At 42.3% G+C, this 136,361-nt stretch overlaps 4 protein-coding genes across 4 annotated transcripts; all 4 read right to left on the reverse strand.

Annotated features, from left to right (window-relative positions):
- Positions 1-23,262: 23,262 nt before the first annotated feature.
- On the reverse strand, positions 23,263-34,304 carry LOC139648163 (myosin heavy chain, fast skeletal muscle-like). Its single transcript, XM_071524199.1, has 39 exons — positions 34,098-34,304; positions 33,872-34,015; positions 33,622-33,778; positions 33,501-33,528; positions 33,308-33,416; positions 33,112-33,204; positions 32,961-33,024; positions 32,781-32,879; positions 32,582-32,685; positions 32,320-32,458; positions 32,085-32,203; positions 31,272-31,421; positions 31,000-31,170; positions 30,610-30,910; positions 29,449-29,522; positions 29,252-29,339; positions 29,018-29,135; positions 28,815-28,938; positions 28,596-28,732; positions 28,258-28,513; positions 27,929-28,171; positions 27,668-27,844; positions 27,433-27,578; positions 27,258-27,348; positions 26,765-27,154; positions 26,552-26,678; positions 26,327-26,445; positions 26,043-26,239; positions 25,765-25,948; positions 25,518-25,683; positions 25,252-25,376; positions 24,788-25,096; positions 24,497-24,700; positions 24,270-24,395; positions 23,995-24,165; positions 23,807-23,911; positions 23,617-23,712; positions 23,370-23,501; positions 23,263-23,283 (listed from the first exon to the last, which is right to left on the reverse strand). Exons 1-39 carry the CDS (start codon positions 34,302-34,304, stop codon positions 23,263-23,265), a joined length of 5,811 nt encoding a protein of 1,936 aa, XP_071380300.1.
- Positions 34,305-57,740: 23,436 nt separating this feature from the next.
- On the reverse strand, positions 57,741-68,776 carry LOC139648157 (myosin heavy chain, fast skeletal muscle-like). Its single transcript, XM_071524194.1, has 39 exons — positions 68,570-68,776; positions 68,344-68,487; positions 68,094-68,250; positions 67,973-68,000; positions 67,780-67,888; positions 67,584-67,676; positions 67,433-67,496; positions 67,253-67,351; positions 67,069-67,172; positions 66,807-66,945; positions 66,572-66,690; positions 65,759-65,908; positions 65,487-65,657; positions 65,097-65,397; positions 63,936-64,009; positions 63,739-63,826; positions 63,505-63,622; positions 63,302-63,425; positions 63,083-63,219; positions 62,745-63,000; positions 62,408-62,650; positions 62,147-62,323; positions 61,914-62,059; positions 61,739-61,829; positions 61,245-61,634; positions 61,032-61,158; positions 60,807-60,925; positions 60,530-60,726; positions 60,251-60,434; positions 60,004-60,169; positions 59,738-59,862; positions 59,274-59,582; positions 58,983-59,186; positions 58,756-58,881; positions 58,481-58,651; positions 58,291-58,395; positions 58,091-58,186; positions 57,857-57,988; positions 57,741-57,761 (listed from the first exon to the last, which is right to left on the reverse strand). The coding sequence occupies exons 1-39, from the start codon at positions 68,774-68,776 to the stop codon at positions 57,741-57,743; spliced, it is 5,811 nt and encodes a 1,936-aa protein (XP_071380295.1).
- Positions 68,777-83,054: 14,278 nt separating this feature from the next.
- Positions 83,055-92,834, reverse strand: LOC139648161 (myosin heavy chain, fast skeletal muscle-like). Its single transcript, XM_071524197.1, has 39 exons — positions 92,628-92,834; positions 92,402-92,545; positions 92,151-92,307; positions 92,033-92,060; positions 91,836-91,944; positions 91,640-91,732; positions 91,482-91,545; positions 91,302-91,400; positions 91,103-91,206; positions 90,846-90,984; positions 90,612-90,730; positions 90,191-90,340; positions 89,919-90,089; positions 89,527-89,827; positions 89,335-89,408; positions 89,152-89,239; positions 88,935-89,052; positions 88,732-88,855; positions 88,514-88,650; positions 88,176-88,431; positions 87,839-88,081; positions 87,577-87,753; positions 87,344-87,489; positions 87,174-87,264; positions 86,693-87,082; positions 86,481-86,607; positions 86,161-86,279; positions 85,885-86,081; positions 85,605-85,788; positions 85,324-85,489; positions 85,048-85,172; positions 84,582-84,890; positions 84,296-84,499; positions 84,071-84,196; positions 83,796-83,966; positions 83,606-83,710; positions 83,406-83,501; positions 83,172-83,303; positions 83,055-83,075 (listed from the first exon to the last, which is right to left on the reverse strand). The coding sequence occupies exons 1-39, from the start codon at positions 92,832-92,834 to the stop codon at positions 83,055-83,057; spliced, it is 5,811 nt and encodes a 1,936-aa protein (XP_071380298.1).
- A 9,928-nt stretch (positions 92,835-102,762) lies between these two features.
- LOC139648159 (myosin heavy chain, fast skeletal muscle-like) lies at positions 102,763-113,153 on the reverse strand. The gene is made up of 39 exons (XM_071524196.1): positions 112,947-113,153; positions 112,721-112,864; positions 112,470-112,626; positions 112,352-112,379; positions 112,152-112,263; positions 111,954-112,046; positions 111,801-111,864; positions 111,621-111,719; positions 111,422-111,525; positions 111,166-111,304; positions 110,928-111,046; positions 110,058-110,207; positions 109,786-109,956; positions 109,394-109,694; positions 109,142-109,215; positions 108,939-109,026; positions 108,690-108,807; positions 108,487-108,610; positions 108,268-108,404; positions 107,930-108,185; positions 107,591-107,833; positions 107,331-107,507; positions 107,096-107,241; positions 106,922-107,012; positions 106,428-106,817; positions 106,172-106,298; positions 105,949-106,067; positions 105,674-105,870; positions 105,389-105,572; positions 105,128-105,293; positions 104,861-104,985; positions 104,381-104,689; positions 104,093-104,296; positions 103,866-103,991; positions 103,590-103,760; positions 103,399-103,503; positions 103,199-103,294; positions 102,965-103,096; positions 102,763-102,859 (listed from the first exon to the last, which is right to left on the reverse strand). The coding sequence occupies exons 1-39, from the start codon at positions 113,151-113,153 to the stop codon at positions 102,839-102,841; spliced, it is 5,814 nt and encodes a 1,937-aa protein (XP_071380297.1). The 3' UTR covers positions 102,763-102,838.
- Between the last annotated feature and the right edge of the window lie 23,208 nt (positions 113,154-136,361).

Below are 136,361 nucleotides of genomic sequence, written 5' to 3' on the forward strand. Positions count from 1 at the left end.
CTTGTACAGAGAGGTATTACCTGATTTTGTGAGCAGCCCATCTAACAATCTTTAATAACTGCTTCACATTAACTACTGTATCAACATCTTATAACATTAACTGTGTCAAACCTACTGATTTGAGAAAGAGGGAAAGATTTATAGAAGGTACCCATACACACACACCAGTGTTCAAGATTTATTTGTGGTGGACTACCGGACCCAGCCAGCCAGCCAGCCACTACCACAGAGAGAGAGAGGGAGAGAGAGAGAGAGAGAGAGAGAGAGAGAGAGAGAGAGAGAGAGAGAGAGAGAGAGAGAGAGAGTACCTTGCTATAACTTACATTTCCTCCCAACTGAACCTCCTGTATTGCTGGATCAATCGGCTTCTTGCAGTAAAAAATATGAAATTCTGTCTTGAATCATCATCATCAGCACCTGAAACATCAAATGTATTTCAGCATCTTACTGTACAGACTGTGGTGCTTGTAGGAAACAGTTTGCATAATTGAGAACTGAGAGCGGGAATGAGCTATTTCACTAACTTATATCAAGGGCTGCTCAGTGCTCATCACTGCTGTATTTGGTAAAGTGGTAAAGTTAGTCTGCTAATCTAGTCATCAACCAGCTAGACAATGTTAGCTAGAAAGTTTTTAGCTACAACTAATAAGTTTGTGGAAAGCAATCTGGAGATGTCAATACTACCAAACAACTTGATATTGATTTTCAAAAACTGTTTTTTTCTCATTTGGCATCACCAACCTCTTCTGTTCACCAAAGCTACGTCTGTCTGTGCATCGCAGCAGGTTACTTGACTTGCCGGCTTGCCCAGCTAGCATGTTTCCTCTGGTTAATTTTGGAAGGAATTAACTACACGGTGAAAGCGGGGAGGGCGGTTTCCAGAGGTATGATCTAGGAACAGTTTTCTAATTTGTGTTATTCTCATTCAATTTTAAATGATTACAACTAAATCTTGTAAATTACTAGAGTTAAATTTTAGATCCCAAAAAGTCCACTGTCTGGAAAGTTTTTAGCTGACAATATCACTTGATCCTTTCACTTGCAGTTGTTTGTACAGTGTAAGTCTGAGAAAGTGCTGCTTCAATATTTTATTGGTAGAAGAATTTATGATGTTGATTTTGCAAGTCTAAGGCCGCCGTTACATGGTGAAACTATTCACGCAACTTGGTTGCATTGGTGAGTTGCGAGTTGCATGAGGTTCATGCAACTTAACACTTAACAAAGCATTTCAAATGCAATCAAAACTACACTACATGCAACAACCAATGAGATTAATGAAAACAATATACGTAATATAGAACTTATGTTTGATTATCATTTTCTCCTCATATTTGAGATATTAGCTTATAGCCTACAGTATAATAAGCTGGTAGTCTAAAACGGAGTTGACCAAGTTTCCAAATGGTATCAAGTAAGAAAAGAATGCTCTGTGCCCTGGTTTTGGCTGCCATGATGGATGATACAGACAAAAAAAAAGAGGCGAAGGAAGTCCATGTAGGTGCACAGCTGGCTTGCTAACCAAGAAACCAGCAGCTCGTTTCATTCCCTATTCCATGAGTTAGACCCACAAGCCTAAGGTAAGTTATTAAAAGACCTATACCGACATCTACCGGTCTAAATATGAACTGCATGCCGTTAATCGGAGTGAAACAAACTAGGCTACAAAGAGATACAGAGATAGATTGATACATAGTTATTCACGAGCCAAGGACCACACCATCAATTGAATGCAAATGAGGATGTTTAACAGATATGAATGATGAAGAGGAGACTGCGATGAATGGAGGATGGAGAGATGTAGGCAAATCATCTGCAGTGTGGGGAAGGTTTCGGCGACGGATCCGCCCTTGCTCCCGGGCACAGCAGCAGACCCCCAGGGGGCCCTGTAGTAGAGAGGAGGAGTGGAGAGAGAGGGAGAGCGAGAGCGTAAACGAGAACGAACAGGTATGCTGGGCAGGTAGGCCTTTACAGGGAAACGACAGGAAGGGGAGTGATTCAGGTGTGGACCTGCTACCGAACCTCAGCTAATATAGCTCCAATTCACGAGCCAAGGACCACACCATCAATTGAATGCAAATGAGGATGTTTATGTAACAGATATGAATGATGAAGAGGAGACTGCGATGAATGGAGGATGGAGAGATGTCTGCGGTGTGGGGAAGGTTTCGGCGACGGATCTGCCCTTGCTCCCGGGCACGGCAGCAGACCCCCAAAACCTTCCTAGGGGAAAAGAGATGACTGTGAGATCTGAGCAGACGTAAAGCTGATAGGCCTGGGATGCCCAACGACCCATGATTTTGATCAAGTGATCGGGGACTCCTTGACGTGATGCCATTGTTGCGGCACCGATACGGATGGAGTGACCGGAGAACAAGTTAGGGGAGACTCCAGACATGGAGAGGATGTGGCGAAGGTGGGAGTGAAACCAGAAATGGGTAGCCACATGGCCGTACTCCGTTATGAATAACGGGTCAGAAGGGGAGGCGTTCTGAGCTTGTGAGATTCGAATGTGGTTTATCAGAGGTTCGTACGGGCTTAGGTATGAGTTGAGTCTGAAGTAAAAGATGGGAGTTGGGTTGCCGAGTTGATTGGTTTTTCTTCATTTGAGAAGGAAAGCCAGGCAATCTTCTGAGATTATGGATAGGTCAGAAATGCAGGGGTGGTGAGACGGATCAAAATCGTTGGACGAGGAGGTGAATTTGGAGCACCGAAGGAACCCGAAGAATGAGAGCAGGAACATGGATTCCAGTGTGCGTGCCACATGAGGGGAGGAGTAACCGGAACGGAGAGTGCTGATGCAGCAGGAAAGTAGGTCGGCAGTTAGGGGAATGCTATTCGGAATGCTATTGATGATGGCGACTTGGGAAGTGTTGATGAGATCAGCGACGGTAGGGTTTAAATGTTGAATATTGTGGCTGAAAATGGTGGAATCGGAGTTGGATCTCTCTCTGCATGTGGGGCCAAGGCTCTGAATTTCTAGAAGGAGAAACCAGAGAGAGAATCAGCAATCAAATTTGAATGGCCTTGAATGTGTTCGGCCCGTAGTAGGAATTGGAACGTGACTGACAACCAGGTAAGGTGGCGCATGAACGGCATGATGGCTGCGGAGTTGCTTCGACCTTTGTTGATGATGTCTACCATGGCAAGGTTAGCGGAGAAGATGAGTATCGATTTTTTTGACCATTCATTTCCCCACAGGAGGACGGCGATGACGATGGGGTAGATTTCATACAGTGCTGAAGATGGGCGCAGGGAGCCTAGGAAGAGTAAGTTGAACTCAGGAGGCCATTCGGCGGAGAACCATCTTCCTCCATAGAAACCCCCAAAACCGACAGAGGGGGCAGCATCTGTGTAAAGCTGGGTGTCATCAGGATGGGTCAGGTGGTCTTCGTAGAAGAAAGTGATGCCGTTCCAGTTAGCGAGGAGGTGATGCCAGAGGCAGAGTTCTGCTTTGCTGGAACTGTTGAGGACTATGGTATCAAGGAGTGAGAGGGCGGCTGAAGCGAGTGATAGTAAGTGAGAGATGAAGGCATGGCCTTGCGGGATGCATATGGCAAAGTTCAGATGGCCCAGGAGAGAAAGCAGTTGCCGTTTAGTGCAGTGTGGGGCAAGGAGAAAGTTATCAATTAGCAGGTTGATTCGGTTGAGCTTTTCGATTGGCAGTGAAGCGACAAGGGTTATTCCTACCAATTCCATTCTACGGCAAGGGGGACGCCGAGGTCTGAAAACACTGAAGTGTGTGTGATTAGACCATTTGCCGGTGGTGATCTTGGGGGGGATATGATGAGGAAGTCATCCAGGAGGTGAACTAGATATGGAGGCCAGGCACCTTTACCGGCGAGTTTGATGACGGAAATGGCATGGTTGATGGAAGAATAGTGTAAAGAGAAGTCATTGCTGGAAATTAAGATGTTGATGCTTGGGATTTGGCTGCCATGAGGAGCTGAGAGGTCTATGATGATGCGTTTCTTGCCTGACTATTTCCTGGTAGCTATACCTAGAGGGCTAAAGTGGTATTTCAGAAATGGTGGCTGTGAAAAGGGGCCTATCATAAAACCTTCCTTTACCCCTTTGGCCAGCAGTGTGTCGACGCTCTCTGGATCATTTAGAGCGGACTGGAGGTTTTTGCACTCGAAGGAGACTGATGGTTTGGATATGATCCCGGGGTGGAACCCCTCTGAAAAGCCTTTGATGAGAAAGTGAACAAAGCTTGGGTCTGGATGTCTGTGGAGGGCTTTTTCCAAGGCTTGAATGTTGATGGGGGTTGACGGAGACATGTCTAGTCATTGCTTGGTAGGTAAGGGGAGTACGGCAGAAAGATTCTGTTTGCTGGGTTTGGGGGTGATGAGGGGTGGAGGTGTGGCTGATGGCAAACAAGTAAAAGCTGAAGGTCGCTCTTTGACTTGAGATGTGTTTCGATGGATGGGGATTGTACAAGCTGAGGCGGGATAAGATGGTGCTCTGCAAATGCTGCAAGAAAGAACTGCACGGGCGGCGAAGACACCGCAGTATAGTTCCTGGTCGAGGCTTCCCCAGTAGGTGTCTTTGGAGATGGGCTGCCACTTTGGAAGCAAAGTGAATGTGGTAGGTATAGAAGCTTGTTCCAGCGAAACGAAGAGCTAGATTTAGGATGTTGGTCAGATAGTTGTCCATCTCCTGCCGCCATGTCGGATAGGCAGAACAGAGGACCTCTCTGAAGAGGGAGAAGGTGTAAGCGAATTCAAGGGATGTAAGCTCTCTGGAACGGGTTGGGGCAACTGCATTCTACTCGACCTTCTTGGCTGTCGATGAACCTGGCTTGGGGGGGTTGGAAGAGAGAGGGAAGAATGAGCTCAGCTAGGTCTATGTATTTACCGGCAATAATTTGCTATCGGAGGTGTGTAGAAACTGGGGATGGGCCGTGGCTCGGATGTGGGGGTGGTGGGGGGGGTGCTGTTGCTAGGGTAAATTGAGCATTACTGTGTCGAGGGAAAGGTAGGGCTTTTGGGAGAGAGCAGGTGTTAGACATCAATTGCGTGCTCTGGGGAATGGAAGATATTGGCAACCCGGTGCCGGGGGCGTTAGCCGGAATAGGCTGCTGGAAAGGTGGAAAAATGGCGTGAGTGGCATCCCAGTGCCAGTGGCGTAGGCTGGAAGAGACGGCTGCTGATGGGGTAGAGGAAAGGTAAAGTGTGGAGCTGGCATCCCAGTGCCACCGGCGTCCACTGAGGGGGGAAGCTGTTGAGATGGGGGGAAAATAGGGTGAGCAGCTGGCAACCCGGTGCCGTTCGTTGAGGGAGGAAGCTGCTGAGATGGGGGGAAAATAGGGTGAGCAACTGGCAACCTGGTGCCGTTGGTTGTGGGAGGAAGCTGCTGAGATGGGGGGAGAATAGGGTGAGCGACTGGCAATCCGGTGCCGTTTGTTGAGGGAGGAAGCTGCTGAGATGGAGGGAAAAAAGGGTGAGCAACTGGCAACCCGGAGTGGAGCCAGACCTGCATTCAGAGAATCTCGGCTTTGTCTCGGACTAGCTGGGGAACGTGTCGGGGTTGAGGATGCGTGGCGGGGGTGAGTTGCTCTCTCACTATGCCGGAGGGCTCTTCCTTGGATGGATGGAGGTCTGGGATTGTAGCTTCTGGGTGGTGGAGACCTGTCGGGGGAATCATCATATTGTTGGATTGAACGGAGCGAGGAGTTGGAGGGAATGGCTATAACTGACCGGATTTTTGAGCGACGGTGTGATTGACTCACTGGAGTGTTGCCGACATCCATTGAGGTTGCTGGCGTCTCGGGTGCAACCAGAAGGTTTTCGGCGTTGGTTGCTGGGTGTTGAGGTGAATCTTCCTGCTGAAAGGCCTGAGCGGAATGGACGGAACCGGACGGAGCCGGGAAGAAGAGGTCGTCGTCGGACGGGCTGAGGCATAGGTGATCCATCGGGTGTGATCCCCGGAGAGGAGAGGTGAGTAAAGTCTGGTTTACTTTCCGATGATGGCCTATGCCTAGCTTGGCTTGGTGTGGCAGTATGCAAGCTGTCAAACGTTCAGCATGTAGAACGAGAGCACGTAAACGAGAACGAACAGGTATGCTGGGCAGGTAGGCATTGTTAATAGGGGTCATGTATGCTGGCATGTTCTGTGGTATGTATGTATATCGGGGGTTTTCACTATTGGATAAACCAGGTGATTTGACAGTGTGTCCTGTGTGCTGATTGGCCTGTGGATGACAGCTCCAGGGATATAAGGCCAGAGGACAGTTGATACCATGGGCTCTCTCTTCTTCCCTGCTCCCAACCAGCAAGACCATGTGTGATGCAGCTGCTGACTTTGTAACTAAACTCCAGTAACTTGTATGCAGCTGCAGTATTTAGGGACTCAGGGAGTTATCTGTAAATACCTATTCCAGTGGCAGCTCCAGGTCTGTAGGGGTGGGTAGCCTTTTTGTTTAAGTACTCTTAAGTTTTCTCATGTTTTGGTTTAGGGAGTTAGGTTAGTTACCTACAGTATGTTCTTTTGTTTCTTTTTATTTTTGATAGGTAAGTTAGACCTGATTTTGTATTCCTTTTGTTTACTGTTTTGGCTATGCCCACCCTGAAGCAAAAAGAAACCGGAGAATAAACCTGCTACTTTTGAATGTTAGAAAGTTTTTCTGGTCTTCCTTGGGAGCAGGGAAAGTGGGAAGTCACACTCATTTCAGTGGTGTCCAGTTCCCCTAGGCTGGGCATAACAGGAATTGGGGGCTCATCCGTTTTTTCCCCTCGTTTTTTTCATCAGGTAAGTTGTTCTACATTTTTGTAGGTTGGTTTCTGGTTGGTAGTTTTTTCTGGTGGTGTGGTGGTATGGATTTTCAACTAGATGACTTCACTACAAATCCCACTGAGGAAAAGTTGGGTAGGTGTAGGCTGATCTATTGCTTTTTGCCAATTTCTTTGATGTGCATGTGCCTTTGACTGCAAAGAAACATAAGATGATACAAGTCCTTTCTGAGCAGCTGGGGGAGAGGGGCTTGTTTTCTCACTCTCCAAAAGCAGGTAGTGAGGCGGATGGGGAGACCGGAGTTCCACCAGCCTACAGTGATCCTCCAATCCAGTCGGGCATGTCTGCTGAGGAGCTCAGGTTGGCCCTCCATATCAAGGAGGTGGAAGTGAGGAACCGAGAGCTGGAGGTGGAAGCGATGCACCTGCGGGTGAGAGCTCTGGAGATAGAGCGGGGAACTGTGGTGGTTCCTAATCCCATCAGTGGTCTCCCTCAGCCATCTGTCCCTGCTCCCCAGGTCAGCTTTGATGTCAGTAGGCACGTTTCACTGGTTCCACCGTTCCGAGAGTCTGAGGTGGACTCGTACTTTAATGCTTTTGAGTGTATTGCAGCCACCTTGCACTGGCCAAGAGATGTCTAGTCCCTCTTGCTACAGTGTAAACTGGTAGGCAAGACCCAAGAAGTATGTGCTAGCCTCTCCGAGCCTAGATTATGATACTGTAAAAGCCACTGTTTTGCGTGCCTATGAGCTAGTCCCTGAAGCCTATAGGCAAAAATTTAGGAATTGTGAAAAAATATACCAACCAGACATATGTAGAGTTCACGCAGGAAAAGGAGTTCTGTTTGATAAATGGTAAGGTCACCACTCTCTCTGAGGCAGCCATATTGGCCGATGAGTTTGCTTTGACTCACAAAAGTGTCTTTTTGTCTCCAATGCGCCGCGATCATTCGGCCCCTGTGGAGACAGTACAATCTCCCAAAGGCTCTGGGCGCGGCACACCCGTCTTAGCTGAAGATCACGAGGGCTTCTACTGTCATGAACCTGGCCACCTCATTGCTGTCTGCCCAGTGCTTAAAAGGAGGGAGAGATACAAAACCTCTAAATCACCTGTTGTTCTCATTCAAACCACGTCTAATGCAATGCAGCAAGAGAGTGTGGCGGGGATTGAGGAAGGCAAAATCGATGATGATTTTAAACCATTCACCTCTTAAGGGTTTGTCTCTCTAACCAGCAATGAAGTGAGCCGTGTCCGGATTACCATCCTGTGTGATACCAGTGCAAAACACTTGTTCATCAGTGGCGGTGTTTTGCCATTTTCTGACGAGACGTACTGTGACTCTGACATACTAGTGCGGGGAATTAAGATGAGTGTATTATGTGTGCCCGTACACACTGTTCAACTTTACTTACTTACTTTGTGTCAGGCCCAGTTAAAGTTGGCGTGCGTCCCCAGCTACCCATACACTGCATTGATTTAATCCTCGGGAATGATTTGGCAGGAGGAAAGGTGTTTCCTCCCCCCGAGGTGGTTGAGAGTCCTGTTCTGTGTGAGTGTGCCTCCGCTGCCCCCAGTCTTCCCGCCGTGCGCTGTTACGTGTGCCCAAGCTCGAAAGCTTGGTGACTTGGTGGATCTCAGTGATTCATTTATGGCTACCTCTGATCCACTAAGCCCCTTTCCAGACACAAAGTGTGCTCCTGTCTCGGTTGATTTGTTACCCCATGATGATGATTTACTCTTTCCATAGACAAAGCTCAACTCATTAAGGCACAGCATTCTGACAGCACATTAACTACTTGTTTGTCTACCGCCCAAAAACAAGGAGGGGATGAACAACCTGTTACTTACCTGCTGGAAGACAGTGTCTTAGTGCGCAAATGGTCTCCTCCGGTCTGGAATGTGATTCGGTCCATCAAATTGTAGTGCCACAACAGATACGTCCTCAAGTGTTGAGTTTAGCTCATGATCACAGTTTGTCCGGCCATTTGGGCATTAAGAAAACATACAACCGCATCCTTCGGTACTTTTTTTGGCCCGGTGTAAAGTCTGACGCTGCCAAATTCTGCCGTTCCTGCCACACATGTCAGGTATCAGGTAAACCCAACCAGGTTATTCCAACTGCTCTGCTACATTCGATCCCTGCAGTTGGGGAACCATTCGAACATGTGTTGATTGACTGTGTCGGGCCTGCTCCCAAACCTCAGCTAATATAGCTCCAACTCTTTCACTTAGCCAATTGATACATAGTTACTCTTTCACTAAAGCTACTAACTTACTTACTGAGGCTAGGCTCCTTAGTTTATTAATCAGTTTTAATAAGAATTAAGGCTATATCTAAAGTGAAAAAATAGCCTTGTTTTTTTTTCAGTGTGGTATACTAATTCCTAATGTCAGCAGCCAGATAAGTGTCTATGAGAATCTGTTATAGAATTTTAAAAGGCATAGTACCTTTTATGAACACAAGACAGTGCAGAAATGTTGTATAATTTTGCTTTTTTTTCCTTTCAGAAATTGCCTAAGAATGGTTCAGCCAACCTTTTACACTCTCCTTGAAATGATGTCACCACTCATAAGTAAGAAAGACACCTTGATGCGCAAAGCAATAACCACTTAAGAGAGACTGGCGGTCACTCTACGATTTTTGGCTACTGGGGAGTCCTTCACCTCACTTTCTTATACCTCTAGAAACAGTCGTCATGCCATCTCAGGGATTGTAACTGAAACTTGCCAAGCAATCTACAGTGTGCTTGCCATCACCCAGGGGTTTGAAGAGCTCTGGCAGTTCCCAAGATGCATTGGTGCCTTAGATGGGAAACATGTTGTTCTCCAGTCTCACCAACATAGTGGTTCATACTACCACAACTACAAGGGCACCCATTTAGTCGTCCTCAGGGCCCTTGTGGATGCAGACTTGAAGTTTCTCTATGTTGATGTTGGGACCAATGGGAGGATGAGTGATGTTGGTGTGTGGAACAAGTCCAGCCTCTACCAGGCCCTCCAGAGTGGAGCACTGCACCAGCCTGACCCAGCTCCCCTACCCTCCAGAACAACACCAGTGCCATAATAGTTTGGCAGACAAGGCCTTTGCCATGAAGACAAATGTTAAGAAGCCGCACCCAAGAACAAATCTCACCCCCGAAACACGGGAATTTAACTACAGGACAGCATTAACTAAATTGGCTATGTTGGTACAGGCATGTGTAATTAACCTGTCTACTAAAGTGTTTGCTACATCATGTCTTTTAGACTTTCAAGAGCAAGGCGTTGTGTAGAAAATGCATTTGGCATTATGGCAAGCCGATGGACAGTGTTCCATTCTCCTGGAACCTGAAAAGGTTAGGGATCTTGTCCTTCATGCAACTGCCTTGCACAACTACCTCCGCACTCAAAAGGGGACCAAGCAGCTCTACACTCCGGCTGAGATTTTGGACCATGAGGATGTCAGCAGTGGGGAGCTTTTACCTGGACAGTGGCGAAGTGACACCCCTCAGCATTCCATGCATGGGGTCCATGGGGGCAGCCACAGTTACTCCAGCGGGGCCAGAAGTCAGGGAGGAATTTAAATGTTATTTCAATGAAGAGGGTGTTGTCCATTGGCAATGGAATCTTAATCACTAGACATCACAGCCTAAACAATGTAAATGTTTCTGGATATACTGTATAAAATGTAAACATGAAGTTAAATTTAGAATTACTTTGAAATAACTGATTTTGGGTGGTTGACGTGACATGGCCTTTTTGTGGTTCCGAGCGTCAAACACAAATAAATAAAAATGCAATTTGTCAAAAATGTCTCTTATATTGTTCAGAACATGCTGCTTTATGTGAACATACTGAACATTCATGCAATTCATCACTCACTTTTTCACAATTTTCAATGAAACATGAAAAAGCTCATATGGTGTGACTGTCCCAATCACGTTTCACAAAGTTTAAACTTGAATAAAACTAAGAAAAATAAATGTAACTCTCCTCAATAAAGTACAGAATGATAACACAGATGTCTATTTGTGAGTCTGCTCTTTTCAAAGACCAGGCATAATATTTTGAGTCAGCTCTGATCAAAAAGATTTTGTCCCAGAAATGGATATCATACGGTGTGACACTGTATTGTGATATTTAAACGGGCAATTGTTTGGAGACCCTTGGGGAGGAGGGGTCCTTGTTCAACCATAAAGTACAGTAAACATCTCAGAAGGACATGGAAGGGTTACAAGGTGAGTTGTCTCTTGTCATTTTTTCAATAAATCAAATCTTTTTGGCACTCCCACTTCAGTACCCTTTCCCAGTGTCTTTTAGTGTGACGCTTTTTACATAAAAATGCCAAAGATAAATGGCTTTTTTGTCATTATTACTTTTAAATCTATGTTACCATGTTGCAGTGGGTATGCTGTTAGCATGCTAGCGTATAACCACAAGGCCCAATGTTGTGCTAAGTGCATGAAACCTCATATGGTGTGACACTACATCATATTGTGTGACAGGTTTTGCTTGTCACTTCATATGATCCATTTGTCACACCATATGATATGAACTGTATTTTCCTACACACAGAATAATTATTCATTTGAGCTAACAATTTATTCTTGTATTTTATAACTAATAGCTAAAGTTTAATGTATGTTTTGTCGTTTTTAACACGTTTTTTCTGTCTATCATCACATGAAACAAGACTAGGTCAAAACTAGTATATGGCTGGACCGTGTATGGGTGTGCCATGTGCCACGGCTGACCAATGGCTGGCATTGATCCTCCCGATCTAAGCCTTGGTTGCTCTGGTACCCATCGGTGCCAAAAACGCAGTTTGCCGGACACCCAGTGACGCATTGGCGTCGGGACCCTCGCCAAAATCTTGGCCAGATCACCGGGGACAAATCGGCGCCTGACTATCGGCACCGGCCAGCACTGTGCCCCCGGGAAACTCCGGGAAGTGTCGGCAGTAAGCCCTCGGCGCGCTGAAATCTCCATGCTTGTTTGTGTCTCTCTCTCCACCGACAGAACACGACGGCTGTCAGCTGGACTGAGCTTGCGCATATGCATTGAAATAAACGGCGATATGATATAATTGTATAGATTCTACTTTAGCTTCAGCTTACATGCATGATATTGGTCAGCCTGCTTACTGTGTGGGAGAAATGGGCTCCCCAGTCAGTCAGTCAGTCAGTGAGTGACAGACATTCGCGTTTATAGGGCTGGCCCTGCTGCTGGTCCAGCCAAAAAGATGTATACCTACTCCACTCAGGGGAATCCATACTTACTACTTCAGCTTCAGCTTACAAACTTCAGCTGACATAACAAGAAAGATATCATTAACTTGTGATATTCAGTTGTTGTTTAACTCATTTACTAGAATGAACTTGTATTGCCCTGTATTAAATGAATGTTTTAAATTAATGTATTAAAGGTATAATATGTAACATTTCCACATATCTAAAAACGACTAGACCTATGTTATATATTTTTTTGAGTTGTGTACTTACATTATCCCAAATGTTTCCAACAATGTTCAAACCCAGAGGAATCCGTAATTTTATTCAGGGTAACGGTGCGTTTCATTTGGTCGCCTGTCAATGGCGTCATATCCCCTTTACCCCCTAACTTCCGGGGAAACACGGGAAACACCAGATGATACGTCTGAGAGTGAGGAAGGAAGTCGGCCAACTAGCTAGCTAGCCACTCTAGCTGCTCTGTTGTTTTTTTCATTCTATTGTTTTTATTGCTCACTCGTGACGGATCACGATTATTCATTCCTGTTTGCTGCGTTCTGTCACCGAAGCTGTCCCCGTAAAAAAACTCCCATGATCCCACTCTACTTCACGACATCATCAAACTACGTCTTTTGTTATTGTTTTGATTGAGAGACCCCTAGCGGCAGAAATTACATACTGTGCATTTAAATGAATGTTTTAAATGAATGTTTATGAAAGCAGAAATAACCTCACTGTTCAGCAACCTTGTTGATATGACTGATTTACTTACCAGTAGTTATGAGTAATCAATATTTACCTGACATATGAGTGATCAATACTTACCACTAGTTAATATTCAGCAGACTTAACTGTAAACAAGACTTACCAGACAATACTATACAAGTGATACTATTCTTTATTAGTGTGTTCCTCACTAGAAATAGGTTCTTCACTAGTGCTGTGTCCGATACCCAAGTGCTATACAATGTTTAGTGGCACAATGTTCCACACTTTTGTGTGATTTTTTTAAAACTGTTTTTGTTTGAATGTTAAATGCATATAATACACGTTTTTGCATTGACAAATTGTGGTGTGGTGCATTTCATCCTATGGTGTGACACTATATCATTTGGTGTGACATTCAGAATTGTGACAATAAAAAGGTTTTGTTAGTGATAAATCATAAAAATCTCAATGGAACACATGGAAAAGAGTATCAGCAAGAGTCACAAGTATTTTGTTAGATTTATAACAGGGTTTGTCAGAATTAATCTAAAATATATTGAAAGATTGAAGACAGGTCTCTTACTTTGCATGATGATTAAGAAAAATAATACAAAATGTAATGAATTTGCACATGGAAATGCTGGATCTCAAGATAGTAATGAAAAATAATTATGATAAAGTGAGTTACTTAAGAAAAGTATACCCCATTTTAATTTTATATACAATAACTTTCATGTCACACCATATGACAATTTTAGGCACTAATACAACAAATTGGTGAATATATTCAGATTCCAATACAAAATCTAAAAGACCACATATATTTTTGGAAATCTAAGAGTCAGTACAACACAATTCAATAATTTTCCTGCCTAATATTTGAAGTTAAAAAAAAAAACTTTTTTTCAGGCTTATATGTCAACCACCCACATACAGAGAGACATGCTATTTTTGTTCCATTTACTACTGTTTTTATGTAAGCAACTCTCCCTTCAGTATCTCTCCCAGATCCCAGATCAGTATATTGAAAGGTACGTTTGGCAAGGATTACTACACCTCTATTCTTTTTTGTATTTGAAGAAGATGCAATAACATGGTAAAATCTATTCTGCATTCTGACAACATCCTTTTCCAATAAATGAGTTTCTTGAAAAAAGGCCACCTCTACTTTTTTTCTCCGTAGGAAGTCCATAATGCTTATTCGTTTCTGAGGGATATTTAGGCCTCGCCCATTCCAAGATAGTAGCGTAATGCTAGTCATGAATGTGTAAAAGAAACAGCGGTGCTCAAAAAAGTAAGTACAGCTGTTTAATAAAGAGAAATAAGGTTGTTCCATAGGGTCCTGTCCCACATTCATCCCCACCATGCCTCCCGGTATCCTCTTGTGCCCAACCCCGTACCCCTCTCCCAGGGAAAGGGGAAAAGTGTCCCTGCAAAAAGCAAAAAAAACAAAACCCCTACCCACCCACCCCAAAGATAATTGTGACTGTGAAAAAGACAGTCTGGAGAGAGAAAAAGAAAAAAAAGAAAAAAACAAAAAAGAAAACAACCTCACCCCCTCCCCCTTAAGGTAATCCCTTATCTGAATGAAATAGAGTTGAGCAAAAACAAGGGGCAAAACCATCCATTCAAGACAGAAGAAGAAAAACAAATAAGTAACAAACACAAACATCTTGCCATTATTGTTAATACTCAGATAAGGTCTAAACTAAATCAGGAAAAACCTAAGTACTGGATATCAAACATAAATGGATCTCTTTTCTTACAAAATAAGTAGGTAAATAGCCGAAATCACAAAGAGTTTAAGCAGTTGCAGCAGATTTGCAGAGTATGAGTTCGAAAGTCAGAGGAGCAAGGTCTTCTCCGTCATACATCGTCACTTCACGCGGAAGTAAACAAACTAGTATGTACAGTACAGTAGATTTGATGTGGAGAGCTCAAATTGTGAGCCTTACCAGTCAAGAAGATTGGACATTATTCCTCTTGGCATCGTGGGAGTTGACAAACTTCTCTGCCTCGGACGGGTCTTTGAAAAGATGCTGCTCAGCACCGTGGACCAGTTTGATGACGGCCAGGTACAGCAAGAAAGCTTCAAACCCCAGGCCGCGAGCCCGGTTCATAACTGGGTAGCAGGGACGTCTCCGCCTGGCAGTACCGTCACTGTAGTCCGGTGTGAATCGAACGATGTGGCCGGCAACTTCCACGGGCGTTCTTCTTGACTTGTTCAAGAAGCCACCGTGGGATTTTCAGCGAGATGTGGGAACCACTTGGAGAAGTTGGTCGTCAGGTAGGCCAATGCATTTCCCCTTTCCTCTCCCTCCTTTAGGTAGATGAGGCGCAGGTTGTCTTGTCTGCTTCTGTCCTCAAGAGACACCAATTTGTTTTCAAGCTGGTTCAGTATTTCGCTGTGTTGCGATGTGGTGTCTTCAGCATTCTTGATCTGTACCTGCAGTGTTGAGGTGATTGAGCACTGGGTCTTGATAGGTCTTGATGGTCTTGACTTTGGAATTCTTCTCAGCCTGGCTGAAAAACTTTTGCAAGGTAGATTCCAGATAAGCCACTGTCAGCTGGCATGCGGTAGTCTCATCGTCATCCATTTGTCATTTGTCAGCCATCTCTTTGGTTTTGAAATTGCGTGAATGGGTCAACATTATAATATGCCAGGCAGGCAGAAGTTATTGTTCTTTTTTCCAAGTTTGATAGCCTTGAAAGCGGTCTTATCACAAGGTTTTGCTGCAACAAAGATAGGGGGAGTTTGAGCAGAGGGAGTCCTACTCCGCCATCTTGATCATCTCAGTCAGTAATCAGTGTCTATCTCTATGTCTTTGTAAACTGTAGCACCAACAGTGACTTTGGGGGGTCTGGCACCTCTCTTGGCGTTCGTGTATTGTTTACTCTTGGCCTGCCATAAGACAACTCTGGCCCTGACACGTTCATACTTCCCTCTGCCCGTGGCAGGCGGCAGGACATTCAGCTTTGTCCTCATCGGTCTCCCTCTCAGAAGCTGGAACGGAGATTCACCGGTCGTGGCATGGGCCGTTGCACGGTAGCTGTGAAGCATCTCAGTGACCGCAGGCTTCCAGGGTTGTTGGGTTGCTTGTGCTGCTTGAATACTGCCTTTTAGCACTCTGTTGAAGCGTTCAACACACCCGTTAGCCTGAGGGTGGTACACGCTCGTTCTCACGTGTTTGATGCCTCTTTCTCTAAGAAAATCAGCGAAGGCAAATGACGTGAACTGCGGCCCTTATCTGTTGTAATGGTACAGGGATTTCCTTCCTGTGCAAAGACAGAAGCTAGAAATGTCATGACCGTGGTAGTAGTTGCAGTGGGAGTGAAGGCTACTTCCGGCCATTTACTGAAGTAATCAGCGAGGGTGATGGCAAACCTGCAGTCGTAGGCTCCATGTTCAAACGGACCCATAATGTCGACAGCCACATGTTGGAACGGGCCCCCGGGAAACTCAACAGGTTGCAATGGGGCAGGAGATGTTTTGGCTGTCTTGTCACATGCCTGACAGGTTGCACATGAACGACAGAACTGTGTGGACAAGATCATCCATGCGTGGCCACCAGTACAGCTCTCTGAGGTGCTGCTTTGTGCGAACCAAGCCCTGGTGTCCTTCTTGAGCCAGGTGTACTATCCTCTCTCATAGGGACTTTGGAACCACCAGGCGTGTTCCACGGAAGATCAGTGGTGACTCTGCAGCAAGCTCATGTCGCACCAGGAAGTAAGGCTGTACCTCAGTTGGAAGAGACTTGGAAGAATGACCTGTCGTAGTTGTGCAAGTTCAGGACAGTCCTCACATTCAGCTCTGAAATCTGCAAGTGACAGTGCAGTCAGGAGAGGAGAGATCTCAGCTATCTCTGGGACCAAGTCCTGCTCAGGATCTGCGGCAGTACTGGAGTCGCTGAGGGGAACACGTGAGAGGCAGTCTGCCATGACGTTCTGACAACCTGGATGGAACTGCATGTCGTACTGGAAGCACGTTAGCCTAGCTGACCAACGTGCAATTCTCATGCCAGCTCTGTTCACCCCTTTGGTGCTGAGTAGAGTGGTGAGAGCTTGGTGATCAGTTCAGAGTGTGAATCTGTGTCCCCACACATAAGTCCTCCATCTTTCCACTGCCCATACACAGGCAAGGGCCTCCTTTTCTATTGTGGAGTACTTCCGCTCAGCAGCTGACAGGATGCGGGAAGCGAAGGCAACAATACGTTCAGCATTGTCTGTATGCAGCTGCGTCAGGACAGCACCCAACCCGTAGTCTGAGGCGTCTGTAGTGATGAATGTTGGCAGTTTGGGGTCATAGACAGTAACATGGTCTTGAGCTTAGTAAAGCTTTTATCTGCTGCATCAGTCCACTGGAATTCAGCCTGTGTGTTTGTTCAAAGCAGCTGTCGCAATGGCTCCACCACTGTGGCGTAGTTTGACAGGAACTTGCTGAACCAGGAGGTTAAGCCCAGGAAGGAGCGTAGTGCTGACATGTCTTTCGGTGCAGGAGCTTCGGCGATGGCGATCTGGTGATCTGGGCTAGGGCGCAGGCCCTCCTTGGAGATGACATGCCCCAGGAATGGGATGCTTGTTTGACCAAATGAGCTTTTGTCGAATTTGATCTGGAGGCCGGCGTCCTTAAGACGCTGAAGGAAGCTCCTTGGAGTCTCCATAGACTGTGATGTCATCCAAGTAGTTCTGTACTCCGGGCAAATCCTTCAGGATTGTCTGCATTTCTGGAAAGCAGATGGTGCTGAAGCCAGGCCAAAAGGAACTCGTGTGAATCGAAAGAGTCCCTCATGCGTTATGAAGGCGGTCAGACTATGACTCTCAGGATGTAGAGGCAGTTGATGGTAAGCTGAGCTCAAGTCAATCTGGCTGTATGTGTGTAGCACCAGCTAGTTCTGCAAACCAGTCCTCCATATGAGGGAGAGTCCATGATCACACTCTTATTGGGTTCACGGATTTCAACACAAAGCCTAAAGCCTCCTCTGCGTTTTCGTGCCACCACCAGGGGACTCACCCATTCAGATGCATCCACTCGTTCTATAATGCCTGCTTGGAGTAAGCGGTTGAGCTCCGCTGACACCTCCTTGCGTACACTCAGTGGTAGACGTCTCAACTTTTGGCGTACAGGTTGCACTGTGGTGTTAACTTGCACCTTGTGAATGAACCCTTTCACACATCCAAGGCGATGAGCTGGAGCAGAGCCAATGTTGAACACCTTGGATTTTTGGGTGAAGGCAGCAGGTGCGTTTGCATTATCCTCCTTGGTGTAGCTCACTTTGCCATCGATGATACTGATCTTGATGATCTTGAGCGCTTTAATCAGATCCAGGCCCAGTAGAGGTGATCCATCTTTCACTATGTAGAAGAAGGCTGGCACTTTGTTGGCTTGATCTGCTAAGACAGCTGCTGCTCATAGGCAGCCAACGACAGGCAAGTCACCTTTTGCATAAGTGACTAGTTTCACTTTAGGTTCTGTGAGAGGGCAATCTGCAAAATGCTGCCTGTAAATTGTCTCTGGTAGGATAGATACAGAAGCTCCAGTATCTACAATTAACTCAAGGACCTGAGAATTTCTTTGTGGTGCTTCAACGTTGACATTACAGTTTATCTTATCAAAAGCTGCAGCCACAAGCTTGACATCATCAACACAGAGCACAGCTAACTCTGGGACTACAACTTCTCTCACTTCACTCACTGCTGATTTGCATACCTTGGCGAAATGTCCTGTTTTTCCGCAGTTATTGCATTTTACTGTTGCAGCTGGACAGTTTTTATCATTAGCCAAGTGCTTGTTAGATCCACATCTGAAGCATTAAGTTGCTGCCGGTTACCATTTGCCTGTTTGCGACGGTCTGGTGGCGGTCCTTTAGCTGGTCGCGCTCCTCTTTTCCCCCGAAAATGTGCATTTGAAGCACTGACAATCTATACTGGTGCGGTTGGGACCGCACTGGCAGAAAACAGTGTGGCATTTTTAACCGCTGCCTCCACTTGGCATGTGATTGTCAGGGCTTGTCCAGTGTGAGATCTTCTTCCAGTAGCAGCTTTTCCTTTACAGCACTGATATAAGCATTAGCAAAGAGCTGATCTCATATCATCTCACTTTCCATCTGGCCAAAACTACATGGCGTAGCTAAGGCCCTCAAAGCTGCCACATACTGTGTCGCGGTTTCATCAGTCCTTTGATGGCACCATCTGAATGTGTGCCTGCATGCTATTAACTTTAGGGATGAAGTGCTTTTCAAGCGCAGCCATGGCCTCCGCAAATGTTGTACCTTGGTCCGGTAGAGTGTAGAATAGCCGTTGTCCCTCCGGGCCCAAGCAATGTAGTAAGACCGCACGTCGTCTTGCATCTGGCCATGCGTTTCCTCTAGCATGTATCACAAGCATGGAGTTGTCGAAAATTTTCCACCATGTTTCAAACGGTAATTGTGGCTCACCAACATGAGGAAGGAAGGATGGTGGACTCGGTACTGAAGCGCTCATCCTCGTCGCCAATTTGTTATGTTGGTGAGTGAGCACAGGAGACGGCGAACTGATGAGTACTTTATTTACTTGTAGCAACCGCTAACACTGATAGCGTACATCACTTCATCTGCGCTCGCTCTACTCTTCGTTGCACACTTCTTCTCTGCCTATCATTCCTCTACTCTACAGAGTCTTACAGAGACACCTACTGGTAAGGGAGCGTAGCAACAGTGACAGTGCACAGCATCAACATCCACATTAAGTGTCTATGTCTTTGTAAAAACAACACAGTTTATGTTCCAACAGGACAAGGACCCTAAGCATACAGCCAAATCAACACTGGAATGGCTTCAGAACAAGAATGGGAAAGTCTTTGAGTACCACAGCCAACGGCCAGAATTTAATCCCATTGGAAACCTGTGGGATGACTTCAAAAATAGCTGGTCACAGACGCTCTCCATCCAATTTACCAAGCCTGAGATTATGTGCAAGGAAGCTTAGGAGAAAATCCTTCAACAAAGTTTTGACTCAGGGGTTTGAATACTTTCTCAAGCAAATGCACTGTGGTGCAGAAGAATTTTCATGTGTATGAAACATAGACTGTAAAAAAAGATGTAGTGACGTGGTGAGTGTGACGTCACCCATAGGTTTCTGAAGGGCCGTTTTGAAGGCAAAAGTTGGGGTTCACGAGCGCCGCCATGTTGACATTTTATGGAGCCGGAGCAGCGGGAGCAGCGGGAGCAGCCGGAGGTTTCCCACAGCTCCGCAGCGCAGCCTGCTATTGGTCTGTGATCAGCGACCTGCGTGATCACTGGACAGGCGACCTGTCAATCACTCGGTAAACTACCCCATTTTATAAACATTACATTATATTCCGTTAATGATGCAATTATTTTGAAAATCGCCATACGGACATATATTAGAAGAAGTGAAATTAGCTACTGAGACCATAATCTCTTGTCGAAAAAATTGATTGACTTTATATTTTGAGTGAGAGGTTGAGCTGTGGTCCCATAGACATGAATGGAGTTGGGCGGGATTTAGAGTCTTTTTGGAGCCGACCCTAGCGGACGTTAGAGGAATTGCAGCTTTCAGCCACTTCCTTATCGGCTTCAAAATTCACCCATGGTTTTTGCCGCTTGGTATGAAAGCAAACCTGTGAGGGGAAAAATATCCCCAAATCTAGATGTTCCAATATGATACAGACGTATCCCCCCCCCCCCCCCCCCCCCCACACACACACACACACACACACACACACACACTCACGCGTACATACGCTCTCATGCGGCCCTCATGCGCACGCCCGACACCCACGTGCACCCAGACCCCCACACACACTGACAGTTATCCATATGGCCAACAACAGAATAAATAGAGATATGGGTTTTAGGTAGGTGCACAGGCCTGGGGGCAAGGACTCAGACAAGACAGGACAAAGAAAAAAAAACAAAAGACAAAAAGAAACAAACAAACCAAAAATAACAATAATAACAAGCCCAAATAATTATTTTTACAGTAATACCAGCTATTATCATGATAATAATAATAATAATAATAATAATAATAAAGTTTATTTGTATAGCATGTATCAAAAACAGAGTTACAAAGAGCTTCACACATGAAAAGCAAAAGTAAAATTAGTTTACAAGATAAAACACATGATAAAACAAAGCTTGACTTAAAATCAAATGAAAGTGCAATAAAAATAAAACAATATGGAATAAAACACAATTTAAGAAAGTACAACAGATAAAAGGCTTTTCGAAAGAAGAATGTTTTAAGAAGCGATTTAAAAGAAGATACCGATTTAGCAAGGCTGGGCTTCTCAGGCAGGTCATTCCAGAGCCGAGGGGCCCTGACAGCAAATGCACGGTCACCCTTAGTCCTCAACCTCGAGTCAGGGACAGCCAGCAGGTTCCTGCCTGAACAATCTCGGAAACCCATCGTCTATCCGTCGGACGACGATTAGACTCTGGGGGCGACGGCCAATATTTCGGGGTTTCCGGTGTAGCCAGCGGACATCCGGGCCAAGACTTCCTCTTCCATGCGCCGGTCATTGTTTACAGTCTGATTAGCAACTTGAGACGCGACGAGTCGAACGTTTCTCCACACAATACACAAACATCGATACTTTTTGTAGGTGTTTTAGGTCCAGACGACATTTCGGCTAATCTCTATAAACAGATATCTGCATATGAGATGTCGTCTCTCAACTCCAACTCCATTCTCATGTCTCAATACAACATAATGACCGGCGCACGGAAGAGGAAGTCTTGGCCCGGATGTCCGCTGGCTACACCGGAAACCCCGGAAATATTGGCCGTCGCCCCGAGAGTCTAATCATCGTCAGACAGATAGACGATAGGTTCCGAGCTTGCTGCCTGAGGACCTCAGGCAGCAATCTCACACTGGCTCGTAGGGGGATAGTAACTCTAAAATGTAATCAGGAGCCCGGGCCATGTACAGCCTTAACAGTAATCAGTAAAAGCTTAAAATCAATCCTAAAACAGACAGGTAACCCAACCCGTTCTCATTCCCAACTCGTCGTTGGGCGTTGCTATAACAATGCAAAAGGTACCGTTTGCATCTGTATAGGATGCACCGGGTGTTCCATAAGGTGCATACCCTTTATTATAGGGGAGACAATCCCTAGAGGATTATATCCATTCATTTTGGAGTGTTTAAGAGTAATAATAATTGTTAGATTAGCCCAGAAGGAAAAAATGTATTATTTGGCGAAATAAAAACAGTTGGGACATACAACCAATATAATTGGGAAGATTAACCCTGGAGTCTCATTGTGTGATTATTGAATGGCTTTTTATTACATTTGACTTAATGGGGCCTTCAAGGATTGGGGAATTTCGGGGATATACCCTTGCTGTCGCCCCGACAGCATCCTAGTTTGACTTGTTGTAGCTTACTGCCTCTGAGGATTTGATATGTTCTGATTGTAATTAACTTGTGTAACTAAACTTACTTACCTTTCTCAATAAGCTTATTATCAAGTTCATTTATTAACATCCATACTGTAAGGTTAACTGTGGTGGTTACATTTAATTTTAATTTTGAAGCAGTTACTAATGTAATTATGGTTCCCTGATTCTGAATTTAAGCTTACCAATTGGTGTACCGATGAAAGCAATTAAGATTTGCTTTTGGATTTTAGGTTTTACACTTTATTGGTTGTTTATAGCTTAAGAAAAATGTTAATTGATAGTTATACTCTGTCACATTCTCTATATGTCAGGTTTTTTTGTTACTTATGGAAAGTGTTCAAAGTGACTTCAAGGATATCAGAGGAGATTCCGGATGCTCCAGTCTGGATTGCGAGCCACCCCTGACGTACCTGTGAAGGAACATAGACACTACTGCACACCAGAGACAGTTTCCCTGCCTTGCCTGGTGCGGTAGGATTGGAAAAACACAAACACACCCTTGTGAAATGGACCTAACTCATCACACTCAACAACTTGGACGGACAAATTCCCAAGCATACTCATATCATTGGGCCAAACGAACTATCTCTCAGCTGAACTGATAAAACTGATACTTACCTGGTGACTTTTTTTATTTGGTGTGTACACACATTTATTATTTTAGTTTGTTATTTTGGCCAATTATATTGATATTATTGGAGTACTTACCTGCTTTAATTTGCAATACAATATATATTTTTCTATACAGTTTTGTGTTGTCTCTTTTATTACTGCTGTTCAACATATATGCTACACAAGACATCCAGTCTGAGTTATTTTTGATTGGATTCTTCACTGCGTAATTATGAATTATGGGTATGCTGGACAGTAATAGCTGCTTCCTTACTTTGGTTCGTGGTTCTGAGTGTAATATAATGGTTTATGGCCTTAGTATGTATGACTTGTATTGCTGTGCTGTTGGGCAAGTAGTGAATCTCACTCTCTCACACTCTCTCACCAAATAAATCTAATAACAGTGTTATTAGTTGGTTGGGGCCCTTTATCACTGACTATCACTCCTGATATACAATAACTCATATGCTTTGATCGGTTGCTTTCTTAAAGGAATAAAACAATGACTAAATACAAGACAAATAGTTGTGGAAACATTTATTGTATGTTATAAACAATGTTGTCATATTTTATGACTTATTGTGATGGTTTACATGGGAGAATTTATTCAGCTGCTTCTTTTCCCTGTGAAAAATAAGCATATATTTAGACTAAACCCAAAGTTCAAAGTTAATATTCAGTGAATTAACTTTTTAAAGATGTGTATTTACCTTGCCAGAGTCACGGCTCTTAGCTCTCAGCTTGTTGACCTGGGACTCGGCAATATCAGCTCGCTCTTCAGCCTCCTCCAACTCATGCTGAATCTTCCTGCACTTTGACAGGTGAGTGTTGGCCTGTTCCTCCTGTGAAACCATCATAAATTATCATTGCAAATTCTAAAAGTAGAAAAAACTTAGAAAAAGTTTGCAAATAGATTAAGCATTTTTACAGCTTTTTTTTTTTTTTTTTACAACTTACCGCTTCCTCAGCCTGCCTCTTGTAGGCCTTCACCTTCAGTTGCAGCTTGTCTACCAGATCCTGTAGCCTGGTAACATTTTTCTTGTCCTCTTCAGTCTGACAGACAGTAAATATGCAAGTGTAAATATCTTCAGTATTAACTATGTATATTTGACTGATATGGATACATCAGCTGTCAGTCGGACTATACCTGGTAGGTGAGTTCCTTCACTCTCCTCTCATATTTGCGGACACCCTTCACAGCATCTCCTCCTCGTCTCTGCTCTGCCTCAACCTCTGCCTCCAGCTCACGCACCTTCAGAAAAGAATTAGACGTTAAGAATCCATTTTTTTAAACAGTCTTATATAAACCATGCAAATCTAACATATTTCTCTTACTCTAGACTCCAGTTTCTGGAGCTGCTTCTTGCCACCCTTCATGGCCAAGTTCTCAGCCTCATCCAGGCGGTGCTGCAGGTCCTTGACTGTGACCTCCAGGTTCTTCTTCATCCTCTCCAGATGAGCACTAGTGTCCTGTTCTTTCTTCAGCTCTTCAGCCATCATAGCAGCCTAGAAAAAAACTTTTATGTTAATCAGAAATGTCATACAAAATGCATGTTCTTCCAGATGTGTGAGATAACATGAAGATACTATCACATAATAATTAAACCCACATCAGTGATGGCTTTCTTGGCCTTCTCCTCTGCATTCCTTGCTTCCTGAACACTGTCATCTACTTCACCCTGGACCTGGACCAGGTCAGTCTCCAGCTTCTTCTTTGTGTTCAGAAGGCTAGTATTCTAGGAGGAGGGAGGGAAAATTACCAGTGAATCTAATGATATACACATATTATTTAAAAATCCATTGATTATAGCATTAGTGAAGACATTACGTTGTTTACCTGAGAGTGCAGCAATCCAACACGCTCACTAGCATCCACCAGCTCTTGCTCAGCCACTTTGCGGCCTCTCTCTGTCTGTTCCAGTGCAGCCCTCAGCTCTTCAATTTCAGCCACCATGAGACCATTCCTACGATCCACCATGGCAGCCTGCTCCTTGAGGTCTTCCTGAGCTCTGAGAGCATCATCAAGGTGCAACTGGGCATCCTAATATTAAGATTGTGGAAATAGGAAAAGATCAGAATGTTGCTACACATACAGTAGAATGACCTGCACAGTTGTTGTGGGATGTACCTTCAGTTGTCCCTGGACATTCCTCAGTTGCTTCTGGGCCTCAGCAGCCTGGCGGTTAGCATGACTGAGCTGAATCTCCATCTCATTCAGGTCTCCCTCCATCTTCTTCTTGATTCTCAGGGCATCATTCCTGCTCCTGACCTCAGAGTCCAGAGTGCTCTGCATGGAGTCAGTCACCCTCTGGCTGTTCCTCTTGATCTGCTCCATCTCCTCATCTTTCTCTGCCAGCTTTCTGTCAACCTCACCCTTAATCTGGTTGAGCTCCAGCTGGACACGCAGAATCTTGGACTCCTCATGTTCCAGAGTTCCCTAAAATGTACAAATATTAAAACATAGCCCTTGTTGCCTTCTGAATGTATTATTGGGCATGTCTCTATTGTTCAATAATACATGTACATTTCATGGACAAACGATAACATACACTTTTGCAATTCTGATGCTAAGCTTTCCAATTAAAATTTTACCTCAGCTTCCTCAAGAGCTGACTGGATCTCTGCCTTCTCTGTCTCCACCTGCTTCTTGGACTTCTCCAGCTCATGGATGCTTTTTCCAGTCTCACCAATCTGTTCAGTCAGGTCTGAGATTTCCTCTGCAGAAGGTTGTATATGTTTAATATTTATAAATCAAAGAATGAAGGCTATCTATGTCATTCTAACCTATAAACAGTGTATTAACAATCATAGTCCATATTTCAAATTACTATTGCAAACATTTTTGGAGATACACTCACGTTGCAGGTTCTTGTTCTCGCGTTTCAGGGTCTCCAGCTGATCCAGAGCTTCCTCATAAGAGTTTTTCATCTTGAACAGTTCAGTGCTGAGAGAACGAGCCTCTTTCTGAGCTCCTTCAAGCTCTGCCTGACCCTCCTCGTATTTCTGCTTCCATTCTGCCAGAACCTGCATAACAATTTAAACGGAATGAACAATGCTATCCAATGTGTCAGTGTCAGTGTCAGTGTCAGTAATCAGTGATAATACCTTATCAAAGTTCCTCTGCTTCTTGTCAAGGTTGGCAGCCAAAGCATTGGCTCTCTCCACATCAATCATGAGGTCCTCCACCTCACCCTGGAGCCTCTGTTTGGTCTTCTCCAGAGAGGCACACTTGGAATTCACAGCCTCAATCTGCTCCTCAGCCTCCTGAAGGCGCTGGGCAAGCTTTTTCCTGTCAAGCATTTGCCAATGTAATCAATAATGTATAATATTGCAAAAAGTATTTTGTAGAAACTGTTAGGAAAACCAAATCTTCATTGACTCACTTTGCCTCCTCAAGCTCCTCAGTGCGCTGGATGGCATCAGTTTCATACTTGCTCCTCCACTGGGCCACTTCACTGTTGGCCTTGGACATTCCACGTTGCAGCTCAGCCTTCGCCTCCTGCTCTTCCTCAAACTGCTCCCTCAGAAGATCACAGTCATGGCGGGCTGATTGCACACCGTGGGCAAGGGCATTCTTGGCCTGTTAAATTAAAAACATTATTAAAACAAAAAAACATTTAACAAATGAACATACAATACTTAAAAAATCTTTGAATATGTTCCTCACCTTAACTTCCTCCTCGATTTGTCTCTTCAGCTCCTCAATCTGCTGTGTGAAGGCTTGCTTGCCTCTGGTCAGCTGGGAGACAAGGGCTTCTTTCTCCTCAACTTGACGACCAAACTCGCCTAGTTGGAAATGGATTATTTTTAAATTTGAGTAATTTTCAAGTACATTGACATTGTAAGTAATTTTTTTATGAACACAAAACTGCACTTTGAAAGTAAGACTTGCCATTTTCTGTCAGCAGTCTTGCTCTCTGAGCGCTGATGTCATTTATCTGGCGAACATTCTCATCATTCTTAGTCTTAAATTCACTAAGCTGGTCCTCAAGGGTGCGGCACATCTTCTCAAGATTTCCCTGTTCATCAACATTAGAGAGGTTCAGTAATTCTTTCACTAATACACGTTTTTTCTCAAGTGTGAATGTACAAAATAATATTATACCTTGGCCTTTGCAACAGCTTCCATGTTGCTGGACAAGTCATCAATTTCCATCTTGTATTCACTCTTCTCCTTCTCAAGCTTCTGCTTGACACGCTGGAGGTTGTCGATCTGTTCTCCCAGCTCTGCAACACTGTCGGCCTGCTTCTTGCGGAGAGCAGCAGCGGTGGCTTCATGCTGTAGGGTGGACTCCTCAAGGTCACGACGCAGCTTCTGGAACTCTGCCTCACGCTTCTTGTTCATCTCAATCTGAGCAGCAGTGGCTCCACCAGCCTCCTCAAGTCTCTCACTGATCTCTTCAAGTTCCCTGGAGAGGTCAGCTCTCTGCTTCTCAACCTTGGCACGAGCAGCACGCTCAGCTTCAATTTCTTCCTCCAGTTCCTCAATACGAGCCTTGAAAGTTAATAAATATTGATAAAGTTAATGTATGAAACTCATACACTGCATACATATTCAATGATAAGTTTGAGATAGTTTTAAATTAAACATTGCACACCTGGAGCTCTTTAATCTTCTTCTGTAGCTGAGCACCCAAAGATTGTTCATCTTCTATCTTACTAAGAAGCTGGCTTGTCTCAAAGTCCTTCCTGTTGAGTAAATTACATAATGATAAGAAATGAGTTGCAACAACATATTTTCTATGTACAATTTTCAAATTATGTCCACATTACTTCTTGATTTTCTCCTCAGACTGCTGCTTGTCATTCTCAAGATCCATGATGGATTCCTGGGCCAGTTTCAAATCACCCTCAAGCTTCCTCTTGGCTCTCTCAAGGTCCATGCGAAGCTTCTTCTCTTGCTCCAGAGAACCTTCAAGCTGCAAATTAACACATGTTTGTAATTCCAAAAGATAAACGGCAAGTATATATTCTCAATGAATAGCAAATACCATTTTCATGAACTCACATCATCCACTTGCTGCTCAAGCTTGGTCTTGGCCTTGGTCAGAGTGTTGACTTTGTCTTCCTCTGCCTGCAGGTCATCAAGAGTCTGCTGATGTGCCTCTTGTAGGGCTTTCTTCTCCTTGGTCAGCTTAGCAATGCTCTCATCTTGAGAGGCCATCTCTTCAGTCAGGTTCTTCACCTGAATATGTAAAAACAAATTGTCATAATCAAGTAATTATTCAAAAATTGGATGATACAGTAGTTAAAATGAATATTCATTAACCTTGTTCTCAGTGGCGTGCTTCTCCTTCTCCACTTTGGCTAAGGTAAGCTCCAGGTCATCAATGTCCTTCTTGAGCTCAGAGCATTCATCCTCCAGTTTCCTCTTTTTGGCAGTTAGCTCAGCATTGATTTCCTCCTCATCCTCCAGTCTCTCAGTTGTCTCTTTGAGTTTTGCCTCCAGCTGGATCTTACTCTTGATAAGTCCCTCACATCTCTCCTCAGCATCTGACAGATTCTCTGATTCCTAGTTAAGTGAAAAAGAGAACATATCAACATTTGTTCTAGAAAAGATGGGAGAAATCACCAAACTTTCTGTTAACATTTACTCACAGATGCCACTTGCAGCTGCAGATCATTCTTCTCCTGCAGAAGAGACACCATCTTCTCCTCCAGTTCTTTCTTCTTAGCCAGGGCCGTGGCCAGGTCTGTTTTCATCTTCTCATAGTTTTCCTTCATGTTCGCCAGCTCCTTCTCAGTTTCGGCACTCTTCAGAAGAGGTTTGATCTTGTAGTACACCTTCATCCATGGCCAGTGTTTAACATTCATGAATGAGCGGACGTTGTACTGGACGGTGTAGATGGCTTCCCTATGAAAGGAAATGACTGTTATGCACAAAGTTATTTTGGCACTGCATTCAATCTAAATATATGGTTAAAATTTTCACATGCCTCCTTTCCATCATCTTCACAAACTCCTTCCTCATGAGGTAAGCACGGCAGAGCGCCTGAGTCATGGTGACCAGAGAAGCAAGCTTGTCATCTCGCATCTCCTCAAGGGTACCCAGCAGACCAGCTTTGAAGAACACCTGATGAGAATATAAAAATATTTGAGGCAAAAAACTTTCAGCCGTGGAACAGAGTTTAGTTTTTTTCTTACTGAATGCTCACCTTGGTGTGTCCAAATTTATACTCATCATGATTCACATCAATTGATCCAAGCAGCTTCTCAGAGGCCTTCTTGTTGTCAATGAATTGTCCCTCAGGGATGACGCTGGCATTCAGTACTTTGTATCTATTGGAAAAGAGTTCATTATCAGATTTGGCACCTTCTTTTCAAAGTCCTGAAAACTCTGTGGTAAATTGGGTAATACCTCTGCTTGAAGTCAGCATAGAGGATTCTGCTGGGGAAACCTTTTCTGCAGATTCTGATACCCTCCAGCACACCGTTACACCTCAGCTGGTGGATAACCAGGAAGTTTTCCATCAAACCTAAAAAAAAGTCATCATTTCATAATTATTGTGAGAAAGTAAAGACTCCCTACCACTAAGCTTAAATTACTAAAGCAACCTAATAAGAACATTTGTTAGCTGTCAATGTACAGTACCTGGAGTCTTTGACTCATTGGGAATCAGGCAACGTACAAAGTGAGGATGAGTGCTCCTCAAGTTGGTCATAAGCTTGCCCAAGTTCTCCTGTAGGTACACAATAAAATTAAACATTCTTCATGAAAAGCATAAAATATTTTTGATTTTATTTGAGCTTAATTCTAACCAGGAAGTTTAGGTTGTTCTTAAACTTTACCCTGAACTGTGAGGACACAGTCTGCATGGAGCCACCCTTCTTCTTGCCTCCCTTCTTGCCACCACCGCCAGACTCTGTTGAATTGTTGATTTATTAATATCATTAGCTGATAGCTTCAATCTTATTTGGTCATGATCAAGCTGGAAACAACTGGGATCATTTAACTGATTTTTTTCAGTAGACATATTGTTCATCCCAAAGACAAAAACATCACATTATTGGGCTCATTCACAAAACTCTGCTGTAACAGAATAGTGGCGTGCAAAATCTGCGACCAGGTAATTTGACCTAATTCATAAATTCACCACCACTGTGAATACCGTGACGGAGCCACATCACCGCTGTGTTATCCACAGCTGCAGGCCGGGAGACAGTCAATCAAAACCAACATGTTAATTAAGCTTTACATATATAACACCTATCCACCTGTGTGTCAGTGCAATTGGCAGGTGTCACCCTCCTCAGTCACTCCTATTGCTTATGATGTCACTTACTGAAATTATAAATTGACCATAGGTGGTGATCTTGACCTGATGTAGACCTATCAAAATGCTGTAAGATAAATAAATATATGGGAGCATTGGCAGCAGTGAGCAGCGTTCTCTTTGTCTTTCTCAGCTCTAGTACACTCCAGCACCTGATTAGAAGTTTATGGGATGTGTGTATGGTCATCTTCTCTTTTGTGTCATGACAAACTGAAACATAAGCTATCAGAAACTGGCTTTTATAACCACAATCAGAGCGGTAATTAATAATTGCAAAGCCAGTGTGTGAGTCATATTTATTAAACATTTCCTTGTTTCCAATGATAATTAATGACCTGGAACTTTGTCTATTGAATTTTTTAATGATTAAAAATTTTAATTCATTTCTACAATATACTGTCTGACTCGATCAGGTGGTATTTTTTGCGGTGCAGTGTGCTTTTATGAATCACTTTCACAATATGTAAATGATCAAACGAGGTGGAAGTATGGGGAAAATGATAACGCTAATAACGCCCCGGTATTTCACATTTATGAATGAGAAAACACCCTACCGTGACGGTATCTGCCCCCAACGTCACGCTAAACCTGCTGGTAAATTTTATGAATGAGCCCCATTGAGTTACAAATTTCAAATTTCCATGATCCTAAGCAGAGTTATAAAGTAATACTGTACCTTCAACAACAGGGGGATACAGGACAGGCAGCAGCTTAACTGAGGACTTCTGGTACAGCTGTATAACAGACTCGTTCAGGGGATCCTTGTTCTTGTCCAGCCAGCCACAGATATTGTAGTCCACAGTTCCAGCATAGTGCACCAGGGAGAAGTGGGCCTCAGCCTTGCCTTTGGTGGGCTTTGGCTTCTCAAATGCTTTGTTTTTACCAAGATGCTGATCATACAGTTTGTTCTTGAAGGTTGTGTCTGAAGCCTTGGGGAACATGCACTCCTCTTCAAGGATGGAGAAGATACCCATGGGCTGTATAAAAGGTGCAGAGAGATGCATCATGAAAAGGCCCTGTTGTAGCATTCAAACAATAATGACATAGTCACAACATTATCGTGTACCTTTTCAATAAGCTCAATGCAGGCAGCCAAGTCCATGCCGAAGTCAATGAACTCCCAGATGATGCCCTCCTTCTTGTACTCCTCTTGCTCCAGGACAAACATGTGGTGGTTGAAGAACTGTTGCAGTTTCTCATTGGTGAAGTTGATACACAGCTGCTCCATGCTGTTGTACTGTTAGTGGACAAAGGATTAACCAAATATAACACAAACACGGTTAAAAATCCATTTTTTTCTATTATCTAGTCAATGTATTACCATGAATGCATACTTACATCAAAGATTTCAAAACCAGCAATGTCCAGCACACCAATGAAGAACTGCCTTGACTGCTTGGTGTCCAGCATTTGGTTGATACGGATCACCATCCACAAGAACATCCTCTCATAGATGGACTTAGCCAGGGCACTCACTGAGTTCATGACCTGAAGACATTTTTTAATTGAATCAATATCATTAGAATCCATAGATTTATTAAAGTAGAGATCCATCAACTGAAATTTAGACATTGGATTTACTTGATTTTCTTGCTACAAGACAAATATTACGTCACATCTTTAACTGAAATAGAACTAATGACAGGGCAATCAACAGTCCAGCTAACAGAGGACATTCAGTTTCAAACTATTCCAGATAAATGTAATTCATGAAATGCCTCCATTTGAAATACTTTATACATACTTCAGCCTCATGAGGAATTTGCAAACTTCTCTCTGCTGAATTTTGTACCAATCGTGTAGCCTTCCATTCAAAAGCTTACTTTCACTTCAGTTTCAGAGAAGTCATATTGATCAAACAAAAACAAAAATAGAATGGCATAAAAAGCGGAAATTTGCAACTGGAAATCTGTAAGGACAGTACCTGAAACTCGAGTCAAGTATATTTCCTGAGCAAAAATATTCATCCATACTCCTCCCCTGTCTTTTGTAACTGCTTTAGATGTACTAATGAAGCACTTGTTCATGGTATTCACAGTCATTTACCTGAAATTGCAGCGTAACCACATTCATGCACTCTTGAACTACTGCTCTTGACTTAATTATGAGATATGTATAAAATTAATTAAACAACAGAACAATCGTGCTCACCTGGGGTACAGTCTGTCCTTTGGTGACAAACTCATTTCCGACCTTCACTCTGGGGTAGCACAGAGCCTTCAGCATGTCAGCTGAGTTCAGACCCAGCAGGTAGCCAACCTTGTCAGCATCTGAAAATGTCACAAAAATACATTTACTATAACTGATTGTAAAATGTGACATTATAGAAAATACTAATTGTATTAATTAAATGCCAGAGGTTTTTTTTACTCCAGTTAATACTCACCCTCTGTGCCGTCTGGCTCTGCCTGCTCTTCACGCTGCTTCTGCTTGAACTTCATGCTACCGTGGTGGAGCACAGCACCGGTAAACTTGTAGATGGCCATCTTTTCATCATTGGTGAAGCCCAGAATATCAATAGCTGTCTGTATTCAAAAAAGGCATTGACATTGAGTAGAAGTCTGTATAGAAAATACATTTTACAGAGTAATTGTGATGGCACATTGAATGTATAATAGATTAAGAAAATGAAAGCGCAGATCCCTCACATCAGTGGCAACCAACTCCTCTTTGTCATCAATGCTGGCCACAGTGATCTGACCCTGACTGCACATGGGGAAGTCATAGGGGTTGGTGGTGATGAGCGTCATTTCTGGAGATTTAAAAAGGTTTAAAGGGATTAGTGGTTATGGATTGTGTGAACAATATGGGTTGTTTTAACATTGTATCACAAGTTATTTAGCTTACCAATCAGCTCTGGTTTGTGGTTGGTCATCATCTGGTAGAAGATGTGGTAGCCTCTCTCATCAGGAAGCTGGAACGTCACTCTGGACTTCTCCAGCAGATCTATAAGCATTGTTCATGATTCAAAATCTACACCACTGATAATGGCAGTCATTTCATTTACTATGTGAAGTTGATACTTACATGTCTCAATATCAGCACTAGACAGTTTACCAGTTGTGCCAAAATGGATTCTGATGAATTTACCCTGTTTGGAATACCATATTTTTAACACATCTGCATAGGCAATATATAATGCAAGATATTTCTCAGTTTGAAATCCTTCCATACTTACAAAGCGAGAGGAGTTGTCATTCCTCACAGTCTTGGCATTACCATAGGCCTCCAGCAAGGGATTGGCTGCAATAATCTGATCCTCCAGTGACCCCTGTAGTTCAAGTTTTAGATTTTAACATTGATATGTGCAAATTTCTATTTTTTATTTTCACAAATACTTTCCGTGTTCTCAGAAATTTAGCTTGATAGTATACCTGTATCTTTCCTGCTTGCTCCTTCTTCTTGTCTCCACCCACTGAGATTGTTGCAAAGTACTGGATGACACGCTTTGTGTTCACAGTCTTTCCAGCACCAGATTCTCCACTGGGTATAGACAGATTTGAAGAAATTCAGTCAAAGAATTGTATTATATTAATGGTAAAGAAGATTATCAGATGGGAAACTTACGTGATCAAGACAGACTGGTTCTCCCTATCTGTAAAAGGAAAAAATAAGAAATGTATTTCTCATCTATGTAACATAAACCCAGTTTATTGACAATTTATACATTTTCTTGAGGAGGACATACCAGTAAGCATGTTTTGGAAGGCATTGTCAGAGACAGAGAAGATGTGGGGTGGGGCCTCCATACGCTTTTTGCCTCTGTAAGCACTTACAACCTCAGAATCGTACACTGGGAGCCACTTGTAGGGGTTCACAGTGGCACAGAACAGCCCAGAGTAGGTCTGAGGGGGATGAGAGAGATGTGATCACTTACAGTATGTTATATATGAGTCCATACACAAATTATACTTTACTCCATAGGCAGAATATCTTACGTAGATCATCCATGCTGCATAACGCTCTTTGAGATTATACAGCACAGAGGCTTCATTGAGATGGGTCATCATGGCCATGTCCTCAATTTTGTCATACTTGGGAGGGTTCATAGGGGTGACATCATCCTCCTTAACTGTCCTCTCCTGAAATATTGAAACACAATGTTAGTGTTGAAATTCCAACTTCAAGTTGCACTGTCGTGAGTTTCATGAAACTTCAGCCTACCTCCTGGGTGTCAAGGACTTTCACGGTGACTTTGCCACCGTCTTTCTTCAGGATTGTACATTTAAGGTACAGCTCCTTAACATCGGCCACATAGGCAGCACTTTTGGCATCAAAGGGTTTGTTTTGAGCCTCAATCCTCTCCATCTCTGGTTTACGGAGGTAAATGGCGGCCTTGCCATAAATGGCCATCTCCGCATCCGTACTCATGGTGGCGGCTTTCTGTAGATAGACAAATAGAAATTACATTTGCCTCTCTGATGTGGATTGTTTGCTTTGGAGACTGAGCACTGCATGCAAGAAGAATTCTTTACATTCTGTAGTTTAAATAGAGAAAATATAACTCTCACCTTTTCCTACTACCCAATCACAGAAGAACTTTTCACAACCGTCACCCCTAAATGAATGACGAAGGTTTAGTGTTATACTTTGAGTTTTAAATGATACAGATAGTATAGAAATTACAGATTAATACAGCATATTATAATCAAATACATATTAGTATATACTCATTCATTTACATTTGCTGAACTTATAGTCACACAACCCATTTTTTACCCTCAACTCATAGCTTACTGATTTGCAATATTATTTCTTCACACTGATGTGTTTTCTCATCTCACATTATCATGCCATTGTCTAAATAAACATTAAACTGGTTATTAATCAAACACTTGAGTCAAGCACTAAACATCTCTAATACAACTTCTTTATTATGAATGACAGCTGAAGCATCAGTCTCACTTACCACCAGTTAGTTTCTGAAATCCCCTGTAGTCTGTCCGTGCCATCATGGCCCTCCTTATATTGAGGTTATTCTGCAGGCCAAGCAGAAACTAAATATGGGCATGTCTTCAAAAGGCTGGTATGCATTTTGATTTGCATTTGACTCTGCAGTGGCACCTACCTTGTAGTGCAAAATAATGTACCATTTAAATGTCTCATGAAATACAAGATTAGAAATAATTTCCTGCCTATATATTTCATGTATTATAAGTGAACACTTAATTGCCACTCTATTGTATGTCAATCGGTTATCATGCTTAAATCCAACAGATTAAACAGTTACATTCATAGCATTCAAACATACATGTATAACTTGTGGAGTGATTACAATACATGAGATTTACCAACATTTCTAAACTCAATTTCAGATATTACATTGAATACATTTGCAAGTATTGCAAATAAATATTTAAATTTGACCATACTATTTAATTTTTTTAAATTGTTTCCCATACATACTTTGATATCAATTAATTTGATTTGACACATTAAAGAAAATAAATCTATAAATAAATCATGTCAAGGTGCATTCAACATTGCAACCATAACTGGCAATCCTTTTTTTGGCCTGCGTAAAGCCTATACATTTTTGAGTCCATGCCAGAGGATAAGATTCATAGCAGCGCACTAGCTATTTTACAGTGGGTGTAGTGTTGCATGTATTTATAATTTGTTTGGATTACATTTCCATTACTACATGTTTTGAATTAATCAACAAGTTTCATCTTCTAATAAAAAAATATTGTTTTCCCTCGTCATTATTAATGAGGGGAAGCTTTACTACATTTTTAAAATAGCAAAACTCAATCCTGTTGTGCTACAAGTAAGTTAAATTCCATAAACAAAAATAGAGCATGTATAATGGACCTTCTAATGAGCTCATGTAGGTTTATTTGATGTGTGAGTGTGATATTTATGAAGTCAAACCCATAATGTAGCATTGTCTCAACTGATTTCCATGCTCTCTTTACTCACACCATGATTTAAAATCCTGGCAATCTTTTTTTCCAATTTAAACAGAATTGTCTTGGTATCTGTGGACATTGTAAGGATAATCATATTTTGTTTTATTAAAACTCCCTATTGAATAAGACATTCAAAGCTGTCAAGCACAGCTTTTACTTTGTAAGATATGAAGTGGATGTCAAAAGGCACAAGAGCCCTTGCTTCTACTGAATAACAAGACGCCTGGTTCACACAGGACGCCTAGCGGCCATGTAACAGCCCCGCAGCAGAGGCCTCTTCCTTTCAGTGCCCATGTTAATGGATCAGGTCGTTCACACTCACGGCTCACGGTCTGGAGTATGGAAGGCCAGGCGGGACAAAAATGCCTGGTTCAAACACCCACGTTTGCAACGCTTCTGCGGTGTTTTGGTGTCATTTTGCTGCCGCTTTGAAGGCGCTTCCGCGGCGCCAGGCATAAACGCCTGGGCTAAGCCCAGCCCCCTGATGGTTATCCCTCCGTGTAGATCCCACCTCTTGCCTCGCTCAGGTCCTGACAGTACAAAGGAGCACTCACTTTACCTTACAAAAATAAGTTGAATGTCAAATGGATTCTGCATTTCATGCAAGCTGTGTCTTCTGCAATAAAATCAATATGATCAAGAGGAACAGTTTATATTTTCTGGATGTGTTGGCTTATAACAATCTAATAACTTATTAACGATTTCAGGAGAAAGTAAAAATAAAACAATTTCAGTAGAAATATATTCAACTGACATGTTTAAATGGACTCACTGACACTGTCACCACAGTGTAGCTGTAGTCTTGTGATTAGCACATTGCCCTCTGAACCAACAGATAGTGAGTTCAAGTCCTACTGATGATTTTTTTTTTTTAGGGTTAGATTAGAGAAAAAGTCCAAAAACTGAAAAGAGATTTGTGTATCAGAACTTGATGTTATAGGGTGTTATATTGTAAAAGGTACACAGTCATTTTAAATTTATTTTATTTCATTTGTAAATGTTATTTTATTAAGATTATATCACTATATGATCACAATGTATATACAATGTTAAGTTTTTCAAGCCAACATAGTAACCTACTGCAGAGTAGGATTTTCATGCTGTGGTGGGTGCAAGCTGTGCCGATCCATCTATCCATCTTCCTGAACTGACTGGTTGTGTGTGTCCCATTGCAGAATAAAAGACTTGAATGTCCCATCCACCCATCCACCTTGACTCCTGGGTGCCATGCCATTGTTCCGACGGCCCATTATTCCAAAACCCCAATAGTCTGAAAATTGTCCCATTGGACTAAAGCCCATTTGTCCGACAGCCCGTTATCCCGAAAACAAATGCCCATTGCTCCGAAAATACACACAATACTAATGTTTCACACCCTCTTTCCCCCGGTTGATTGGGAGCATCTGTGTATATATATGGCTGTCGGAACTGACGTCCGGTAACTTAACCAACTACACCACTCGGCTGCTCCAAACATCAGACCATGCGCGTCCATGAAGAAAACGTGAGTAGCTTCTTCTTCTTAGGGGATTAAGCCCTCACTACCATGGTAATATCACTGCTGCATGGAACGCTGCATAATTCCAACCAGGGAAGAGGATTGTTAGAGTAAATAGTCCGCCATGTCGAAGTGTCCTTGGGCAAGATACTGAACCCCAAATTGCTCCCGATGGTTGCACCAGCACCCTGCGTGGTAGCTTGCTGCCATCGTTGTGTGAATAGGTGAATGTAGGCAGTCCATTTACCATTTACCATTTATAGCCTATTAAGGGAAAACCCCCGCCGATTCAGCAGCATGGACAGGGCAGGCAGCCACTGAACTAACAATGAAAACTGTTCTCCACTTGAATGCGCTGGGCAAGGCTAGTTGAGAGTGAGCAAAGGTGAGCAGGTAAGCCACTGTCAGATGGCTGATGGAGGACAGAGGCAGATTTCCATTTGGCCAATAATATATAATAATACAATTCATTCTGATGTGCTGGAGATAAACAGAAAAAGTAAATGAATGATAAGGAAATATCCTAAACAAATAAAATGAAATAAATCACACCCTTTGTCCTCAGATCATTATTATGTGTAACAAGTTAACAAATTAGGTTAACTATAATTTAAACAAACATTCCAAATAATAATTATAATGAAATTAATCTACTCTGAGGCAAATTTATTTTTCTTTATCTGTCCATTGTTCACACTAAATCTTCAATTGTTTCTCAAACAAACAGAAGCACATGGCTAATTATTCGACCTTGGTGAAGCGGAGTCCGATGGTGAGGAGGTGTTGCTGGCGGTGGAAAACTTCAGTGATGAAGAGGATGATCTGCCGGAGCGAGACAGTTCTGACTCTGACTACGAACCTCCTCTGCCTCTGAAAAGAAGAGCCCCAAATCCCGCACCCGCTGTGCCATCTGTGCCACAACTTCAAGGTGCAAGCTCTTCATCTGTGCCAGGTAGGTTTATTATGTCTAGCCTATTTATTTGTTTATTTATCTCCCACATAGTGAAACGAAGTGATCTGCTGATGGCCAGACAAAAATTATGCTGAATTTGGCCCATCCTGCATTGTTTAGGGCTATCGGAGAAATTAATGTAGCCCAGCTAGCTGTAGAAGTGAATACCCATGCCCATGGATACTTTTACTTTATTTGTTTATGTAAAATGGGATGAATAACTCTGAGCTAGGGTTGATTCAAGTAGGCAGATTTGCATTCCCCTCGTATGTCTGTTAGAACATGAATGATGCTTTCGGATGTTTACTGGTTTTTATTGTTGGCAGACGGTTGATATGGTTCTGAAAGTCAGACATAGAAATAGACCATATATTACAATGCCTGTATCAGATTAAATTAACATAAACATTATACCAAATAATAATGAGAATAACAATCAAATAATAACCATTCTTATAATGGGCATTGACAGCTGTACACTACTGACTCATAGAAACCTAACACCAGATGAATCACAAGAAATAAAGAAACATCACTGACTTATTCCCTAGGGGAGTGTGACTCCCACAGCTTAATGTCTACAGTGCAAATAACAGTCTTCAGTCACCATCTAGTGGCCAAAAAATTTAACTTCTGTAAAGTGTCCTGCACGTGGATTAATTGGTAAACTAGCGTCAATATTAATTAACTTGCACCACCTGATAAAACGGGTCGAATGTAGACATGGAATATAACTAAAATATGACCTAACTTTACACAATACAACATGCAGGTACTTAGCAAGGCATGTAAAGGCACTAACATGAATTTGGATAGTTAAATCACATGCATGAGTTAACTAAAAATATACCTGCAGAGCTATCTGTTGTAATGTGATGTTATGTGAATGTATTTTCAGTTAGGCAGTCAGAGAACCACCGTTGGGGGTCCTTGAGTTAGCTAGGTGAGTTGCAGGGGTTAGCACAGTCAGCAGTGTGTGTACTGGGAGTCGTGTGTTACAATAAACGACCTGTTGAATGGAGATCCTGGATTGAGTCATTGGGGAACCCTTGACATTATTACATTGGCGACGAGGATAAACTGCGGTCTCGGCCAATAATGGCAACATACGGCAAAATCAACGAGTTTGTCCCAGAATCGGATGACTGGCAGCAGTATGTGGAACGTCTGGACTTCTACTTCGTGGCCAACAAAATCACTGATGCGGGACAAAAGCGAGCCATCTTCCTGAGTGCATGTGGTGGGAAAGTCTATGCCGTGCTACGGGATTTGTGTCAGCCGGGTAAGCCTGGAGATTTTTCTTTGACGGAGTTACTGAAGATTTTGAGCGACCACTTCACACCGAAGCCCAGTGTCATTGTTGAACGTTTCAAGTTTCATTCAAAAGTGAGACAGACAGGACAGTCGGTCGCATCATTTGTAGCTGACCTGAGGAGGCTCACTGAACACTGTGGGTTTGGGACGGCACTGGATGACATGATTAGAGACAGACTGGTATGCGGCATTAACGAGGACCGCATTCAAAGGCGGTTGTTGTCGGAAGCGGATGACAAACTGATGTTGGCGAGGGCAATGGAGTTAGCAACATCAATGGAAACAGCGGCTAAAGATGTAGCCGAGCTGCAGCAAACAGGGGTGGAGGGACCCGTTCATACGGTTCAGACCGGGGCCTCGGACCGGCAAACATCTGCTGCGGGATGTTTCCGATGTGGCGGAAATCACGGGTCTGCTGATTGCCGGTTCATAGATGCAGTTTGCCACAACTGCCGCAAGAGGGGGCATTTGGCCAGAAAATGCCGCAGCGTCAGACAGCCCAGACAGAACCGGGGGAACGCACGAGGACACGCACGAGGTGCAACACACATGCTGGAGGATGATGAGGACGAGGAGGACTATGCTCACATGCTGTACAATCTGGATGATGAAGAGAGAGTGGAGCCATACAGAGAGCAACTGTCAGTGAATGGACATGACATTGAATTTGAAATAGACACAGGTGCAGGCATGACAATTCTGAATGAGAGCACATACAAGGAGATGGGCGGGGGGCCACTCCATCGAACAAGAATAAAGCTGTACACCTACACCAGAGACAGGGTAAGGGTGTTAGGCAAGATGTATGCACAAGTCAGTTACAAGGGGCAGACCAAGCAGTTGGCATTGTTGGTGGTGCAAGGGGAGGGCCCAAATTTGATGGGGAGAAATTGGCTCAGGGCTATTCGGCTGGACTGGAGGGCCATTTTCAGACTGCAGATAAGTCAGCAGCAGGAGTTGAATGCTCTGCTCTCACAACATGGGGATGTTTTTAAAGGTGAGCTGGGCACTTTGGTGGGGGCTACAGCAAAGATTTATGTGGACCCAGATGCCAAGCCACGGTACTTCAAAGCCAGGCCCCTGCCATATGCTCTCAAAGAGAAAGTTGAGGCGGAGTTGGTCAGATTGGAGAGGGAAGGCATCATTGAGCCTGTGTGTTTTTCAGAGTGCGCCGCCCCTATAGTTCCCATACTAAAACAAGACCAAACAACAAGAATATGTGGGGACTATAAGGTCACAGTGAATCCGGTGTCCAAGTTGGACAACTACCCCATTCCAAAAACGGAGGACTTGTTGGCTGTATTAGGGGGGGGGGCAGAAATTCACAAAACTGGACATGTCTCAGGCCTACCAGCAGCTCCCACTGGATGAAGAATCCAAGAAGTTCACAACGATAAACACACACCGCGGTCTGTATCAGTACACCAGGCTACCCTATGGGGTGTCGTCGGCCCCAGGCATATTCCAGCGCACCATGGATAATCTACTACAAGGACTTCCCCAGGTAGTTGTGAGAGTGGATGATATTCTGGTGACTGGTGATGATGATGCCAGCCACCTGCAGAACCTAGGGGTGGTCCTGGGGAGACTCTCAGCGGCAGGACTTCGTCTGAGGAGAGACAAATGTGTTTTTATGGCATCAGAGGTGGTGTACCTGGGATACAGAATCAACCACAAAGGAATTCATCCAGTTGCTGACAAGGTTAAGGCCATTGTAAATGCCCCACAGCCAACCAACCAGACACAGTTGAAGTCGTTCCTGGGCATGCTTAATTATTACCACAGGTTCTTGCCAAATGTCTCTACTGTGCTGGAGCCACTTCATGAGCTCTTGAGGAAGGGAGCACCATGGAGATGGGGAAAACGTCAGAGCCAGGCGTTTGAGGATGCAAAACAGTGCCTCCAGTCAGACCAATTGTTGGTGCACTTCGACGACTCAAAGCCCCTCTGCTTGTCCTGTGATGCATCACCTTATGGTGTTGGGGCAGTTTTATCCCACCGCTTTCCAGACGGCACGGACAGGCCCATCGGATACATGTCACGATCACTGTCATCAGCAGAACGGGGTTATTCCCAGCTCGAGAAAGAGGCACTGGCTATCATTTTCGGCCTGAAGAAATTCCACCAGTATCTGTTTGGCAAGCACTGCACCATTGTGACGGACCACAAACCGCTACTGGGTCTCTTGGGAGAGAGTAAGGGCATCCCACAGCTTGCGGCAGCCAGAATGCAAAGATGGGCATTGACTTTGGCAGCTTATGAGTACACCCTGGAGTATAAGGAGGGCTCAAAACATGGAAACGCGGATGCACTAAGCAGGCTTCCACTGCCAACCATGCCCATTGCCACGCCGCGTGAAGGGGAGGTGGTGATGCTCATGGAGCACATGAATGGCACACCGCTACAGGTGAAACAGATCCGGGATTGGACCCGTCGGGACCGCATCTTGTCCAGGGTACATCAGTGGCTGCTGCAGGGCTCCTGGCCCTCAGAGTGCACCGACCCAGACCTGCAGCCTTATATGAGAAGACAACATGAATTGAGTGTGGAGGAGGGGTGCATCCTGTGGGGAAGTAGGGTGATAATACCACCTCAAGGGAGACAGACTATGATTGAGGAGCTTCACGAGGCCCATCCGGGGGCCTCCAGAATGAAAACATTGGCCCGCAGCTATGTGTGGTGGCCAAACATGGATGCAGATTTGGAGTCAGCGGTGCGCAGATGTCATGCGTGTCAGTCCAACCAAGCCACCCCAGCAACAGCACCGCTACATCCGTGGGAGTGGCCAAACCAACCATGGATGAGGCTGCATCTGGATTTTTGTGGGCCGGTATTGGGGAAGATGTTTCTAATTGTCATTGATGCCTACTCAAAGTGGATTGAGGCTCACCCAATGCAGTCTATAACTTCATCCATGACTGTGGAGAAATTGAGGGGCATCTTTGCCACCCATGGGATCCCAGCTGTCCTTGTCAGTGATAATGGGCCTAGCCTGGTCAGTGCGGAGTTCAAACACTTCCTAAAAAAGAATGGCATCAAGCATGTAACGACAGCACCGTACCACCCGTCCTCAAATGGCTGTGCTGAGCGTGCCGTGCGTGTGTTCAAGGAGGGAATCAAGAAGATGGGGGAGGGTAGTGTGGAGACAAAGCTATCCAGGTTCCTGTTCAAGTACAGATCAACCCCTCAGACCACGACCGGAGCCACGCCAGCTGAGCTGCTCATGAACCGGAGGATCAGGACCCAGCTGGATCTGGTGCGTCCTTCACTAGCTGGCAAAGTTGGACGGAACCAGGCCAAACAAAAAGAGCATCATGATAAGCATGCCCGGGACCGGGTGTTCACAGAGTCCGACTCAGTCTATGTGAGAGGCTATGCAGGGCAGAAGTGGATTCCCACAACACTCGTCGAGAGGACAGGTCCAGTATCTTGGAGAGTGAAAACACAGGACGGCAAGCTGGTGAGACGGCATCAGGATCAGATTCGTCCTTGTTATGATCGGAAACTGACTGAATCCAGCCTCCAAGAGGAGAGTTTCCCTGTGGACTCAGCAACACAAGAACCAGCAAATCCGGAGCCACAGGGTCTGGCACACGAGGCAGTCGTACTGGCGCCCCCTGAACTGGGTCCTGAAGGGGGGCAACGTTATCCAGAGCGAGTTAGGAAGGCACCCACTTATCTCAAGGACTATGTTATTGCAGGGGCAGAATAATCCCCTTGGGTGCCTTGAGGAGGGACAGTCTACTCCCTACCTCGTAGCTTAGTTTTAAAGGGTAACTTCGGTATTTTTCAACCTGGACCCTATTTTCCCAACTGCGGGTGTCTAAGAAACTAATGGGGACAACAATTTTTGAAATTGGTCCAGTATTGAGCGAGATCGCTTCAGCCGGCAGCCGCGAAACAGGCTGCAATGTAATCCGACGGGGCAAATGCGCACCGTCAATGTACGTCCACTAAAAGTGCTTGTTTTTGCCACTGACTGGCTCAGATTGTTATTATAAGTGTCTGACACAATATGGAAAGGACCCTATACAGAAATGAAACGTACTTCCTTACCTTTAGCTTGATCCCGTCTGTGTAACCAAGTCACGCCCAAGTCCCGCGAGAGCTTAGTTGTTGCAGGAAGTCACCTGTGGAAACGTGAGTGAGAGTTGGAGAGAGGAGTGCCACCGGGAGGAGTTTGTTGTGTTGGAGTACAGAGATCGTAGCTCAGTGTTATCTAAAAGATTTTCTAAGTCATGGCTGAATATTTACCTGATTTTGACAACGTGGAAGAGGCCTTTGAATTCGATGGCGGCCCGTATTTATTTGAGCCAGAGTATACGGATGAAGAGCTCCTACTCATTGAAGAGCTACCATCATCATTCATTGCCAGTAAGTATCTCTATGATAGCCTATCTGCTAATGTATAGGATATACAAATGTAGGCATAAAAGTAGTCTTATAGGTCGTATAATAGATAAGCATAAATATGACATTTTTACACCACGCACACACTTTGGCAACAATATTACACAGATAATTTCAGCTTGTTGATATCACTTATTGTATTATTATGAATGTCAACTGCTGAAAAGGGGAAATGAATCTATATACATTTTTTATAATCAATCATGACTCAGTTGATAGGCTATTTTACACATACTACTGGCTAGCTCCACCAAGGAGGTTATGTTTTCGGTGCCGTTTGTTTGTTTGTCTGTCAGCAGGATTACGGAAAAAATACTGGCCCGATTTTCATGAAACTTGGTGGAAGGGTGTAGCATGGGCCAAGGAAGAACCCATTAAATTTTGGAGCGGATCTGGATCCGACTCACGAACAAACAATAATAGCATGAACCTTGGCGGAGGTCTGCGCTCTCCGAGTGCCTTTCTAGTTTCGTGATTGTTTTTGCCGTGTGTACTGATGCCAGGACAACACAATAACTTTAGCTAATAACATTACCTCCACTCTGTCTGCAGCAGGTCTCTCCACTCTTGGGACAGCATTTTTCTTTAGGAAAAAGTGCTTTGGGATAGGATTTCGTCTCCTCTTTGGCTGGCTGTAGTCATCCCGGTCAAAATGGTCACTGCAGACCCGATGGTCTGCAAGGCGCAGCGTATGGACAGGAGTGTTGGCATCCATTTGTAGCACAACTAGCCACAACTTCAGCGGGTCACTATCCAACAAAGGCAGTCTGTGAAAGCTGCGCGAAGTGTTGCGCGACATTTTGTTGGCACAATTCGGAAATGCGCAAACACGAACCATTGTTTTTGTTTTTGTTTTTTTTTAGATCTTTTAGATAACGCTAAGCTACGATCTCTGTACTCCAACACAACAAACTCCTCCCGGTGGCACTCCTCTCTCCAACTCTCACTCACATTTCCACAGGTGACTTCCTGCAACAACTAAGCTCTCGCGGGACTTGGGCGAGACTTGGTTACACACAGACGGGATCAAGCTAAAGGTAAGGAAGTACGTTTCATTTCTGTATAGGGTCCTTTCCATATTGTGTCAGACACTTATAATAACAATCTGAGCCAGTCAGTGGCAAAAACAAGCACTTTTAGTGGACGTACATTGACGGTGCGCATTTGCCCCGTCGGATTACATTGCAGCCCGTTTCGCGGCTGCCGGCTGAAGCGATCTCGCTCAATACTGGACCAATTTCAAAAATTGTTGTCCCCATTAGTTTCTTAGACACCCGCAGTTGGGAAAATAGGGTCCAGATTGAAAAATACCGAAGTTACCCTTTAAGTTCAGGATTTATATGTAGACATATACCAGCATCTTTGTGGACTATGGGGGGAGGGAATGTTGTAATGTGATGTTATGTGAATGTATTTTCAGTTAGGCAGTCAGAGAACCACCGTTGGGGGTCCTTGAGTTAGCTAGGTGAGTTGCAGGGGTTAGCACAGTCAGCAGTGTGTGTACTGGGAGTCGTGTGTTACAATAAACGACCTGTTGAATGGAGATCCTGGATTGAGTCATTGGGGAACCCTTGACATTATTACACTATCCAACATTACAATACAGAGGTTTAAACTATATAGTGGCGATTTTCAGCAAATTAACACAGCAAGAACAAATGGAAATAGTTATGATGCAGAACTTACATTTTGTCATTTAGACTCTCCGCTTGGTGCGTTTCTGTGCTTGCTGGATAGGTCCATACTGCAGCACACTCGGGACTCCACAGTGGTCGAGGCACATAGGGTAGGGGACAAGTCATGGGATGTGACTGTGGAGGAACTGAAGGCGTTCATAGCATTGCTGTATGTGCGAGAGGCCTTCAGCAAGAATATTGAAATGGAGAACCTTTGGTCGGAGGAATGGGGGCTACCATTCTTCACCACAACAATGGCCAGAAACAGGCACAGAGAAATCATGCGCTTCCTCCGATTTGACAACAAGGCCAACAGGGCAGCTCGTCTCCACAAGGATAAGTTTGCCTGCATGTCGGAGGATTGGGGGAGATTTTTGAACAACAGCATCGCCTGTTACAAACCAGGAGCCTACATCACTGTGGACATCACTGTGTTCCCCACTAAAGCGCACAGCCGATTTACGCAATAGATGGCAAGCAAGCCCGACAAATTTGGCATAAAGTTTTGGATTGCAGCGGATGTGGAGACCAAATACATGCTGAACAGCTACCCGTACCTCGGCAAAGATGAGAGCAGGCCCGTTACTCAGCGTCTGGGAGAGAGTGTTGTATTGAAGCTGGTGGAGCCATTCGTGGGAAAGGGAAGGAATGTCACAACAGACAATTTCTTCACCTCTCTCTCTCTCGCCCAGAGCCTGCTGGCAAAAACACCAGCCTTGTGGGAACTATGAACAAAGCCAGGAGAGAGCTGCCACGATCCATACAGGAGAGGCGGGAGCTGTTCTCGACCAGGGTCCTGGGCACCGAGTGCGCCACCCTCACCATCTATCAGGGCAAGCGACTGAAAAATGTTTCCATCCTCAGCACCGCTCACCAGGATGTTGACATCGGAGGTGACATGAAAAAAATAAACAGAGACTGTCTGCCTCTACAATTCCACCAAGGTTGGCGTCAATGTGCTAGACCAGATGGCACGGCAGTAGTCCGTCAAGGGAGCAACCAGAAGATGGCCTGTGGCGGTCTTCTGCAACCTGCTGGATCTGGCTGCTATCAACGCTCACATCCTCTACAAAAGCTGCACAGGAGAGGACATTGCCAGGAGGAGCTTCATCTTGGAGCTGGCCAAGGAGCTGTGCGCAGACCTCCTAACAGCACAAGCAGGAGACCCCATGAGAGCAGCCGCAACCGCAGAAGAGGAGGCAGTGCCGGGTCAACACTGACTGCAAACAGAACAAGCCCTGGATCACTTGCGAAAAGTGCAAAAAACCGGTTTGTGGAAAATGCACTGCAAAGGTTTTCAGCTTTTGCCCCAGCTGTGTGTAAACAGTGCATCAGCTGTGTAAATTAGCCTGTTGTTTTAGGATTAGTTTTAGCGTAGCCTATGTTTGATTATAGGCTATAGGATGTCTACAACGTTTATACTGATAAACAGGTTGTTTTTTTGGTTTTTTTTCTTGGTATTTGTTATGTATTTTAATTTGATAATTTTGCATTACTGCATAACGAAAATAAATAATATTGTCATGTACTCGCATAATAAACATTTGGTTAGTTCAGATATTGCCTGCGTGTGATAATTCTTTATTTCTGTCATGTCTTAATTCAAAAAAGGTAAAAACATAGATGTCGAACAGATAGGCCTACTTTGTCTGAAGGGGATAATACATATCTTTAGCTTTTTAAACTAAATCCTTGATCCATTGTTTAGGTTTGGCAACGTTTCACCTTATAGGCTATTTTCCCCTTAGTAGTGTCAAAGTTAGATTTTTTTTTCTATAGGTCTAGTAGGACAACGTCACATAGGCCTACATATTCTGTATCTGCTAGTTTATATACAATATATTTGGTAATCCTTGGGATCTTGACTAGAATTTAAAACAAAGTTCTGTGGGTATGCGCTTGGCCGCACACAATAGAGAGATAAAGTAGGCTATATAATAATTTTGATTATAATTCCATTTGTAATCATACAAATCAGTTACAGCCTATGAAGCCCAAGTCAGCCGATATGGCTTATCATAAACACTTATCATAAACTTATCATAACTTATCATAAACACTTATCATAGACACTTATCATAAACATAACCTGGCCTTCATGGTTTACATAATTAATTAGTCATATCTGTGTGCTATTAAGGATCCTTTTAATTTAACTAATATAAAAATCAATTTATTGTTAAGACCGTCCTTATTATTGCGAAATAACAATACATTTTATACAGTGGTCTGACAGACCGCTGCGGCGGACAGAGGGGGCATTAAAAGTGTTAAACAGCAGTGTTAAACATGTCAGTTGAATGTATTTCTCCTGAAATCATTTTATTTTTGCTTTCTCCTGAAATCATTTTATTTTTAATAAGTAATTAGATTGTTATAAGCCAACACATCCAGAAAATACAAACTGTTCCTCTTGATCATATTGATTTTATTGCAGAAGACACAGCTTGCATGAAATGCAGAATCCATTTGACATTCAACTTATTTTTGTAAGTGAGTGCTCCTTTGTACTGTCAGGACCTGAGGCAAGAAGTGGGATCTACACGGAGGGATAATCATCAGGTGGCTGGGCTTAGCCCAGGCATTTTTTACGGCACCAGGCGTTTTTACGCCACCAGGTGGTTTTTACGCCTGGCGGCACTTTGCCGCCACGGAAGCGCCGTCAAAGCGGCGCGGAAGCGCTGCAAACACGGGTGTTTGAACCAGGCATTTTTGTCCCTCCTGGCCTTCCATACTACTGGAGCGCCAGTTTCGGCGTCTGGTCTATTTCTCTGCGTGCTGTGGCGCGTATTTCACAGGAAAACACCATAGAAATACACTAAAGATGGTCATATCTCCATTATATCACCACAGACGCACAAATTAAATGATCAGTTTACCAGGGTCTTCACTGTTGTTGATTAATCCATCTGCACTGATGCAAGTTTTAAATGCAACACATTGTAGGATGATGATCCATCTGGTTTTGAATTATCACTTGTCTTTTGAAAAATGTGTCTGTTATTGAATTGCCACAAAAGTAAACAAGGTTTGTTGTTTAGGTTTGTTTATTTATAGGCTACTTAATTTATTTATTTATTTCACAATCTCCAAGTAACTCTGGCCCCTAAGTGGAATTGAGAGAAGCAGGCCGCCTCACTGGACACCTGCCTCACTGGAGTCAAAGATAAAGTTGCTGTCCTGGCACCCAACCACATACCCAGGAACTCTGTTGGGTTGGGAAGGCTGGAGCCTGCTCTTTTTCATGTTGAGGCGCAGGCCCAGGTCCTGAATGTGACCTATGAGCCGAGCCATGTCTTGGCGACACTGCTCCTGTGACTGTGCACACACTAGCCAGTCGTCCAAATAATTGAGAAAACCTTAGGCCCTGCTGCTGCAAGGGTGCAAGGGGCTAACGAAATGCCAAATGGGAGGACACAGAACTCGAAGGTCCTGCCGTCGAAGACGAACCTGAGGTAGTGCCGGTGCCCCTCCCAAATTGGGATCTGAAAATAGGCATCCTCGAGGTCGATAGTAGCAAACCAATGTCTTTGGAGGATGGCTTGTTTGACCCTCGGCACCTTCAGCATTTTGCACTTCAGGGGCGCAGAAATTTGTTGAGCCCCCTCAAATCCAAAATTGGTCTCAGCCTCCCATCCTTTTTGGGCATGAGAAAGTAACGGGAGTAGAGCCCAGCCTGCTGGTTGTCTTTCCCCACCTCCCTGATTGCCTTCTTGGCCAAGAGAGTGGAGATTTCTGCACACAAAACCTCCCTGTGAGCTGCACCTTTCGTGGTTAGAGACTCAGCTGACCCTGGAAGTTGTTGAAGGCAAGAGCTACACGCCAAATGTTCCGTTGTTTGCTGCAAGGATGAACATAAATCATTACATTCATTCCCAGCGTCCGAAGATAAAAAGAAAGAGTGGTTGAAATGTATTTTTAAAAATAACATTCTGGCTACAGTTAATCCAAATTTGTATGTGCGCTTATCACTTGTGTCAGACTGCTTTGCAAACGAGGGTCATTTGCAACAAAACTTCTCCTGAAAGATGGATCGATTCCGAGTGTACATGACCTAGCTGCAAGCGTGGAATCGGTAAGTGTCACCACTTGCGCTTTGCTAACGTTGTGTAAAGTTATGTACCATTAGCTTGCTTGTGACATTGTTCCTTGTTTGCTTGTTTGTTATGTTTTTTATACAGTCTATGGTCAGAGTAGTAATTATACCACGGCCAAACGGCCAGTGCCCCAGAGCGTGGCCGTAATGCCCCTTCTAAAAATTAACTATCCACACGGCCAGTTTGTCATGCCCTGTTTTGAACTGGCCGTGGTGCCCTTAAAAGAAAGTTGCGGATTTCCTCATTTAAAACTACATGCGACGCAGCAAATTTTCCCAGTGTCTCCATCCTCACGCTGGACATCATCAGTAGCGCGAGATTTCTCCCACTCCCGCAAATATATGTGTAACATTAACGTAAACATTAACAGCTAATCATTAATTAAACTGAAATGGAGAGAGAGAAGCCATCGCTAACTGCTAAGCTATTGCTAACTGCTAAGCTAAGTAACTAGCAGATCTGAAAAGCATGTAAACAACTGTGGGATTAGCGAGAAAGTCGCTAAAAGGAGAGAGCTTGGTAAATTGTAACGTGCTTGTGAGGCATTTAGGGGACATCTGTAATTTATTGCTACAGAAAATAACCAGGGTTACACTTACGTTATCGTGTGTTACTGGATATGTAACTACTTTTGCAGTCTGAGCCATCTTACATATGTGCTGTATCACAGCACTTAATTTTTCTATTAGGATATTTATTTTGTTGTGGAAAAAGGACTGAAAAAAAGATTTTAATAACCATTGGTTTTGGCCTTGGTGCCCTACATTTTGGCCGCGATGCCCCAATAAATTTGTATTTATCAAAGGCCAAAGTGGCCTTGCCCTAAAAATTACTTAATTCCAGGCCTGTATGGTGCTTCGTTGCTGGATCAGTTGTCATGGTAGAGAGATGTGTCCGCTAACGTAGCCAGAGAAAGAGAAATGGATAAGGTAGTTTATGTAAGTAAGTAACTTTATTTATATAGCACCTTTCAAGAGCAGAGACGTCACAAAGTGCTTCACAGAGGAAATAAAGCATAAACATACAAACAGACATAAAGCACAATAAAAACAGACCAAAAAGCACACCATAAAAACAAAAGTAAATAGAAAATCACACAAAGGCAAGTCTAAACAAATGGGTCTTGAGCTGCTTTTTAAAGGTGTCTAAAGTCCAGAGGGAGAGAATTCCAAAGTTTAGGAGCCACAACCTCAAAAGCACAGTTTCCTTTAGTTTTTAGCCTAGATCAAGGAACAGCCAGCAAACCCTGATCAGAGGACCTTAGAGACCTGCTGGTGACATAGGGCTGCAGTAGATCTCTAATGTAGGCAGGTGACCATGCAGAGCTCATAGGCAATCACAAGAACTTTGAATTGGATTCTGAATTTGATGGGGAGCCAGTGAAGAGCAATCAGAATTGGTGTCACATGAGACCTTTTGGGGGACCTGGTCAAGAGTTTAGCAGCAGCATTTTGGACCACTTGTAAACGATCCCGGGATGTTTTGCTGAGGCAGGGAGTTACAATAATCAAGACGGGACGATATAAAAGCATGAATTAACATTTCTCAACCAAGAGAACAGTCCACAGTATCAAAAGCTGCACTGAGATCCAACAGCACCAACACCGAACATTCTCCTGCATCACCATGCATCAAGATGTCATTCGAGACTCTGAGAAGACCTGTTTCTGTTGAGTGCAACCAGCAGAAGCCAGACTGAAACTTATCAAAGATATTATGCTCATCTATTGCAGTTGTGAGCTGCTTAGCAACCACTTTTTATAAAATTTTGGCAACAAAATGCAACTTGGAGATGGGCCTGTAATTTTAGGGTAGAGAAGGATCAAGGTTTGATTTTTTGAGAAGTGGTTGAATAACAGCAGGGGAAAATGTTCAATCTGGTGTCATTAATCTTGCCCACAAAAAAAGAAAGTAATTTGTTACATTCCTCACTTGAAAAAATTGGAACAGCAGGTGATGCAGGAGTAACTATATTACTAATAGTATCAAATAAAACTTTGGGATTTCGCTGATTGTTAGACACAAGATTAGAGAAGTAGGTAGCTCTGGCATCCTTTACCACATTATTGAAAGACATTAAAAGTTCTTTTAAATAAAGATAGCGAACGTGTAGTCGGGTGGCTTTCCATAGGCGTTCGACTCTCCTACAGTCTCTCTTTAGAGAGCGAATATTGTCATTTATCCATGGGGAGGACTTGATCAAAGGAGCCAATCTAGTTTTAATAGGGGCCACTTTATCCAGTGCTGAAAGGCAGTGTTCATTAAAAGATTGCACCAAGTGGTCAACATCACTGTGCATGACAGAGTTAAAATGGAACGTGGCAGAAAACTTTGCAGCAGAAAGGTGGTTAAGGATGCGAGAGCTAATGATACGCCGGCAGGGTAAGGAATCTAGATTAAACGACAAATAAAATAAAATACAGTTGTGATCAGTAATAAAAAGATCCTCGGAAAATAATTAATCAATATTCAAACGAGATTAAAAACAAGGTCCAGAGTATGCCCTCTGTTGTGTGTAAAAGACTCTGTGATATTAATAAAACTAGAGGCAAAACTGTCAGAAACATCAACATGAATGTTAAAATCACTGACAATGATAAACCTGGATAGCTGAAGGACAGAGGACAAAAAGTCAGTGAATTCAGTTAAAAATGATCCGTTCGGGCCAGGTGGACTGTAGATTAAAATACAGTAAAAAGGATTAGTACGTCCAACTTTAATCATTTGAAGTTCAAAAGAAGAGAACGACCCAGTGCTCACCAAGCGACATACGAAGCGGTCCTCCACTGCGGCCAGAAAGTCTGGGCGAGCTGATAAAAAAAATCCTTAGGGCAGAGCTCGATGAGAGGGCCAAGATCCATATTCCTCTGCCAGGTTTCAGTCAGGAACAGAAAGTCTAATCACTTAGACAAGACGAGATCATTTAGCACAAACGATTTGTTTGCTATGGAGCAGACCTGGCTATCAACAGGGGAGTCCCGGGACGCACCCCGGTGCAGGGTGTGTAGATGACGGGGACTTTCTCCACAGTGCAGGTAGATTCCACTCACCGGGGGGGAGCAATCAGCTCACCGGGAGAGTCGGGGAAAACAGGTCGGAGAAAGGAGAGTCTGACATTCCCAACCATGGATAAGGGGAAGTCATTCCACGGAGTAACAGGATACACCAAGCCTAAGCTCAGCAGAAGTGATCAACGCCGTTTTCCAACGACTCCTCGCCTCCAGAGCTGTCTTAGCTTCATCTGGACTCCGGCCCTTCTCCCATATCGGCGAGAACTTCGGTGCTGCAACCCACTACGGGGAACACTGGCTGCTGGCACAAACGGGTGCGACAATTGCGGGAAACTAATCCATGGAGTGGAAGCACCATGATCCACCATAGACGCTCTGATGAACAGGAGAGTCTGGCGATCATACACCCGAGCAGCAAGTCCATCGTTGACAAACAGGAGAACGAAGAGCGCAACACACAGGACAGGATACAATGGGATAGCCGGGCAGCAGCAAAGCCAAACACAGGCGCCATCAAACCCCGGAAGTGCAAAAAGCATATGGTAGCTCAGTCCAATTAGCATCGGGTATCATTTTTACTCCAGTCGCGAGGAGATGGAGTTTGATGCGGGCCTGTGAATAGGATGAAGCCTGTTGGCCACAACAAGAAAAGCTAGCAATTGGGGCAGAAAAAAATGTGCAGCCAGAGTCGGTTGTACCTCAAATGTCATCCAAAACAAGCACCTTGTCTCCTATGGATTTAATTAAATTGGCAAACTTTACCTGAAGCCGATAGGACAAAATTACTATGTTCAAGTTATAGGGGCTAGTGCTGCCAACAGCTAGATAATCTAGCGTTAGCTATATCCTCTGGCTAAGTTTGCGGACACATCTTTGTAACTAGGCAAAAGTTGAAAAGTACTTTGTTGATCAGGGACTCTTGTCACCACAAACACAACACTTCTAATGCCAAATGAATGGAAGGTAGTTGTTATTGATGAGATGTAAAATTTCAAGTTCTGTCTTTGCACCAGTCTGGTAACTCAAGTCTTGTAATCAGCTGGCGTTGTGGCGAAAAATAAGAAAACCTGAATAAAAAGACAACAGCCCTGTAATAAATACTACCTTTCAGGAGGTTATAATGTCCAATTTTTGTTGAGACTGTGTTAGCGAGATTTTGAATCAACTACATAGCAATTATTGGGGCTGTAGTTTGTGTGTTGTGACCAGTGTTGGGAATAAAAAAGTAGTGGAATTACAGTAACGCGTTACTGTAATTCCACTACTTTTGGCAGTAACTAGTAATGTAACTAATTACTTTTTCAAATTAAATAGCGCAATTACTATTACTGAAATTTAAATGGGCTTGTTACTCGTTACTGGATTATCCGGTTTATGATCATCCGACTGTGGCGCAAGTGAATCAAAAGACTACCAACCTCCCTTTATTTCTCAAAAGCGACTAGCGACAAAGCTGGCGACTTTTTCTGACCATGGGCAGCAATATTAATGTGTTGAATCCCAAAGCATTTGGCAATAAATTGGTATGGCTGATGCTGGTTTTCTCTACTTGTTTGTCTAATCCAGAGAGGTCTGATGATCACAGCGCTTCCCACACACAGCACAGCTCCCTCCCTCTGCTGAGAGCAGGGACTGTGGGATAGGGTCCACTTGTAATTGTTACCGGCGTACGCCGAAACTGGCTCGGATGGGCGGAGTCAGCACTTACATTAAAACAGGCTATGCCACGGCGTGCATCACAAGTGCAGCATTATATTGATATGCAAATGATCGTATCTAATTATCTGGCATCTTCTAGCGACTTTCTGAGCAGCCAATAGCTACTTTCCATGGAAAAGAGTTGGTAACACTGCTACCGGTCCAGTAACTTAGCCCACACAGTGTACTAATGCTTGATTTGAAGGCCTGTCGAGGCTACAATAAATACGCCTATCAAAACATATCTATTGTGTTTTATTGTTCCACTACTTCATTTTCATCATAGTGATAATGGGTACAATGATAGATAAAATTTGACAGTTGTCTTGTCCCACACTGTGCCACAAAATAATATAGCTATGTGTAATAAGAGAATTGAAGCAGACATTTAAAAGTAACGCAAATTAATTACTTTTATTGTGCAGTAATTGGTAATTAAAGGTTCTATATGTAACTTTTACAAACTTTTTACATGTATAAATCGTTTTTTATTGCCAATGTGTGAACGGGTTGTAACGTAACTTAAAAAATGAGACCTCAGCCGACTTTCTCCGTTGCCTGTAACAGTGTGTAAAGCTACATTCTATGTGAAGGACTCGGGCCGTTTTTTCCGGGAGATTCCAACGGATGTGACGTTATGCGCGCTCCCGTGGCTAGTCTCTTCAGCTTCACTACTTCACTATAGCTTGCTTGCTCGTAACGTAATACTTTCTGAGTGGATATGTCAGTTGGCTAGTTTGCCAAATCACTTCACCAGCTAACGTGATCCATGATACTAATTTATGTAGCTATTATGACAAATAGTGTTGATTTTAGCCAACAATAAATGATGTAACGTTACAAAGCAAAGGTGTATAACGATTGCCTTCTACTAGCCAAGAGCGATGCAAGGCAGCGGCGCACATGTGACAAGTTTGCCTTCAGGGCTTTCTGATTGAAAGCAGGGTAACCCTAACCCCTACCTAAACCATAACCGTGGATTTCTGTCAGAAAGGCTTTCTGGCAGAAAGCCCTGAAGGCAAACTTCTTCCGTGTGCGGCAGCGGCGGCCAAATAGTTAACGTTATCTAACTGTAAACAAAGCTATGCTAAGGTTAGCCAGCTAGCTGTAACTTAGCTACGCTGCATGGATCTGGCGTTTGTACAGTGAACCACAATGCTGATTTACAGTAACGGTGAAATAAACAATGGTAAGCAGTAATGACACAGCAAGGTGAACTACAGTCATTCAGGAAATGATGAATACATATACATATTCCGTGTAGTTCACTAACAGTTAGCGTTATTGCAGATAACAGATAGCGACATTGCTGAGCCTCACGGTGAAACTATTGCTGTTTTCACATATGAAAACTGGCTAACAAGCTAACGCCGACCTATAATGTTATAAATACAGCCAATGTCACGTTATCACCCGACAAAGTTCACACATAGTCACAGATCCTCCTCACAAAAACACAGCACTGAAAACATACGTAACATACATATAACTTCAATTAATAGCCCGAGAGAGAGAGAGATGGTCGAGCGAGCTAGAGAGAGAGAGAGAGATGGTCGAGCGAGCGAGAGAGAGAGAGAGATGGTCGAGCGAGCTAGAAAGTGAATGAAGAGAGGGAGCGGTAGCAGCGAGAAAGCCGGTGAATCGGAGAAATAAAACGTTGTTTTCTGATTGTTTCACAGCAGTTACGTTCTAAAGCACAGAGAGAGAGAGGGAGAGCCCCGTATCAAAATACCGGTAGCCTACCTTAGAAAAAAGATTTTTTTTTTTTAAAAAGATCAACGGAGAAATGTCTTGCTGCTGCTTCTCCTGAGTTTTGTTCAGCAAATTTGACAACTGACAGCTTGAATTTCAGGTCGTACCTTTTTCTCTGTGCCACCATGGCGATCAGCAAATGTGACTGACATTTGAATGCAAGTAAAAAAAATAAATAAACTGCTTCCTCATCTATCAACATGATGCCGGTCCATCACGTTCATATGGTCACTGTTTTGGCCGATACACAGGATGCTCGCTCGCGCCTACGGAGTGCGGGCACACGCGCGAGCACGAGCAACAGGACACTGACTGCAGTTACCTTAATGGCCACAGGTGTCACTAATAACAAGCATTTTCTGAATCTTACAAACAGTACCTTTAAATTACTTTTTGAGAGAAGTTTCTCAGTTGTTTCAACTGAGAAATATATCCAAAATCAAACCATTCTTATATTCTCCTTACCTAGAGAAGGTCATTCATGCCTCATCTTCTCCCGTCATGACTACTGCAACTCCCTCTACTCCTCCCTCAGTCAAAATTCTCCAGCTCCTACAGAATGCAGCTGCCTGGGTTTTAACAGGTGCCAAACATAGAGATCACATCACTCCAATCCTTGCTTCCCTCCACTGGCTACCTATCATTTTAGAATTTATTTCAAGATTCTTCTAATCACTTTTAAAGCTCGTCTAAGCCTGCCGCCTACCTAGATTTCAGATCAGTTAACCCCATATGAGACAGGGCGCAGCCTGAAGTCGGGCAGAGCTCTGCTGGCTGCTCCCCAGTCTAGACTGAAAAGTAAAGGTGACTGAGCATTTGCCATTAGACCCACGACACTGTGGAACAGCCAGTCAGAAGAAATTAGACTGGCAAAATTTGTGCAGTTGTTTTATCTTGTTTTTAAATCTTGTGTTTTTTCCCTGTGCTTTTCTATTACTGTCTGTCTTTTGTGCAATTGTCTGTCTTTGTGTATTATTGTCTGTCTTTCTTTTTTGAATTGTTTCTCTTGTTATCTGTAAAGCACTTTGAAAAGGGTTTAGTATGATTGCAGGGCCACCATAATTAAACCATGTGTTAACTAATGAGGCACATTTAATCAGGGACCACACAGCCAAACAGAAAACCAACCTTACTATAGAGAGCAAAAGTAGTGGCCACAAAAATAAAACTCTAGTTCCTTGCAAGTTACTGTTGCAAGTCACAGTTGAAGAATGTATCCCCATACTAATTTAAAACTTCAAACCCATATGTCAGTTATAGTGGATGTGTGACTGCGTTTGAACAACAATTGGGGCCCTCTGTCACTGACTATCACTCCTTATATAGAATAGCACCTTCTACCTAAGTCCAATACTTTGATTGCTTGCTTTGTTAAAGGAATGAAGCAATGAATAAATAGAAGACAAATATTTGTGGAAACATTTATTGTATGCACTCAACAATGTTGTCATATTTTATGATTTCTTGTGATGCTTGAACTTATGAACTTATTCAGCTGCTTCTTTTCCCTATGAAAAAAAAAACATATTTTTAGAATAAACGCAAAGTTCAAAGTATTAATATTCAATGAATTAACATGCACTGTTGAAAGATGGGTATTTACCTTGCCAGAGTCACGGCTCTTAGCTCTCAGCTTGTTGACCTGGGACTCAGCAATATCAGCTCGCTCTTCAGCCTCCTCCAACTCATGCTGAATCTTTCTGCACTTTGACAGGTGAGTGTTGGCCTGTTCCTCCTGTGAAACCATCATATATTCTCATTGCAACTTCTAAAAGTAGAATAAAAATTGAGAAAACGTTTGCAAATAGATGAGGCATTTTACATTATTTAAACTTACCGCTTCCTCAGCCTGTCTCTTGTAGGCCTTCACCTTCAGTTGCAGCTTGTCTACCAAATCCTGCAGGCGGGTGACATTCTTCTTGTCCTCTTCAGTCTAATGTAAATACACGAACAGGAATGACCATTAATAATTAGCATATTGTCTAATATGGTAATTTAGTCAATAGGAACACCATCTCAAAAGTAAGCTTGGTATACCTGGTATGTGAGTTCCTTCACTCTCCTCTCATATTTCCGGACACCTTTAACAGCATCTGCTCCACGTCTCTGTTCAGCTTCAACCTCTGTCTCCAGCTCGCGCACCTTCAGAAATAAATTATACACTATGAAACTCGTTCTTCTTATTTTGTAATGTAATTTGCTGTAATCTGTGTAACATTTATCTTACCCTGGACTCCAGTTTCTGGAGCTGCTTCTTGCCACCCTTCATGGCCAAGTTCTCAGCCTCATCCAGGCGGTGCTGCAGGTCCTTGACTGTGACCTCCAGGTTCTTCTTCATCCTCTCCAGATGAGCACTAGTGTCCTGTTCTTTCTTCAGCTCTTCAGCCATCATAGCAGCCTAGAAAAAAACATTAATGTTAATCAGGGATGTCATACAAAACGCATGTTCTTCCAGATGTATGAGATAACCAGAAGATACTATCACATAAGATTTAAACCCACATCAGTGATGGCTTTCTTGGCCTTCTCCTCTGCATTCCTTGCTTCCTGAACACTGTCATCTACTTCACCCTGGACCTGGACCAGGTCAGTCTCCAGCTTCTTCTTTGTGTTCAGAAGGCTAGTATTCTAGGAGGAGGGAGGGAAAATTACCAGTGAATCTAATGATATACACATATTATTTAAAAATCCATTGATTATAGCATTAGTGAAGACATTACGTTGTTTACCTGAGAGTGCAGCAATCCAACACGCTCACTAGCATCCACCAGCTCTTGCTCAGCCACTTTGCGGCCTCTCTCTGTCTGTTCCAGTGCAGCCCTCAGCTCTTCAATTTCAGCCACCATGAGACCATTCCTACGATCCACCATGGCAGCCTGCTCCTTGAGGTCTTCCTGAGCTCTGAGAGCATCATCAAGGTGCAACTGGGCATCCTAATATTAAGATTGTGGAAATAGGAAAAGATCAGAATGTTGCTACACATACAGTAGAATGACCTGCACAGTTGTTGTGGGATGTACCTTCAGTTGTCCCTGGACATTCCTCAGTTGCTTCTGGGCCTCAGCAGCCTGGCGGTTAGCATGACTGAGCTGAATCTCCATCTCATTCAGGTCTCCCTCCATCTTCTTCTTGATTCTCAGGGCATCATTCCTGCTCCTGACCTCAGAGTCCAGAGTGCTCTGCATGGAGTCAGTCACCCTCTGGCTGTTCCTCTTGATCTGCTCCATCTCCTCATCTTTCTCTGCCAGCTTTCTGTCAACCTCACCCTTAATCTGGTTGAGCTCCAGCTGGACACGCAGAATCTTGGACTCCTCATGTTCCAGAGTTCCCTAAAATGTACAAATATTAAAACATAGCCCTTGTTGCCTTCTGAATGTATTATTGGGCATGTCTCTATTGTTCAATAATACATGTACATTTCATGGACAAACGATAACATACACTTTTGCAATTCTGATGCTAAGCTTTCCAATTAAAATTTTACCTCAGCTTCCTCAAGAGCTGACTGGATCTCTGCCTTCTCTGTCTCCACCTGCTTCTTGGACTTCTCCAGCTCATGGATGCTTTTTCCAGTCTCACCAATCTGTTCAGTCAGGTCTGAGATTTCCTCTGCAGAAGGTTGTATATGTTTAATATTTATAAATCAAAGAATGAAGGCTATCTATGTCATTCTAACCTATAAACAGTGTATTAACAATCATAGTCCATATTTCAAATTACTATTGCAAACATTTTTGGAGATACACTCACGTTGCAGGTTCTTGTTCTCGCGTTTCAGGGTCTCCAGCTGATCCAGAGCTTCCTCATAAGAGTTTTTCATCTTGAACAGTTCAGTGCTGAGAGAACGAGCCTCTTTCTGAGCTCCTTCAAGCTCTGCCTGACCCTCCTCGTATTTCTGCTTCCATTCTGCCAGAACCTGCATAACAATTTAAACAGAATGAACAATGCTATCCAATGTGTCAGTGTCAGTGTCAGTGTCAGTAATCAGTGATAATACCTTATCAAAGTTCCTCTGCTTCTTGTCAAGGTTGGCAGCCAGCCCATTGGCCCTCTCCACATCAATCATGAGGTCCTCCACCTCACCCTGGAGCCTCTGTTTGGTCTTCTCCAGAGAGGCACACTTGGAATTCACAGCCTCAATCTGCTCCTCAGCTTCCTGAAGGCGCTGGGCAAGCTTTTTCCTGTCAAGCATTTGCCAATGTAATCAATAATGTATACTATTGCAAAAAGTATTTTGTAGAAACTGCTAGGAAAAACAAAATCTTCATTGACTCACTTTGCCTCCTCAAGCTCCTCAGTACGCTGGATGGCATCAGTTTCATACTTGCTCCTCCACTGGGCCACTTCACTGTTGGCCTTGGACATTCCACGTTGCAGCTCAGCCTTCGCCTCCTGCTCTTCCTCAAACTGCTCCCTCAGAAGATCACAGTCATGGCGGGCTGATTGCACACCGTGGGCAAGGGCATTCTTGGCCTGCAAAACATTATTAAAACAAAAAAACATTTAACAAATGAACATACAATACTTAAAAAATCTTTGAATATGTTCCTCACCTTAACTTCCTCCTCGATTTGTCTCTTCAGCTCCTCAATCTGCTGTGTGAAGGCTTGCTTGCCTCTGGTCAGCTGGGAGACAAGGGCTTCTTTCTCCTCAACTTGACGACCAAACTCGCCTAGTTGGAAATGGATTATTTTTCAATTTGAGTAATTTTCAAGTACATTGACATTGTAAGTAATTTTTTTATGAACACAAAACTGCACTTTGAAAGTAAGACTTGCCATTTTCTGTCAGCAGTCTTGCTCTCTGAGCGCTGATGTCATTTATCTGGCGAACATTCTCATCATTCTTAGTCTTAAATTCACTAAGCTGGTCCTCAAGGGTGCGGCACATCTTCTCAAGATTTCCCTGTTCATCAACATTAGAGAGGTTCAGTAATTCTTTCACTAATACACGTTTTTTCTCAAGTGTGAATGTACAAAATAATATTATACCTTGGCCTTTGCAACAGCTTCCATGTTGCTGGACAAGTCATCAATTTCCATCTTGTATTCACTCTTCTCCTTCTCAAGCTTCTGCTTGACACGCTGGAGGTTGTCGATCTGTTCTCCCAGCTCTGCAACACTGTCGGCCTGCTTCTTGCGGAGAGCAGCAGCGGTGGCTTCATGCTGTAGGGTGGACTCCTCAAGGTCACGACGCAGCTTCTGGAACTCTGCCTCACGCTTCTTGTTCATCTCAATCTGAGCAGAAGTGGCTCCACCAGCCTCCTCAAGTCTCTCACTGATCTCTTCCAGTTCCCTGGAGAGGTCAGCTCTCTGCTTCTCAACCTTGGCGCGAGCAGCACGCTCAGCTTCAATTTCTTCCTCCAGTTCCTCAATACGAGCCTTGAAAGTTAATAAATATTGATGAAGGTAATGTATGAAACTCATACACTGCATACATATTCAATGATAAGTTTGAGATAGTTTTAAAATTAAACATTGCACACCTGGAGCTCTTTAATCTTCTTCTGTAGCTGAGCACCCAAAGATTGTTCATCTTCAATCTTACTAAGAAGCTGGCTTGTCTCAAAGTCCTTCCTGTTGAGTAAATTACATAATGATAAGATATGAGTTGCAATAACATATTTTGTATGTACAATTTTCAAATTATGTCCACATTACTTCTTGATTTTCTCCTCAGACTGCTGCTTGTCATTCTCAAGATCCATGATGGATTCCTGGGCCAGTTTCAAATCACCCTCAAGCTTCCTCTTGGCTCTCTCAAGGTCCATGCGAAGCTTCTTCTCTTGCTCCAGAGAACCTTCAAGCTGCAAATTAACACGTTTGTAATTCCAAAAGATAAACTGCAAGTATATATTCTCAATGAATAGCAAATACCATTTTCATGAACTCACATCATCCACTTGCTGCTCAAGCTTGGTCTTGGCCTTGGTCAGAGTGTTGACTTTGTCTTCCTCTGCCTGCAGGTCATCAAGAGTCTGCTGATGTGCCTCTTGGAGGGCTTTCTTCTCCTTGGTCAGCTTAGCAATGCTCTCATCTTGAGAGGCCATCTCTTCAGTCAGGTTCTTCACCTGAATATGTAAAAACAAATTGTCATAATCAAGTAATTATTCAAAAATTGGATGATACAGTAGTTAAAATGAATATTCATTAACCTTGTTCTCAGTGGCGTGCTTCTCCTTCTCCACTTTGGCTAAGGTAAGCTCCAGGTCATCAATGTCCTTCTTGAGCTCAGAGCATTCATCCTCCAGTTTCCTCTTTTTGGCAGTTAGCTCAGCATTGATTTCCTCCTCATCCTCCAGTCTCTCAGTTGTCTCTTTGAGTTTTGCCTCCAGCTGGATCTTACTCTTGATAAGTCCCTCACATCTCTCCTCAGCATCTGACAGATTCTCTGATTCCTAGTTAAGAACAAAAGTGAAAAAGAGAACATATCAACATTTGTTCTAGAAAAGATGGGAGAAATCACCAAACTTTCTGTTAACATTTACTCACAGATGCCACTTGCAGCTGCAGATCATTCTTCTCCTGCAGAAGAGACACCATCTTCTCCTCCAGTTCTTTCTTCTTAGCCAGGGCCGTGGCCAGGTCTGTTTTCATCTTCTCATAGTTTTCCTTCATGTTCGCCAGCTCCTTCTCAGTTTCGGCACTCTTCAGAAGAGGTTTGATCTTGTAGTACACCTTCATCCATGGCCAGTGTTTAACATTCATGAATGAGCGGACGTTGTACTGGACGGTGTAGATGGCTTCCCTATGAAAGGAAATGACTGTTATGCACAAAGTTATTTTGGCACTGCATTCAATCTAAATATATGGTTAAAATTTTCACATGCCTCCTTTCCATCATCTTCACAAACTCCTTCCTCATGAGGTAAGCACGGCAGAGCGCCTGAGTCATGGTGACCAGAGAAGCAAGCTTGTCATCTCGCATCTCCTCAAGGGTACCCAGCAGACCAGCTTTGAAGAACACCTGATGAAAATATAAAAATATTTTAGGCAAAATACTTTCAGCCGTGGAACAGAGTTTAGTTTTTTTCTTACTGAATGCTCACCTTGGTGTGTCCAAATTTATACTCATCATGATTCACATCAATTGATCCAAGCAGCTTCTCAGAGGCCTTCTTGTTGTCAATGAATTGTCCCTCAGGGATGACGCTGGCATTCAGTACTTTGTATCTATTGGGAAAGAGTTCATTATCAGATTTGGCACCTTCTTTTCAAAGTCCTGAAAACTCTGTGGTAAATTGGGTAATACCTCTGCTTGAAGTCAGCATAGAGGATTCTGCTGGGGAAACCTTTTCTGCAGATTCTGATACCCTCCAGCACACCGTTACACCTCAGCTGGTGGATAACCAGGAAGTTTTCCATCAAACCTAAAAAAAAGTCATCATTTCATAATTATTGTGAGAAAGTAAAGACTCCCTACCACTAAGCTTAAATTACTAAAGCAACCTAATAAGAACATTTGTTAGCTGTCAATGTACAGTACCTGGAGTCTTTGACTCATTGGGAATCAGGCAACGTACAAAGTGAGGATGAGTGCTCCTCAAGTTGGTCATAAGCTTGCCCAAGTTCTCCTGTAGGTACACAATAAAATTAAACATTCTTCATGAAAAGCATAAAATATTTTTGATTTTATTTGAGCTTAATTCTAACCAGGAAGTTTAGGTTGTTCTTAAACTTTACCCTGAACTGTGAGGACACAGTCTGCATGGAGCCACCCTTCTTCTTGCCTCCCTTCTTGCCACCACCGCCAGACTCTGTTGAATTGTTGATTTATTAATATCATTAGCTGATAGCTTCAATCTTATTTGGTCATGATCAAGCTGGAAACAACTGGGATCATTTAACTGATTTTTTTCAGTAGACATATTGTTCATCCCAAAGACAAAAACATCACATTATTGGGCTCATTCACAAAACTCTGCTGTAACAGAATAGTGGCGTGCAAAATCTGCGACCAGGTAATTTGACCTAATTCATAAATTCACCACCACTGTGAATACCGTGACGGAGCCACATCACCGCTGTGTTATCCACAGCTGCAGGCCGGGAGACAGTCAATCAAAACCAACATGTTAATTAAGCTTTACATATATAACACCTATCCACCTGTGTGTCAGTGCAATTGGCAGGTGTCACACTCCTCAGTCACTCCTATTGCTTATGATGTCACTTACTGAAATTATAAATTGACCATAGGTGGTGATCTTGACCTGATGTAGACCTATCAAAATGCTGTAAGATAAATAAATATATGGGAGCATTGGCAGCAGTGAGCAGCGTTCTCTTTGTCTTTCTCAGCTCTAGTACACTCCAGCACCTGATTAGAAGTTTATGGGATGTGTGTATGGTCATCTTCTCTTTTGTGTCATGACAAACTGAAACATAAGCTATCAGAAACTGGCTTTTATAACCACAATCAGAGCGGTAATTAATAATTGCAAAGCCAGTGTGTGAGTCATATTTATTAAACATTTCCTTGTTTCCAATGATAATTAATGACCTGGAACTTTGTCTATTGAATTTTTTAATGATTAAAAATTTTAATTCATTTCTACAATATACTGTCTGACTCGATCAGGTGGTATTTTTTGCAGTGCAGTGTGCTTTTATGAATCACTTTCACAATATGTAAATGATCAAAAGAGGTGGAAGTATGGGGAAAATGATAACGCTAATAACGCCCCGGTATTTCACATTTATGAATGAGAAAACACCCTACCGTGACGGTATCTGCCCCCAACGTCACGCTAAACCTGCTGGTAAATTTTATGAATGAGCCCCATTGAGTTACAAATTTCAAATTTCCATGATCCTAAGCAGAGTTATAAAGTAATACTGTACCTTCAACAACAGGGGGATACAGGACAGGCAGCAGCTTAACTGAGGACTTCTGGTACAGCTGTATAACAGACTCGTTCAGGGGATCCTTGTTCTTGTCCAGCCAGCCACAGATATTGTAGTCCACAGTTCCAGCATAGTGCACCAGGGAGAAGTGGGCCTCAGCCTTGCCTTTGGTGGGCTTTGGCTTCTCAAATGCTTTGTTTTTACCAAGATGCTGATCATACAGTTTGTTCTTGAAGGTTGTGTCTGAAGCCTTGGGGAACATGCACTCCTCTTCAAGGATGGAGAAGATACCCATGGGCTGTATAAAAGGTGCAGAGAGATGCATCATGAAAAGGCCCTGTTGTAGCATTCAAACAATAATGACATAGTCACAACATTATTGTGTACCTTTTCAATAAGCTCAATGCAGGCAGCCAAGTCCATGCCGAAGTCAATGAACTCCCAGATGATACCCTCCTTCTTGTACTCCTCTTGCTCCAGCACAAACATGTGGTGGTTGAAGAACTGTTGCAGTTTCTCATTGGTGAAGTTGATGCACAACTGCTCCATGCTGTTGTACTGTTAGTGGACAAAGGATTAACCAAATATAACACAAACACGGTTAAAAATCCATTTTTTTCTATTATCTAGTCAATGTATTACCATGAATGCATACTTACATCAAAGATTTCAAAACCAGCAATGTCCAGCACACCAATGAAGAACTGCCTTGACTGCTTGGTGTCCAGCATTTGGTTGATACGGATCACCATCCACAAGAACATCCTCTCATAGATGGACTTAGCCAGGGCACTCACTGAGTTCATGACCTGAAGACATTTTTTAATTGAATCAATATCATTAGAATCCATAGATTTATTAAAGTAGAGATCCATCAACTGAAATTTAGACATTGGATTTACTTGATTTTCTTGCTACAAGACAAATATTACGTCACATCTTTAACTGAAATAGAACTAATGACAGGGCAATCAACAGTCCAGCTAACAGAGGACATTCAGTTTCAAACTATTCCAGATAAATGTAATTCATGAAATGCCTCCATTTGAAATAATTTATACATACTTCAGCCTCATGAGGAATTTGCAAACTTCTCTCTGCTGAATTTTGTACCAATCGTGTAGCCTTCCATTCAAAAGCTTACTTTCACTTCAGTTTCAGAGAAGTCATATTGATCAAACAAAAACAAAAATAGAATGGCATAAAAAGCGGAAATTTGCAACTGGAAATCTGTAAGGACAGTACCTGAAACTCGAGTCAAGTATATTTCCTGAGCAAAAATATTCATCCATACTCCTCCCCTGTCTTTTGTAACTGCTTTAGATGTACTAATGAAGCACTTGTTCATGGTATTCACAGTCATTTACCTGAAATTGCAGCGTAACCACATTCATGCACTCTTGAACTACTGCTCTTGACTTAATTATGAGATATGTATAAAATTAATTAAACAACAGAACAATCGTGCTCACCTGGGGTACAGTCTGTCCTTTGGTGACAAACTCATTTCCGACCTTCACTCTGGGGTAGCACAGAGCCTTCAGCATGTCAGCTGAGTTCAGACCCAGCAGGTAAGCAACCTTGTCAGCATCTGAAAATGTCACAAAAATAAATTTACTATAACTGATTGTAAAATGTGACATTATAGAAAATACTAATTGTATTAATTAAATGCCAGAGGTTTTTTTTACTCCAGTTAATACTCACCCTCTGTGCCGTCTGGCTCTGCCTGCTCTTCACGCTGCTTCTGCTTGAACTTCATGCTACCGTGGTGGAGCACAGCACCGGTAAACTTGTAGATGCCCATCTTTTCATCACCGGTGAAGCCCAGAATATCAATAGCTGTCTGTATTCAAAAAAGGCATTGACATTGAGTAGAAGTCTGTATAGAAAATACATTTTACAGAGTAATTGTGATGGCACATTGAATGCATAATAGATTAAGAAAATGAAAGCGCAGATCCCTCACATCAGTGGCAACCAACTCCTCTTTGTCATCAATGCTGGCCACAGTGATCTGACCCTGACTGCACATGGGGAAGTCATAGGGGTTGGTGGTGATGAGCGTCATTTCTGGAGATTTAAAAAGGTTTAAAGGGATTAGTGGTTATGGATTGTGTGAACAATATGGGTTGTTTTAACATTTAGCCTACCAATCAGCTCTGGTTTGTGGTTGGTCATCATCTGGTAGAAGATGTGGTAGCCTCTCTCATCAGGAAGCTGGAACGTCACTCTGGACTTCTCCAGCAGATCTATAAGCATTGTTCATGATTCAAAATCTACACCACTGATAATGGCAGTCATTTCATTTACTATGTGAAGTTGATACTTACATGTCTCAATATCAGCACTAGACAGTTTACCAGTTGTGCCAAAATGGATTCTGATGAATTTACCCTGTTTGGAATACCATATTTTTAACATATCTGCATAGGCAATATATAATGCAAGATATTTCTCAGTTTGAAATCCTTCCATACTTACAAAGCGAGAGGAGTTGTCATTCCTCACAGTCTTGGCATTACCATAGGCCTCCAGCAAGGGATTGGCTGCAATAATCTGATCCTCCAGTGACCCCTGTAGTTCAAGTTTTAGATTTTAACATTGATATGTGCAAATTTCTATTTTTTATTTTCACAAATACTTTCCGTGTTCTCAGAACTTTAGCTTGATAGTATACCTGTATCTTTCCTGCTTGCTCCTTCTTCTTGTCTCCACCCACTGAGATTGTTGCAAAGTACTGGATGACACGCTTTGTGTTCACAGTCTTTCCAGCACCAGATTCTCCACTGGGTATAGACAGATTTGAAGAAATTCAGTCAAAGAATTGTATTATATTAATGGTAAAGAAGATTATCAGATGGGAAACTTACGTGATCAAGACAGACTGGTTCTCCCTATCTGTAAAAGGAAAAATTAAGAAATGTATTTCTCATCTATGTAACATAAACCCAGTTTATTGACAATTTATAAATTTTCTTGATGAGGACATACCAGTAAGCATGTTTTGGAAGGCATTGTCAGAGACAGAGAAGATGTGGGGTGGGGCCTCCATACGCTTTTTGCCTCTGTAAGCACTTACAACCTCAGAATCGTACACTGGGAGCCACTTGTAGGGGTTCACAGTGGCACAGAACAGCCCAGAGTAGGTCTGAGGGGGATGAGAGAGATGTGATCACTTACAGTATGTTATATATGAGTCCATGCACAAATTATACTTTACTCCATAGGCAGAATATCTTACGTAGATCATCCATGCTGCATAACGCTCTTTGAGATTATACAGCACAGAGGCTTCATTGAGATGGGTCATCATGGCCATGTCCTCAATTTTGTCATACTTGGGAGGGTTCATAGGGGTGACATCATCCTCCTTAACTGTCCTCTCCTGAAATATTGAAACACAATGTTAGTGTTGAAATTCCAACTGCAATTTGCACTGTCGAGAGTTTCATGAAACTTCAGCCTACCTCCTGGGTGTCAAGGACTTTCACGGTGACTTTGCCACCGTCTTTCTTCAGGATTGTACATTTAAGGTACAGCTCCTTAACATCGGCCACATAGGCAGCACTTTTGGCATCAAAGGGTTTGTTTTGAGCCTCAATCCTCTCCATCTCTGGTTTACGGAGGTAAATGGCGGCCTTGCCATAAATGGCCATCTCCGCATCCGTACTCATGGTGGCGGCTTTCTGTAGATAGACAAATAGAAATTACATTTGCCTCTCTGATGTGGATTGTTTGCTTTGGAGACTGAGCACTGCATGCAAGAAGAATTCTTTACATTCTGTAGTTTAAATAGAGAAAATATAACTCTCACCTTTTCCTACTACCCAATCACAGAAGAACTTTTCACAACCGTCACCCCTAAATGAATGACGAAAGTTTAGTGTTATACTTTGAGTTTTAAATGATACAGATAGTATAGAAATTACAGATTAATACAGCATATTATAATCAAATACATATTAGTATATACTCATTAATTTACATTTGCTGAACTTATAGTCACACAACCCATTTTTTACCCTCAACTCATAGCTTACTGATTTGCAATATTATTTCTTCACACTGATGTGTTTTCCCATCTCACATTATCATGCCATTGTCTAAATAAACATTAAACTGGTTATTAATCAAACACTTGAGTCAAGCACTAAACATCTCTAATACAACTTCTTTATTATGAATGACAGCTGAAGCATCAGTCTCACTTACCACCAGTTAGTTTCTGAAATCCCCTGTAGTCTGTCCGTCCCATCATGACCCTCCTTATATTGAGGTTATTCTGCAGGCCAAGCAGAAACTAAATAGGGCCATGTCTTCAAAAGGCTCTTAAGCATTTTGATTTGCATTTGACTCTGCACTGGCACCCATCTTGTAGTGCAAAATAATATACCCTTTAACTGTCTCATGTAATACAAGATTAGAAATAATTTCCTGCCTATATATTTCATGTATTATAAGTGAACACTTAATTGCCACTCTATTGTGTGTCAATCGGTTATCATGCTTAAATCCAACAGATTAAACAGTTACATTCATAGCATTCAAACATACATGTATAACTTGTGGACTGATTACAATACATGAGATTTACCAACATTTCTAAACTCAATTTCAGATATTATATTGAATACATTTGCAAGTATTGCAAATAAATATTTAAATTTGACCATACTATTTAATTTTTTAATTGGTTCCCATACATACTTTGATATCAATTAATTTGGTTTGACACATTAAAGAAAAGAAATCTATAAATAAATCATGTCAAGGTGCATTCAACATTGCAACCATAACTGGCTATCCTTTTTTTTGCCTGCGTAAAGCCTATACATTTTTGAGTCAATGCCAGAGGATAAGATTCATAGGAGCGCACTAGCTATTTTACAGTGGGTGTAGTGTTGCATGTATTTATAATTTGTTTGGATTACATTTCCATTACTACATGTTTTGAATTAATCAACATGTTTCATCTTCTAATAAAAAAATATTGTTTCCCCTCAATATTAATGAGAGGAAGCTTTACTACATTTTTAAAATAGCAAAACTCAATCCTGTTGTGCTACATTCTGCTACAAGTTAAATTCCATAAACAAAAATAGAGCATGTATAATGGACCTTCTAATGAGCTCATGTAGGTTTATTTGATGTGTGAGTGTGATATTTATGAAGTCAAACCCATAATGTAGCATTGTCTCAACTGATTTCCATGCTCTCTTTACTCACACCATGATTTTAAATCCTTGTTTATATTTTCAAGTGGACCATTGGTTTGGCAATCTTTTTTCCAATTTAAACAGAATTGTCTTAGTATCTGCGGACATTGTAAGGATAATCATATTTTTTAAAATTAAAAATCCCTATTGAATAAGACATTCACAGCTGTCAAGCACAGCTTTTACTTTGTAAGATCTAAGTGGATGTCAAAAGGCACAACAGCCCTTGCTTCTACTGACGCCTGGTTCACACAGGACGCCTAGCGGCCATGTAACGGCCCCAAGGCAGAGGCCTCATCCTTTCAGTGTCCGTATGGATCAGGTCGTTCACACTGGCAGCACCGCGGTGCGGAGCTCCGCTCGCGGCTCACGGCTCGTGATCTGGAGTGCCAGTTTCAGCGTCTGGTCTTTTTCTCTGCAAGCCGTGGCACGTATTTCACAGGAAAACACCATAGAAATACACTAAAGATGGTCATATCTCCATTATATCACCACAGACGCACAAATATATTAAATGATCAATTTACCAGGGTCTTCACTGTTGTTGATTAATCCATCTGCACTGATGCAAGTTTTAAATGCAACACATTGTATGATGATGATCTATCTGGTTTGGAATTATCACTTGTCTTTTGAAAATTGTGTCTGTTATTGAATTGCCGCAAAAGTAAACAAGGATACATGTTTAGGTTTGTTTATTTATAGGCTACTTATTTTATTTAGGCCTAGGCTATGTCACTATTTAAAGAGAGAGAGAGAGAGAGAGAGGGAGAGAGAGAGAGAGAGATCTAGGTCCCCTAGGCTTTCCTAATTCTTGCCTTATCACAAGTCACGAGTCAAGTTTGTGAAGAAAGGGAGAAATTAAGACGATGGAAGATATAAAGTTCATCCATGATGTGGAAAAGTACAGTGAGCTGTCAGCATTGTTTCTACAAGGACAGCAGTGAACAGAGGAGCACAATGTAAGAAGCCTACAGCTGTTTCCACGGGTTTTTCTCCTCTTGTAGAGCAGGAGAGCTGCTAGCCTGGTAAGACCATCCTGATCACGTGACCTCACATTCTGTTTCAGTCCACGCATCAGTCTGGACTTCTAGCCGCCCACATCGATTTCCTGAAATTACAATGTAACAGGGCCAATCAAGGACTATATCGTAGTTGATGACCTGAAATACAGGCCGCCGCTGGCAAAACAGTAATGGCGTCTCCCGAAGCAGCGAGCGGTAACGTTAACGTTAGTAGAGTAAACACAGCCATAAGTGCAGTTATTGCAGAAATAGACTCAATAACAACAATTAAACAAGAACAAGAGTATGCTGTTATAACTGTAACAGCAGGAACCTACAGACAGCAACATTCACCCGCTAACGTTATCTCCTCTAGCTTCAGGCTGAGTGAATGTAGCTCGGAAAGTGATTGGAATCTCAGCAGTTTCCCTCACCGATATCGTTTAGACCCAGGACAGCTCAAGAAATCTCAAATGTGTATTCTAACGTCCTGGAACCCCCTCTTTTACATGCTCACAACGTAGCTACTCAAACCTGCTTCCAACTGGTACAGATTGGTGTGTCTTTGCTTTTGCTTCTAACCGGCTATGGTGCTAGCTCTGCTAGCTTTGTCTCTACCAGCAGGCTACTACATCGACTAGCTGTTACATAACTAGCACAACTGCTTACCTATTACAATGTACTGTTTACATTATTAAAAATGGAGCACGGTCAATCAAAATAAAAGCGCAAACCAATGCTACTGTGCTGATGTACAAACGTGCTACCGGGCTACTTGCTAACACGAAGCCGTTCCAAACACTTGCGCCCGTTTATGCAGTTTCCACTTATTACTTCCAACATATATAAGTCACACCACAAGATAAAATAGCTAGATAATATAGCAGAATAACATAACTAGTTACCTGTCCAGAAGAAATTCAGCAAGCTGGGCATCCGTCTTCAACATTTTCTTGCTATCGTTGAAATTGTAGCTTAGCAGGTCGGCTTTTAAGGAATGCCTGGGAACGCGCATGAGGGGCAGCAACATCCACCCCGGAAGAGCTCTCCTGATTGGTTGAGGCTTACCGTGAGCTGTGAGATTTTGGCCAATGGCTGTGATTTTGGCGATTTGGAAAACAGAGGCTGGGACAGACACAGAGGCCTGATTTTCTCTCAGAGTGCTTGAATTATAGATAGAGGGAGGTATATGACATAATGATATGACATTTTGGCCAAATAACAGTAAAATAAAGTTGCCTACCCTAGCTTTAACAGTTTGCATGTGGGCCACGTCATAGTGTACTACCTCTAGTAAATGACTTACAGAGTCAAGGGTCTTATTGATAATAGTGCTGTGGCTGTTAAGGACAACTGTGGTGTCTTGGAGTGTTCTACCAATCGTCTGGAGCTTTGAAGTCTGCTCAGTTATCTGTTGGCGAATCTCAGGCAGTTCTGCATGCAAATCTGTGATCTGTTGTTTAACAGTGGAAAGACGGACTGCATTCACTGTGGATGTCCCGATGGAAAACAAGGAGCCAATGGCAGAGGCAGCTGTCAACAGTCCACCCAGGAAACGTTTCGATCGCGGCAAGCCATGCAATTCAGCTTGTGTAACCATGAACTTCTCAAGCTGGTGTAACATGTGTGTGGTGTCAACTTCAGCATGGCTGAGTTGATCTCTGGCCCAATTCTGACTAGCCCAACTTGTGTCACGGCCAATGTTAATGTGTTTCTTGTACACTTCTTTTGGGTTCAGTCGGACATAAACTCTGAAGGCAGCGGTTAGTTAGTCACAGCACGGGTTATTTCACAGGCGCGAAGTTAGCCAAGCTGGAAGTTTCTCACACGTACCAAGGCAGGTGTGCTCTAGCGCACACCCTGAATTGACCCAATGGTCAGATGTGGTTGTTGGGAGTGTGTATGTTTCTTTACTTTCACTAAATTAATTGCGGGCACCCTGGACAGTCCCCAGGTGACTCAGCCACTAATAGTTACACTACTAGTTACGCAACGGCAGGGGTTGTTGAGGGGAGTGCACACTGCGGTGCAGTGAAAGGAATTCTATAGGTTGTTCTAATCTACAGCGGGCAATGTCCCTACGCGTCCCTTGGGGTTTTTGTGCAGCTTGATTTGGTTCCTGTGAACGCATTTAAAGGTGGGGTCCTGTTGTCCCCTGCTGACCTTGATTCGGTAGGCCACTGGGGAGAGTTTCTCCGTGATCTCGTATGGGCCTGCCCAATGGGGCAAAAATATCTTGGAGATCCCCACTGGGTGGCTGAAGATGTAACACCAGACCTTGTCCCCCACTTGGAGCTCATCGTGGGAAGCTTTATGGTTGTAGTAAGCTTTCCTGCCTTCAACACTTTGTTGCAAGTTCTTTTGTGCAAAGGCAAAGGTGGATTTCAGGTGCGCTTTCAAGTCTGAGACATATTGGTGGGTGGTGTATGCAGTAGTGACATTGGTGTCTCCTGGCTGATACAGCAGATGCAAAGGTGTCATCCGTCTTCCCGTCATCATTTCAAAGGGGGAAACCCCCGTCGCTGCATGGGGTGTGGCCCTGATGGCCATCAGCACCAACGGCAGCTTGACATCCCAGTCACGTTGGTTTGCTGACACATATTTCTTTAACATGCTGACAACTGTTCGATTGGCACGCTCCACCTGGCCTGAGGCTCATGGGTGGTAAGCAATGTGAACCTGGGGTTTTACACCCAAAGTTCGGTCATGACTGCTGCGGTAAAGTGGCTTCCTCTGTCTGAGTCCACACGAGTGGGCAACCCATACCTGGAGAACACGTGGTTTATCAGCAGTTGGGCAGTGGTGTGTGCCGTGTCGTTAGGGGCAGGAAGACACTCTACCCATTTGGTGAAGGCACATGTCACAGTGAGAAAGTACTTATTTTGTCTTGTCGAAGTGGGAACAGGGCCGACCCAGTCGATTTGCAGGTCGGACCAAGGAAAAGTGACACCTCTACGTTGTAAAGGGGCTCTGTGATTGGCGTTGGCAGGTTGGAATTGGCAACAAACCAGGCAGCCTTTGACATAGTCAGCCACATCTTGCTGCATGTGTGACCAGTAGGCTACTTGGCGCAGTGAGTCGCAAGTTGCTTTGACGCCTCTGTGGGCGCCACAGGGCATGTCATGCGCATGGACGAGCATCAACCCCCAATGGCTCCGAGGAACAACGAGCTGAGGCGAAGTTAGCTGCTGGGAGACATGTACAAGAAGACCTTTCTCAAGCCTCAAGTTCTGTTTTGCAGTATACAGATGCTTGAGGTCAAGAACATTGCGCTTGTCTCCATCAGAGATGGCATGGTTATCAGGGTAGGTCAGGTGTCATAGCATGGATAGCTGGGTCTCGAGCTTGCATGGAGACAAGATCCCAGTCAATGAATGGTGGCGCGAGTGAAACTGCCACAAAGTCATTTTTGTAGGAGGTTGGATTAGTGTGGGCCTGGGCAGCGGCCTTGGCTGCCTGGCCACGAGTCACGGCGAGGACCACGGGAGGAGGCTCATTAGGGAGCCATTCCTCAGAGAACGTCCAGGAGGTGCCGGCGACGGCTCCCTCCTTGGCAAGGATGTCGGTGCGGTCGTTGAACTTCTTGTCAGGACCGGGCAGACGTGAATGCCCTTTGACCTTCTTCCAGTAAACTTGCATGTCATGCACGTTCACAAGGTAGTCGCATGCCATTATGAGTTCCTTGTGTTTGACGGGCTTTTTAGCTGAGGTGACGAAGCCATTGCGTTTCCAGGTTGGCAGGTGGCACATGAAACTCAGCCTAGCGTAGTTGGAGTCGGTACAAATGACCAACTGCTTGAGGCCGTGTTTCACAGCGGTTTGCAGAACAATGAGAATACCAGCAATTTCGGCATACTGTGAGGATTTTGGCCCACGTTGAAAACACTGGGGTGTGCAGGGCTGATCCTCAATCCATACCAAGCTCACACCGGCCTGGAGTTCATGTTTGTGGTGGAAAGAGCAGCCATCAACTTAGGCTGTGATCATGTTTTGGCAGGTATTGTCTTCGTGGTAGTGGTGCCGAGAGGGCTCAAGTGGAGGGTCGAGCTGTGGAGGTGCTGGAGCAGCATCCCCCCGAATGCACTCAGTGCAGGCAGCCTTGACCCAAGGCGGCTTTGCTGTTTTGAGCATACTTGACATGCACGTTATGACTTTGCAAAGCCAACAACCAATTCGCAATGCGATAGCTTGTCACGTTGCTATGCTTAATTCTCTGGCTGTTGAGGAAAGTGATGGGTTGATGACAAGTCTCCATGATGACCTTTTGACCTCGGATTACACAAGTGAATTGTTTAACTGCCCAAACGGTCGCAAGGAGGGCTTTTTCACAGTCAGAATACTTACACTCGTTCAAGAGGAACATTTTACTAGCGTAGCCAATTACCCTTTTGTCGTCGTCATATTTTTGATAGAGACCAGCACTGAGGCAGTGCTCAGAGAATCCAACTTCGAGGTGGAATTCTCTATCCGTGTTCGGATAGATCAGACAAGGTGCAGAACAGAGTTTGTCTTTCAAGGTCTGGAAGGCATGGTCTTGTGCTTCGTCCCAGACAAAAGGTGTGTCCTTGTGCAGGAGCAAGGTCAGTGGTCTGGCGATGTCGGCATAGTTCTCAATGAACTGCCTTGAATAGTTGACAATGCCAAGGAAGCTCCGAAGCTCAATCAGCTTGGAGGGTGTCTTGAGCTCACAGACGCCTTGTATGCGACTGGCCTGTGGCTCAATGCCATCTGGGCCGATGAGGACGCCCACATAGTCAATTTTCCGGTGGCACCATTGGCCCTTTTCCATGCTGACCTTAGTGCCAGCTGTGGTTAATTGGCCTAAGACGTGATCCAACTTGGCCAAGTGGTCAAGAAAGGTGTGGCTCCTCATCAAGATGTCATCGACGTAGATAATCGTGCCACGGGCGGCAGCATCTGGACAAGCCTTATGCAAGAAGATGTTGAACTCAGCGGGTGCATTATTGTACCCGAAGGGACACCGGGTGAAGGTGTATTGTTTGTTTGCAAAAGTGAATGCCAGCTTGTGCTGGTCCTCCTCTTCAACGCTCAGGTTCCAGTAGCCGGACGTCAAGTCCAGCATGCTGTGAAATTGTGCATCCCTGACTTTCGGGAGTTCTTGTGTCATGGGCCACCTGGACAAAGGAACCTGTTTGTTTAGTTCGCGATAGTCAATGGTAGGTCTCCACTTGCCGTTAGGTTTCAAAACTGGCCACAGGCATGCACTGTACGTGTTGTTGCATGGTCTGATGATACCTTGTTCCAGCAAGGTGTCAAGAATTTCCTGCACTGGCTTATAGGCGGCAAGCGGGATCTTATATTGGCGCACAAAGGCTGGACGGGAGCCTGGGCGTGTGGGAATTTTCACCGTGCGGATAGTGGCGAGGCCACAGTCAAAGGAGTCCTTAGCGAAAGAGTTCCCATATTTGTAGAAGAGTCTGCGTAGCTGTTCACGCTGTTCGTCAGTTTCGAGCGCATCAGCTTCAGCTAGCTTTTGCTGTACCTGTGTCTCAAAACCTGGGAAAGGTTCCACCATGCCATCCGGTGGCTTGGTGGAGACCAAGTGGACATTCTCAGTGTCCAAGGACTGGATTGACTTTTGGTGTTCTTTAATAAAACATCTCACTTAAAAAAACACCTGACAACCAGCCATAGTATCATAAAACCCTGCGCACTCAACCAACACTCTCACTCCCCAAAAACCGACCCAGCCACTCACTCACACACACACACACACACACCTGCACACATCCCACCCCACCCACAAGAAAAACCCCAGACTACACTGACATCCTGCCATACCATAATACACATGACATAGTGTACCTCCCCACACGTTACAGCACAACGAACATGATGCAAAAAAAACAAAAATACCTAGCCATACAGCAACACACGCTACATGAACAGCATACCATCCCAAACAGACCAAACAGCCCCTGTAGAAACCTGTTACAGTCAGAACGATACAGACGGCCCCCGCTCCCCAACAGTACACACCGCCCCCTCCAGACACCACACACTCTGAAAACCAGGAATGTCATTAACCAGAGAGTAATAAGCGTATTCTGCCCTAAGGCACACAGAGACCATCCCCCTGAACATTAAGAGTGGGTCAGTGGGCCCGCTCCCCTGCACCTTGTTTCTCCTGGTCAGCCACATGGCCAGCTTGGCCTGGCCAAACTGAAAGTTAAGCAACACACATTTAGCCCTCTTCCTAAAGGAATACATTGGTCTCAAAATAAACAGCCCCACAGAGAAAACCTCCCCAAACCTCCTACAGAGAATACACATTCAGAACAGGTACAACACGGTGACATTTTACAAACACATGCTGAACAGTCTCAGATGAACCACAAAAAGGACAGCCCCCCCCCCACACTTGAGTCCACCTTGGCCAGAAAGCTGTTTATTGTGAGGGCCCCATGCAGGATCCTCCACTGTAGGTCCCCTGACCTCTTAGGAAGGGGGAGCTTATAAAGCACCCTCCACCTGAAGCCTGCCATACTCTGCTCACCTACCACCTCCTGCCACTGATGCTCCTTAACCTCCTGAAGAGCCCTGATGTTCCTGACCTTCACTATAGCAGCGTAAAGGACCTTCCCCTTTAACTCCCCAAAACTCCCCAGGCTCGGAGTGGCAAATGAGAGAAGCTTCCCCTTCTCCTCCTCCCTGCCCCCCGTCTCAGCTGACACTGTTAGAGAGGGAAAACTGGAAGGCTCCTCTCCCTGAGGTTTGCTGAGCACCTCCAGTGCTCAGGTAGTGACCCCAGGACCTCAGCTCTCAGTCTCTCCAGAAGCCTTACTGATGATAGCCCAGTTTGTTGGGCCAGTTCCTCAGGGGTTTTCCAGCCCCCTCCTCCTGGCTGTCTCAGGTGGCCTAGAGTGGCGATGCCTCCCTCCATGATGCGGCCTCTTACCGTGTCAGAAAACACTGACTCCACTGGGATGAGAGGATTGTGGAAGATCAGCTCCTCCCACACCCATGGCCCTGGTTCCACACCCCCCACACATGTAGACCGAAGCAGACACCAGGCTTTCAGCATAGCTGCATAATAAGGAGGAATCCCCGCGATCCTCAGGCCCTCCAAATTCATCAGGAACAGCTGGCAGTCCAGCCCCAAACCACCAGCCCTCCTCAGCAGAGCCCGTGCCAGATCCCCCCCAACTGCTATCCGCACCATAGAGGAATCTCTGGGCAGCCTGGAGTCTGAATGCAGCCACCCTGCTCTCTAGGTCCATAAGCCCCTGCCCTCCTTCATGCAACGGCAGGTAGAGCACTTCAGCCTTCAGCCAGTGGTGCCCCGACCAAAGGAAGTCCACCAGCTTCCTTTGAATGTCCTTCAGGAGCCCAGTGGGCGGGTTACAGACGGCCAGCCGGTGCCATAAAGAAGATGCAGCCAGATTATTAATTACAAGCGTCCTCCCCCTATACGACACTTGAGACAGGAGCCACTTCCATTTAGCCAGTCTGGAGATGACAGACTGAGTCATGCCCTCCCAGTTCTTCTTCCTCCAGCCCTCCGAGCCCAGGTACACCCCAAGAACCTTAAGGCCTCCTCTACCCCACTGTAGCCCTCCTGGCAGCTGAGGAACTAACTCCTCTCTCCATGCTCCACATAAAACTGCCTCACTTTTCCCCCAGTTTACCCTAGCTGAGGCTGCTCCCTCAAAAGTGTGTAGGCTATCCTCCAAGGCCTGTATATCCTGCCTGTCCTTCACCAGCACTGTGATGTCGTCTGCATAGGCAGAGACACACACCGCTGAGCCGAGTCCCAGCTCCCCAAACCTCACTCCCTGCACTCTCCTGCGTACTAGGGCTAGGAGAGGCTCAATGGCCAACATGTATAACTGGCCTGACAGTGGACAGCCCTGCCTAATGCCCGGCCCAACTTGCACAGGTCTACTTAGCCCCCCACCTACCTTCACTAAGCATGAGGCCCCAGCATACAACAGCTTAATTCCGGCAATAAAAGACTCCCCACAACCAAAAGCAGCCAGTGTACTGAACAGGTACCGATGGTCCACCCTGTCAAAAGCTTTCTCCTGATCAAGGGCTATGAGTCCAAAATTTGTGTCTGAAAGTTCGGCCCAGTCCATTACATCACGGAGTAAAAACAAGTTGTCCATTATTGAGCGCCCTGGAATGCAATAAGTCTGATCCCTGTGCACAACTGCCTCAAGGTACATCCTGAGTCTGTTGGCCAGATCACTCAGATCGCCTTTTTTCGGCAACAGCGTCAGTACAGCCCGGCGACAGCTGAGCGGCAGCTCCCCTACCGCCAAGCATTCACAGAGCACATCATACCAGTCCTGCCCAATTAGCCTCCAGAACCTTTTGTAGAAGTCCACTGGTAGGCCGTCAACCCCCGGGGCGCGACCAAGGGCCATCTGGGAGACGGCCTTGCTCAGCTCAACGAAGGTAATGGGTAAATCCAGCTCAGTCCTTTGAGTGCGTGACAGTTTGGGTAGATCCCCCAGTAAAATCTGGATTGAGGGACCAGGAGGTTCCTGGTCATCATCTGAAGGGGGAACTTCAGTCATGGTGTGAACAATCATATGTTGGGAGTCAGTTAAGTCGACCCTACACACAAGATTTTGACTGACTGGAAGCTGAGTGACAAGAGCAATGGCTTTTGCTGGACTTGGAAACACAACATTGCCATGCCGATGGTCAGGTTGCAGTTCGGCAGGGATGTCCCCAATCACAGGAACGGTCAACTCGAAGTCATAGAAGTCTGCACTTATAAAGTGGCCTAGAACTTCATTCCTGGGGATCACGACAGCCGTTGTGGTGAGGTTCTGCACCAACAGGTAGGTGGAGCGGGATTGGAGTTCAAGAAGTGGTGTACCTTCAAGAGACAGACCCAAATCAAAGAATTTGGGTGAAGGTTGGAAGTATGCCAGCGTGCCATTAAGCCTTTGGTCCTTCTGCATGTTTAGACGAATTGTGACTTCCGCGGTATGCGCTGGCACGGTGACAGCATGCTCGGCGATGGCTTGACACGCCTCAGGTATTGTTTGTCCTGAACGCATGTGCTTTGGGTCAAAGGTGCAGGCATTTGGAGCCACATTGGCCAAGGACCAAACGGACCAACATGTCACAGCCGATGCACACAGAGGATGGCAGATCAGGCACTACCAGCACGTAGTGAACAAAGTGCTTCTTTCCCCAACGCACAGGAATGGCGGCAATGCCCTTGGCAGTAGCCGTTGTTTGGGGAACTGTTCCCAAAGGAAATCTGACAGATTTCTCCACTAATGGGAAGCAAGCAAGTTGGGAGAAGAGTTCAAGGCTGATGGCCGTTTACCACAAGGGGGCGGTATCCTTCGGAATGTGACGGATCCAAAGAGCACAGAAATGTGTCTCGGTTGTGGATGAGCTCAGCAGGTGGCCATGGCTCTGGAGCCTGACTGGTTCCATCTGAAGCTGATTCAAGAGTGGTGTTGTCAAGGGCGGCAGTCTGAGTTGGAAGGCTCATGCACAGAGAATTGCATTGGACTTCCCGTATCCGTTTATCGGAAATGGGCAATGGTTCTATGACCTGAGCGTAGATTTTGAGGTTCTTGATGTCAATTAAGGCTTCGAACCGTTCTAAGAGGTCCAACCCCAGAAGCAATGGAAACGCATCTATTTTTGACACATAGACTGGGTGGACAAGATGCAGTGGTCCGATTTTGAATTCAGCAAGTATCACACGGTCAAGGGGAGTCTTGTTTTGTGTGAAGCCACTCACACTAACTTCACAGTGGTTCAGTCTGAGATATCTGTTATTCAAGCGACAGGATCTCTGCAGTTGTTCGTACAAGGCACTAGACATGACTGTCAAGTCAGCTGCTGTGTCCACAAGAGCCTCACAGACTAAAGAGTTTTCAAGCATGGTTGTGAGGTACAGCTTTCGTCCTGTCCCTTTCCTGGTGAGGTCACATAAGAACTGACGGAAGGGAGGGCTTCCATTCAGTGTTAGGATCTCTGCATTGACAGGCGCCATGTCTGACTCTAGTTGAACCATAAGGACTGTAGCATCGGCCTCTGATTCGGCAGGAATGACCAGGTCCCTGGTTACCATCTCAGCATGTGAATTGGGACCTGTGGATGGAGGTGTCAGAGATGTGACTCGTTCATCATCTATTCCCAAGTACAACTCATTGTCTGAATCTCCAGGATCTGGGCTGTCATTGTTGCCAATACCAGGGACCATTGTCTGAGTTACCAAAATGCTCTGGTTAGTTCCAGTTGTGATGGGCAAGCGGGTCTGGGATTGCTTGCGTGCACCCCTTGTTGGATCAGGCGCCTTTCTCTGCCCACAGCTGTCACTGATGTAGGGAGATGCGACGTCCTGATCCGCCGCCAGTCATGCTTGCTTGTTATCCTTTTCCTTGCGCTTTCGGAGCATAGTTAAGTGTTAATAAGTGCATAATAAAGGATTTATTAACCTTAATAAGGCCTTGTTCTCGCTTTAGATCTGGTAGCTGCAAAAAGCGTAGTTAACTGTTAATAAGTGCATAGTTAACTGCTAATAAATGCATAATAAAGTATGTACTAATCTTAATAAAGCGACATAAAAAGCTTAGTAAAGGCTTAACAATGACATAATAGGTAAGTTAGTTAAACTGTTGTAATGATTTTATAAACAATTATATGAAACTCATAGGGCTTTTATTAGCGTTCTTAAGTGTCTATAAATTGTTAACAAGTTTCTTATAAGTGCTTATAAATGTCTTATAATCTAACAATAAATGTGTTTATGATGCTATTATTAACACATATATAGTCTTATTAACACATAATAGTGTTAATAAGCACCTTATAAGGACTTATAAGGGCCTTATTACCTAATAATTAACGCTTATTACAAGGACCTTAATATAAAGCGGTACCGTTTATTATTATTAGGGGTGCAACGGATCACAAAACTCACGGTTCGGATTGTATCACGGTTTTGAGTCACTTTTCAGATCAGCAAAAAAAAGGGTTAGGGTTAAATGCACTTTAAAAGTAGATAGTTAGCGGCACACTTTGCTCTCCCAGAATGCAAATCCATCCAAATCCACAAATTTAACCAGGAATAACCTGAAACAGCGAGATTCTTCATTGTATAATTGGCAAAAGCATGATGGGTAGGATGGACAGTAATAGTAGCTTGCTTACTTTGGTCATGGTTCTGAGTGCAATATAGTGATATATGGCCTTAATGTGTGTGACTTGTGTCGCCATGCTGCTGGGCAAGTAATGAATCTCTTTCTCGATGAAAGGATGTCAATGACAGTAGTGGGCTAGAAAAGGGTTTACACCATAATTAAACCATGTGTTAACTAATGAGGTACATTTAATCAGGGACCACACAGCCAAACAGAAAACCAACCTTACTATAGAGAGCAAAAGTAGTGGCCACAAAAATAAAACTCTAGTTCCTTGCAAGTTACTGTTGCAAGTCACAGTTGAAGAATGTATCCCCATACTAATTTAAAACTTCAAACCCATATGTCAGTTATAGTGGATGTGTGACTGAGTTTGAACTACAGTTGGGGCCCTCTGTCACTGACTATCACTCCTGATATAGAATAGCACCTTCTACCTATGTCCAATACTTTGATTGCTTGCTTTGTTAATGGAATGAAGCAATAAATAAATAAATAAATAGAAGACAAATATTTGTGGAAACATTTATTGTATGCAATCAACAATGTTGTCATATTTTATGACTTCTTGTGACGCTTGAACTTATGAACTTATTCAGCTGCTTCTTTTCCCTGTGAAAAAAACAAACATATTTTTAGACTAAATCCAAAGTTGAAAGTATTAATATTCAATGAATTAACATACACTGTTGAAAGATGTGTATTTACCTTGCCAGAGTCACGGCTCTTAGCTCTCAGCTTGTTGACCTGGGACTCAGCAATATCAGCTCGCTCTTCAGCCTCCTCCAACTCATGCTGAATCTTTCTGCACTTTGACAGGTGAGTGTTGGCCTGTTCCTCCTGTGAAACCATCATATATTCTCATTGCAACTTCTAAAAGTAGAATAAAAATTGAGAAAACATTTGCAAATAGATGAAGCATTTTACATTATTTAAACTTACCGCTTCCTCAGCCTGTCTCTTGTAGGCCTTCACCTTCAGTTGCAGCTTGTCTACCAAATCCTGCAGGCGGGTGACATTCTTCTTGTCCTCTTCAGTCTAATGTAAATACACGAACAGGAATGACCATTAATAATTAGCATATTGTCTAATATGGTAATTTAGTCAATAGGAACACCATCTCAAAAGTAAGCTTGGTATACCTGGTATGTGAGTTCCTTCACTCTCCTCTCATATTTACGGACACCTTTAACAGCATCTGCTCCACGTCTCTGTTCAGCTTCAACCTCTGTCTCCAGCTCACGCACCTTCAGAAATAAATTATACACTATGAAACTTGTTCTTCTTATTTTGTAATGTAATTTGCTGTAATCTGTGTAACATTTATCTTACCCTGGACTCCAGTTTCTGGAGCTGCTTCTTGCCACCCTTCATGGCCAAGTTCTCAGCCTCATCCAGGCGGTGCTGCAGGTCCTTGACTGTGACCTCCAGGTTCTTCTTCATCCTCTCCAGATGAGCACTAGTGTCCTGTTCTTTCTTCAGCTCTTCAGCCATCATAGCAGCCTAGAAAAAACATTAATGTTAATCAGGAATGCCATACAAAATTCATGTTCTTCCAGATATGACATAAAATGTCATACAAACTATCACAAAAAATTTAAACATACATCAGTGATGGCCTTCTTGGCCTTCTCCTCTGCATTCCTCGCTTCCTGAACACTGTCATCTACTTCACTCTGGACCTGGACCAGGTCAGTCTCCAGCTTCTTCTTTGTGTTCAGAAGGCTTGTATTCTAGGAAGAGGGAGGGAAAATTACCAATGACTATAATGATATACACATTATTTAAAAATCCATTGATTATAGCATTAGTGAAAAAATTATTTTGTTTACCTGAGAGTGCAGCAATCCAACACGCTCACTAGCATCCACCAGCTCTTGCTCAGCCACTTTGCGGCCTCTCTCTGTCTGTTCCAGTGCAGCCCTCAGCTCTTCAATTTCAGCTACCATGAGACCGTTCCTACGCTCTACCATGGCAGCCTGCTCCTTGAGGTCTTCCTGTGCTCTGAGAGCATCATCAAGGTGCAACTGGGCATCCTAATATTAAGATTGTGGAAATAGTAAAAGATCAGAATGTTGCTACACATAGAACGACCTGCACAGTTGTCATGTGATGTACCTTCAGTTGTCCCTGGACATTCCTCAGCTGCTTCTGGGCCTCAGCAGCCTGGCGGTTAGCATGACTGAGCTGAATCTCCATCTCATTCAGGTCTCCCTCCATCTTCTTCTTGATTCTCAGGGCATCATTCCTGCTCCTGACCTCAGAGTCCAGAGTGCTCTGCATGGAGTCAATCACCCTCTGGCTATTCCTCTTGATCTGCTCCATCTCCTCATCTTTCTCTGCCAGCTTTCTGTCAACCTCACCCTTAACCTGGTTGAGCTCCAGCTGGACACGCAGAATCTTGGATTCTTCATGTTCCAGTGTTCCCTAATGATTTAAAAAATATTAAAACATAGCCCTTCCTACCTTTTGAATATTAAAGTGGACAATCTCCCATTGTTTGATAAACCATTTAAATTTCTTGTAGAAAACAAATTAAACAAATTAACAATTAAAATGTTAAACTCTATAGAAGAAATTTTACCTCAGCTTCCTCAAGTGCTGTCTGGATTTCAGCCTTCTCTGTCTCCACCTGCTTCTTGGACTTCTCCAGCTCATGGATGCTCTTTCCAGTCTCACCAATCTGTTCAGTCAGGTCTGAGATCTCCTCTGCAGAGGGATTCATGTGTTTAATATTGCTAAACCTTGAAATGTTGGTTATATAGTTAATTCAAACTAATGTACATAGATGTTGATCCAGCCTGTTCTCATGTCAAGCCAACGTAACTGCAAAGTCTAACATTTACTGGAAGGAACTCACGTTGCAGGTTCTTGTTCTCGCGTTTCAGGGTCTCCAGCTGATCCAGAGCTTCCTCATAGGAGTTCTTCATCTTGAACAACTCAGTGCTGAGAGAACGAGCCTCTTTCTGAGCTCCTTCAAGCTCTGCCTGACCTTCCTCATACTTTTGTTTCCACTCTGCCAAAACCTGAATAAGGTGCAATCCATACAGTCAACATAGTTTCATGTTCATCAATATAAAAACAAATGATTATACTTCACTTAGTTAGAATTTCATTACTATACAAAGGAAAAAATGCTACCTTGTCAAAGTTCCTTTGCTTCTTGTCAAGGTTGGCAGCCAGCCCATTGGCCCTCTCCACATCAATCATGAGATCCTCCACCTCACCCTGGAGCCTCTGTTTGGTCTTCTCCAGAGAGGCACACTTGGAATTCACAGCCTCAATCTGCTCCTCAGCCTCCTGAAGGCGCTGGGCAAGCTTTTTCCTGTCAAGAATTTGCCAAATTTAATCAATAATGTATACTATTGGAGAAAGTATTTTGTAGAAACTGTTAGGAACAACAAAATCTTCATTGACTCACTTTGCCTCCTCAAGCTCCTCAGTGCGCTGGATGGCATCAGTTTCGTACTTGGTCCTCCACTGGGCCACTTCACTGTTGGCCTTGGACATTCCACGTTGCAGCTCAGCCTTCGCCTCCTGCTCTTCCTCAAACTGCTCCCTCAGAAGATCACAGTCATGGCGGGCCGATTGTACACCGTGGGCAAGGGCATTCTTGGCCTGCAAAAGATTATTAACATAAAAGCCATTGAACAAATGAACATACAATACTTAAAAAATCTTTGAAAAATGTCCTCACCTTAACTTCCTCCTCGATTTGTCTCTTCAGCTCCTCAATCTGCTGTGTGAAGGCTTGCTTGCCTCTGGTCAGCTGGGAGACGAGGGCTTCTTTCTCCTCAACTTGACGACCAAACTCGCCTAGTTGGAAATGGATTGTTTTTTTGTTTTGTTTTTTTCAAAATTGAGGTAATTTAAAATATATACAGTACATTTACAACTGGCCCAGTATTACAATTATTGGCTTCTATTTATATGATTGAGTTTAATTATGGCTTGAATTCAAAAGTACATTGGCATTTTTTTATGAACACAAAACTGCACTTTGAAAGTAAGACTTGCCATTTTCTGTCAGCAGTCTTGCTCTCTGAGCGCTGATGTCATTTATCTGGCGAACATTCTCATCATTCTTAGCCTTAAGTTCACTAAGCTGGTCCTCAAGGGTGCGGCACATCTTCTCGAGATTTCCCTGTTCATCAACATTAGAAAGGTTCAGTAATTCTTCCACTACACAGTGCAAATGTACATGTACAGTATATCAAATTACATTATACCTTGGCCTTTGCAACAGCTTCCATGTTGCTGGACAAGTCATCAATTTCCATCTTGTATTCACTCTTCTCCTTCTCAAGCTTTTGCTTGACACGCTGGAGGTTGTCGATCTGTTCTCCAAGCTCTGCAACACTATCGGCCTGCTTCTTGCGGAGAGCAGCAGCGGTGGCTTCATGCTGTAGGGTGGACTCCTCAAGGTCACGACGCAGCTTCTGGAACTCTGCCTCACGCTTCTTGTTCATCTCAATCTGAGCAGCAGTGGCTCCACCAGCCTCCTCAAGTCTCTCACTGATCTCTTCCAGTTCCCTGGAGAGGTCAGCTCTCTGCTTCTCAACCTTGGCGCGAGCAGCACGCTCAGCTTCAATTTCTTCCTCCAGTTCCTCAATACGAGCCTTGAAAGTTAATAAATATTGATATAACGTATGAAACTCATACACTGCATACATATTTAATGATAAGTTTGAGATAGCAAACATTACACACCTGGAGCTCTTTAATTTTCTTCTGTAGCTGAGCACCCAAAGATTGTTCATCTTCAATCTTACTAAGAAGCTGGCTTGTCTCAAAGTCCTTCCTGTTGAGTAAATTACATAATGATAAGAGTTGCAATAGCATATTTTGTACGTACAATTTTCAAATTGTGTCAACATTACTTCTTGATTTTCTCCTCAGACTGCTGCTTGTCATTCTCAAGATCCATGATGGATTCCTGGGCCAGTTTCAGATCACCCTCAAGCTTCCTCTTGGCTCTCTCAAGGTCCATACGAAGCTTCTTCTCTTGCTCCAGGGAACCTTCAAGCTGCAAAATAACACGTTTGTAATTCCAAAAGATTAACAGCAAGTCTATATTCTCACTGAATAGCAAATGCCATCTTCATGAACTCACATCATCCACTTGCTGCTCAAGCTTGGTCTTGGCCTTGGTCAGAGTGTTGACTTTGTCTTCCTCTGCCTGCAGGTCATCAAGAGTCTGCTGATGTGCCTCTTGGAGGGCTTTCTTCTCCTTAGTCAGCTTAGCAATGCTCTCATCTTGAGAGGCCATCTCTTCAGTCAGGTTCTTCACCTGAATATGTAAAAAACAAATTGTCATAACTGGGTAATTATTCAAATATTGGATTATACATTAGATAGAATAAATATATATTAACCTTGTTCTCAGTGGCATGCTTCTCCTTCTCCACTTTGGCTAAGGTAAGCTCCAGGTCATCAATGTCCTTCTTGAGTTCAGAGCATTCATCCTCCAGTTTCCTCTTCTTGGCAGTCAGCTCAGCATTGATTTCCTCCTCATCCTCCAGTCTCTCAGTTGTTTCTTTGAGTTTTGCCTCCAGCTGAATCTTACTCTTGATAAGTCCCTCACATCTCTCCTCAGCATCTGACAGATTCTCTGATTCCTAGTTAAGAACAAAAGTGAAAAAGAGAACATATCAACATTTGTTCTAGAAAGGATGGGAGAAATCACCAAACTTTCTGTTAACATTTACTCACAGATGCCACTTGCAGCTGCAGATCATTCTTCTCCTGCAGAAGAGACACCATCTTCTCCTCCAGTTCTTTCTTCTTAGCCAGGGCTGTGGCCAGGTCTGTTTTCATCTTCTCATAGTTTTCCTTCATGTTCGCCAGCTCCTTCTCAGTTTCCGCACTCTTCAGAAGAGGTTTGATCTTGTAGTACACCTTCATCCATGGCCAGTGTTTAACATTCATGAATGAGCGGACGTTGTACTGGACGGTGTAGATGGCTTCCCTATGAAAGTAAATCGCTATTATGCACAAAGCTATTTTGGCACTGCATTCAACCTAAATATATGGTTACAATTTTCACATGCCTTCTTTCCATCATCTTCACAAACTCCTTCCTCATGAGGTAAGCACGGCAGAGAGCCTGAGTCATGGTGACCAGAGAAGCAAGCTTCTCATCTCGCATCTCCTCAAGGGTACCCAGCAGACCAGCTTTGAAGAACACCTGACAAGAATATAAAAATATTTTAGGCAAATTACATTCATTCATGAAACAGAGTTCAGTTTTTTCTTACTGAATGTTCACCTTGGTGTGTCCAAATTTATACTGCTCATGATCCACATCAATTGATCCAAGGAGCTTCTCAGAGGCCTTCTTGTTGTCAATGAATTGGCCTTCAGGGATGACGCTGGCATTCAATACTTTGTATCTATTGCAAAACAGTTCATTATCAGATTTGGCACCTTCTTTTCAAAGTCCTGAAAACTCTGTGGTAAATTGGGTAATACCTCTGCTTGAAGTCACCATAGAGGATTCTGCTGGGGAAACCTTTTCTGCAGATTCTGATACCCTCCAGTACACCGTTACACCTCAGCTGGTGGATGACCAGGAAATTCTCCATAAGACCTGTAAAAAAATTGTTGTTAATTTTAACAAAGTAATGAATCCCAATCACAATGATTACTAGAAATGACACTAGAAAGATCATGTCAGCTGACAGTGTACCTGGAGTCTTAGACTCATTGGGAATGAGACAACGCACAAAGTGGGGATGGGTGCTCCTCAAGTTTGTCATCAGCTTGCCCAAGTTCTCCTAGAGATACAAGATGAAACCAAATGTTCTTTGTGAAAATCAATAAATTTGAGTATAACTCCAAACTGAAATTTGATGTTGTTCTTAAACCTTACCCTGAATTGTGAAGACACAGTCTGCATGGAACCACCCTTCTTCTTGCCTCCCTTCTTGCCACCACCACCAGACTCTGTTTTTCAATTGATAATTTTAAGGCAGAGAGGAAAATTAAACTCTAGATCAACACATGATGAAAAAAATCTGTATTGCAGAAAAATGATTTCAGTTTTTTCAAAGGTATATCACACCTTCAACAACAGGGGGATACAGGACAGGCAGCAGCTTAACTGAGGACTTCTGGTACAGCTGTATAACAGACTCGTTCAGGGGATCCTTGTTCTTGTCCAGCCAGCCACAGATATTGTAGTCCACAGTTCCAGCATAGTGCACCAGGGAGAAGTGGGCCTCAGCCTTGCCTTTGGCAGGCTTTGGCTTCTCAAATGCTTTGGTTTTACCAAGATGCTGGTCATACAGCTTGTTCTTGAAGGTTGTGTCTGAAGCCTTGGGGAACATGCACTCCTCTTCAAGGATGGAGAAGATGCCCATGGGCTGTATAAAAGGTGCAGAGAGATGCATCATGAAAAGGCACTGTCCTAGCATATCAGGAATTCTAACATGAAGTCACAACGTCATTGTGTACCTTTTCAATAAGCTCAATGCAGGCAGCCAAGTCCATGCCAAAGTCAATGAACTCCCAGATGATCCCCTCCTTCTTGTACTCCTCTTGCTCCAGGACAAACATGTGGTGGTTGAAGAACTGTTGCAGTTTCTCATTGGTGAAGTTGATACACAATTGCTCCATGCTGTTGAACTGTTAGTGGACAAATGATTAACCAAATATAATACAAACACCGTTAAAAAATCCTGTTATAAAATTATCTTGTCAATGCTTTACCATGAATGCATACTTACATCAAAGATTTCAAAACCAGCAATGTCCAGTACGCCAATGAAGAATTGCCTTGACTGCTTGGTGTCGAGCATTTGGTTGATGCGGATGACCATCCACAAGAACATCCTCTCATAGATGGACTTAGCCAGAGCGCTCACTGAGTTCATGACCTGAAGAAAAGTTTTATTTGAATCAATATCATTAGAATCCGTAGTATCATAAAGATTATCAAAAATTGGACTCAAGTACAATTTATGAGCAAAAAAAGTTCTCATTTACACTTCATCCATGTCTTTTGTAACTGTTTTAGATGTATAAATAAAGCACTTGTATGGTATTCTCAGTTGTTTACCTGAAATTCCACTGGCTCTTGACATCATCTTGACATCTCATCATGCAATGTGTATGAAATTAATTAAAAAAGAGAACAATCTCACTAACCTGAGGTACAGTCTGTCCCTTGGTGACAAACTCATTTCCGACCTTCACTCTGGGGTAGCACAGAGCCTTCAGCATGTCAGCTGAGTTCAGACCCAGCAGGTAGCCAACCTTGTCAGCATCTGAAAATGTAACAAAAAAACATTTACTATAACTGATTGTAAAATGTGACATTATAGAAAATACTAATTGTATTAATTAAATGCCAGAGGTTTTTTAACTCCAGTTAATACTCACCCTCTGTGCCGTCTGGCTCTGCCTGCTCTTCACGCTGCTTCTGCTTGAACTTCATGCTACCGTGGTGGAGCACAGCACCGGTAAACTTGTAGATGCCCATCTTTTCATCACTGGTGAAGCCCAGAATATCAATAGCTGTCTGTATTCAAAAAAGGCATTGACATTGAGTAGAAGTTTGTATAGAAAATACATTTTACAGAGTAATTGTGATGGCACATTGAATGCATAATAGATTAAGAAAATGAAAGATCCCTCACATCAGTGGCAACCAACTCCTCTTTGTCATCAATGCTGGCCACAGTGATCTGACCCTGACTGCACATGGGGAAGTCATAGGGGTTGGTGGTGATGAGCGTCATTTCTGGAGATTTAAAAAGGTTTAAAGGGATTAGTGGTTATGGATTGTGTGAACAATATGGGTTGTTTTAACATGGTATCACAAGTTATTTAGCTTACCAATCAGCTCCGGTTTGTGGTTGGTCATCATCTGGTAGAAGATGTGGTAGCCTCTCTCATCAGGAAGCTGGAACGTCACTCTGGACTTCTCCAGCAGATCTATAAGCATTGTTCATGATTCAAAATCTACACCACTGATAATGGCAGTCATTTCATTTACTATGTGAAGTTGATACTTACATGTCTCAATATCAGCACTAGCCAGTTTACCAGTTGTGCCAAAATGGATTCTGATGAATTTACCCTGTTTGGAATACCATATTTTTAACACAACTGCATAGGCAATATATAATGGAACAGGTTTTTTTTTTCACAGGTTGAACTGCTTCCATACTTACAAAGCGAGAGGAGTTGTCATTCCTCACAGTCTTGGCATTACCATAGGCCTCCAGCAAGGGATTGGCTGCAATAATCTGATCCTCCAGTGACCCCTGTAGTTCAAGTTTTAGATTTTAACATTGATATGTGCAAATTTCAATTTTTTATTTTCACAAATACTTTCCGTGTTCTCAGAAATTTAGCTTGATAGTATACCTGTATCTTTCCTGTTTGCTCCTTCTTCTTGTCTCCACCCACTGAGATTGTTGCAAAGTACTGGATGACACGCTTTGTGTTCACAGTCTTTCCAGCACCAGATTCTCCACTGGGCATAGATATGTAGAATCAGCCAAATTTACTCAATTAATTGGATTATATTGGTGTTATAGAGGTGCAATAGATATAAAACTTACGTGATCAAGACAGACTGGTTCTCCCTATCTGTAAAAAGAAAAAATAAGAAATATATTTCTCATCTATATAACATAAACCCAGTTTACTTGTAATTTATACATTTTCACAAGGACATACCAGTAAGCATGAACTGATAGGCATTGTCAGAGACAGAGAAGATGTGGGGTGGGGCCTCCATACGCTTTTTGCCTCTGTAAGCACTTACAACCTCAGCATCATAAACTGGGAGCCACTTGTAGGGGTTCACAGTGGCACAGAACAGCCCAGAGTAGGTCTGAGGGGGATGAGAGAGATGTGATCACTTACAGTATGTTATATATGAGTCCATGCACAATATTATACTTTACTCCATAGGCAGAATATCTTACGTAGATCATCCATGCTGCATAACGCTCTTTGAGATTATACAGCACAGAGGCTTCATTGAGATGGGTCATCATGGCCATGTCCTCAATTTTGTCATACTTGGGAGGGTTCATAGGGGTGACATCATCCTCCTTAACTGTCCTCTCCTGAAATAATGAAACACAATGTTAGTGTTGAAATTCCAACTGCAAGTTGCACTGTCGAGAGTTTCATGAAACTTCAGCCTACCTCCTGGGTGTCAAGGACTTTCACGGTGACTTTGCCACCGTCTTTCTTCAGGATTGTACATTTAACGTACAGCTCCTTAACATCGGCCACATAGGCAGCACTTTTGGCATCAAAGGGTTTGTTTTGAGCCTCAATCCTCTCCTTCTCTGGTTTACGAAGGTAAATGGCGGCCTTGCCATAAACGGCCATCTCCGCATCCGTACTCATGGTGGCGGCTTTCTGTAGATAGACAAATAGAAATTAGATTTGCCTCTCAACTGATATGGATTAGGGATGTTAATGATTAATCGACGATCGATTAATCACCGTTAACAATTTGATCATTAATCGATAATGTACGTTATGTGCTAGTTCTCATTTTTTTCGGAAATGATTTACCGCCACAAGGGCGCAATTTAACTTTCACCGCCTGTAGAGGAAGAAGAACGCCAAGCAAGCAGGCGGAAGCATTACACCCGAAAAGACAACAGTATTTATTGTAAACATTGTAATAAAAAGTTGAAATACAGTACTTCTACAAGCACAATGAAAGAGAATGCATTCCCCCGGCTGGTGAAGTTGGCGCGACACTAGGCCTATTTGTGCCTCCCATCTCGGGACAGCTGTTCCCCCGGAGCGTGTGTTTCAGTGGATGGACTGACTGTCACCAGGCTGCACAATGGACTCATCCCTGACCACGTAGATACGCTCTTACTCTTAAATAAACCAGTAGATTGTCGTGCCATTGTTTCCAATACATAAACTGTGGCAGCGCCACAATATCGGCACGGCCGGTACAACATAAACAGTTAATCAATGTATAGAAATTGATCTAAATCGCTCTGTAATGCATCTAATGTGCACATCACGTCATGTCTGTCATTTGGCGATGCAGTAGCTCTGTACTCAACCTGACAGTCCGTCTCCCATTCTGAAAACGTTCGTAAAAAAATATAAAATTTCACAATTTCTCCGAACTCGCATGTGTTGTAACAGTAAAGAGTAACTTGATACTTTTCAATCGGACAATTCCAACGCTGCTCAGCACTCAGAAAGTTAACATGAGTGCAGTGCAGAGACTTCATTGCATATTCCGCCAGTTGGGTTCCGTTGGACACAATGTAAAGACAATTTAAAGTAATTAACCCTAAAGAAAGTAAATTTTCAGCCTGTGGGAAACACTGACGTCCGTTGTCGGGGGTCCCAACACTTTTGAATTATGCTTGGTTGAGTAACTTGTTGAGTAGGCCTTTTATTTTTTATTTAGCCTTTATTTAACCAGGTTTGTCCCATTGAGATCAAGGATCTCTTTTACAAGGGAGACCTGGCCAAGAATAGCAGCAACACAGAGTTTCAACAAATAATTAACATAAAAAACACATAGAAAACACATACTGTAGATTTGAGTAACATTAAAATGATCAGATAGAACATTTGCACACAGACAACCTGGTTTCAATAGATTTCACCATAGCTTAAAATCATTCAGGGTTACTAAGTTTTGGAGTTTAAGATCAGACAGTAGATTGTTCCATGTAATAGGTGCAGAAAACCTAAAAGCTTTCTTTCCCAGTTAAGTTCGTACTTTGGGAACAGCACCTAAAGACAGGTGTAAAAACACACATTTTGTATTTTCTATTTTCTGTCAAAAGCTGTTTTTTACATAATGATTAATCCATTAATTGGTCATTAACGTGACCGATGATCAATTAAGGAAATTTCTGAAAATTTGCATCCCTAATATGGATTGTTTGCTTTGGAGACTGAGCACTGTATGGTAGAAGGATTCTTTAAATTCTGTAGTGTAAATAGACAAAATATAACTCACCTTTTCCTACTACCCAATCACAGAGAAACTTTTCACAACCGTCACCCCTAAATGAACAGAGAATGTTTTGTGACATTTCAGAGTTTGAAATCATACAGGTAGTATAGAAAGTACAGATTAGTATATTATAATCAAATACATATTGGTATACTCTTACTCATTTACATTTGCTGAACTTAAATCATAGTCACACAACCCTTTACTCATAGCTTACTGACATACAATATTATTTTTTCACACTAAGTGTTTTCCCATCTCACATTATCATGCCATTATCTCAGTAAACATTTCACTGGTTATTAATCAAACACTTGTGTGAAGCACTATCTGTAATACAACTTATTTGTTATGAATGACAGCTGAAGCATCAGTCTCACTCACCACCAGTTACTAGTTTCTGAAATCCCCTGCAGTCTGTCCGCACCATCATGAGCCTTCTTATATTGAGGTTATTCTGCATGCCAAGCAGAAACTAAATATGGGCATGTCTTCAAAAGACTCTTATGCATTTGACTTTTCATTGGCCCCCCATCTTGTAGTCCAAAATAATGTGACATTTAAATGCCTCATGTAATACAAGATGGCAAACAATGGTATGCCTATATATTTCATATATTGTAAGTGAACACTTAACTGACACTAATGTATGAGAATATGTTATGTTGACAGAGTCAATATTAACCAGTTACATTTATAGCAGACAATCCTACATGTATATTTTTTTTGCACTGATTACAATACTCACCAACATCTCTCAACTCAATGTCATATGTGTTTGTTGTTGTTACATACATACATACATACATACATACATACATACATACATACATACATACATACATACATACTGTGATATCAATTAGTTTAATTTGAAAAGTTAAAGAAATTAAATCTATAAATAAATCAGGTCAAGGTTTAATGCGCTTGCAACATTGCAACCATAACTGGCAATCCTTTTTTTGGCATGCGAAGTGGTTATAAACTTTTATGAGTCCATTCCAGAGGATAAGATTCAATAGAGGACAAGCTACTTTACAGTGTGTGTAGAGTTGCATGTATTTATAATTTGTTTGGGTTATTTTTCCATTATTACATATTTTGATAATATCAACCTATTTTATCTTCTAATGAAAATAGCAAAACTCAAGCCTTTTGTGCTACAATTTAAGTTAAATGCCATAAACAAAATTAGAGCATATGGACCTTCTAATGAGGTCATGCAGGAGTATTTGATGTGTGAGTGTGACATTTATGAAGGCACACTCATGCTGTAGCATGGTCTCAACTGATTTCCATGCTCTCCATGCTTTAAATCCTTGTTTATATTTTGAAGTGGCTCATTTGTTTGGTAATCTTTCTTCCAATTTAAATAGAACTGTCTTTATTTGGTATCTGCGGACATTGTAAGGATAATCATATTTTGTTTTATTAAAGATCCCTATTGAATAAGATATTCACAGCTGTCAAGTGCAGCTTCTGCTTTGTAAGATATAAAGTGGATTTTAAAGTGGACTTTTTAATTTTGTATTGCTTTGAGATCTGGCATGACAATTTATTAAATGACACATTTTATTTGGATATAATAACCAGCAAAATTAAGGTAAAAACAAATGGCTGACAATGTATTGAAAATGGAAAACAAGAATACCTTGATTGCAAAAGTGTGTACAGCTTTCAAATAAAAGTCCCATATTCTACAATTTCCAGTGTTTTATTTTATGTCTTGAGGTCAATTAAAAGCTGTTTGTGTGGTGTCATGTACCAAAAACACTCTCAATCCATTTTTACACGTTCATTTGCCAGCATCTCTCTGAGCCTTACCAAGAACAGGCTGTTTTTGTTGCTTTAATACTTAGTATCAACAGGTTTTGCTTTGACAACAGCAGTAAGTCTGTTTGGATAAGTCTCTAAGGCCCCATTTGCAGTTGTCATTTCATGCATCCCTTATCCAGATAGTATCCAGATATGATTTAACCACATTCCATTTACACCTGGCAGGGACGTGCAGAGAGTTCTTCAGGGACAGGTGCTCAAATGAAAAAAGGGGCATCTACAGTGGCAAACAGTCTGTGGAATAATCTCTGTGTTTTAGGAGTGCAGCAATGCTGTGTTATATCCCTTTACTTTACTCTGTTATTTTTGCTTCCATCTCTTGTCTTTCTGTCTTACTGTCCTCTTCTTTCTCCCCCACATTTGTCCACATGTGAGAAGGACAGAGAAAGGGGCAATGCACTGTGCAAAGAATCTCATTTGTGTTTTGCATTTGCTCAAATAGTTCTGCCCGTATCGCTACAATTTAATAACTATTTGGAAAATGCCTAAAATAAAATACTAAATTTATATTGGAAGGGGCATTTTGTTCAATTAAGGGAAAAGGGGCAGGTGCCCAAGCACCCAGAGCCCCCCCCTCTGCACGTGCCTGACACCTGGCCACATCAATGCGTCTCTGTTAACCAGATAGAAATCCCATTGCATCTCTCCCTGCTTTCCCGCAAATGCAAAATGGCAGGCGCCACAGCAATTCAGATTTTTTCTGTATTTCTGTATTTCTGTATTTTTCTGTATTTTTCTGTATTTTAAAATTCTTCAAGTTAGACGGCAGCTGCTACTTCACACAGATTATAAAAAAGACACTTGTAGTGAGAATGTGCGTACCCCTAAACCGCGTACCGAGAATGTGCGTACCGCTAAACTGACCCATGTGTGCGCACATTTTGGAGACCGTGGGGAATGGTGACTTTGATGGCAACGTAATGAAATAAAGTAAAAATGGCCTTTACAGTTGATGGTTGACTGATGCGGCTTGACAAGACCGATGCATTTACACGTGGCAAACTTGAGGATGCAATGCGTCCCAGTTGAGCAACTGGATACCAAACCGTCTCCAATGCGTCTTGGTTGCATTTACACTTGGCTTTTTTGCGTCTTGACCAGATCGGATGGCTATCCGATCTGGTCAGGACAGCACGAGAGCCCTTGCTTCAACTGAAGAAAAATGTCTCCATAGCATGATGCTGCTTGGGATGATTAGTTTGGGATTGGCAGTATGCCAAACATATCTTTTAGAATTAAGATGAAAAAGTTATACCTTGGTTTCATCAGACCTAAAGCGTTTTCTCACATAGTTTTGGGCACTGACCCAAGTGACCCAAGTTTTTAACAATGTTAATCGTGGAAAATCAAGATTCACATCGATATGTGGAACCAAACATGGTGAGCACATGAATGGCCACCTTCTGAAGGTGGGGAACATTTGCAGTAACGCAATCGGCGACCCGCCTTGCTTTGAAAAAAGTGGCAGAAACGAAGCGGAGTGGTAATGTGTTGTTTGTTGCGCAGTGACGCATGACGCACAGATTTTATCCGCTCAAGTTGAACTATTTCCAACTCATTGCATGACCAACCACTGCGGAAAAATCCGCAATCTGCCGCACAGCCGGCGGTGAGCACGGAATCTGCGCCCTTCCATAGGAAATACTGGCGTTTTGAGCGGAAACTGCTCCGCAATATGAATGCAGCCATAGCCATCTATGTCCAAACTGCCAACGGCCACGCCACACACACAAACACACACAAACACACACAAACACACACACAAGCGGCTCCGTGAAAGTAAAAATCAAGGATGGTTAACTTGCGCTCTGCAATGTGTGTCACACATGCGCTTGCGCACACAAGTAAATGCATGTTCAATCATACAATGAGTCGTACACTAATGTGACACAAGGTCCAGTCCAGATTGATTTGTAGTTCGGTCCGGATCTGGACCTTGGTCCGGAGTTTGAGAAACCCAGGTCTACACAGTTTTGACGGCAGTTGAGGCTTCTCCGTGGTGAGGAAGGGGCACAGGTGGACAGCCACGGACTCCTCCAAGGGGGGCATGGAGAGGTAGCCCAACTCCGGCTCTGTATCCAGGGTGGACCACATACCAAAAGCCTGAATGGGAGAGTGGGCTTTCGGTGGGGGTCTCCAGGAAAGCCTGACCTCCTTTCGTCAGGTCATTAAGCACCGAGAGAGGGCGGGGAGGTGCTGGAGCAGTCACAACTTCGGTAAAATATACTCCAGCCAACATGGAGGGAGTAGGTGGCTTGGGATCTGACCAAGGAATCCATAGTTTCTCTACAGCCCGCTCCAGAAGACGCATAAGTTCCTCGTGGTAAGGACCTTTCGCCGAGATCTGGTGGGCTGCCTCGTGCTGTTCCTCAGCAGGCTCTTCTCCGTCGTCCTCCTCTTCGGAGCCCCACTGGGCGGCAGTCCCGCAGCTCCTCCTATCTCTTCCTGCTCTCCCTGGCGTGAACGCTTAGAGAGACAAGGAATGAGAGCGTGCTGTGGCGCCCGAAGGGGCTAAATCAGCACCTTCCTCTTCGTCAGCCTCCTCCAGAGCGCCTGTTCGGCAGTACAAGTGTGGCCGGACAGAGAGCTAAACAGTTCCACACGATGGCGGATGACCCCGAGTGGAAGGCTGGTGCCGTCAATGCAAAAGAAGGGGTCGGAGAGAGCTGCCTTGGTGTGTCCTTGGCCGACATAACGAACACGCACGTGGTGAGAGTCCCTCTTGGTCATGTGCGACCTGCATTCCGTGGAGCACTTGAAGTCCGACATGAAGTGATGATAGCGAAAATGAAACTAGCGAGCTACGAAAGGATAAGGGCTTGCTTAAACAATGGTGGCTGAATTAGCAAGAGGAAGATTGACAGTCAGTGACAGTATAGTGCCTGGGTGGGCTGAGGGATGTAGACCCTGGGGGTTCCTATCACCTGTCAAGGCCAAGTTTGGACTTGGTTGGATGAAAAGGGCTATCGCTTTATTCAGCGGTGCTGCCTGGACAGCAGAAGGCATTATACGAACTCGAGTTCAAAATGAAGTAAAACTTTCATTCATTGATAATATGGTCATTTAAGTACCTGCTATATCTTCGCTATAATAAATTATCATGGAAAGCGAAGTGATTTTACTGGTGTTACTGAAGTTAAAACATGAAAATCATCAAAATTGGAGTTAAGAGGTTTTCACCCGACAGCAACGATATGCTAATGAAAACACGTCAAACACGATGGACCACCTACTGCGTCATCGGCTCAGATGTGGAGGTCCATCGGTAGCTGGGACTTGCATTCAGATGAAGAGGTGTGTGAGTAAGGTGTATAGTTCTTCTCTTCCAAAGCTAGTGCATACTACACTGATCATTTTTAATTTAAAACCAGTCATAAGAACAATGATACAACATAAAAACGTGAGATCAGGTAAAATCCAATGTGAAAATCGAATACAAAGCACTAGAATCAAAGCCAAGAGTAAGTCAGCAAACAAACAAATGGCCAAGTGACAGCCGGACATGACAGAATTTAGTAAAAGGCACTGAGGACCAGCAATACTACAGTTTAATTTTGAGTGGAAAAGCTTAATAATTTAATTAAGAACTGACAGTTAACTGAACTGTGACTTCTGTTCATGTGCTGTTTTGAATAGCAGAAATGTTGTGGTACAGGTTGAGTTCATGCCTTAGCCTATAATGTCGGTATTTCTCAGTTAAAAATAACAAAGCAATGGGGTGCTCCGGTGACTCAACTGCTAGAGCATGTACCATTAAGGCAAAATCCTAATCGCGGTGGCACAGGCTTGAATCCGGCCCGTGCCCATTGCTGCATGTCATCCCCTCTCTTTGCCCTGTCTTAAAAAACAAAACAAAACAAAGCAACACTTCTTGAAAGAATCTGAAGGGCATTTTATACTTTAATGTAAATAGCGTCTGTGCACATAAACTGACGCTATTTGACCTGCCCAAGAATCTCAACTTTGCATCGAGTCTACGCAGAGTCGTGCACTCTGATCGGCTGATCATAGGGGCAATCATGACGGCATCCAACTCTTCAAGCTCCAACTGCTCCAGCACATCCCATTCCTCCAGATGCGTTGCTATAGTCGCGTCCGTGTTTGTTTTTACCGGTGACTGTTGATGCATCTGCTTTCTGTTTCTCTCTTCTTCTATGTTTCGTTTTGGTGCGATATGATTTGGTGTGATATTTTTTTTTTTTATATTGCCACCCTATGTGCCTGATTTCAACAACATGCTACCCGCACATCAACACAGAAATATAAAAACTATATAAAGAAATATAAAAATATATTTTTTTAACAAACATCTGTCACCGAGTGTTTGTGTTCCTGATTTAGGCAAATTTGATGATTTATTTGCCAAATAAATCAAAATCATATTGGGATTGGCCTGGTTCCCCCCTATACTTAAAGTGCACAGCGCCGAACTGAAACTATGACCCCAAACCTGAGAACTGAACCAACCTGTGACATTTGTGGAACATACCTTCCTCAACACACACACACACACACACACACACACACACACACACAGACACACACAAACACAATCATCTACACATAATTTCTTAGTTAATACTACAATACGCAAAAGGAAAATTATATATTTCTTCCTCCACATCAGACATTATCACACACACAATCCAAAACTACACAAATGGGTAATCTAATTAGTAGAGGCTGATATGAAACAATGCCACTTGCTGTGCGAGTTCACATTGCCAGATCACATTACTGCCCTAGTTGTCATTGCACCCTCCTCCACGGTTAGTTTGTCAGCATCAGAAGCTGATATAAAATAATAGTACTTACTCTGCTGGTTTCCAAGCTGGTTTGTCAGATATAGCCTCAGAGGCAGATATGAAACAATATTATTTGCTGTGCTTGTTTACATTACATCCTGCTTCCAGGCAGCGTTCAGCCTTTTCTGATTTCTGACACTAATCTTTTCTTCCATTTAGTGTTCAAGTGGATTCAGTGGGGGAGGGTGTAACACTTGCCACTGTATAATTGTATTATTGTGAGACATCTTGCCATTAGTTAAATGATTGCATCCTTGCCGATATGAGGAGGTGGTCCATTTGCCTCTGTTTTTATCTGCAAGTGGTAAATCAAGTTGTAGGCATGCCTAGACACTTCATGTACACATGTAGGGTGTTCTGTAGACCCATTAACATGACATAGCTGGTCACATGAATATAAAGTTCCCAGCCTACAAGGATTGGCTGGGAGACTCCTGGAATTTCCACTGATCTCCCAGAATGCAAGAAATCTGAGTCTGAGTTTTTGTTCAGAGTTTTTGTTCAGAGCCTGAGTGCCCATCAGAGTCCCTGGTTCCATGCAAAGGTTTTGATTGACATTCAGTGTTATTCAACTGAATAGTTCTTCCATATCATGTGAGGCAGTATTATATCTGCAAATGTAACCAGGAATAACCTGAAACATCCAGATTCTTTGTGTGATTGGCAAAAGCATTATGGGTATGATGAACAGTAATAGTAGCTTGCTTACACAGTGTGTGTGTGTGTGTGTGTGTGTGTGTGTGTGTGTGTGTGTGTGTGTGTGCTGTGTGTGTGGCTTTGGCATTTAATGTGTATTCTGGCATGTAGTGTTATTCCTGGCAGTGGCAGTTGTAGCCTTCCCAAGTAAATCTGATACCGGTAGTGTAATTCAGTTGTAACTAGCCAACCATGTTTGTTATTGTCTGAGGGCACTTAAAGTCTATATTGAAGTTAAACTCTATATTTGCTGTGACTATCTCATTTGAGCAAGGAAAAATGATTATTGTTACTCTCTAATCCCCATTTTTACTGTCTGCAAACACAACAGTCAACATTTATCACAAAAGCAAGGCAACTAAAACCCTGTTGTATCGAGAAATCAAAAGTTGAATTGGTGCCTTCACCAGAATTTACTTTCTTAATTTACTTAGGTACTTAGGTACTTAGGTACTTAGGTACGGTAGTGGGCTAAAAACAGAAAACCATCCTCACTATAGAGAGCGTAAGTAGTGGCCACAACAATAAAAATCTGACAAGTGTGGTATTTCAGGTAGTGTGATTTGGAAGATAACTAGCTTCTGAAAAAATTCAGACTCTTTGTTTCCTAGGGCATTGTGGTGGTGGGCTAAGTTGCAAGCAAATTTTGTTCCAAGTTATCCAGTAAACTAGGAAAAAGAAGTCCTCCAACTTACACAGTATTGGTTAAACACTGAAGAAAAGGAGACTTTCACATTGTATTAGTGAAGTAAATGGGTTAACGAAAGCACATTTTATAAGTCACACTTAAAGAATCTATCCTGTACTAATTTAAAACTTCAAACATATATGTCCGTTATAGTGGATGTGTGACTGAGTTTGAACTACAATTGGGGGCCCTTTGTCACTGACTATCACTCCTGAGATAGAATAGCACCTTCTACCTAAGTCAAATACATTGATTGCTTGCTTTATTAATGGAATGACGCAATGAATAAATACAACACAAATATTTGTGGAAACATTTATTGTATGCAATCAACAATGTTGTCATATTTTATGACTTCTTGTGATGCTTGTAATGAAAGAACTTATTCAGCTGCTTCTTTTCCCTTTAAAAAAAACAAACAAACATATTTTTAGACTAAACCCAAAGTTCAAAGTTAATATTCAATGAATTAACATTGTACATACACCATTGAAAGACATGTGTTTACCTTGCCAGAGTCACGGCTCTTAGCTCTCAGCTTGTTGACCTGGGATTCAGCAATATCAGCTCGCTCTTCAGCCTCCTCCAACTCATGCTGAATCTTTCTGCACTTTGACAGGTGAGTGTTGGCCTGTTCCTCCTGTGAAACCATCATATATTCTTATTGCAACTTCTAAAAGTAGAATAAAAATTGAGAAAAGGTTTGCAAATAGCTGAAGCATTTGACATCATTTAAACTTACCGCTTCCTCAGCCTGTCTCTTGTAGGCCTTCACCTTCAGTTGCAGCTTGTCTACCAAATCCTGCAGGCGGGTGACATTCTTCTTGTCCTCTTCAGTCTAATGTAAGAACACGAACATGAATGACCATTAATATTTAGCATATTGTCTAATATGGTAATTTAGTCAATAGGAACACTATCTCAAAAGTAAGCTTGGTATACCTGGTATGTGAGTTCCTTCACTCTCCTCTCATATTTACGGACACCTTTAACAGCATCTGCTCCACGTCTCTGTTCAGCTTCAACCTCTGACTCCAGCTCACGTACCTTCAGAAATAAATTATACACTATGAAACTCGTTCGTCTTATTTTGTAATTGTCATTTGCTGTAATCTGTGTAACATTTATCTTACCCTGGACTCCAGTTTCTGGAGCTGCTTCTTGCCACCCTTCATGGCCAAGTTCTCAGCTTCATCAAGGCGGTGCTGCAGGTCCTTGACTGTGACCTCCAGGTTCTTCTTCATCCTCTCCAGGTGAGCACTAGTGTCCTGTTCTTTCTTCAGCTCTTCAGCCATCATAGCAGCCTAGAAAATGAACCATTTATGGTAATCAGGAGTGTCATATCAAATTCATGTCCTTCCAGATGTATGAGATAACATAAAGATACCACATATAAGATTTAAACCCACATCAGTGATGGCTTTCTTGGCCTTCTCCTCTGCATTCCTTGCTTCCTGAACAGTGTCATCTACTTCACTCTGGACCTGGACCAGGTCAGTCTCCAGCTTCTTCTTTGTGTTCAGAAGGCTTGTATTCTAAGACGAAGAAGGACTAATCAGCAATGACTATAATGATGTAAACATATTATATAAAAATGCATTGATTATAGAATTAGTGAAGAAATTATTTTGTTTACCTGAGAGTGCAGCAATCCAACACGCTCACTAGCATCCACCAGCTCTTGCTCAGCCACTTTGCGGCCTCTCTCTGTCTGTTCCAGTGCAGCCCTCAGCTCTTCAATTTCAGCCACCATGAGACCATTCCTACGATCCACCATGGCAGCCTGCTCCTTGAGGTCTTCCTGAGCTCTGAGAGCATCATCAAGGTGCAGCTGGGCATCCTGTTAAGATTGTGGAAATAGTAAAAGATCAGAATGTTGCTACACATACAGTAGAACGACCTGCACAGTTGTCATGTGATGTACCTTCAGTTGTCCCTGGACATTCCTCAGCTGCTTCTGGGCCTCAGCAGCCTGGCGGTTAGCATGACTGAGCTGAATCTCCATCTCATTCAGGTCTCCCTCCATCTTCTTCTTGATTCTCAGGGCATCATTCCTGCTCCTGACCTCAGAGTCCAGAGTGCTCTGCATGGAGTCAATCACCCTCTGGCTATTCCTCTTGATCTGCTCCATCTCCTCATCTTTCTCTGCCAGCTTTCTGTCAACTTCACCTTTAACCTGGTTGAGCTCCAGCTGGACACGTAGAATCTTGGACTCCTCATGTTCCAGAGTTCCCTAAAATGTACAAATATAAAAAAATAAAAAAATAAATAAATAGCCCTTGTTTCCTTCTGAATGTTATATTGGGCATGTCTCTATTGTTCAATAAGATATGTAAATTTCATGGACAAAGGAAAACATACTCATTCGCAATTCTAATGCTAAGCTTTCCAGTTGAAATTTCACCTCAGCCTCCTCAAGAGCTGACTGGATCTCTGCCTTCTCTGTCTCCACCTGCTTCTTGGACTTCTCCAGCTCATGGATGCTTTTTCCAGTCTCACCAATCTGTTCAGTCAGGTCTGAGATTTCCTCTGCAGAAGGTTGTATGAATTTAATATATTATGTATGAAATTAATATAGTCAAAGAATTAAGGCTATGTATCTCATTCTAACTGATACACATAGTGTATTAACAATAATAGTCCATATTTCATGTTACTATTGCTAACTCACGTTGCAGGTTCTTGTTCTCGCGCTTCAGGGTCTCCAGCTGATCCAGAGCTTCCTCGTAAGAGTTTTTCATCTTGAACAGTTCAGTGCTGAGAGAACGAGCCTCTTTCTGAGCTCCCTCAAGCTCTGCCTGACCCTCCTCGTATTTCTGCTTCCATTCTGCCAGAACCTGCATAGCAATTTAAATGAAATGAGCAATGTTACCCAATTTTAGAGGCCAATTCCAGTGGCTGTGACGTGTTAAGGTAATCAGTGTCAACATACCTTATCAAAGTTCCTCTGCTTCTTGTCAAGGTTAGCAGCCAAAGCATTGGCTCTCTCCACATCAATCATGAGGTCCTCTACCTCACCCTGGAGCCTCTGTTTGGTCTTCTCCAGAGAGGCACACTTGGAATTCACAGCCTCAATCTGCTCCTCAGCCTCCTGAAGGCGCTGGGCAAGCTTTTTCCTTTTTTGTCAAGCATTTGCCAAATGTAATCAATCATGTGTACTATTGTAAAAAGTATTTTGTAGAGACTGTTAGGAAAAACAAAATCTTCATTGACTTACTTTGACTCCTCAAGCTCCTCAGTGCGCTGGATAGCATCAGTTTCATACTTGCTCCTCCACTGGGCCACTTCACTGTTGGCCTTGGACATTCCACGTTGCAGCTCAGCCTTCGCCTCCTGCTCTTCCTCAAACTGCTCCCTCAGAAGATCACAGTCATGGCGGGCTGATTGCACACCATGGGCAAGGGCATTCTTGGCCTGCAAAAGATTAGTAAAATAAAAAAATGTAACAAATGAACATACAATACTTAAAAAATCTTTGAAAATGTTCCTCACCTTAACTTCCTCCTCGATTTGTCTCTTCAGCTCCTCAATCTGCTGTGTGAAGGCTTGCTTGCCTCTGGTCAGCTGGGAGACGAGGGCTTCTTTCTCCTCAACTTGACGACCAAACTCGCCTAGTTGGAAATTTAGTTTTTCTTTTTTAATTATGGATTGGAGTTCAAAAGTACATTGACATTTTTGTATGAACACAAAACTGCACTTTGAAAGTAAGACTTGCCATTTTCTGTCAGCAGTCTTGCTCTCTGAGCGCTGATGTCATTTATCTGGCGAACATTCTCATCATTCTTAGCCTTAAGTTCACTAAGCTGGTCCTCAAAGGTGCGGCACATCTTCTCGAGATTTCCCTGTTCATCAACATTAGAGAGGTTCAGTAATTCTTCCACTAATACAAGTTGTATTTTCAAGTGTGAATATACATATACATATATACACAGGATATATATAAATAAAACAACGTTAAAATAACATGATACCTTGGCCTTTGCAACAGCTTCCATGTTGCTGGACAAGTCATCAATCTCCATCTTGTATTCACTCTTCTCCTTCTCAAGCTTCTGCTTGACACGCTGGAGGTTGTCGATCTGTTCTCCAAGCTCTGCAACACTGTCGGCCTGCTTCTTGCGGAGAGCAGCAGCGGTGGCTTCATGCTGTAGGGTGGACTCCTCAAGGTCACGACGCAGCTTCTGGAACTCTGCCTCACGCTTCTTGTTCATCTCAATCTGAGCAGCAGTGGCTCCACCAGCCTCCTCAAGTCTCTCACTGATCTCTTCAAGTTCCCTGGAGAGGTCAGCTCGCTGCTTCTCAACCTTGGCGCGAGCAGCACGCTCAGCTTCAATTTCTTCCTCCAGTTCCTCAATACGAGCCTTGAAAGGTAACAAATATTGTTAAAATTAATTTATGAAACTGATACGATAGATACATTGTCAATGATAAGTTTGAGATAGATTTTAAATTAAACATTACACACCTGGAGCTCTTTAATCTTCTTCTGTAGCTGAGCACCCAAAGATTGTTCATCTTCAATCTTACTAAGAAGCTGGCTTGTCTCAAAGTCCTTCCTGTTGAGTAAATTACATAATGATAAGATATGAGTTGCAATAACATATTTTGTGCATACAATTTTCAAATATGTGAACATTACTTCTTGATTTTCTCCTCAGACTGCTGCTTGTCATTCTCAAGATCCATGATGGATTCCTGGGCCAGTTTCAGATCACCCTCAAGCTTCCTCTTGGCTCTTTCAAGGTCCATGCGAAGCTTCTTCTCTTGCTCCAGGGAACCTTCAAGCTGCAAAATAACACATGTTTGTAATTCCAAAATATTAACAGCAAGTCTATATTCTCACTGAATAGCAAATGCCAGCTTCATGAACTCACATCATCCACTTGCTGCTCAAGCTTGGTCTTGGCCTTAGTCAGAGTGTTGACTTTGTCTTCCTCTGCCTGAAGGTCATCAAGAGTCTGCTGATGTGCCTCTTGGAGAGCTTTCTTCTCCTTGGTCAGCTTAGCAATGCTCTCATCTTGAGAGGCCATCTCTTCAGTCAGGTTCTTCACCTGAATATGTAAAAAAAATTGTCATAATCAAGTAATTATTCAAAAATTGGATGATACAGTAGTTAAAATGAATATTCATTAACCTTGTTCTCAGTGGCGTGCTTCTCCTTCTCCACTTTGGCTAAGGTAAGCTCCAGGTCATCAATGTCCTTCTTGAGTTCAGAGCATTCATCCTCCAGTTTCCTCTTCTTGGCAGTCAGCTCAGCATTGATTTCCTCCTCATCCTCCAGTCTCTCAGTTGTCTCTTTGAGTTTTGCCTCCAGCTGAATCTTACTCTTGATAAGTCCCTCACATCTCTCCTCAGCATCTGACAGATTCTCTGATTCCTAGTTAAGAACAAAAGCGAAAAAGGGGGAAGCATATCAACATTTGTTCTGTAAAAGGTGAGAAATCACCAAAACTTTCTGTTAACATTTACTCACAGATGCCACTTGCAGCTGCAAATCATTCTTCTCCTGCAGAAGAGACACCATCTTCTCCTCCAGTTCCTTCTTCTTAGCCAGGGCCGTGGCCAGGTCTGTTTTCATCTTCTCATAGTTTTCCTTCATGTTCGCCAGCTCCTTCTCAGTTTCCGCACTCTTCAGAAGAGGCTTGATCTTGTAGTACACCTTCATCCATGGCCAGTGTTTAACATTCATGAATGAGCGGACGTTGTACTGGACAGTGTAGATGGCTTCCCTATGAAAGGAAATTACTATTATGCACAAAGTTATTTTGGCACTGCATTCAACCTAAATATATGGTTAAAATTTTCACATGCCTTCTTTCCATCATCTTCACAAACTCCTTCCTCATGACATAACCACGGCAGAGAGCCTGAGTCATGGTGACCAGAGAAGCAAGCTTCTCATCTCGCATCTCCTCAAGGGTACCCAGCAGACCAGCTTTGAAGAACACCTGACAAGAATATAAAAATATTTGAGGCAAAATACTTTCAGCCGTGGAACAGAGTTGAGTTTTTTTCTTACTGAATGCTCACCTTGGTGTGTCCAAATTTATACTCTTCGTGATCCACATCAATTGATCCAAGCAGCTTCTCAGAGGCCTTCTTGTTGTCAATGAATTGTCCCTCAGGGATGACGCTGGCATTCAGTACTTTGTATCTATTGGAAAAGAACTCATTATCAGATTTGGCACCTTCTTTTCAAAGTCCTGAAAACTCTGTGGTAAATTGGGTAATACCTCTGCTTGAAGTCAGCATAGAGGATTCTGCTGGGGAAACCTTTTCTGCAGATTCTGATACCCTCCAGCACACCATTACACCTCAGCTGGTGGATAACCAGGAAGTTTTCCATCAAACCTGTGAAGAAGTCATCACTTCATAATTATTGTGACAAAGTAAAGACTCCCTACCGCTAAGCTGTGTTAAATTACTAAAGCACCCTATACATACAATATTAAGAACATTTGTTAGCTGTCAATGTACAGTACCTGGAGTCTTTGACTCATTGGGAATCAGGCAACGTACAAAGTGAGGATGAGTGCTCCTCAAATTGGTCATGAGCTTGCCCAAGTTCTCCTGTAGGTACACGATAAAACGAAACATTCTTCATGAAAAGCATAAAATAAAAACAAATGTTTATTTATTTGAATTTAATTCCAAGCAGGCACTTTAGGTTGTTCTTAAACTTTACCCTGAACTGTGAGGACACAGTCTGCATGGAGCCACCCTTCTTCTTGCCTCCCTTTTTGCCACCACCGCCAGACTCTGTTGATTTGTTGATTTATTAATATCATTAGCTGATAGGTTAAATGTTATTTAGTCATGATCAAACTGGAAACATTTCAGAGATCATTTAACTGACTTTTTTTCAGTTTTCATCCAAGACAAGTTAAAATTTTAACATTTCCATGATCCTAATCACAGTTATGAAGTTATAGTGTACCTTCAACAACAGGGGGATACAGGACAGGCAGCAGCTTAACTGAGGACTTCTGGTACAGCTGTATAACAGACTCATTTAGGGGATCCTTGTTCTTGTCCAGCCAGCCAGCAATATTGTAGTCCACAGTTCCAGCATAGTGCACCAGGGAGAAGTGGGCCTCAGCCTTGCCTTTGGCGGGCTTTGGCTTCTCAAATGCTTTGGTTTTACCAAGATGCTGGTCATACAGTTTGTTCTTGAAGGTTGTGTCTGAAGCCTTGGGGAACATGCACTCCTCTTCAAGGATGGAGAAGATACCCATGGGCTGTATAAAAGGTGCAGAGAGATACATCATGAAAAGGCACTGTCCTAGCATATCAAGAATTCTAACATGAAGTCACAACGTTATTGTGTACCTTTTCAATAAGCTCAATGCAGGCAGCCAAGTCCATGCCGAAGTCAATGAACTCCCAGATGATACCCTCCTTCTTGTACTCCTCTTGCTCCAGGACAAACATGTGGTGGTTGAAGAACTGTTGCAGTTTCTCATTGGTGAAGTTGATGCACAGCTGCTCCATGCTGTTGAACTGTTAGTGGACAAAGGAATAACCAAATATAATACAAAGACTATTAAAAAAATATAAAATAAAATTATCTTGTCATTTTATTACCATGAATGCATACTTACATCAAAGATTTCAAAACCAGCAATGTCCAGCACACCAATGAAGAACTGCCTTGACTGCTTGGTGTCCAGCATCTGGTTGATACGGATCACCATCCACAAGAACATCCTCTCATAGATGGACTTAGCCAGAGCGGCCACTGAGTTCATGACCTGAAGAAAAGTTTTAATTGAATCAATATCATTAGAATCCATAGTATCATAAAGGTGATCCTCTGACAGATTTAATAAAATAGAGAGGAATCATGAGGAATTTGCAAACTTCTCTCTGCTGATTTTTGTAGTAATCACTATGTAGTGAATCATGCAAGTTTTACACAGTACACTAATATTATGTAAAAATAGAAAATACTATCATCGAAAGGTATTCTGGTTAATGCCTTCCATTTAAAATCTTACTTTGATAATTTCAGAGAAGTCATATTGATCAAGAAATAATAAATAATTTATTTTTAATGCATTGTAGTGCAAAAATGAAGTAGTATGTAAATAAGACATCTTATTATGTTTGCCATGACTGCTTTCCTTGAAATCTGTTTGATTTGAAGCACTTTTCATGCTGAACTGTTTTAGCTTAAGTATCTACTCATAACTGCAGTTTTTACAAAAATAGAATAGCATAAAAAGTGGAAATTCTGAATTGGAAATATGTAAGGACAGTACCTGAAACTAGAGTCAAGTATATTTCCTGATCAAAAATATTCTTCCATACTCCTCCCCTGTCTTTTGTAACTGCTTTAGATGTACTAATAAAGCACTTCTTCATGGTATTCACAGTCATTTACATGGAATTGCTGCTTAAACACATTCATGCACTGGCTCTTGACTTAATTATGAGATATGTATAAAATCAAACAGAACAATCTTGCTCACCTGAGGTACAGTCTGTCCTTTGGTGACAAACTCATTTCCGACCTTCACTCTGGGGTAGCACAGAGCCTTCAGCATGTCAGCTGAGTTCAGACCCAGCAGGTAAGCAACCTTGTCAGCATCTGAAAATGTCACAAAAATACATTTACTATATATAACTGATTGTAAAATGTGACATTATAGAAAATACTAATTGTATTAATTTCATGCCAGAGGTTTTTTAACTCCAGTTAATACTCACCCTCTGTGCCGTCTGGCTCTGCCTGCTCTTCACGCTGCTTCTGCTTGAACTTCATGCTACCGTGGTGGAGCACAGCACCGGTAAACTTGTAGATGCCCATCTTTTCATCACTGGTGAAGCCCAGAATATCAATAGCTGTCTGTATTCAAAAAAGGCATTGAGTAGAAGTTTGTATAGAAAATACATTTTATAGAGTAATTGTGATGGCACATTGAATGCATAATAGATTAAGAAAATGAAAGCGCAGATCCCTCACATCAGTGGCAACCAACTCCTCTTTGTCATCAATGCTGGCCACAGTGATCTGACCCTGACTGCACATGGGGAAGTCATAGGGGTTGGTGGTGATGAGCGTCATTTCTGGAGATTTAAAAAGGTTTAAAGGGATTAGTGGTTATGGATTGTGTGAACAATATGGGTTGTTTTAACATGGTATCACAAGTTATTTAGCTTACCAATCAGCTCCGGTTTGTGGTTGGTCATCATCTGGTAGAAGATGTGGTAGCCTCTCTCATCAGGAAGCTGGAACGTCACTCTGGACTTCTCCAGCAGATCTATAAGCATTGTTTATGATTCAAAATCTACACCACTGATAATGGCAGTCATTTCATTTACTATGTGAAGTTGATACTTACATGTCTCAATATCAGCACTAGCCAGTTTACCAGTTGTGCCAAAATGGATTCTGATGAATTTACCCTGTTTGGAATACCATATTTTTAACATATCTGCATAGGCAATATATAATGCAAGATATTTCTCACAGTTTGAAATCCTTCCATACTTACAAAGCGAGAGGAGTTGTCATTCCTCACAGTCTTGGCATTACCATAGGCCTCCAGCAAGGGATTGGCTGCAATAATTTGATCCTCCAGTGACCCCTATAAGTTGTTTTTATATTAATATCGATTTCAGTGGTAAATTTCCACTTTTTCTTTATTTCTCAGAAATGTTTCAGAACGTGGAAAACGTTCATTATGATATACCTGCATCTTTCCTGATGTTTGCTCCTTCTTCTTGTCTCCACCCACTGAGATTGTTGCAAAGTACTGGATGACACGCTTGGTGTTCACAGTCTTTCCAGCACCAGATTCTCCACTGGGCATAGATATGTAGAATCAGCCAAATTTACTCAATTAATTGGATTATATTGGTGTTATAGAGGTGCAATAGATATAAAACTTACGTGATCAAGACAGACTGGTTCTCCCTATCTGTAAAAAGAAAAAATAAGAAATATATTTCTCATCTATATAACATAAACCCAGTTTACTTGTAATTTATACATTTTCACAAGGACATACCAGTAAGCATGAACTGATAGGCATTGTCAGAGACAGAGAAGATGTGGGGTGGGGCCTCCATACGCTTTTTGCCTCTGTAAGCATTTACAACCTCAGCATCATACACTGGGAGCCACTTGTAGGGGTTCACAGTGGCACAGAACAGCCCAGAGTAGGTCTGAAGGGGATGAGAGAGATGTGATCACTTACAGTACGTTATATATGAGTCCATGCACAATATTATACTTTACTCCATAGGCAGAATATCTTACGTAGATCATCCATGCTGCATAACGCTCTTTGAGATTATACAGCACAGAGGCTTCATTAAGATGGGTCATCATGGCCATGTCCTCAATTTTGTCATACTTGGGAGGGTTCATAGGGGTGACATCATCCTCCTTAACTGTCCTCTCCTGAAATTTTGAAACACAATGTTAGTGTTGAAATTCCAACTGCAAGTTGCCCTGTCGTGAGTTTCATGAAACTTCAGCCTACCTCCTGGGTGTCAAGGACTTTCACGGTGACTTTGCCACCGTCTTTCTTCAGGATTGTACATTTAAGGTACAGCTCCTTAACATCGGCCACATAGGCAGCACTTTTGGCATCAAAGGGTTTGCTTTGAGCCTCAATCCTCTCTTTCTCTGGTTTACGGAGGTAAATGGCGGCCTTGCCATAAACGGCCATCTCCGCATCCGTACTCATGGTGGCGGCTTTCTGCAGATAGACAAATAGAAATTACATTTGCCTCTCAACTGATGTGGATTGTTTGCTTTGGAGACTGAGCACTGCATGCAAGAAGAATTCTTTATATTCTGTAGTTTAAATAGAGAAAATATAACTCTCACCTTTTCCTACGACCCAATCACAGAGGAACTTTTCACAGCTGTCACCCCTAAATGAACAATGTTTTGTTATGTTCATAAGCTATACTTTGAGTTTTAAATGATACAGGTAGTATCGAGATTACAGATTGGTATATTATAATCAAATACAGATTAGTATACTATTAGTCATATACATTTGATAAATTTGATAAATTTAGATTGTTATAGTCACACAACCTGATTTTTACCCTTAACTCATAGTTTACTGATTTACAATATTCTTTCATCACGCTGATGTGTTTTCTCATCTCACATTATCATGCCATTATCTGAATAAACATTAAACTGGTTATACACCAAACACTTGAGTCAAGCACTAAACATCTCTAATCCAACTGCTTTGTTATGAACAACAGCTGAAGCATCAGTCTCACTTACCACCAGTTAGTTTCTGAAGTCCCCTGCAGTGTGTCTGTCCCATCATGAGCCTCCTTATATTGAGGTTACTCTGCAGGCCAAGCAGAATCTAAATATGGGCATGTCTTCAAAAGGCTCTTATGCATTTTGATTTGCCTTTGACTCTTCATTGGCACCCATGTTGTAGTCCAAAATAATGTGACATTTAAATGTCTCATGTAATACAAGATGAGAATTCATTTTCTACCTATATATTTTCATGTATTATAAGTGAACACTTAACACTAACGTATGTCAATCAATTATCATGCTTAAATCCAACATTAGCATTAAACAGTTAGCAGACAATTTTTGCACTGATTACAATACATAAGATTTACCAACATTACCTCTTAACTCAATGTCATATGTATTGCAAATGCGTATATACAGTATAGTATAGAATATACAGTAAGAAGAAATGAAATCTATAAATATATTAAGTCAAGGTTTAATGCTAGTGCTTCCAACATTGCAACCATAACAGGCAATCCTTTTTTGGCATGCATAGTGCTTATAAAGTTTTATGAGTCCATGCCCGAGATTCGATAGAGGACTAGCTACTTTACAGTGGGTGTAGTGTTGCATGTATTTATAATTTGTTCACATTACTTTTCCATTACTACATATTTTAATTTTATCAACCTATAAGCATTGTTCTAAATAAAATAATGTTATTTTACCTCATCATTAACAAGGAAAGCTTTACTAAATTTAAAAAATAGCAAAACTCAAGTCTGTTGTGTTACAATTTAAGTTAAATGCCATAAACAAAAATAGAGCATGCATAATGGACCTAGTAATAAGGTCATGCAGGAGTATTTGATGTGTGAGTGTGACATTTATGAAAGCAAACCAATACTGTAGCATGGTTTCAACTGATTTCCATGTTCTCTTCGCTAACTCACCATGATTTTGTATCCTTATTTATATTTTGAAGTGGCCCATTTGTTTGGTAATCTTTTTTCCAATTTAAAGAGAATTGTATAAGTGGTATCTTATTATAAGGATGATCATATTTTGTTTCATTATAGACCCCTATTGAATAAGGTATTCACAGCTATCAAGTGCAGCTTTTCCTTTGTAAGATATAAAGTTTCCTTTGATATAAAGTTGACATCAAAAGACGGTTTTAACTTTCATTTGGATATAATAACCAGCACAATTAAGGTAAATGCAAAAGGCTACCAATTTCTGACAATGTATTGAAAATGGAAACACCCTAACCCTTGAAGCCTCTTGATGCAGTTTATACAACAGCTAGTTATGGTCGAGTAATTTAATTGGAAAGGAGGCATTCCATGAGTGCTGTTTTACTACATGTATCACTCCACTTTATGTTCTAATATAAACAGTTTATGTGTTGCTCGGCAACACTTGGTAGTGGAATCCTGAGGGAACTGTTATTGTTGGCAGAGACAAATAGAAGACAAAAATCATAACCATTGCCATTACTTAATAAATTGCTTTGTCTATGGAACTGTTGTATAAAAGCAATATCACACTCAAGGTCATACTGATATTGTATATCAGCATGGCTTTGGCACTTGTCCTGCTTAAATATCATTCAGCCATTCAATTTGTTACTGGAGAAAGGTTAAGCACTCATCACTGTGCATTATATCAGAATGTGGGCAGGCCCTCTCTGTCCTTGCAAAGAGATCAACATTGGTTTATTTTTTCTTATAAAGCACTTCTCAATACATTGCCAAATTACACCTCCTGTTACCAAATATGTTAACGTTGTAATCACATTGTGAAAAAAGTAGGGAAGCGAACTGACTCACATACTACTAAGAGAAGGGTATTGAGAGCAGGGCATCAATATTAGGGTGGAGATAGCAGAGAGCAGATACTGACAACATACGGGGGTTGGAGTCTAATTAGACTGGGCGTACACATACAGGAGTGGACAGATATATGAAGGAAAGGACGTAAGACACTGGACATCTATGTTGTTGGTGTGGGTTGTAAAGGGTCAGATGTTAGCATTGATGTTCAAGTGGTTGAGTGTACGTTTCCATGCACTGTAGTGTTCTGTAGGTTTGTCTTTTATGGTTATTTTTCCATATGTATGTAATTTAGTAGAAGATGGTGCCACTGAGATGTTGGATTTGTTTAGCCAGTTTTTTTTTAGAGCCTAGTTCCATGGAGTGGGAGGTCAAGGCTGTCCATGTCGCCCAGGAGGCAAAGGGTTGGTATACTATGGCCAAGGACACTAGACATTGTGGAGGGGACAGTGACACCAGTCCAGAATTGCTGAACAGGTGTGCAATGCCATAGTGAATGATATAGTCATCTGCCTGTGCTGTGAGACAGTGGAAGCATATGTGAGAGTCTATGTTTCCCATTAGATGGAGATGTCTTTGGGTATAGTGAGTTATATGAAGAGTCTTATAGTGAATAATCTGTAATGAGCATTTTGTTGTGTAGGTGAAAGTGTTTTTGCATATGGATGGCCAGTTCAGAGATTGTTCATTAATTTTCAGATCCCGGCACCATTTGGCTGAGGGGAGGTGGATGTCATGGTCTGCTAGCTGTAGTTTGCTGTGAATTTTGGATACTTTGTGTTTGTGCTTTTGTATTTCAGGTATATGCTAGTATAATGGGGGAATGGTGGGGTCAAATTTTTGATTACAATTTCCCATTTGGCAGACACTTTTATCCAAAGTGACGTACACATGAGATTTTAATACAACACAAGTTTCTAGTCAGGAGAGAACAACGAGAGGAAGTGCCATAATAACAGTAAATGAAGCATTGACAGAGCTCTCAAGCTGTAGATATTGAAAATATTGTTTGTCAGAGAGAGAGAATTGATCCTGAAGCTTGTCAAAGGATAAGCAATATTGCAGAATGTTTGGAGAAGAGAGACTATCTTGTTTATGTTTTTGAGGAGTCTGTGGTTTGATTCGTGGTGGGTTACTTTTCCAATTGACATCTCTCAGCGATTTGTTGTCCTTCCCCATTTCCATGATTTCAGGTTGCATGAACTCCAGATTCTCTTTCAGGTTAGAGATTTCAGTTCTCATCAGTTAAAGCACATCCAGTGTCTCTCATCACCAGCAGGTCTTCCATAATTGTAGATTGGTCAGAAAGTTTCCTCTTCTTGCCATTATCTTCCATTGTAACTCTTGGCATTGAGTCAGACTCTGTTTCTGACACATGAGAGACACAGACCTTTGGCGGGTTTGAATTCAGTGTGATAGTCCAACAATTATATTGGAAGAAAGGGAGAAAAACTGCAAACAACGGCAACAACAACAAATTATTTTAGAGCAGTTACGCACATCAATAAAGTGCTATCTTACCTAATGTTGATGAACTTGGCGCTATGAATTTTCATTATTTCAAAGAAAATATTGATTAAACATGTGCAACCATGGGCAACCTTGTAAGTACCTCTATGAAGTAAAAAAACAATGGCATTTAATTAAACTAATTAAAACATTGCTTTTAACAGATCAATGTTTAGTCAGACAAAGTGCATTGGCTATAAAAGTGTAAGAACATTCACTAACAACACCAGAAGAAGCCTTGTTTAACTTATTTTCTTCTGAGCATATACAAAATCTTCAAAATGCATATATTCTACAATATATGGAGTTTTAATGGGCGAAAATATGAATGGGTGTGTTTTTCTTACACCCCACTCCCTTGATCACTTTTGTACATACCTGTAATAATACCAGCTGTTGCGGCCAAAGCACTGTTTAGTGCCCAGCTGTAGCATCACCACCACTTCCACAACTACAACCAAATCTGTATCACTCTGAGAGGTGAATTCACTAAGCATGAATAGTGACCGCTGATACCATCATTTTTTTTGCACTTCAATTGCGAACGCAATCTGTGCTGTCTTAATGTGTAGTTCACTAAAGAAATCAAGTAGCGCAGACACACCCACACAAATAGCGGTCATCACAATTAGCGTCAAGATTAACATATCAATAACATCTTTGGACCATGCCACGGAAATGCACGCTGACAGTGGCTTGCAAAACATCCAAAACGGCCTTGCTGATAGATGGCTGCAATACCCCGGAGGCACAGCCAACAGGTGTCTGGAAGGGGTCAGATGTAAGAATATAAAGTGTTGACAGCAGTAACTGAAACAATGATAGCCTATTCTCCTTCAAAATATCCTCTCTCTAGCATGCCTGGGATGTCCACCTGGCTACAATCACATTCCCCCATGCAAAAACACAGCTGTCTCTGTTTGTTTATTGTTAGCGTGTGCATCTTTTTACTACTCTTTATTTGGCAGCTCATAGCCAACATCCAATCCTGTGCCATTCATTGTATTGCATACTTCTGCTACTCTGTCCCCTCATAATGCCTTTCTTTCTCTGCATGTGGGAAGTCAGGGAATACATGTACAGAGTGCATGTACATTGCAGTGCATGCCATATGCAATTAGATTTACATTACAAACATTTACTGTTTGTTGTTTTTTAAAATGCCAACTGTACAGTGTCTAACCTATCTTGAAATTAACCGCTAACAAAGTCTTTTAACAAAGACGTCCCTGAGAAGAAGGCATGGATGTGACAATAAAGTTTGTCAGGAGAAATGTTTTGAGGTATTACTTCCTGACAGAAACTTATATTTCTTCCTGTGGGTGTCAGATGATCGACAGTAAGCAGAACGTAACATAATGCGCACACTGATATGAACACACTTAAGTCTGGCAAACTCAGGTACATTGAAATAATGATAAAACAGAAATTTTGACATGTTTACTGGTGATGGGGGATTTGATGGATTATGTACCTCAGGCAATTTTCAAGTCTGTGGAAATTGTTTTACATACTGCACAAAAATGAATGGCAGCAAATGGCTTCTGCAGGTAGAAAAAGGTGCCCTGATATCTTCAACTATGCTGACTGTCTACAGACACCACCAGTAATAATGTAAAGGTGAGGTGCAACCTAGACAGTTGGCACAAACTTAAAAACAAACACCATTATCCTTTAAGGGGTGCTTCTTAATGTTCTAATTACTGCAGCCGCTACACCTAACTAGTGGTTAATCTCCAAATCCCTTTTACTCCCGCTCATGAATAAGACGGAGATACCTGGACTCCTCCACTTGGGGAACCTGCCACCTTTTTGCCAGGCCTCTGGGACCGGCGTAGAAGAGTGAAAGTAGCTAACTGACTGACTGACTGACTCGCGTTATTTGCACTGTCATGGTGTGACTTCAAACTGGAAAAACATGGCGGCTTGTTTGGAAACTTTCTCTTATATTAGAATGGAATGGTTTGCCTGTCCAGCATGGAGGAGAATGTGACAGCGTCTGATTCGGAAAGAGTGTCTAATGCACCAGCGGACCTGAAATCCAAGGTTTGGAAGTATTTTGGATTCCAGAAAAATTGTGACGGTAACCTTGATAGGAGTATAACAGTATGCAAAACATGCAAGTCAGAAATAAAAGCAGCACCACGAACCTCGCCACCCATCTACAAAAGCGTCATGGTATTGAAACCGACGACAAAGCTAAGCATGGAGCCTTTTACACTCAATATTACAATCACTGTGCACTATATTTCGGATGATTGGTTGATGAAAAATCACACTTTGCAGACCAGGGTATTCAACGGGGAAACACGGGCACACAGGGAAAAATATCGGCACTCAATTGAAAGAGGCATGCGTTGAATGGAAACCTGAGAAAAAAGATCCCGCACTTGTTACAGACAATACACGTAATATGCTGATTGCAGAAGTCGAGGCGCAAATGAGCCCCCACATTACATGTCTGGCTCACACATTAAATCTGGCCTCCAACAAAGCCATGCAAGTGAATGGTGCAGCTAGAGTGCTGGGGAGAGTCAAGAAGATAGTCTCTTTCTTCCACCGCAGCCCTAAGGCACTGCTGTCCTACGTGAAAAGCAGCAACTGCTAGGTCTGCCATCTCACAAGCTGATCCAAGACATGCCCCATCGTTGGAATAGCTCTTATGGTATGCTGGATCGTTTCCAGGAACAGCAGCCCGCAGTTTTTGCCACTCTGATGTGTAGAGATGTGAGGAAGGCTGAGGAGGTCAACACACTTAAAGCAGAGGATTTTACCAACATTGAGGACATCATCAAACTTATGGCACCTCTGAAATAGTTAGGGGGCCAATTCAGAATAGTGCTTCCGATATGATTTTTGAAAAGTGGCAACAACGATGCTGAGTGAGGAAGACACCCCCACCCTGTCAATGAGTGCCCCCCTCCAGGCCAAGCTCAAGCAGCACTTTAGGCCAGCTGAAGAGGGCCAGCACATCATCTCAGAGATGAAAGTGTTCCTCCAGGACTTTACGGACAGGTAAAACAATAACTATATATATTGTCTATGCCAACTTTTTTGGTGTTATGCTGTATGCTAAACATGTTAACAATATCATAGGCCAGCAATAACAATATGTAACAGGTGAAAGAGGAGGGAGATGGGGAAAAAAGGAGGTCAGAAATTTTGTAATTTAACAACTGTGACTGTTGTAAACTGCACAGGTACAGCAGCCTCCAGGATGTGCTCTACACCGCATCTGCACTAGACCCTCGCTTTAAAGCATTGTCCTTTCTGGATGATGACAGCAGAGAGAGGACCTTCCTGAGAATTGTAGCAGAAGTGACTGCTCTACATGAGAGAGTAAAAAACTAATTATGAACACATAATCTGTCTCTCTGTCTCTCTCTCTCTCTCTCTCTCTCTCACACACACACACAGTCACATTCACACAAACTTAAAATGAACACCAGCCCGTGCAGCACTCATAATTGTTACTCTAGTAAACATACACGCCAGAGCACAATTTCAGCTGATAATTAGTTTGAATGCTATTTACAAAATTACTGTCATCAGGCAGCAGAGGACATGGATAGCGAGAGTGATACAGCTCAGGGAGATAGTCCCTCCTGGTAGAGAACGTGAAACAGTGAAAATTACAGACCAGTGAAGGTACGCTTTATTTAGTAATGTCTCTGAGAAGGCAGGTCTTTTTTTATTAAAATGTTAGGGAATCACCTGGCTGGCTTCTATGTTATATTACAGGCCATTCACATATTTTCTCCTCATCACAGAAGATGACCATCCTCCCAAAAGGATGAAGGTGATGGATCAGATATTTGGAGACTTCCTTGAACCTGGGCCACCAACAAAAACTCTAAGGGGCAAGGCCAAAGAGGAAGTGTGGAAATACAGAGAACGGGATCCACTGACTTTAAATGGCAATGTGCTGCAGTGGTGGAGGGAACAGCTTGATCTTCCACTGCTCACTGGACTTGCTAAGACCTACCTCTGCATACCAGCAACGAGCATATCCTCAGAGAGGGTTTTTAGCACAGCTGGGGACATAATTAGTGCACAGCTTAGAGCTGACCATGCTCATCAGTTAATCTTCCTAAAGAAGAATCTTGACTAGAGACAGTGTTTGTAGTGCATGGCTTTTGTGACTTGCCAGTTGTTTGTGTTTCTAAAGGTTGAACACTTATATCAGTATAATACTGTTCATAACAATTCTGAAGCTCCATATATAGATTATGATACATCCTTGTGTTATGTACTTGATTTTTAGTTGGATTTTATGCATATATGAACTGGACTGTTGTACCGCATAGGGAGAGAAAGGAGCAGGAAATCCTCCGTGGGCCAGGAGGACAACACAACTGTTCCAGTTGTTTCCACATGCTTCGCTTCGGGAGGACAACATTTGCCTGTTTGGATCCGCCTGCAGTCAGTCGGCCTCACGCGCCATTTTCCTGCATCGCCCTCATCAGGTCTACCATCACAAACTCTGTCATCAAGTCGTGAGTTTGTTTTTGCCTTGCTCGGAGCAAGTGAAGTGGACGCAATATCACCGTCATCTTAAAGACCTCTACGCACCCCAGCAACGACTCAGGACTGCAACGATTATTTAATTTGGACATTTTTATTTAGTTTAGTAGGCCTACTATTATTCCAAAGACTGTTTGAGTGTGTGTGTGTATCCACAATTGCTGTATTTCATTTGAGAATAAGCTAAAGAGTAAGATTGGTCAGTTAATTTTAAGGTACACACTTTGCCTCTGTGGAATGTAAAAGATTGATATTGGAATATCTGGGCATTTGCTTTGATAATTGTAAGTTGTTTTTTATTTTCTGTTTTTATATTTCACATCTTGCTAGTTGCATAACTAAAGGCAATTGGTTTGCATTTAAAGTATCTGGTGTTGAGTTGTGGTAATTTTATACAGTCACATACTTCAAAGGGGGGCATTGAGTTCAGGTTAATTGTAGTAATTGAAATTCTTGGTAGATATTGTTTAAATTCTTTAAACACTACTAACTGGAGGTACCGCCATTTATTAATTCAAAGAGCTTTACTTATTTAATTTATTGTCAAATTGGAGTACTCAGTTTCTCCTGCAGTTCTACTGTTTTGGCGTACTTATTCAATAAAATGTCATGTTTTAGTTGGTAACACTATGGAACATATGGTACAAGTTTGTCTATATTGCATGGGAAAGGAAACCATCCGTTTTGATGAAAGGATGTGGTAAGGACTTTGTAATACCATGGGATTAAACATTGCTTTCTTTTACAGTACAGTTTCAGGTTACTTACTCCGTAAATTGTAATGTCTTACTTAGTAACGTTGCAGAACATACATGGTAAAAGTTTGTGTTTATTGCATGGACAATGGAATAATCTATTACAAAGGATATGGTAATACCGTGGAAACAAACAAGGCTTCCTTTTACAGTACAGTTTCAGCTTACTTACTGAGTAAATTGTAAAAACATCTGCAAGGACGTACCCAGTATTTAAGAAGATGTACCCAATAATATACTATAATTTACCAGGTAAATACGTAGTAATTAGGGGACCGTCAAAGGAGGGGTTACCGATTGGGGTTACTTGATGCTTTATAAACCACTCATTAATCATTAACTAATTATTATAAGCATTAGTTGCAACTTTATAATAGCCATCCAAATAATGTTTATAGATGTTTTACAAAGGATTTATTAACCATTTAACAAGGTATTATAATCATCAGTTGCAACTTTATAATAGCCATCCAAATAATGTTTATAGATGGTATACAAACCAATTATTAACCACTGACAAAGTATTAACTATCTATCTAAATAATGTTTATAGATGTTTTACAAAGGATTTATTAACCATTTAACAAGGTACTATAATCATCAGTTGCAACTTTATAATAGCCATCCAAATAATGTTTATAGATGGTTTACAAACCAATTATTAACCATTAACAAAGTGTTACAAATATCTGGTCCATCTATCTATGTAATGTTTATAGATGTTTTACATACGATTTCTTAAAGGTTTACAAATCATTTGGTAATCATTAACAAATACTTAATATAGTATATAAAATCTTATAATGTGTGCAACAATAAACTGTTAATAAATAGTTTACTAATGTAATCAGAATGTAATTTTTACCGTCTCTTATCAGCTATGATACAATATATAATTTATAAACAAATGATTTTATATTACACAAACTAATGATAAAATAACATAAATTATAGCATTACTAATAATTAGTAAACATTATTAATGATCATTTCATTGTTTGTTAACAGTAAAATAACTATTAACTAAAGTTTAATTAACTATCAATTTACCATTTATTAATGATGGTTATTATAAAGTGTTACCTACTTTTTTTGTCACCTCTAATGAGCCAAACTAGGGAACCTTGTTTAATTAATACATTTAATTGAGATGTATTTGTATTTGCACCTGAATCGTATTGAATCGCATCAGTGCTGAATAGAAGTATATCGTATCATCACATGTATTAATGTATAGTTTTTGCATCATATCGTAGGACATCTAGATACGTATTGAATCGTCAGAGAGGGAAAGAGACACACCCCTAATAGGGACCAAATGTCTCGCAGCAATGACCCCGGCACCCCATACTCCCACACCACCTCCTACTGGATACCTTGGAACATCGTCATAGACATACTGCGGAGCACGTCATACTTCCAAAGCCACGCCCACTGTGGGGGAAAAACAATATTGCTAACAAACTGGCAAAAGCGGCGATCGTCGGGGAAATCTTTTCAGATACAGACAGCCTGACAAGGTTTTTCCTGTTTTCGAGTAGACAAGTATGTCAAAGAATTATTTCAGCACACTGCCTCCAACAGAGAGGGAAATGCACATTGAAAAAATGAATTGAATTGGCCTCCATCAATGTTTTTCATTACTCCAATAAAGCTGGATAAATGATCCCACACAGTCCTGAAGTGAAATACTTAGACATTTACCACTACTTAATTTAATCACCAGGTAAGATAATAAGTTGACCTTGAGTAATTTCACTTCATATTTAAAAATTTGGAATACAGCTATGCTTTTCAGACTATAGATTTGAGCGACGCTGATATCAACGTGACATTGGTTATTAAAGTGGATTGCTGCTAAGTATCTTATGTTAGCTAGCAAGTCAGTGAGATTTCTTATTAGACCCTGGAATGGCAGTCAATACAGAGCAAACTATCCTGAGACCCATACATGAACACACAGCTCATCTGTTTTATAGAGGAATTGGCTCAGTAATGTTAGCTTAGTAGCAACCTAATGTTAGGACAGCATGGTAGCTTTTAAACAAATTTTAACATACAGGTTATCTTACAACTAGATAATTACTGGTAACTTACTTACCAGTGACAAAATACTGGCCACCACCTATTTTATGCACTGTCTCTATGGGCCTTTTCCAAATCCACAAAATACATGTAGACAGGATTAGCAAACTCCAATGAGCCCTCAATTGTCTTTGAGAGGGTAAAAAGCTGGTACACTGTTCTGGGACCAGTACAGAATCCACACTAGCACTGGGGAATTATTTCAGGAAAGGTCTAAGGTCCAGTTCCTCACTGAGACCTCCAGGAGAGACAGTCATTAGGTGGATCCAGAAACACTCCTGTCTGAATAATAGATTTTCAATATCCCCAACTATCCATAGTATGTGTATTAAATTAAATTAAATGTGGAGTCTTGACCTTGTTCAACAAATGCCTTGCAGGAGACATTGGTCCATTATTCTGATTGCTGATTTGTACTGACCAACAGGCACGTGCAGAGGGGGGAGCTCTGGGTGCTTGGGCACCTGCCCCTTTTCCCATAATTGAACAAAATGCCCCTTCCAATATACATTTATTTTATTTTAGGCATTTTCCAAATAGTTAATAAATTGTAGCGATACGAGCAAAACTATTTGAGCAAATGCAAAACAACAAATGAGACTGTTTCACAGTGCATTGTCCCTTTCTCTGTTCTTCTCACAAGACAACAGGTTAGAGGGAGACTGTGGCAGGGCAAGCTAACTTACCTTCATATGCAAGGAAAAAAATAGATTTAGTGACTTTGTCTTAAAATCTATCCAATGACGATTGTTACATTTTGTTTAGAGTCTGCAGCTTGAACTATTATGATAGAAATATAATAAGATAAGATATTTTTATTTATTTATTTAATATTTAGCACAGGAAGACAGAAATGCAGAGAGATGAGGGGGAGAAAGAAGAGGACAGTGAGACATAAAGACAAGAGATGGAAGTAAAGTAAAGTAAAGGTAACAACACCGCATTGCTGCACTCCTAAAACACAGAGATTATTCCACTGACTGACACTGTGGATGCCCCTTTTTTTCATTTGAGCACCTGCCCCTGAAGAACTCTGCACGTCCCTGCTGTCCAAGGATGAAAACTGTTGGTTATCAGAAATGTGTTTTTGTCAGTAGGCTTCCTAGAAATCAATGTGCAAGGTGTGTATTTTTAATGATGAGATCCAGAAAGCTCACTTCATCATAAGTCATGTCAAACTTGACTTGGTTGTCAGTCAGGCCATTGATGTAGTTCTTCAAATCATTAAGAGTGTCTATATCAGCTGTCCACAAAAAAAAAAAATGTCATTATATATTTTGTCCACATGTTCTGTCTGAAGGGGTTGGTGTCACTTTATAATATGGTCCTCCTCAGACTTGATCAAAATGAAAAACGTTGGCACACTCATTGCTCCGATGCAACAAATTTTATTGTCCAAAACCAACATTTGAACGGGGAAGCTGTCTTCTTCAGGGAAATCTAGTAGAATATACATGTTACTTGGCAGGTTGTACAGGGCACAACACAGGTGTATATAATGCCACATGAGCATAAAATAGGTTACTATATTCTAGAAACGGCAAACATAGAAAAGCCATGCCCAAATCCTAAAGGAAAGACAAAGAGACCACCTAGAAGTACAAATACAAAATAGCGGTATTCAATAGAAATACAAAGTATACATACACACAATAAAAATTCAAGTTGTATCCACAAAATCCAATAGAACTTCACTAGAGAACAGCATCAGCTGTACAGCAATGTGATTTAGTTTCACAGACAAGATCACATATTACTAATATAGGCAACATATTCCATCAAAATAGTAAAACATCAAAGTCCATAAGACTAAGGCACATACCAATTACAGGAAAGGCCTGAGATAGTTCAACATTGAAGCTGAGAGGAGCAAGAGTCTCGATAGTAGGAGTCCACGTCAACCCCTCAGCTAGGCAAAATAACCTTTTCGGTTATACTGGCAAGAGATTGATCTGATTCGAGTATATGCCAGTGAATGCCAGAGTGATTCTTTTGTACTGCTCAGAACATTTAGAATATCAAGTCATGAACATAAAAGTTTTTTCTCCCATATTTGTCTATGAAAAAGCTCAGACCTACAGTATATCTTCCTTGAATTTTCTCAATGTGACAATCTGAATACCCAGTCCTTAAATTTGGGAACACCTGGGCGGTGGCTTTGTGGGGTTCTTGTCAATTTTGGGTAAAGCATGAAATACTGGAATCTTGGGATGCTGGTACTGGTCATATTCTTTGTGAGTTATTTCTCCAGTGTTTTTAGAATCTATTCAGGACCAACGCAATGATAACTTTAAACTCAGCAGTGTGATCACAAGGGATTTTTTCCTAAAAGGTAATATCAACTAGTTGTCTGTAGCATTCCATTATGTAATCAGATCTGTTTAGTACAATGACTGCACCTCCCTTATCAGCCGCACAAATGACAAAAGTTATCTGACTGCAAATCAACAAGGCATGCTTTGTTGGCATAGCTTGCAAGTTGCCTTTGACATTTTTTGATATTCTCTAGCATCAGGGGCGAGTGGACAAAGGTCCAGCTCTTCTTGCAGTAGCACAATATATAATATACTTTTTTTCCAGTGTCCGGAGTAATCATTGATGCCTCCCACTGTTGCCCCCTGCAAATATGGATAGCCGTAGAGACAAGCCAAATGTTAAGATTATTAAATGTTTCGATCTAAAATGTAAAAGGAAACATTTTCCCTTGTTTTAGAAATATGTCACTCATTTTTGCAACTGAAATGGGTGAGCAAATATGGGATACTGCACCCACAGCCTTATGCAGTCCCACCAGGATTTCAAGTTTTTTTTGTGATTATTGCAGCCAAAACTGCTTGATTTTGCAGCAGCTCTTCTCAAAAATTGCGATACAATTTGCAGAGTTTTATGTGCTCTTTTTAAAATCGGTAAAATTGTGGGAATTGGGAAAAATAAAAAAATATATTTTTTCTCTCTGACACACACACACACACACACAGCCTCCCTCTTTTCTCTCCCACTCTCCGTTTAAGCTATTAACTCTTCCAAGAGACTGAATTTTGCACTCACCTCGATTCTGGCAGCACTCGTTTTGTTTTGCAAGGTCTATGGCAGTAATTTTTGTTGGCAGTTGAGCTTTATTCATCTTCCATCTGAATGCACGCTGCGATGACGTAAGTTACCACAACACGAAATGCGACAATTGGTCCAAATCACAAGCGATGTGTTGATTTCATGTGGAAAAGTTGCGGCAATTTTACAAAACTGCAAGCTCTCGCAAATAGTGCAGAGATTTCTTGAGTTTGCGTTAATTATTGCGATCGCAAAATCGCAACTTCCTGGAGGGACTGCTTATGCAATAACCAGCCTCCTGTTGTTGCCTCCATCTTTGGAAAATGTTCCTTGAGGATTCTTGAAAAATTGAGAAATAACCTTTTTTTTTTACAATACTGCTATGGGTCAATCTTTGATTTGCATGTTCTACTAATGCTTTACACAAAAGCAACATCTTGGTACGACCCTCACCTCAGTATGTCCTCTGATACTGTAATTGCCCTTTCTTCACCTTGACCCTGTGCTTCACTGCGGCTGATCCATTGGCTCAGCACCAGACTCTGCACTGCTGACATCACATCTGCATAGTCTGCTAAACATGAGACATCAATCAGATGTTTAAACCATCAGTCCCACAAAAGCTGTTTTAACTTCCCCCGTCATAGCCAAGAGAGGGTATAATGTTAATTGTTAACTGTTGATTCAGTTTGTCAGCTAACATAATCACGCCTCCTCCTGAGTGCCTAGGCTATATTCAAATTCTGTTTCTAGTGTCTGTCATTGAACCACTTTAATAGCCAGGTACATTGCTCTGATTTGTTTGAAAGGAATTGTTTAACTTTATCTAACAAGCTAGCTAACTAGCAGCAGCAAACCAAGTAACAAGCACTAGCTAGCTACATTAGTGTGCAATGATATAACTTTTTTTACAACATAATCTGACATCTGGATTTTTCTACAGCATAATTTGACATTTCCATAAAATTTTTAGCAATCTGTTAAAAAAAAAAAAAACGAAAACATAACTTACCTACATACACCCCCTCCCTCCACGGAAGAAGAGGGCCAAAACAGACTGATCTCACAGCAAAATGTGAAATTAACACGACTTGTTAACAGCAAATTACGTGTTGGTGAAATGTAAAGTGTTAAATTTATGTATTCCCAGCACGAAATGGTTACGTGAAGGAGACAAGTAGTGTCACATTGAAGTACATGGTGGCCAGTAATGGCATTGTGGTCGGGGTGGTGGACGGGCGTATGCATTTGCCTTTCATGCCGGTGACCAAGATTTAATTCCCAGCTTTTTCAAAGGAAAATTTCAACATTTTTAACAAAGGTTTTTTTTTTTATTTAACCATGACCAAGCCCTTTCCCAAACCTTAACCAAGTTGTTTTACTTGCCTAAACGTATCCATAACCTTTACCCTAACATGAACTTAGTGAGGCTTATAGTGAATTTCAACATATTTTCCCCCAAAAAAGCAAAAAAAAAATTGCAGATAGATGCATGAGTTAGCTATCATTTATTCAGCTATCAGCTATTTTTGATAGCTAACTCAAATTTTGATACCATAAAAATGTGTCAGTAGAAAAATGAGACCATCGCAGAGAAAATTGGTTTAGTCTGTGTTGCTTTCAGTCTGTTCATTCTCTGTGTCCACAGATATGAACTGGTGCCTTACTGACTTACGGCAGAAAGTCAAGCCAAAGGAGGAAAACAGACGCAGTTTGAATGCAGGCTAGTTGCTTAGATTGAACAGCGTGAAGCTAATCAATATGGCAGATAGTGGTATAACATGAAAGACTGTGTCGGTTCATGTGTTCTGCCTTCTGCCAGCTTGATCGCCCCATTTAATACAACTCCATACTCCAATTGCGTTACTTGATTTGTGTTTAGTTTGTTAACGTTTCCCATTAGCTGCAGCTCATTTGGCCTTGAAATTGATCTACAACCATACTAACCTTTTTTTTTTTTTTTTATTAATATTAGCACCAAAGAGCTCAAGCAAAGAAATGCATCAAAGCGGAATGCCTTATTTGGGCAGAAAATGTACACCAGACTGTGTGTTCCGTGGTCCAGGAGAGAAAGCTGTAGGCGAGAGGTTTTACCATGGAGTCTATGGAACACCCGGTGCGTCCTATACAGACGCAGAAGGGTACTTTTAGCGTCGTTATAGCAACGCCAAGGGATTTGACAAAGAGTCAACATAGGACGAGTTGGAAATGAGAACGGGTTGGAAAAACTACTAAACAGTAACGGCACAGGCTGTACAGGCAATAGCAAAACAACAACTTAGCACAGAGACGGGAGAGCACAGACTAAATACATGAGTAAATTACTAACAAGAGACAGCTGGGGAAACCGGACAATTGACACAGGAAGTTGACAGGGACAAAACACACATGGAGAAACAAAAACAAAATGCTCATGGAGTAGCTGGAGCAGGCTTGACAGTCGCAAACACCGCTAAGACGTGGCAAAGACGTTTGCGACGGTGTCGTTTTTTGGCACTACCATTAGGAGTTGCCAAAAGCAATAATTTTCAAATCCTACACATAGGGGCTTTAACAGGCTTATAAACTAATGTTTAATTAATAGGTCAGATGTAACATACTGCTTTTATACACTCGTAAAATAGTACCCTACATCTACCTCTATCCTGGAGAACCCCTCTCACCCTCTCACCCTCTCTACGATGTGCTGAGGCTGATAAGGAGCAGTTTCAGCCATAGGCCCCCCCTCCACGTTGCAGGACAGAGTGCTTCAGGCATTCCTTTGTGCCGGGAGCCATTGCACTGTTCAACAGCATCAGCGACCCCTGTGACAGCCAGCCATGACCACCTCTTCTCTTTCTTCTCTATCTTCTGTACTTATTTTTCCCTGGTACTCTTCTGCCAGTTGCTGCTGTGGCACCTGAATTCCCCCAAGGGGATTACTAAAGTGATATCTTATCTTATCAAACATTATCTTACAGGGTGAAGATGAAGAGACCTTCTCAGCAGCTTCAGAGACGCCTACAGAGGCATATTTTAAATGTCAATTAGGGCAATTTCTGATTAGATTTAAATAATGCTTCTTGTCCTCTAACAAACCATGGCTAACCGTTTCCAGGAGGGTCCATCCACTTCCAGGGAACAACTTGGCACAGTAAGTTCTTAGTTATTCTAAACCCATGTCTAAATGAAATTATAAAATAAAGAAAGATGAAAAAAAAAGTCATTATTTCTTTCTAGCTGCCTTTAAAAGATCTATATAAACGTCAGTTTGGAGAAGCAAATAAAAAAAACTCCAGATCTCCAAATGGACAACATTAAGCTTCTTATGAAGAAGACTCAAAATTGAAATACTAGAGCACTGGTTAAAGGTGGGTTCATGATGTTTGTTCATTGTTGTAAATTGAAGCATGTCTATTAATTCTATTATTTGCAGGAAATGAAGAAGCAACAAGGCATAATGCAAATCAAATTGTCTTTATTTTAAGTATGACCTGTTACTGAAATGGTTATTGCAGATTGTGTCTCTGAGATCTCAACCATCTTTGTGGTCAAAAAAGGAAAGTCAAGTGGATGATCTTCCTCTGGGTCATTGTTCACAATGGGAGGGCATCTCTCTTGTCTTATTGTGGCAATGTTGTGGAGTATCACAATGCCATGCCACATGCCACACTCATCTCTACATCCTGCAGTGGGTCAAGTTGAAGCTTGTATGTGGTCAAGGCTCAGCGTGAGGGTAGGGGGTCATCAGAGAGGGCAGGCAGGGGTAGCCTCTGTCCCCAAGGAGGAGACCATTGAAATGTCCTATAATCACATGAGAGTGATGCACAGACCCTGGCCATTTGGCCTCCCTACTGGTAATAAGATTGGCTGCATCACATATTACCCTGACAGTGGAAAGGAGTAATGAGTTGCAAAATATTGTGAAATTAAGCTTTAAACTGGAAGAAAATGCCATTACCTGCACATTTATGCTGTGGAACTATTGTCTATTAACATAATCTCCTATAAGGAGCTGTAAAAGGCATGTGGTTGCAGTCTATGCAGCCAATGACACTTGGAAATCCTGAAATATAAGATGATTATTCATGGTGTTCATTTCTCAATGTCTAAAGCCTTCACATAGATTTGTAGTTAAAAATGACCAACCTGCAAATTCTTTTTTAATGAGGTTCACAGATTTGTGCCTAGGGAACACTACCAAAATGTCAAAACACGTTTCAGTGCAAGGCACACTTTTCTGACTGCCCTACGTACGGTTGCTTTCCCAATCTGTTCTGCATCTCCAATGTTATACAGAAAGCTTCCAGTAGTGAAAAAACCAAGGGCAATGCAAAAAGTTTGTACAGGGGTGAGGGCAAATCCATGATGAGTGATATTGGAAATGTAAGGCTGAAGAAGGTTACTATAGAGATATATTGACTCTTTTGAAAAAAGGTAGTAATATAGTAGTAGTAATATAGTCATAATAATAATAAGAAGAAGAAGAAGACAAAGAAGAACAAGAAATTATATTGTAAAATTATATTGTAAAATTTGAATATGATATAAGCATAGCCTAATAATTCAGATATTATATATATACAATTATTATTAAAATATAAATTAAATTGATTAAATTAGCAGCCATTTGCCTTTTAGATAGATAGATAGATGCTATTAGATAGATGCTACTGAAGAGAGACGAGAAAGGTTGGGAGACAAAGGGGGATGCCATGCGACAAAGGTTCTGGTCCAATTCGAACCCAGGACAATGCATTTGCACGTTATGCGTCTTAGACCATTGACGCCCCATCTACAATGTATTTGATAGAGAAATAGGCTATAGCGACATGCTTCAAAGATGGGACCTACGTTTTGATTTTTCATCACAGGATGGCACACTGAAACATGTTTCCTTATTTTTTAATCCAGGTTAAAAAAAGGTTTTCCAGGTTAAAGAAATTATAGTAGGTAGCGTGGGTGGCACAGTGTCTCAGTGGTTACCACTGTGGCCTCACAGCAAGAAGGTCTTGGGTTCGAATCTCGGCCCTGGTCCATTCTGTACAGAGTTTGCATGTTCTCCCTGTGTTTGTGTGGGTTTACTCCTACAGTCCAAAGGTCAGGTGAACTGGAGACTTGATATTGTCCATAGGCATGAATGTGAGTGAGTGTGTTTGATGTAGTATTGTATATGATGTAGAAGTAGGATATATGTATATGATGTAGTATGATATGTAGTATTGTTAAGCTGAGACCTTGATGCCTTTAGTTTCAATGCTCATCCACCACAGGGCTCCGGTAAGAAGCAGACGGGAGTCAGGAGTCAGTTTAACCTTTAATGATGAACCTTTACCTTCAATGATGAAGCATCAACATAATCTCAACAGTATAGGCAGCCTTGTACTGGCATTTGTATGTGTGTTGTGACGGCCCCAGGGCCTCTGCCAGGACTTGTGTGTGTGTTGCTGTGTTGTGTTGTCTTTCAGTGGAGGTCACCAAGAATTGGAGGCAGCTGGCCACTGTTTCAGGTTGAATAAAACCCGCCCCATCCTGGTAGTCTGCGGCTCCCTTTTCCATGGCACCACGTTGTGTTATGTTGGAGTCCATTTGATTTTCTTGGTTGATCTGGCAGGGAAAACAGTTGCCAGTTTTATTTGTTAAAAACTATATTTTGTTACATTTGTTAAGTTAAATCAACCTTTAAAATTCTTTTCTTTTAGTTAATCCCGCACGTGTGCTTCCCTTATTTGCTATGGTCTCGGAGCTGGACCATAACAGTGTATGTACGTTTGTTGCACGTATGGTTTCACCTGACAATGAGAAATGAGGCACAAGAGCAAGATTAGCATATAGCCTCTCAATAACTACTAAATACAAATAAGAATGCAATGAGTGATGAGGAAATTTCCATGTCTATGTATTAGCAGTTTCAATTTGGTTTCACTCTGCACATTATGCACTCCTACATGTTATCTCTTTCATTCCTTTGTATATATTCATACATATTTTGCTGCTGTGTAACTTTTTATGTATTTACCAGATCTTTGTACTCCGTTCCTGTCTTTATCAGACATTCAAGGACGTGAAACTCACACATAGTATCCCAATTGTTACACTTTCCACCTCCACTATCCACTCCTTGTCTTTGTGTTGAAAATCATACTTGTATCCCTTTTTTTGCTTCACTATTCAAAGAACTGCATTTGCCACTGTGCTGTGCACTTCTCCCTGTGCCACACGCTATTGGATGAACACAGAGAGCTTGAATTCTTTATTGAACAAGTTTTCTCTATCAAGTGGCTAATAAACTATTTACAACACAGTATCCTCTAAATGTATATAAATACATTGTATTCATAAATAAATGTATTCATTAATATCTGTTAACTAAGTAAACTAAGTTAACTAACAAGACATTTCTCAAACCAAATGAGACAATAACTTACTTCAGTCATGCATACAACAGATGTGTTAACTCATTCTGGCCCATACTGGCCCATAATTAGAGGCTGGGTAAGGCTATGGTAAGCTGGTATTAGGTTGTATAGTTGCAATGACATCCCAACTGGTGTTGCTGTGGTGTGTGTTTATGACTGCTGGCCAGGATAGTGAAACAGTAGCAACCGCTGTGGTCTTTGGCTTTACAACCAGTAAGGAGTTTGGTGTGCGCACTGTCAGCGGCTGGCCCTGGGGCTCGATGTGCTGAGTCATGTGTGACATAACACTGCTGTGCAAAGAATCGCACTCAGACAGGCTGTCCCCTTTGTCAGACTGCCTATGTTGGCAGAGTTGACAATCCAACTGTCGAGTGAGGCTGCTGACATCAATGTCACCACGGAACCTGCCGTAGTCTGTGTGACTTCCTCCATACTGTCTGGGAGACAGTCCGTGCACAGTTGAGGCAGACTTGGCCTTCCCACTGAGGGATCCAGTCAATGACAGTAGGGATTTTGGAAGTGTTATATCATAAGACTGTAAGTATGGTCGCATCTGACTTAATCTGCCACTCACACAACCTGAACATGTGTTATCTAAGGCTGCCGGGGACTAATGTTGCTGCTCAGTGTAGCATCTGGCTTGAAGGGCCAATTTTAAGTTTGGACAAGTTATCTTGATGCCTTGAGAGTACTAGGGCTAGTTTCAATGCTCATCCACCTGCTCCGGTAAGAAGCAGACAGGAGCCAGGAGTCAGTTTAACCTTTACCATTATCTTCAATGATGAACCATCAACATAATCTCAACAGTAAATGTAAGCAGCATTGCACTGGAATCAGGCATAACAGCAAAATTAGCATATAGCCTCTCAATAACTAGTTTACAAGAACATAGTATTTTCTTCAATACTTCACATACATTAATATCTGTTAACTAACAAAACATTTCTCAACCAAATAAGAGGATAACTTACTTCAGTAATGCATACAACAGCTGAGGAGAAAATGAGAGCGTGTGGGAAATGGTAAGAACCTAAGAACCTCCCATTGATTAGCAAGCAATTAGATAGACTCACTCAATTAAGCATGCATTCCTCACATGCACTATTAAGGAACGGTATATAAAGCCCTTTGAGACACACAAAAAATATAAATCACACGTGATAAAGGGCTATACAAATAAAATTGACTTGACTTGAAAGGGATTGCCAAGACTACACTCTTAAAATAGATGTGTTAAAACCAGTGGTGGAAAGTAACTAAGTACATTTACTCAAGTACTGTACTTAAGTACAGTTTTGAGATACTTGTACTTTACTTGAGTATTTCCATTTGATGCTACTTTATACTTCCACTCCACTACATTTCAGAGGGAAATATTGTACTTTCTACTCCACTTCATTTATTTGACAGCTTTAGTTACTTTTCAGATGGAGATTTGACACAATGGATAATATAACAAGCTTTTAAAATACAACACATTGTTAAAGATTAAACCAGTGGTTTCCAACCTTTTTGGCTTTTGACGTCTTACAAAAAGCAGTGTGTAGTCGGGGTCACATTTCAGATGTCTATGAGTTGTTAACAGCTCCACCAAATAGTGATTTTTCCCTCTAAACCTCACATGGTTTCATTTCAATAAATGTTCAAATGATCCAATATTTCAGCAAAAATCAAAGATTAGAGAAAAAGTCCAAAAACTGAAAACAGATTTGTGTATCAGAACTTTGTTTTTTCTTCTTTCCTCTCCCATTAATCATCTCACGACCCCTCAGATTTATCTAGTGACCCTTTGGAGGGGCCCGACCCCTAGGTTGGGAACCACTGGACTAAACTAGCTAACTGTATATAAAGTAGTTCAAACTAGCTCCACCTCCAGCAGCTACAATAGTAACATGCTGCTTACACACTAATGCTTCAGTATTAATAATCTAATGATGTTATATATAATAAAATATCAGTCAGAGGGACCAAACCACTACTTTTACTTTAATACTTTAACTACATTTTGCTGCTAATACTTATATACTTTTACTTAAGTAGGATTTTTCATGCAGGACTTTTACTTGTAATGGAGTATTTTTACATTGCTGTATTAGTACATTTACTTAAGTAAAGGATCAGAGTACTTCTTCCACCACTGGTTAAAACCAACACATATTGTAGTTTTCTAACACACCTACATGTCTATTTAAGGTCTATTTAACATATGTAACATATATTCCATTGTTACATACACTGCCCGTTTGGGGACACCTAGCTTTTGAAAATACTTAATAAGTAAACATGTTTCCATTGCAATATGTTAACCTCATTAAAGTCTAACTACATGCAAATAATACATGCAAATATTTGTGATAACACTGGAACAATTAAACTATACGTTCATTAAAAAAAAAACTGTAACTGCTGCGCACACTTTCTTTATGTGAACAGACAAAACCTTCTCTTCATACCAAAGAAGACACTTTAATGACCATGAAGCTGAATGTTGAATAAATATTTCCAAAGTATTAGTAAA

Source organism: Centroberyx affinis, unplaced genomic scaffold, assembly GCF_046629955.1.
Source record: "Centroberyx affinis isolate AG114_WGS23_722 - 3 ecotype Tasmania unplaced genomic scaffold, CSIRO-AGI_Caff_v1 ptg001165l_1, whole genome shotgun sequence".
NCBI classification, from domain to species: domain Eukaryota; kingdom Metazoa; phylum Chordata; class Actinopteri; order Beryciformes; family Berycidae; genus Centroberyx; species Centroberyx affinis.

What these genes read in the sequence shown, in the direction of transcription:
- LOC139648163 (XM_071524199.1), bottom strand. Translation starts at nt 34,304, where the DNA reads ATGAGTACGGATGCGGAGATGGCCATTTATGGCAAGGCCGCCATTTAC. An exon ending in AAGTCCTTGACACCCAGGAG is followed by an intron (nt 34,016 to 34,097) that starts GTAGGCTGAAGT and finishes TCAATATTTCAG; the next exon opens with GAGAGGACAGTTAAGGAGGA. An exon ending in AGCAAGCAGGAAAGATACAG is followed by an intron (nt 33,205 to 33,307) that starts GTATACTATCAA and finishes CTTGAACTACAG; the next exon opens with GGGTCACTGGAGGATCAGAT.
- LOC139648157 (XM_071524194.1), bottom strand. Translation starts at nt 68,776, where the DNA reads ATGAGTACGGATGCGGAGATGGCCATTTATGGCAAGGCCGCCATTTAC. An exon ending in CCACAAACCAGAGCTGATTG is followed by an intron (nt 67,173 to 67,252) that starts GTAGGCTAAATG and finishes TTAAATCTCCAG; the next exon opens with AAATGACGCTCATCACCACC. An exon ending in GAGGAGCTTGAGGAGGCAAA is followed by an intron (nt 60,435 to 60,529) that starts GTGAGTCAATGA and finishes AATGCTTGACAG; the next exon opens with GAAAAAGCTTGCCCAGCGCC.
- LOC139648159 (XM_071524196.1), bottom strand. Translation starts at nt 113,153, where the DNA reads ATGAGTACGGATGCGGAGATGGCCGTTTATGGCAAGGCCGCCATTTAC. An exon ending in AACCAGTCTGTCTTGATCAC is followed by an intron (nt 112,264 to 112,351) that starts GTAAGTTTTATA and finishes ATCTATGCCCAG; the next exon opens with TGGAGAATCTGGTGCTGGAA. An exon ending in CAGCTCTTGAGGAGGCTGAG is followed by an intron (nt 104,690 to 104,860) that starts GTGAAATTTCAA and finishes TGTACATTTTAG; the next exon opens with GGAACTCTGGAACATGAGGA.
- LOC139648161 (XM_071524197.1), bottom strand. Translation starts at nt 92,834, where the DNA reads ATGAGTACGGATGCGGAGATGGCCGTTTATGGCAAGGCCGCCATTTAC. An exon ending in CTATCAGTTCATGCTTACTG is followed by an intron (nt 92,061 to 92,150) that starts GTATGTCCTTGT and finishes TTCTTTTTACAG; the next exon opens with ATAGGGAGAACCAGTCTGTC. An exon ending in AGCATGCCACTGAGAACAAG is followed by an intron (nt 87,754 to 87,838) that starts GTTAATATATAT and finishes TTACATATTCAG; the next exon opens with GTGAAGAACCTGACTGAAGA.